The sequence below is a fragment of the Eurosta solidaginis genome, chromosome 5 (assembly GCF_040869045.1).
Source record: "Eurosta solidaginis isolate ZX-2024a chromosome 5, ASM4086904v1, whole genome shotgun sequence".
Classification (NCBI taxonomy): Eukaryota; Metazoa; Arthropoda; class Insecta; order Diptera; family Tephritidae; genus Eurosta; species Eurosta solidaginis.
In genome coordinates, this window is record NC_090323.1 from 260,677,218 (window position 1) to 260,799,113 (window position 121,896).

Consider the following 121,896-nt stretch of genomic DNA (forward strand, 5'->3'; position numbering starts at 1 on the left):
TTGAGATGGGCCGTTTTAATAGAGAAGCATACAAATACGCAAAATTGTGCTTCTAAGTAGGAAGCTCGTCGCAGGGGGGACGTCTTCGCCATAAATGGGCCAGCGAAGTCAACGCCGGTGACGTAAAAGGACACCGAGTAAGTGACACCTTCGAGGCATAGTGGTCATTATTTGCGAACGCGTTCGTTGCTTATATATCGTGCACGTCTTGGTGTTGAATATGCATTGTTTTACATTCTGCTTGAGTCTGGAGATACAGTATTCCTTCTGTATCATGTAGATCATTAGTTGCTTTCTAGAATCAGGGAGCAGAACTTCGGGTTGTCTGGGATAATATTTGTACAGCGTTGTTTATAGCTCATATCAGCATTAACTAAACGACCATCAATTCGGGGAATGCCATCATCTAGCATGGGATTTAGGGTCAGCAGGGAGCCTTTCTTGCTTATGGGTTTGATTCTTCTAATGATTTCTGCTGGGAAATGATGACGTTGCATTAACATTATGAGTTTCATTTTAGCGTCGTACTCGTTAGTGAGGGCTATCGAAATGGGAATCGGGAAGTTTTGAGTGTGATGAGTGAAAAGGCCTTAATGTGTTTTTTCTTCGGAGGGGATGGATTGGAAAGGGTGTATTTCAGAATGTGTTCGGCTTAGAGAGATATTGGAGTCTATTCCACCATAACGAGCAGTCAACTAAATCTTGTTGTTTACATTCTCGAGTTCCTAAATCGGCGAGTTGTCATCGCTAGGTACGTGGAGCCAAAGTGTGTTGCTGACGTTATGCAAAATTTGGGTAATCCTGTAGGCCACATAAGTTTTCAATATATGTCGGTATTTTTATAGCCAGGTTAACACAATGGAGGAGTCTGACCAGAGTTCTAGTCGTGCCAAGTTAACTATTTGCAGGGGTGCGACTTTGTTTTTTGCCATAAAAAGGTGGGTAGAGGCAGAGTTCTCATCGTGCTGCCCTCTTATATAAACAAATGCAGCAAATGCATGTCATGATGGATTTGGATGCATTTATTTGACGAAAATTGCACCCATCGAGGGATATTTACACTACTAATAGCTGGGAGACTTGCGCGGAAGGTGTTCCACTTGTGAAAGGTTTCCGGTTTGACTTCTTCATCCCAGTCGGTTCCTTCTTACCAGAGCTGTTGGAGAAAGATTTTTGCTAAGATCATTATTGGTGATAGCCATTCTGCCCGGTCAAAAAGTTTCGACGTTTTGTATTTAACTTAAAGTTGGGAATTGGGTCGTATGAGTACGAAAACGAGTCAGTTAATGCCTTCCTAAGGTTTTATTAGTGTCATGGATTTTGGGAAATTCTGTATCTAGGATATCAGAGTCTGGTATTTATTCCAGTCTTATAGTTTCATTTGCAGTTATTTTTCTTAGAGAAAGAATGGTAATTTTAGAGCTTCGATAGTTTCGATCATAGAATCGAGAGTAGACTGTATATCGTGCCCGCCAGAGAAGACATCATCTACATAAGTTTTTCTTAGTATGATGTTAGTGTCGAGTATTTTTTTTCATTTATAGGCCTCAGCGAGTCGGTGAAGTGTGCTGATTTCGAAGTATGGAGCGTATTTAACACCGAAAGTTATGGTTTTTATTTGAAATCTTCTATCGGATTTTGAGGGGCTTTCCTAAAGAGAGTTCTTTGAAAGTCTTGATCTTCTTCTTTGACTACGATTTTGCGATACATTTCGTCCAAGACGCCATCGAAAACGAACTTGTTGACGCACCAGTTGAGAATTATAGACGCCAAGTCGTTATGGAGAATCGGGCCTGTATATAATACGTCATTCAGAGAGTTTCCTGTAGCAGCGGTGTGGTTGTGGTGCTCTAGAGGGCCTCACAACATTGGAAGAAGTGCAACCTCGCAAGTTGTTGGATTGAGGACGCCGAAACGTTTTTGAGAGCCTAGGACAATGGGCGCACGAATTTTATGATATTGCCTCGCGTAATGCATAGAGACTATTGCCGTGGGGAATACGTTTGTTTCGCAGCTGCAAAGAAATGTGCTGACACTGTGTGGGGAGTGGGATCCTGAGATTTCTGCGTCGCTGTATGATTCGCTGCTTGCCTTGACGTAGATGGTTGTTCTTCATCTCTATCGTGCTGAGTTGAGGTTATCTGGGGTTTGGAGGCCGTCGCAGACAGTGTGTTTGATTGGGGTTGAAAATATAAGAGGGAGTGATGTCTTCTTTGGCAGTAAACGCATGAAAACTTGCGCTGACAATCACACGGGACATGGGGGTACGAAAAACAATTTTTTTATATATGTATATTTTTTTATTTTACGCAAAATTTCATTGCGTTATTCGAGTTACACAGCTTACATGAGAATTGATATGGTTCTACATGAAAGTTGTTCGTTTTGTTTCTGTTTAAAAGTGTATTCAATGTGCTTCGGATAGCACTCACCAAACAGTTCCATGGCGTCGATAATTTGCGACATGCAATTTTCAAAGCATTTTTGATATTTCTGCTCTATCGAAACTGTAGACACTTTGTGGAATGGGGAAAGGGATGCGTTTTATAAGAATCTACTAGAGCTGTTGGGTTTTTACCTTAAGGAGCAATTCTGTTTGGTCGCTTATCAAGTTTGCTTAACATTTAGAGTAAAAATCCTCCACTCTATTACTTTCGGAAATGAAAGTGTGAATACTTAAGTCGGGTCCACCAGCGGGGAGAGACTCATTTTTATTTTCCCATTTTTTGGTTTTAAGTAACAGGAAAAAAATTACGATTAGTATTTGTGAGGAAAATTAAACTTGCCCCTGCAGAAAATTATACTCACCTGACTCACTTAAAAAAGCTACTTCCATGGGATGAAAATTTCACAAACCTTAATTTATTAAAAAACAAAAACAAAAATTATGACCTTAAAAATCCCTGTGAAAAGAGTTGCAAAAGCAAATATATTGATGTATGTTTCATCACTTTAATAATCGGGTTCGTCGTCCCTGTGCGGTAAATCGCTGTCTTCATTTAGGAGAGCAGATAAGTGTTCCCTCCTTTGAACATCAGTTACAAAGAAATATGAAATATGAAATTTTCGGGCTTTATTCCTGGTGGCTAGCAGCTCAGGCTCCTCGTACTCACGCCTTTCTGCCCCTGATTTTTTCTTCCTGAAAAGGTGTCTCGCTTCCCTTTTTAACTCGCGATAGCGTTCACACACTCCTCTTGTTGCGCTCGCTTTTAACGTAGCCCTGTAGGCAGCGTCTTTTCATTCTTCATCGTACCAGCTGTTTTTCCGTGGCCACCGGTAACCAATTTTTTCCTCGGCGTCAGTACGAAGTGCTTTGGAGATATGCTCCCACTACTCCTACATTCCGTCAGGCTGAGTTGTGCTCTCGGAGAGCAAGTGTGAGAGTCGAGTTGCGAAATCATTGGCAGTGTGTTGCGATTGCAGCCTTTCGACGTCTAGCTTTCCTTGTGTTTTTTGCACCTTGGTTTTAGCCGCGGAGAGGCGGGTACGTATTTTTGCTGCGACGAGATAATGGTCCGAGTCGATGTTAGAATCGTGCGCGCATATAAAACACTGGAGGCATGCCGTTCGTTTATCATAACATGGTCGATCTAGCGAGTATGTCGATAGAGGGAAAGCCATGTAGCTTGATGTATCTTTTTATGCATGAATCTCATGCTAAATATGACCATGCTTCGAGCACCGGCAAAGTCAATCAGCCTCAGTCCATTAGGAGAAGTTTCATTGTGTGGGCCGAACTTTTCGACTATAGGGCCAAAAACGCCTTCTTTGCCTACTCTGGCGTTAAAGTCGCCAAGCATGACTTTTGTATCATGGCGGGGCAGCGCTCGTATATGCACTCTAATTGTTCATAAAAGGTGTCTTTCACCTAATCGTCTTTCTCCTCTGTCGGTGCATGGGCGCAGATGAATGATATATTAAAAAATGTTGATTTTATTCGGATAGCGGCGAGACGGTCGTCCATTGTCCTTCAAACGTTTGCCATTGTCGTCATCAATAAAGGGTTGTCTTTTTATCCAAGGCTTGTCGTTGCTTTTCATTGGAGTGTGGTTTGACGTGGCGGGTCCCAAGCCCAGCGCACAACCCGCTCAGCGGGGATGCAAATATTATTTGCACGTTTATATAGCAAGCCGCTTGATCCAAGAGAGACGCCCGCTTGCAGCCGCACCTGGTGGTGGACAGACGCTGCTGATGAAAGGTTAGCCCTTAAACCGATTATGTCAGAGCGGCCTAGCCAGGTTGTCGCCTTCTCACATTAGCTCACCACTAAATGAATATTTAGTGGCTACCCAGAGGATACTTGACCGCAAGCGGCCGGAAGTAGTGAGCTGCTTGAAGCGCATATAAAATAAGCGCTCTGGCCATTCCCAGGTGAATGGCGGTCAGAAGCTTTCCCCACGTTCGTGGGCTTCTACGCACGGCTCCACCCTCCAAAATCTTGTATTAAGTGTTGATGGGACGTTAATTTTATCCGATTTAAACGACTGTTCATCTTTATCATAATCGTTTAATTTAATGAGTTTAAGACAACATCTATCTTTATATATAAAAATTACATGTCACAATGTTTTTCAGCGATGAACTCCTAAGCTACTGAACCGATTTAGAATTTTTTTTACACCCCGTGTGTAGTTTGATATAACTTGAAATATAGGATAGGTTATATCTCAGTTTATAGTCGCAATATTATTTGATTGCATTTTTTTTTAAATGTTTATATGTATTAATAAAATGTTACTTATACGCACCGGCACTCATATTTTCAGGTGGTACTTCCGTGTAATGGGTTGGCGTTTAATTAAACAACGTGCTTATAAATAAAAAATATTATAGCGAATGATATTCTGAGGGCGCCCGCAGCTTAGAGGTACTAAGAAATTTTTTTTTAAATTCAGGAGAGTCTTTAGTTGTTCCATGTGCAATTTTTAAGCCGAATTTCAAAAGCAACGAATATCTGCATTTCGTTTTAATATTATAGTGAAGTGTGAAAAATAAAGATCTATATATATAAAAAGAAAAGCTAAAATGTGTGTTAGTTGGTCGCCGGTGTTTGAAGAGATGCGTCGGTCGATTTTGTTCAAGCTTTCACAAAAGTTGCGTATACCTCACGCGGTGGTTACTACATAGCTTTGATTGCGATCGACGTACAGGGTCTAGAGATATAGGCCGAAAAATGGACCCGGGTACCCCTAGAATGTGTGGGTATATGGATAGCAAATGAAAGCCGAAGAGAAAAGAGAGAAGGAGGAGACGGAGAAAGAGATAGAAAGAGACGAAGATGGAGATAGATGAAGCGAAAAAGACGGAGGGAGGAGTGAATAAAAGAATTAGGAAAAAGTGTAGAGGAGGGAGGGTAGAGTTAGACGGAAAAATGTTATTAAAATGTATGCATATAGGCCAAATTTAGGGCAGAACAACGTCTGCCGGGTCTGCTAGTAGGAATATAGAAATTAAGTTTACAGCGCTATAATAAATTAACTAAAAAGTTACGAAAAATATGGCACAAAGCGCCAAATAAGTGATTTTTTTTTTTATTTTATGACTCTCGGAGAAGGGTTCACTCAGTTTAATCACAGCTATATCCATTAACCTGGGTAGATTTGTATGAATGAAAGTTAACCTATATCGCGCCATCGATTTTTCGATAGGATTTGGGCTCAGGAAAAAAAGTTCCACTACGCATGCCCAAAAAATAATTTTGAGCCTGCAAAAAAAATCGATTTTTCGACCAAAATTCTTCTAAATCTCCATAAAAGAATTTTTTTTTTTTTTCAAAAAACTGCATTTACCAATTATGCATTTGCCAATTGACACGAAAAAAAATACATAAAAAACGATTTGGAGCCTTGAAAATGAAAAAATGCATGAAAAATCGAAAAAATCGTTGAAATTTTGCAGGCTCAAAAATTATTTTTTTGAGTATGCGTAGTGGAACTTTTTTTTTCCTGAGCCCAAATCCTATCGAAAAATCGATGACGCCATATCGGTTAATAAATCGACCCAGTCTAATATCATTATCTAGTGTTTCCAAGTTAAAACCACATGGATAAACTAAAAGCTGCGCATTGCGAATATGTTCTGTTTATGATTTTTTTTTGTGTGAATAAAAAACAAACAAAAGATTTTTCCTCTAGATCTCAGGAATAAGAATACTTTTTAATCAAGGTTAAATGAATTGAAGTAAATGCTAATTACTTTATTCACTCCCCCCAATATAGGTTGAAGAAGTTTTTGGGCAAATTACCTCATAAATTTTCAGGTATAATAAAATTGAACAAACAGCTGAGGAGGCCCGCGATTTAGAGGTACTATGACATTTTTTTTAATTCAGGAGAGTCTTTAGTTGTTCCATGTGCAATTCTTACGCCGAATTTCAAAAGAAACGAAAATCTGCATTTCGTTTTAATATTATAGTGAAGTGTGAAAAATAAAAATCTATATATATAAAAAGAAAGGCTAAAATGTGTGTTAGTTGGTCGCCAGTGTGTGAAGAGATGCGTCGGTCGATTTTCAAACTTTCACACAAGTTGCGTAAACCTCACGCGGTGGTTACTATATAGGTTTGGTTGCGATCGACGTACAGGGTCTCGAGATATAGATAAGCCGCTCAAAAACTAATTGCATCTATGGAAAAGCATCTTAAAGGTGTTATTTAAGAAAAAGGTGGTCATACCAGGTACTAAACTAAATAAAAAAGTAATTTTTTCCACGGCAGGGCGCAGTGCACGAAATAAGCTGTGACCTTAGTTTTTGAGATAATTTTAGTTTTTATTAAATAATTAGTACAAACGTGTAAATACATGAAAATTAAGTATTTATTCAAATAAAAGCATATTTTTATTAAAATTGTGCATTTGAATTTTTTTACACCGTCACTAGTTTACTTTCTATATAGCTCTACAGTTTTGTTCTGTAGCTGCACGAAATAAGCTGTGAGCTACATTATATATAAAATTGATTAAAGCGGGAGTCATTGGTGCCGTTTGTCGTATCGCTGTAGTCGTATCCCTAACGTAATCAGCTGTTTATCGTTACGAGGGTAAACCAAAACCCAATTGGTTGGCTACGATACGGTCGACCTTAGCGGCACCAATAATCGATTGCATTGATTCTCATAAGGTTGGTCGAATCAGCTGTTATAAGGTTACCGATACGGTTACCGATAAAGCACCAATGTCTTCAGCTTAAATCGGCTTAGTGCATAAACATTAGTATATACATACATATGTACATACAAACATACCAAAAATAGAGGCGCTATTTCTATTCTGTTAGTACATACATATGTTCATACACTCAAAGCAAGTTTGAGCGGTCAATTCACAGCGAACATACACACGAACGGCATTTTCAAACATGTGACTTTTGTGTCACATTTTTTTAAAATTTCACTCTCATAAATTTTTCATAACGCGCCTAAAGAAGTATAACTTCAAAACTGAGCAGCGCCGAAAAAATGCGGCCTTATCCAATAATTTGTGGGTTCTTGAAATAAAGCCTCTAAAAACGACTCTATTGTGTGAAAAAAACTTACTTCCTCTACAAATTTGTTTTAATATTTTTTTACATTGATGGTTACATGTATTAAATAAAATTTAAAAAAATAAATGTAAGGCGCGATAACCTCCGAAGAGATCTAAGACCGAGCTTCTCTTCCAATTTGTTCGTGCTCCTATTTTTTTCCTACAAATTGGCGGGATGGGACCTACTTGTTTAATGACGACTCCGAATGGCATCTGCAAGGCAGATGAGTATTCACCGAGAGCTTTTCATGGCAGAAATACACTCGGAGTGCTTGTCAACCACTGCCGAGAAGCAACCCGCTTAGAAAAATTTTCTTCTAATTGAAAAAACTTGTTTCTAAAGTTTTTGGTGTTGCTTTTTCCGGGCGTCGAATAACACCACAGAGAAATATAAAAAAAACGCCCAAGCCAATAACAAACTAAATAAACTTCAAAGAAATAAAAATCCCGCATTTTTCGTTAGAATGTCAAAGCCTAATCTGCCATATGAAAACTAAATCAAAACAACGCCATACATATATAAGTACTAATGTAATCCTGAGGTGCGCTACTTGGTGTAAAAGACTTATACAGAAACCTGGGCAACCCAACAGACATCTTATTGATGAGCCAACATCGCCCAGGGGCTTAAGGAGTCATCTCCGTAAGCATTATGAGGAAATACTGCACCTGAGAACACTGCCGTATAAAGCCAAAACACATAAGCAGATCCTCAGTGAACTCCACAAACAAGAACAATACTCAAAACTTGCAGAAGAGGAACGCACACTCCCTAGGGAAACGCGAGTCACTCTAGCTCAACTTCGATCTGGATACTGTAACAGGTTAAACTCTTACCTATCGAGAATCAACCCCGACATACAAAACATATGTCCTGCTTGTAACGTGTCCCCACATTACACCAACCATCTCTTCAACTGTATTGTGGAACCAACGCCTGTGCAAATTCACAAAAATTTAAACAAACCTTTTTCTAAATTTGGCTTTAATAAAAACCCATATTTAAGCAGGTATATTTTTTATCATGTACTACTAAATAATAAAACAAAGTCATATTTTTCAACACTTCGACAGTTTCAACATTTCTGTTAAGATGCGTCTAGTGTCTGCAGGTAATAGCTACGCTATCACGCGGAGACCAATAAAAATTTCTTAATCATTACCACCAGATTCAGCCTTATCACCAAAGAAATATATTTTTTAAATTTGTAATTTGCTTCAATGTAACGCAGAGCATATGTTTTATCCCAACATTGTGGAAAAACATCATAACAATTTGTCCACCGATACTATACTGTACATCTACATCCGCAAATTCTTTTTGAAGCACCTTGATCACTTCATCGCAAACTTTATTCTTTTTTCAATATTCTGCGAACATATTCCGCTCTGTGCGGGAACATTGCCTACCCATGAGGCAGACATTCATCGTACCATTACGGACCCTTCAGGCAAAGGAACTAGTACGTGATATATCACAATCCAGTCACAAATAAAAGGTACCTGTCACATTTCCTAGCCTTTACTATGGAAAATACTTGCAACTTTAACACTTGGTTGTCATTGGAGGTGACCAATTGCCACCGTATAGAGACTTTTGGGGCAAAACTGTGATGGGTTGAAAGAACAGGTTCTTCGGCAACACTATAGGGGTATACCGGTGATGGGATGAGAGAACTGCTTCTTTGACGACATTTAACTGGTAGACCGGTGATGGGTCCAAAGACCCAGTTCTTTGATGGGTTTGTGATGGCATTCATTTGACAAGACTGCGGTGGCAGATCTGTGATGGGTGGTCAGGAAGGCTCAAGAAAACGTTACCTACAAAACATAAATTCCCTTTTACAAATTCAAACATCTTAGCTTTGTTTTATTGCAATACTTTTATTGTATTTTACGTATATTTTCAAAAGAAAGGAAATTGCAATTTTTAATTCCAAAAATTAAAATACATATGTATGTAGATGAAAGCAGTTACATATGTAATTTCAGTTCAAACATAGAATTTTTTTTTTTTGTAATACTTAGGCTATACATATATATACACATATTTTTGTACATGGAGTCGCTCACAGCTTATTTCGTTCACTAACATTTTTATACTCAGTTGAGCAGAGCTCACAGAGTATATTAACTTTGATTGGATAACGGTTGGTTGTACAGGTATGTATAAAGGAATCGAGATAGATATAGACTTCCATATATCAAAATCATCAGGATCGAAAAACAATTTGATTGAGCCATGTCCGTCCGTCCGCCCGTCTGTCCGTTAACACGATAACTTGAGTAAATTTTTAGGTATCTTGATGAAATTTGGTATGTAGATTCCTGAGCACTCATCTCAGATCGCTATTTAAAATGAACAATATCGGACTATAACCACGCCCACTTTTTCGATATCGAAAATTTTTCGAAAAACCGAAAAAGTGCGATAATTCATTACCAAAGATGGATAAAGCGATGAAACTTGGTAGGTGAGTTGAACTGATGACGCAGAATAGAAAATTAGTAAAATTTTGGACAATGGGCGTGGCACCGCTCACTTTTAAAAGAAGGTAATTTAAAACTTTTGCAAGCTGTAATTTGGCAGTCGTTGAAGATATCATGATGAAATTTGGCAGGAACGTTACTCCTATTACTATATGTATACTTAATAAAAATTAGCAAAATCGGAGAACGACCACGCCCACTTTTAAAACAAAAATTTTTTTAAGTCAAATTTTAACAAAATTTAATATCTTTACAGTATATAAGTAAAATATGTCAACATTCAACTCCAGTAATGATATGGTGTAACAAAATGCAAAAATAAAAGAAAATTTCAAAATGAGCGTGGCTCCGCCCTTTTCAATTTAATTTGTCTAGGATACTTTAAATGCCATGAGTCGAACAAAAATTTACCAATCCTTGTGAAATTTGGTAGGGGCTTAGATTCTGTGACAGTTACTTACTTCTGTGAAAAAGGGCGAAATCGGTTGAAGCCACGCCCAGTTTTTATACACAGTCGACCGTCTGTCCTTCCGCTCGGCCGTTAACACGATAACTTGAACAAAAATCGATATATCTTTACTTAACTCAGTTCACGTACTTATCTGAACTCACTTTGTATTGGTATAAAAAATGGCCGAAATCCGACTATCACCACGCCCACTTTTTCGATATCGAAAATTACCAAAAATGAAAAAATTTCCATAATTCTATACCAAATACGAAAAAAGGGATGAAGCATGGTATTTGGATTGGTTTATTGATGCAAAATATAACTTTAGAAAAAAACTTTGTAAAATGGGTGTGACACCTACCATATTAAGTAGAATGAAATGAAAAAGTTCTGCAGGGCGAAATAAAAAAACCTTGAAATCTTGGCAGGAATACTGTTCATGGTATTATGTATACAAATAAATTAGCGGTATCCAACAGATGATGTTCTGGGTCACCCTGGTCCACATTTTGGCCGATATCTGGAAAACGCCTTCAAATATACAACTACCACCACTTCCATTTAAAACCCTCATTAATGCCTTTAATTTGATACCGATATCGTACAAACACATTCTAGAGTCACCTGTGGTCCACCTTTATGGCGATATCTCGAAAAGGCATCACAATATAGAACTAAGACCCACGCCCTTTTAAAATGTTCATTAACCCCTTTCATTTGATACCCATATCGTGCAAACAAATTCTAGGGTCACCCCTGGTCCACCTTTATAGCGATATCTCGAAACGGCGTCCACCTATGGAACTAAGGATCACTCCCTTTTAAAATACTCATTAACACCTTTCATTTGATACCCATATCGTACAAACAAATTCTAGGGTCACCCCTGGTCCACCTTTATGGCGATATCTCGAAACGGCGTCCACCTATGGAACTAAGGATCCCTCCCTTTTAAAATACTCATTAACACCTTTCATTTGATATCCATATCGTACAAACAAATTCTAGGGTCACCCCTGGTCCACCTTTATGGCGATATCTCGAAAAGGCGTCCACCTATAAAACTAAGGCCCGCTCCCTTTAAAATGTTCATTAACCCCTTTAATTTGATACCCATATCGTACAAACAAATTCTAGGGTCACCTGGTCCACCTTTATGGCGATATCTCGAAACGGCGTCCACCTATGGAACTAAGGATTACTCCCTTTTAAAATACTCATTAGCACCGTTTTTTTTGATACCCATATTGTACAAACAAATTCTAGGGTCATCCCTGGTCCACCTTTATGGCGATATCCCTAAATGGCGTCCACCTATAGAACTATGGCCCACTCCCTCATAAAATACTCTTTAATACTTTTCATTTGATACACATGTCATACAAACACATTCCAGGATTACCCTCGGTTCATTTTCCTACATGGTTATTTTCCCTTATGTTGTCACCATAGCTCTCAACTGAGTAAGTAATGTTCGGTTACACCCGAACTTAACCTTCCTTACTTGTTTTTAATTGCATTAGACGAAATACTAAGATAATATCTCTAATAATTCCCAATTAAAATAAAACGATTTCTAAAACATAAACCATAAAAAATGTCCTTAAAATTTGAACAAAGTTCAGGGAAATTTTTTAAAATATGCCAAAACGGCCATCAACATTTTCAACTTTTTGGCAATTCTAGTAAATTTCAACAACTCTAGCATATTTCTGAGTACACAGTTTTGTAGGGCAATCAATTTGAGTGTGCAAGTTAGAGCTGGTTCAACATTTTTTCTGAACGAAAAAAAAATCTTAAAATTCAGAGAAAATGTTTAACTAGCTCTAACTATGGCATTATCATACTGAAATTGACTCGCACACAAAACTGTCCTCAGAAATTTGATAGAAATTCTGCCAACAAGTTTAAAATTTTGGAAAATTCTCCAGAACTTTGTTCAAATTTTTAAGGACATTTTTATATAGTTTCTATTATGGAATTTGCTACATTTTAATTGACAATAATTAGAAATACAATCTTAGTATTTCGTCTAACGAAATTAAAAAAAAATAAAATGTTAGTGGTAACCTAAATGTGTACATATATCGTCGGCGTAGGTCGCAAAGGTGCCAAGTCCACTTTTTTAAATTTTACAGTAGAGACAGAAAACAATGGGTCATATTAATAAAAAAAGGATATTGCTTTTTTCTCAAATTTTCACAAATATGACATTACAATTTGAGAAAAGTGTTTAAAAAGCAATTACTTTTTTTTTATTAATATGACCCAATGTAAGAATACAAATTAAAATTAATAACTTTTGTTTTTTAAGCAATGTTACTCAATTTTGGGTTTTCGTATATGCATTTTTCAGTCATATATTTCAACTTGAAATTTTTATATTCGCATAAAGTTGCCACTTTTTCGTTTCAAAAGAGCAATTGGTGAACTTAGCACATTTTAAAAGAAAGACTAAAGTACATTAGCGTGATTAAAATAAAATATTATGTTTTTTTTCATTTAGCTTATTTGATAGAATTCTTTGTTGCTGAATAATACTTTTGGTCAAACTTAATAAAAATAATTTTATTTTTGCGTCAAAACCAAAAGAAATAATTTTATTTCTGACACAGGATTCAAAACACCTGATACAAATATTTTTTTCTTGATTATTTATCAGGCTTGATAATTTGTCAACGAACAAAGAATCGGAGGGGGGGGGGGGGGGGGGGAGGGGTTAAATAAACACTAAACTGCGAATATTGGGTGATTAAAAAAAATTTCGACTAGGTCTTAGCCCCTTAAAAGTTAGTATTTGATAAGAAAATAAGCCTTGGAAAAAATTAGCGCTGTAACTTAACCCTTAGAGATCGCTATTTTTTTTGCCTTTATCATACATTTTGTATGGGAAAAATTGAATTTTGTTTAAAAATGAATTTTCTAATAAAAAGTTTTGGAATCTTCAAAGCCTTCACTTTAGGAAAACATAAAGTTTCAAAAATTATAAGAAAATTCACTTAAAAAAAATCAAGGGGTAAGACCTAGACGACATTTTTTTAATCACCCTAATTTATAAGCTATGTATGTATAAGCAAAAATAATACATTATATTTTCTAGCACGCTTACATATGTTACACAACCTCTGTATTTGTTGGAATTACAATATTTACATTAGGGTGAATCAAAAAAAAAAATACTGTTTTCATTTAGCTTATTACCAAATTAAGATTTAGGCACATTAAGGTGATTTAATAATATATCTTTTTATAAGTACTAACTGTAACTTAACCCTTAGAGGTAGTTTTTGGTTTTTTAAAAATTTTCTTTTATCATAACAACTTAAAAATGTAACCATTTCAAAAGGCTTTAACTGCAAAAATTGATTTAATAATGCATATATCTTTTTATAAGTACTAACTTAACTTAACCCTAACGCCCCGATTCTAGTGTGGTAACAACATTCTTCACCACGGTAACGAAATCATGCAGTAAGTTTTACACCCTTTTGGTATTCTACCTGCGAAAAGAGTCGGATAATTTTTTACCCACAAAAGTAGGTGGTTACATCGAAATAACCACACAACAGCTGTTGTTTAGAAAAAGGCAAAACTGAAAAATAAAGAATTGTAAGCGCAAATAAGTAAAGATAATAGTAAAAAAATGTTGCCTCTTGCTATACATATTTGTTTACATTATATACTTTCACAGAATAAATTACAATATACCTATGTAGAAACTAATCATGCATAATATGCATATACATACACATCGTCCCATTTATTCGTTAACCTCATATCTACAAGTGAGACATTTTCGGTAAAGCGAACACGGTTGCCACACCATGTTTACATTTGGGACCAAAATTCATCGAAAAAAAACGACCACATTTTGTTTTATTTTATTAGTATAATATACAAAATTTTATGATGTTTCTATATAGAATTTTACTAAACATAGTGAAGACTTTCCTTTAATTCAAGCTGAGCAAACAAATATATGTACATGCAACCAAAAATGGTACTATATTTTGACATACGATAAGTCTATGTCTTTCACAAACCAAACGTTGTGAACCTAGTTTTGGTCACAAAGCTCTTGGTTCGAGAATTATGTTGTTGATAGCAATGAAATAAAATATATAGTGCAGTTTGGTTTCTTGGTAAGAAACGGTTCAAAATTTGCGTTCTGGTGTGGCCGAACTATGTATGTGGAAAACTCAGTAAATCATAAATGAAACTAGGCAATTTTGTTAGCGCTATGTTTATAGATGCTTACTTTTTCCCTTAACGTTTAAACTTCATATCAGAGCCTAGATTCAGTAAGTGTGAGTTTTGATCCCATGCCTCAGGGGTTCTGCTAGCACGTATAGGAATAATTTGTACAAAACTTTTGTTCCGAAATCAAATCTCTTTTGCATTTGCTTCTTTCTGTCTTCGAGTTAAAATATTTCTTGTGCCAAGATACTTAATTTTCAATTACTTTGCGTGGCTTAACACCACAATTGTCTTGGAATTCCTTGAACTAATTGAGCTGGGTGAGAAAGATTTAAATATCAACGTGCCAAACGAGAAGTAATGCATAGAATTTCCTTGTATAAGGTTTGAAAGTGTTAGGCTCACGGCAGAATGCTCGCTATAAGCTATGCTAGGCGAGAATCAATTTTTATTTTCATATATTTTACATAGTGTTGTATAAACGATCGAAATATCTAGCCGTTATTAATATTAAAAACCAGAGTTTTTTTTTGATTAGTCGGTTATTTCATCAACAATTAACGACAATGTGTTTGCCAACATTTTTCTTCTTATAGCCTGGCATAAATTATATCCTAGGTGAAATGTTATTTTTCTGGTACATTTTATTGACTGAGTAATTTTTTATATGGGAGCTAACGAAAGTGAGGCGAATTTTTGGGCAATATTGTGAATTTTTACCTGAGTGAAAAAGAAAGAAAAGTACCAATCGTGTATATTGTATAAAAAGGACAAAAATTGAAGAAAAGGGACCAGCGGACCAAATAGGGTTGGAAGGGACCATTTTTGGTCCAAATGGACCAAAGTGGCAACCGTGAAAGCGAAGAAAACTACCTTCCAATTTCTCCACAGACACTGGTGAGTTTTTCGGTGATGACAGCGTTACCACTTGGGCCATAATCGCGGATAAAAGAACTGGTAACGATATTCGGTTACATAATGTTCTGCGTACTATTTTACCGGTAACGCTCAGAATGGGCGCGCGTAAGCGTTAGTTTTTGGTTTTTTAATTTCGAATTCAGGTAGTGCTTTCGTTGAGCTTATTTCCTTTTATCTTTTTCAATTGGCGTTTTTTGGACAGCTGGATAGCCCTTCGAAGCTTGTCGTCTCCTTCCGCTACGCCATAAATCGAAGAAGCGGCATTTGAAAAGAGTTATTTAATATAGTCTTTACTATTTTTAAAAGATTTTTATCTTACAAACCTTTGACAACCTCATACACATTTTTAATGTCTTTTAGCCCTTTTTTGCCGTGACTGCCATCTAAATTGTATTCGTACACCAATTCCGGATCAAAAATGAGGTCAATGTTTTTGTAAATTTTTTTTTTACGATGTTTACCTATTAATTGCCCTCACTAGGGTAGGCACCTTGTCGTTGGTGTGAGGGCTTAGCCGAACTCCATAGCGCCCGACTATGAGGGGGAGCTGCTTAGGACTGACATCTACGCCGTTTCGCCTCATAGGAGGGCGGCGGGATGTCGGTGACCAAGAACTGCCAACCCCCTAATCCAGGGTGTTATGCGGACCGTGCCTATTGGACGATTTGCAGCCAGGGGATAAATTCGGCTGTATTCGAACCTCGGGAAGTATTAATGGCCTTACCACAGTAATGGGCGCTGCTTTGGCGAACGGTTCTTTCCCCGTATATATTACTGGATCGCTAAGCCCGCCTTGTCGGGCAGGTGGTCGTACGACCAAGATGAACGACTCATTACCTGATTGTAATAAGGACGATGTAAAGAGGAGAACTGAGTCGCAATCCAAGGACGACAAATACGAATTAAGCGATGCGTCGGACTCGGGGAGCGAGAGTAGTGCTAATTCAATGAACTCCGTGTTAGAGAAGCACACAAATGAAAACGGAGTAGAAGAGTGGAGAAGGGTACGGAGCAGAGGAAGTAAAAGAGCTCTCTCGCAGTACCGTGCAGCACTAAGAATTGTACAACGCTTGGGAGCAGTGGTAGACCCAACAGAAGTGGAGATCGAGCGCTTGGAATGGGCCCATGAAGCGGTAGAAGTAGGTCGAAGGCAGTTCAAAAGGTTTGCTGCGAGAAACCCTCGGTTCTGCAACCGGTACGAGGAGGAAGAAGCGTCGAATGGCAGAATGAAGAGGCAACGTTCGGCGGAAGGCGACAAGCCTGCTTTCAAGAGGCAGAAAGGACCCAGTCCTAGAGCCGCGAGGCAGGGCAGTCGCATAGACAAGACAAGTAGGCCCAAAGCTGTAAGACAGATGGGCTCCAATAGCGAGGTAGCAACTACCTCGAAAGCTGCGAGTCAGAGGGAAGTTCCAATTACGGAAGTAGGAGATAAGCTAAAGGGAGATAACGCTAAGACTCCGGCTTTTTCGGAGGCGCTAAAGGGAGTTAACGCTAAGACTCCTGCTTTCTCGGAGGTGCCAAAGGGAGATAACACTAAGACTCCTGCTTTTCCCGAGAAGATGAGTGATGTGGCAAAGCAGTCACTGACTGTGGCGCTGGTTGATCGTAGCAGTCCTTTTGGACAAATGACTACTGAAAGGCGGAGATCTGTGGAAAGGGATCTTATTAGCTTAATGCTTAAGATGATGCGGGAACAACCAAGTAAGCCCCTTCCAACCTTTGATTCGGGGGGATGGTATAATGGTGTGAAGAAGATAGCGTGCGACAACAGAGCGAGCTTGCGGTGGCTGGAGGAAGTGGTTTCAAACCTCCAAAGGCAAGGCAAGAACGCGCGGTTTGAGGTGGTGGATAAAGCGCAAATCTCCACGGTACCAAAAGTTAAGGTATGGATACCATGCGTAATGCAGTCGGAGGATACACTGCGACTTCTGCAGAATCCGAACATACCGGCACAGGATTGGAAGTTACTTACTGTATCTCGGCCTACCGAGGATGGTCAGTTCTACATCTTCAAAATAAACAAGCAGGCGGAGGATAGTTTGTACACGCAGCTTGGTCCTTTGTCTACATGCGTCTCAGGAAAAGAAGTCCCGAGGATAAAAACCCTAACACGCTAGAGGTGGGCGAAGTCGAAAAGGACCTCAAAAGCCTAAGGGAAAAAAGACAGGTGGAGGTCCCCGACGTCACCACGAACGTGCTAGAAGAGGACCAACCGCTAAATGGTGCTGTGACTCGCACAGAGGAACACCCGGCACAACAGTCACGAGAGGCTGAAGGGGGCTTCGAATACTCTAAACCAAAAGGGCAAGCGGAGGACGACGACATCAAGACGAAGGTGCTGGAGGAGGACAAACAGCCCAATGATGCTGCGAGTCCTACAGATAAACCTCCACCACAGTAAAGTGGCGTCGAGCGAACTCCTCCTAACCCTTGAGGGTTCGTTTGACGTGGCGTTGATCCAGGAGCCGTGGCTCTCATCGGGAGGAAAGGTTTCTGGACTTAGCGCCCGCGGGTTTGGCGTTTACTACGCGCAAACGGAAGGACGGGTGCGAGCTGTAGTAATGGTAAGGAAACAGCTGCATTCATATATGCTGCCTAATTACACCACTGAGGATCTCGTAGCGGTGACCGTTGAGCAAAAGAATAAGCAGGCATTTATCCTGGCGTCCTGCTACATGGCCCATGCTGCGGAAGTTCCACCAATGGAGTGCAAAAGGCTAGTACAGGAGGAAAGGCGCAAAGGGCGGTTGGTCATAGGCGCAGATGCAAATGCGCACCACAATGCGTGGGGAGGAGCAGATACGAACGAGAGAGGCGAATCTCTGTTTTGTTACATCCTGCAAACCAATTTGCAGGTAGCCAACAGGGGAAATGTCCCTATATACATTGGTCCAACATCCAGCAATGTTCTGGATATTAAATTAAGCTCCGAGCGTGATATATCAAGGTATGATTGGATGGTTCTTGATAGACCATCCTTCTCCGACCATGCGTATATCAGCTTCAGCAGCCCCCTAAAGAGGGTAGAGAAGGGAGGAACCTTTAGAAACCCTAGGTCAACGAACTGGACTAAATTCCAGAAACATATGGAAAAAAACTGGGACAACCTAAAGAGGTTGCTAATGTAGAGGAACTGGAGGAGACGAATGAATTCCTAACAAGGACGCTTATGACTGCGTGTAACAAAGCTCGCCCTCTAAAAAGATTTAGAGGAAAAGCAAAGCCGCCATGGCGGAGCAATGAGCTGAGTCTTCTAAGAATACAGGTAAAAGAAATGTTTAAGCTCGCAAAGACCGCGGAAAGCGAAGCGTGTCGGGACGAGTACAGGGATCTACTGAGGATCTACAAGCGTGAAATTACTAGGACGAAGAGAAACTCATGGAAAAGTTTCTGTACGGACATAGAGTGCTCCAGCGAAACAGCACGGTTGAAAAAAGTCCTAGCAAAGGGAAACATAGTCCAGGGACTAATAAAGAAAGAGAACGGGGACTGGTCACCTAATAGTGAGGAATCCCTTGAGGTGCTTCTCGATACACATTTCCCATCGGGAGACGGTTTAGAAGAGCCAGCAGATATCACTCACACTTCGATCACGGAGCTAGTAGTGCCGGGCTTAGTGACCGATACCAAGATCGAGAGGGCAGTGAAGACGTTTTCTAAGTTTAAATCGCCGGGCCCAGATGGTATATTCCCGGCCATGCTACAAGTCTCAAGTAGGGCGGTCGTGGAATGGCTTAAAATAATATTCGATGGGTGCATAAGACTGAATCATGTACCGCATTCTTGGAGAACTGCTCGTGTAGCTTTTCTACCAAAGGCGGGGAAGATCAGTCACGTGTATCCCAAAGACTATAGACCCATTAGCTTAACATCATTTCTGCTCAAAACCTTTGAGAGGCTGATAGATGTGTACATAAAGTCCAACGTGGATGAAAAGCTGCTCTCCACAACACAGCATGCGTACACCAAAGGCAAGTCGGTAGACACCGCATTGCATAGGGTGGTAATAAACATAGAGAAATCCCTGGAATATAAGGAGTATGCTCTAAGAGTCTTCTTGGACATTGCCGGGGCTTTCAATAATGTTGCAAAATGGGCGATTATGGATTAAAGAAAGATTACATCACAATGGGGATTGTACGAGGCCACGAAATCAGTGGACAGGGGCACGCCGCAGGGAGAGGTGCTATCACCTCTGCTGTGGACGCTGGCCATCAACCAACTGCTCAGGCAATTCGATGAGGGACCCGTAAAACTTACGGCAATTGTCATAAGTGGAAAGTGCCTTCCAACGATTAGTTCTTTGATGGATCGGGCACTTCGGGATATTCATACCTGGGCATCTAATGTCGGGTTGAAAGTCAATGCGGAGAAGACGGATATGGTCTTATTTACAAAGAGGTACAAGGTCCCAAATTGGACCAGGCCTAAGTTAGGAGGGGTGACCTTACAGGAGAAACCTTGCACAAAATATCTAGGAATCATCCTAGACAGTAAGCTGTCATGGAAGCTCAACATGGAGGAGAGGGTCAAGAAGGCCTCAACGGCACTCTATGCATGTAAAAGAATGCTGGGGTGTACTTGGGGCCTATCGCTCTCTCTTTCTCATTGGGTCTTTACAGCGATTGTAAGCCCTATTCTATACTATGGAGTTCTTGTTTGGTGGAAAGCCACACAAAAAACAACATACCTCAAAAAATTAGAGGGGGTATGCAGACTATCGATGCTTAGCATTACGGGAGCCCTGAAAACAACCCCGACGGCTGCACTGTATGCCATTCTGCACATCCCACCTGTAGACCTGGTAGCAAAGAACAAAGCGTTAACGACCGCAACCAGGCTTGGTGCTTCGGGGCAGCTTGAGCGCCGACCATATGGCCATAGTAGTATAGGGTCATCAATCACAAGACGAACAGACTACATGATTCCCTATCTGCGCTTCGAGGGAGATCTTAAGGCCACAATAGAGGTGGACAGTTCGCGCAAGGGTGTGCAAATGGCGGACGAGGCGATACATGTGTACACCGATGGTTCCAAATTAGTGGAAGGAGTAGGGTCTGCGGTATACTGCGCTGATCCGGAAATAAGCAGATCCTACAGGCTGCCGGATTACTGTAGCGTTTTCCAAGCGGAAATATTAGCCGTAACCAAAGCAGTAGAAACCCTGGAGGAGAATAGCTTAAGCTGCAACCGTGTTAACTTTTATATTGACAGTCAAGCAGCAATTAAGGCAATAATCTCGCATAGCACAGCATCTAAATGCGTGTTAGAGTGTAAGCAGTCTCTGGAGAGAATCGGGACAGGGAAAAGCATACATCTATATTGGGTCTCAGGGCATATGGGAATAGATGGGAATGAAAAAGCGGACGAACTAGCTAAAAAGGGCGCATCCCTTGAAGCTTGCTCCGTAGATATCCCAATTAGATTGGGCGAGATTAAGCGAAGGCGAGAGGTGCACATGATCGACCAAGCGGAAAAGGCGTGGGTTGAAGCGCGGGGCTGTAAAGTGTCGAAGATTATGTGTAGGTCTTACAACCTTAGACTAACACAGTTGCTTCTATCATTAAAAAGAGAGGACTGTAGACTCATGATGGGTATTCTGACTGGACACTGCTTCTGGCGTCACATGCCTTTAAATTAGGCTTGATCAGTGATAGCGGATGTAGGAAGTGCGGGTTGGAGGAGGAAACGATCGAGCACGTTCTGTGCTCGTGCCCTGCACTAGCCAGGCTAAGACTCCAGCTATTAGGAGTGATACAGCTGTCAGATCTAGAAGCAGCAAGTGGCTTAAGTCCTAGGAATCTTCTAGTATTTGCCAAGAGGACGGAGTTATTTTATAACATAGGCCCTGGTTTTTGATAGGGATTTTCAGTTTGGTCGTTAAAACAAACTTCTGGTAACACTACGGACTCAATCAGTCTATGTGAGGTCCTCATGGACCGGCCAGTTCAACCTACCTTCCTATTAATTGTAAAAAGATATTATAAATTAATTATTATAGAGAGACTTACACCCGATTCCGTATGATTGATAAATTATCAATTCTGATAAATTATCAAGAAATAATGGCCGTGTTTTTATTCACACGCAATACAAATATTTTTTTCTTGATTATTTATTAAGATTGATAATTTTACAAGGACACCGAATCGGCGGGTTAATATACAGTGGCGGACATACGTGTACATACAATGTTTTTTGCGACTTTCGCTTTAAATTTTGGTTCAAATAATATAATTTTTACAAAGCCTATATAAAAACTTGTTCAAGGTCTAATACAAGACTATATATTTTTGTGAGAATCGGAAAAACTACTGTATGCACACTTATGTCCGCCACTGTTTATGTATGTATGCACATGTGAATGTAAATGTTAAGAAATATTAAAGTAATCGTACATAAATGTGTTTATTTTCGCCGTTGATGTTTTCGTTAAGCTCATTTAGCTGGCAATCGTCCTTTATGGGAAATACTTCACCCAGTGCCGAAATTTCACGCTCTTGGAACAAAAGGTTTTTCTATTAACACAGTGTGCTCGGCTAATGTCCCCATTACCACGCTGCTTTGATGATCTATTGAATCTGAAAAAATGAGTGTAGGGGTTAACGTACGTAATGATTCTGTGTTCTTGATAAATAATAAAGCAAAAAATATTTGTATCAAGTGTTTCGATTTCTGAGTCAAAAATAAAATTATTCAAAATTTATTTTCATAAAAAAAACCATTTTTTACGCAAAATTCAAAAACACTCGGCACAAATATTTTTTTCTTCATTATTTATCAAGATTGATAATTTATCAAGAACACAGAATCGGGGTGTTAGTGTGAGTAATAGAAAAAAGGGAACTTTACTCTTAAGCTCTCCTTTTATGTAGGCCGTTAGATTGGAGACTGAATCTTTCAACTCCTGAATTTCTTTTCTTAAACTTTTTTCAATCTCCTTTCAACATGTGCAATTCGTTTCACCTACATATGTAAATAGTTAATAAAATTATTAGTATGTTTATGAAAGTATGTATCTATGTATAAGGGTGTTCGAATTATTCATATATACATACCTTGTTGAGAAAGGGAATCTTCCACACAGTTCACGTCCCTTGCATTTTCTTCGAGATGGTGCTCCTCCTGACGGTTGACTTGCACTATATTCTTCTTCATTGGGAACTTCCTATTAAAATAATAAAATTTGTATGTACTATATACATATATATGTTAGACTGATGTGTAAAGAGTGCTGCAATGCTTCGTTGTGGTCATTAGGATCTTAGGGTTAATTTCGAAAACATGTATTTATGGTGGATAACAAAAACCACATGATATCCAGGAATATTTTAGTGACTTTATTGAGGATTTTAATCGCATTTCACAAACGTGTGTTAGTGTAACTGATAGAAAATAGATATAGTTTTTGGGTATTTTTTTAAAAGCAGTCATGTAAAATTGGTACAAAAAGATTTTTATTTTGACTTGAAAAAGAGATACACTTACATTTTATTTCCGATGTGGGGAAACTTTCTTCAAGGTCACAGGGGTTTAAGTCGACTAGCCATATACCTAAATATTTTAGTGAATATATGGACTCTTATTTGAAAATCTATTTCCTGTCACTGTATTTGTCACTTTGCAATAACTTGTGGTTTTTAGTGGTACATCAGGTTTAATGAAGCAGTAGTTGTCAGGAAAATCGACACTAAAAGTATAATCTAAAGTGACAAAACTTTTTACTTGGTTCTTGTCTTGTAAAAATTCTTCTTTTTTTGTAGTTATAATGTGCTCTTCATGCTGAGCTCTGTTGAAAATTTGCTGTAGAATGTGAGTCGGCTTTTTAACGTTCGAACTCTATAAATGTTCCACGTTTAATTGGCAGATAGCGTAGTGCAAAACTAATAAATCGCTTCAATGTTGGTTCACCTAAATGCTGTACCATATTTTGTTTACCGGCTTCTTTACCGTGATCAATTTGTACTAAACCATTTTCTGCTTTGTATAAAAAAATTCTTCAAATTCCGACTGGACACACTGCTTCGCGCCAGCCAACAGGTGCGACCACTCACAAGTTGTCATCAATATCCTCTAACGGGAGTCTAAGCAAACCTGCAGTTTCAAAAGGTGTGGACCACAGAGAAAGGGGCATTAGAGGCGTTGGTTCCACATTGCAATTGAAAATATGGGTCGTGTCATGTGGTTGATCCTGGATAGGTAAAAGTTTAGTCTGTTACAGTATCGAGATCAAAGTTGAGCTAGAGTGACGCGCATCTCCCTAAGGAGATCGCTTTCCCCTTCTGCGAGCTAAGGGTATATAACTTTAAGAACGGGGTTCGCCGGTAGCGTAATGCCATCGAATTGGATCTGCAATATCTTCAACATTTGTTTCGTGTATATTGTAAATAAGGCCGCCTATGATTTGGTCGGTGACAATGTCAGTTTTCGCATGGGTAAAAAGCTGGAGAAATTAGGTATATAGTTCTTTATTTTATTACATAGCTCATCGATTGGTGGGCCGGGAGCTGTAGCCATTATCCTGCATTCCTCGGCGTAGGAAACAATTATAACTCTTTCCGGTGGTGAATGTGGTTTCGATATGTAGAAGTTAAACAAAATCGGGTATAGAACACCACCTTGTTTGATTCTTCTAGGCTTAGATGTTAGGTTCCTGAATTGAACCGATGTCTGCCGATCAGACAGATAATTTGCAGTCCACCCTTTGAGACTAGGAGGAAGAAGAAGGATTGCAGTAACGTGCCTGGTTGACTGTATCAAGTCTATCTCTACTGGTAGTATTGTTACGTACCATATACATATATGTATATTGAAAATTTTGTTAAGATTAAAACTGTAAGCCCAATTTTTTCAAAGTAGGGGTGGCTCTTATCTGCTTTTATTCGGATCTACATATATGCAGTACCAAGAACCATATTGCAAAGTGATATCAACGACTTTTGATTAGCGGTTTGCAAAACTTTTAAATTTTCTTCGGCTTAATGTAAAAAATGTATATTGGCGGCCGCCGTGGTGTGGTTATAGCGTGCTCCGCCTACCATTTGAAGATTCTGGGCTCAAGCTCCAGACAAAGCAACATCAAAACTTTAGAAACAACTTTTATCTATTTGAAACAAAAAAAAGTTTTCGCTCGGGGTCGCGCCTCGGAAGTGATTTGGCAAACACTCCGAGTGTATATCTGCCATGAAAAACTTCTCAATGAAAATTTATCTGCCTTGTAGATGACGTTCGGAGTCGGCGTAAAATATTGTGACGAATATTAGCAACACTAAGGCATACTATCATCTCTAACCCGATACTAAGCAGTCACTTGTATCTACATAAACAAATCAATCATTATGCCTACACATATGTACATACAAGAAGCGGAGAGATATGCACAAACACATGCGTATATCTGAGATAACTCACAAAAGTATGCAATCATTACTCACATAAACGCGCATATTGCTATGCGAGAAGCTATAAACGTGCAACTGTAGTTTATAGCTGGTAACTAAGTAGTAAATTCTAGAAGAAACGCCTAGAAGTATGCGAACGAGGAAAGCGAAGAGTATAAAAGAGCGCAAGCTGAGCAATCATGGATTCAGTTTGATTTAAGCAAGCTATTGGTTGTAAAGTATCAGTGTTATTGTGAAGTAATTTAATAAAGGCCATTTTGCATTATTGAATAGTAGAGTTTTTTATTCAACAGTTTAGCGATACGAACGTTAATAGAAGGTGTCCAATAAGCGGAGTTTCCCGAAATTCGTTACAATATGTAGATCCCGTCCCGCCAATTTGTAGAAGCACTTAAAAGGAGCCTGACGCCAATTGGAAGAGAAGCTCGGCATAAAATCTCTTCGGGGGTTATCGCGACTTGCATTTATTATTTTTTTAAATAAATCAGTATTTGTTAAAGCATTGTTCCTTTTTTCCCATTTTTGAAATTTGGCGTGGATATAGTCTGACTTCGACTACTTTCAATACCAATATATCGTCGACGATGCTGTCAAAGCTGCTAACTCCATCCACCAAAATTTCACATTAGAACGAAAAAGCTATATTGCATGACAAGTTGAAATGTATTGAATTTTTATGGAGTTAGCAACTTGTTATAATTTTATTGTAGTTAGTGATTCTGGACAATAAACACATACTTTTCTTATACCACCATATGCAGAAATCGTCTCCCATTCCATTGTCAGAAAGTCGGTGCAAATTAAATGCAGAGCTTTTACCTCATCGTCCACGATTTCAAATTATGCTCATCGAAGTAAGGTATCGATACTTTGCTCAGTACTTTGAAAAAAAAGCATCGAGTACGAAATACACTCGAGTATTTTTTGGTACATTTCAGGTACAGTGCATTTCAATTGTATTTCCTTTGATTGCATGGCATATAAATTCGTTTCCTCACATATTTTCAGCCACAGTTCATCCGTAAAGAAAGTACTAAAATATTCTATGGGTTTTTTCACCGCATTGCTGCATAATTTACATTTCCACGTGGTCTCACATTCCATAACCTCAGCACTACTCCACTTAAAACTATTGATATACATTTTTTCCATTACCTCCTGTGCAACGATTTCACTTTCATTCAAATCTTCAACATCTTCAACACCTTTGCTTCCAATAATTTGGTCAATCAAACCAACTTCCACATTTTCAGCTCTGTTATCTAAATTTTTCAATGTTTCCTCTATAATTTCCTCCATATTTTGATCTTCTTCTTCACTTTCATCGTCAGCCGAATTATCCCAATCAAAGTTGGCAATTCTTTCAATCTCAGCTTGACTCAGACCTTTTGGGCGCATCTTAGCAAGTGTATACTGAAATAAATTATATTTTTCGAAAATTACCACAATAGACCAATGTTGCATATACGCAACACGAAAATAAAAAAATTATTACAGACAAACTATATAATATTTTCATGTAGGGTTTTTTTCTAAATACTCTCTTACCTTTCTATATTTATGTAGTAATGTTGGTTTCAGGTTGAAATAATTATTTTTATAATTTTTTTCCACTTTTTTAGAACACCGTTTTTTCGCATAATCAATTTTTCAACTTCACTCCCACAAATACAGCTGCCGACTGAGAGCGTGTACAGCTGACTGCCAAACAACTTGCTGTTTGCTTTCTTAACACAGTAAGCTATAATTTAAAAGAACGGGAGTTAGAGGCTCGGAAACACAATGTTGCGTATATGCAACATTGAGCATGAGAGGGTTAAAACGACCACTGTGTACGTATATCTGCCTTAAGGGCCTTTTGAACTTGACGTATCCATATCCATATAAAACAGCTGATCCCACCAACCTTATGAAAATCAATGTAATTGGTCAATGGTGCCATACCACAACGTCCTAGCCATAATCCTACCATAGCCAACCAATTAGTTTTTGGTTTTTCGCCATATCCATAACCTAAAAATATTTCAGTTAGAGAATTTATTAACTTTTTGTAGGTTTTATTTATTGTTTTGGATACGTTTTGACCAACAGACTTATTTTTTGTGGTATGTGTTAGTAATGTGTTGCGTTTTCTTCATGTTTATGAAAATTTCACGATTTTTAGGTTAATTACAACAAAGATCGACTCCTATACGCATCGCTCAAATCTCAGTCAGTTTCTTTTGAAACCCTTCTATAATTACTGACTTGTATTGTAACAATTAAGGGATGCTGCCAACCTTTTAAACTGGGAGGTGTGAGGTATATATATTAAGCTGGGTCGATTTATTAACCTATATAGCGCCATCGATTTTTCGATAGGTTTTGGGCTCAGGAAAAAAAGCGCCACTAAGCATACCCAAAAAAATAATTTTCGAGCCTGCAAAATTTGAGTTTTTTGACTTTTTTTCTTTAATTTTTAAGGTTTTTTTCATGACCTACTTTAAAAATTTTCATTTGATTTTAAAAATTTCATGTATACCCTGTCCGACTCAAAATTGTCCTCTAAAAACTTTGGCGATAACAGTTTTTTGAAAAAAAAAAGAAAATATTTTTTGGGTTTTGAGGAGTGTTTTGGTGAAAAAAATTTTTTTTTTCACCATTTTTTAAGGGTTTCTTCAGAAACGTCCAAAAGTGTTGCGGTGAAAACGAATTTGTCTCATAGTTCCTATCCCAATTAAAATTATGCGGTTTTTTTGGTTTTTTGGACTTGTTTTGGTCGAAATCGATTTTTTTCATTTTCAAGGCTCCAACTCATTTTTTATGTATATGTTTCCGTTAGACCCACCAATAACTGTACCAAAATGATCAGGGGAGAGCTAAGTTGATTTAGCCATGTCCGTCTGTCCGTCCGTCCGTCTGTCCATCTGTCCGTTTGTTTGAACGCAAACTAGTCCCTCAATTTTCGAGATATCTTGATGAAATTTGGTAATCAGCCATATTTTGATGGGGGATTTGACATTTGTTAAAATCAAATCAAATTTTTTTAAGTAGGTCATGAAAAAAACATTAAAAATCAAAGAAATAAAAGTAAAAAAAAAATTTTCCAGTCTCGAAAATTATTTTTTTGGTTATGCTTAGTGGAACTTTTTTTCCTGAGCCCAAAACCTATCGAAAAATCGATGGCGCGATATGGGTTAACTTTCGTCCATGCAAATCAACCCAGCTTTATATATGTATATAGGTAGCGTTTTACAAGACTGTGCACCCTCTTATTTTTTTGTTTTTATCAAAAATAGTTAATGATGGTATCAATTGAGCTCCGTTTTTAGAATCCGAAAGCGGAAATAAAAAATATGTATTTCTGTCGAAAGTATTTACAAAAAACCATCAAATGATTCCGAGAGGTTTCAAAATGGGGCCCATCCATAGTATTTTTTTGCACAGAACACCTTTCTGCGCTGGCGGCCTTTGATCGCGATTTAAAAAAAAAAATAACGGGTGGTTCCAACACCGGTTTGGGGATAAAAATGAAATCCGCGCAGAATGCCTTTCTGCATTAGTGTGTGCGTGTGTACAACAAAACTGGCAAAATACAACAACCATATGAAAATTTGAACAATTGTTTACCACGATAATTTGAACCGACTTTTTGCTGGTATCTTTTGACAGAAATAAAAATTTGGATTCTCGCTTTCAGATCCTAAACACGGAGGGTTTGCAGGAAATTTTGTTTGAACAGATCATGCGGGGCGCTGCTTAGCATGCAACGGAACATGTTTTTGCGTGGTGTAAATCAATTTGTTTAAAATCCAGCTGCGCAGCAGTTCTGCACTTATGTTTCGAGCTAAATACCGGGAATATTTTAAATAAGGTGCCACGATTTTCCAATTTTTTTTTTTTTAGAGGAGTAGAGGTGGTCCCAAAAATGACAAAATAATCATTCGGAACTCTAGCAAACTCTTAGTTTATGAAAAATAAGCTTTTAAATTTCGAAATTTGGTAATATTACAATCTAAGTTTTGCACTTGAAATTTGCGTCGAACTTGTCGAAAGTGGCACCCAAGACGCGTATTTTCGTCAAGATTTCCGAAAGCAGAGATTATATTTTTTAACTCGTTTAAAAGTTATTCGCAAAAAACCGGTCGGTAATATAGTCGCTTTCTTCGTTGTTGCAATTAAATAAACGAAAACATATGAAGGTGGTGAATAGTGTTGCCAGCTCCGCAACAACATCTTTTTGTCTTGGTAGAACATATAGAAGTAAAAAAAAAACACAGCTAATGTATCTTGTTTTTGTAATTCTCTGAATAATATGTAATTTATGTATTTAATTTAACGAAACGCAAGATTTTTAAGTAAACATTTAAATATTTTATGATAAGAAATTAAAAAAATTAAAATTTTTTATGATAAGAACTTGCAAAAAGGGGTATTTTTATTTGTTGTACATTGGCGCCACATGCGAAAATTTTTAATAAAAAATTGCGCGTTTTTTTATTGAAAATTTGCTTGTTTTTGTTATCATACCAATTTAAAAATAAAATGTTTTTGTATTTGTTGAAGAAAAGCCCGCAGGCGAAAGTGAAGACAAGACCTTGAGTCAAGACAAGTCAAGACAAGACAAGACAAGTCAAGACAAGACAAGAAAAGTCAAGACAAGACAAGAGAAGAAAAGTTAATTTTTAGTGACATTTCATTCGTCCAAACAGTGAATGAATCAATTATTTGCAAGCAATTTTACTCTGGCGACCCGAAGCTCCTCACGGAACTTGGGGGCGGGAATGGCCTGAAAGCTTAATGTGGCCACATAAATCGTTCCCGAAATGGTTGGGCTAGCACCTTAATGGTGCTGTGGTACCAAAGCGTACCGGATCTGTATCCGGCAAAGGACCATCACATCGATAACACTCCCCAAAGCCTTCGGGGAGAATAGTACCGACGTGTTTTCTGCTTTCGGATTCTGAATCTTGACGAAAATACGCGTCTTTTGATACCGCTATCGACATGTGCGACCCGAATTTTAGACGCAGGACTTAAGTTGCAATGTTACTAAATTTGTAAAGTTCAACGCTAATATTTCATAAACTAAGAATTTCCTAGAGCTGCGGATTCCATTTTGGTGATTTTTAGGACCCCCTCTTTCCCTACAAATCAACAAAAGTTTGAAAATCGTGGCACCTTATATAAAATCCAACCTTTAAATACTGTTACGAATATTAGCAAAACTAAGGAGTGCTGCCATCTCCAGGCCGATGCTAAGCAGTGACGTGAATTCACATCAGCGAATAATTCAGGTCTTTAAGCTACAGTTGAAGAAGACCGCAGCAGTGAACCAATTGAATGCTGAAGATAAAGTTGCAGCTCTGTTCGTGGCACTGAAAGGGCCTGCCGCGGAAATCTTACAGACCATTCCAGAGTACGAACGGAACAGTTATGACGCATTGATGGCTGCTGTAGAACAGCGATACAGAAGCGAACACAGGAAACAGATATTTCAAATAGAATTGCAAAATCGCTACCAAAAAGCTAACGAGACTTTGCGGGAGTTTGCTTCGGACATTGAAAGATTGGCTCATCTTGCAAATGCGGATGCACCCGTGGAATACACGGAAAGAGTGAAGATTCAGAGCTTTATAAATGGCATAAGGGACGTCGAAACGAAGCGAGCCACATACGCGAACCCAAAACTAACGTTTGCTGAAACGGTATCGCATGCACTGACTCAGGAAACAGCCTCACTTTTGAGTAAGCCAGCGTACAAAGCTCATCGCGTGGAAGTGGAAAAGCCAGACTGGGTAGACGCAATTTTGGAAGCATTGAAAGGTACGCAGCAGAAGAATAATGATGCAGTCAAATGCTTTAAGTGTGGAAAGCCAGGGCATATTCCGCGTTATTGCAACACCAACCCTAACAGTTCCAAAAATGTGGGTGGGCGTAAACGCAAATCCGGAGGAGATGAGCAAGAGCGAGTAAGAGGTAGAGAGCTAGATCTAGCTATCGAATGCCCTGTGATATCTGTGTCGCAAATTGGTAGAAAATCGAGCAGTCTTACCGTCAGAGGGAATGTGGATGGCAACGAACGAATACTGACTGTAGATACGGGCGCATCTCATTCCTTGATCCAATCTGACTTGGTCAACAGGAGAGTAAAACCGTTACCTGGAGCAAAGTTGCGTACGGTCACTAGCGAGTATAACCAAGTTCAGGGAGAAGTGATATGTGAAGTATTGATTGGGAAGGTCATGGTTCTACACAAATTTGTTGTGGCGGAGATTGTTGATGAAGTTATATTGGGAGTGGATTTCTTGGTTGACCATGACATCAAGATCGATATGCAGAGAAGGGTGATGCGTTATGAGAACCAAGATGTGCCACTTAACTTTAGTTTGGAAAAAGGGTTCAGCAGTAATCGGGTACTGGTGGAGAAGACTCGACGAAGGCCACGAAATTCAAAGGTAAAAGTTGATGGAACAAATGGGCCAAACAAATCAAACCCGGAGGTACCTGTGAGAGAAACACTGGCATTGAAAAGCCCTAACGGACGTACTAAAACGAAGAAAGAATGCAAGGGTGGTTTCAAGCCAAGGCACACTACTGTTGTGAAGCGTCGGAACGATACTGATTATGCAAAGCAAATCCGTCCAGCGCAAGCTCTGCGAAGTAGTTCTTCATTGGCCGAGCAACAGAGTGCGAGGGAACGATCAAGGATAATGAGTAGTAAGACGAAACACAGGTACGACAAGGAAAATAATTCGGAAGGTTTCCGGGAGGGAAATTTGGTACTGTTATATAACCCTCACCGGCGGAAAGATGTTCCATCCAAATTTCGGTGCAGTTGGGAAGGCCCGTACAAGGTTGTGAAGAAGATCAGTGATATCATCTACCGCATACAAAGCATTGAGAAACCACGGAGTAGAAGAGTGGTACATATAGCGATGCTAGCGGCGTTTAGATTGGGAGATTTGTCTGATCGGGACGATCAGACTTAGGTGGAGGGCAGTGTTACGAATATTAGCAAAACTAAGGAGTGCTGCCATCTCCAGGCCGATGCTAAGCAGTGACGTGAATTCACATCAATAATTCAATCATTATGTATCTACATAAACGAATCAATAATTGCGTCTACACATATGTACACATTCCGACGAGCAACATTTACATACAAGGCAGTGAGAGATGAGATGTCACACACAGATGAATTTACTTATACGCTTATGTGTGTGCGGGAGACTGTAAACTACAAACTCACATATGTACATCTGAGAAGCGCTAAAAAGTAGACAATTGTAAACAAGTAGGAACTATATGAGAACTATACACACACGAATATAGTTGGTAAGTTCTGGAAATGGAAGAGCCTAGAAGTATGCAGCGTAAACTATAAAAGCGGGGCAGGCGAGTAAGAAGTAATTCAGTTTGATTTGGGATTTGGATTAAGCGCTATATAGCGAGCTATAGCAGTATTATTTTGAATAGTAGAGTTCCATTTGAGCTGTCAATCAGTTTGGTTATTAAGTAAGCTATTCGTTGCAAAGTACAAGTGTTATTGTGAAATACTTGAATAAAGGCCATTTTGCATTATTACATATTGGAGTTATTTATTCAACAGTTTAGCGATACGAACTTAGCAGAGGGTTGCAAATAAGAGGATTTGCAAGTAAATTCGTTACAATACATTAAAGCTAAGACCACATTGAGGCGCACTACACTGCGCTGCAAATATTATTTGCATATATTCTTATGGAGCAATTCACATCTAGCGGCAGCAGCACTGCGCAGCGCGGCCATGAGCGGCTATGTTGATCAAATAGGCAAAAAAGTGAAGCGTCGCTGTCGCTACATGTCGCACCGCTTAGTGTGCACGCACTTTAACACAAATTAATTCCATTAAAGAGTTACTTACCATGCCTCTTTCTTTGCTGTGAAGCTACCGCCACGGTGATGCACATTTTTTTTGTGGGTACAACGCAACAACAACCACATTAAAATCGCCAACTTCTCGAGATTAATACGCGTCTTTTGATACCTCACTCGAAAATCTTTACCCAACTTTAGGGTGGGTACGGTAAACTGCACTACTACCCTTTTTTTACCCGTTCAAAAGATATTAACGAAAAACCGAAAAAGACCCGCGGGTCCCTCCGAAACCGGTGGTGGGATCCATAGTATTTTTGCGCAAAACGGTGATGCATAATTTTTTTTGTGGGTACAACACAACAACAACCACATGAAAATCGCCAACTTCAACTGCAAATATCTGCGGACAGAGATACAATTTTTCTTTTCCGCCTTCGGATTATTGCTCTCGAGATTAATACGCGTCTTTTGACATCTCTCTCTCTCTCGATATTTTTGGTAGCGTATTAGCAGTCGACCCCTCAACTAGACTTTTACCGATATTTGCAAACAAAATTGAAAATTTTCATGTGCTTTTTGTTGTTTTGATGATTTTGTAGTACCCACAAGAAAAACTGTGGGTAAAAGTGTTTTGCGCGGATATAGTTTTGGTCTCCAAACCGGTGTTGGACCCACCTAGGGTAATTTTTTAGGTAATTCTATACGACAGCATGACACTGCTAATACGCGTCCAAAAATATCGAAAGAGGTGTCAAAAGACGCGTATTAATCTCGACAACAATAATCCGAAACCGGAAAATTAAAATTTTATCTCTGTCCGGAGATATTTGCAGTTGAAGTTGGCGATTTTCATGTGGTTGTTGTAATTTATACCCACAAAAAAAATTTCGAACGCAGAAGGACATCACCGTGGCGGTAGCCACGGTTATACCACACACCCCGACTTGGCATGGCGTAGCTCAGGGTTATTTTTTATAAGCGCGGCCGAAGGCCCCCAACGCAGAAAGGTGTTCTGCGCAAAAATACTATGGATTTCACCCCCGGTTTCGGAGGGACCCGCGGGTATTTTTTCGGTTTTTCGTTAATATCTTTTGAACGAGTTAAAATTTTTATTTTCCGGTTTGGACGCGTATTAGCAGTGTCATGCTGTCGTATAGAATTACCATTTTTTATAAGCGCGGCCGAAGGCCGCCAATGCAGAAAGGTGTTCTGCGCAAAAATACTATGGATCCCACCCCCGGTTTCGGAGCGCTCCGGGGCCACATTCGGAAATAACTTTTGACAGAAATAAAATCTTGAATTTCCGCTCTCGGATTCGTGGTCCTGGGATTAAAACGCGTCTTTTGATACCTCTCCCGATATTTTTGGTCGGGTTTTAGCAGTTGTGAGCTAAAGTAAACAATTACCCTCGTTCAAAAGATATTAACGAAAAACCGAAACGCAAAATAGTGCTACTAAGCTGAAAGGTTCTTTTATTGCCTGTAATGCTTGGTCTAACAGGTGTCTGGAGCCCCTTGCTGCCATGAATACTTTTGACGCTAATTTTAAAATAACCACACCACTTTTCACTCATTTTAACATATGCCCAACATTATTATAAAAAAGTAATTAAAAACATTTGGTGCACCAAAAGTAAGGAGGAACAATTTAAATGCCAAAATCTAACAGTCGCCTTTGAACGCTATCGTGCTTTATTTGACGATGCATTTCTTAATCCAACCTGCCATATGGCATGCAGCGTTGATGAATTTATTCATCATATTGATCGCGAGAAAGCGCATATAACAACGCTTGATGCTGGCGATGTCTTCACGGCGGGTCGTTACAACTCTTAGTTGTTAAGAAGGATTCTGTACAAGATGTATTGCGTAATAAGCGTGCCTGCTTCCCTTGGGTGGGGAGCGTGGCTGCATGGTATATTCCCATTTATACCGTAAGTATTATAGAGACTGAAATTTATAAAATAATATAAACTTGAAGGCGGTATGAAAGTTGTATACTGTAATAACCAAGTCAAATCCGCTGCTAATTATTTTAACAACCCCTGCGCTGTTTACTCATTGATTAATAAATACAATTCAATTGGCGATAATTCGGATAAGTAAGTTTATTACTCAATATGAAACGAGCTGTAATAACTTTATTTATTTTCTACTCTATGTACTCTTTGTACAGGAAAAATTCATGGTGGTAGATGTTCTACTAATGATCCGTACTGCAGCTACGATGGCGCTTTTCGTTGTCTTTTAGAAGCTGGTGAAGTGGCTTTCTTACGTGATACAACAGTTATGGAAATGTTACAGTTACAGTGAATTCAGTAAGATATTTGAAAGATTCCGCAGTAATGCACCGTTCCCTCACTAGGGTAGGTAACTTGTCGTTGCTTTGAGGGCTTAGCCGAACTCCTTAGCGCCCGAATATGAGGCGGAGCAGTTTAGGACTGGCATCCACGCCGTTTCGCCTCATAGGTGGGTGGCGGTATGTCGGTTACCAAGAACTGCCAACCCCATAATCCATAGTGTTATGCGGACCGTGCCTATTGGCCGAGTGGCAGCCAGGGGATAAATTCGGCTGTATTCGAACGGAGCCTTCTCGATACTGGGCCATCTCAGGAAGTATTGATGACCTTACCACAGTAAGGGACGTTGCTATGCCAGATGTTTCTTTCCCCGTATATAATACTTGAGCGCTGAGCCCGCCTTGTCTGGCAGGGGGTTTTACGAGCAAGATGAACGACTCATTACCTAATTGTAATAAAGACTATGATAAGAGGACTGAGTCGCAAGCCAAGGACGATAAATACGCATTAAGCGATGCGTCGGACTCGTGGAGTGAGAGCAGTGCTGATTCAATGAACTCCGTGTTGGAAAAGCATACAAATGAATACGGAGTAGTAGAGTGGAGAAGGGTACGGGGCAGAGGAAGTAAGGAAGCTCTCACGCTGTACCGTGCAACATTAAGAATAGTCCAACGCCTGGGAGCAGTGGTCGACCCAACAGAAGTGGATCTCGAGCGCTTGGAATGGGCTCATGAGGCGGTAAGAGTAGATTGAAGGCAGTTCAAAAGGTTTGCTGCGAGAAACCCTCGGTACTGCAACCGAAGGGCAACGTTCGGCGGAAGGCGAAAGGCCTGCTTTCCAGAGGCAGAAAGGACCCAGTCCAAGAGCCGCGAGGCAGGAAAATCGCATAGACAAGACAAATAGGCCTATAGCTGTAAGACAGATGGGCCCCAATAGCGAGGTAGCAACTACTTCGAAAGCTGCAATTCAGACGGAGAACATCAAAAATGCCGAAGTGCCAACTACGGAAGTTGGAGATAAGTCAAAGGGAGATAACGCTTAGACTCTGGCTTTCTCGGAGGTGCTAAAGTGAGGTAACGCTAAGACCCCGGCTTTCGCTTCCCAAGACAGCCGGTTTTATGGTCTGAAGATGATAGCGTGCGACAACATCCCGAGCTTGCAGTGGCTGGACGAAGTGGCTTCAAACCTCCAAAGGCGTGGCAAGAACGCGTGGTTTGAGGTGGTGTATAAAGCGAAAATCCCCACGGTACCAAAAGTTAAGGTATGGATGCCATGCGTGATGAAGTCGGAGGATACACTGCGACTTCTGCAGAATCAGAATCCGAACATACCGACACAGGATTGGAAGGTACTTACTGTATCTCGGCCTACCGAGGATGGTCAGTTCTACATCCTCCAAATAAACAAGCAGGCGGAGGATATTTTGTACACGCAGCTTGGAAAAATGTTCTTTGGCACTGGCAAAATCTACATGCGTCTCAGGAAAAGAAATCCCGAGGATAAAAACCCTAACACGATAGAAATGGCCGAAGTCGAAAAGGACCTCAAAAGCGTAAGAGAAAAAGGACATGTGGAGGTAGCCGACGTCACCACGAAGGTGTTAGAAGAGGACCAACAGCCAAATGTTGCTGCGAGTCGCACAGAGGAACCACCAGCACAGCACTTACGAGAGGTTGAAGGGGCCCCCAATACTCTAAACCAAAAGGGCTAGGCGAGGACGAACACGTCCCCACAAAGGTGCTGGAGGGGGACAAACAGCCCATGGTGCTGCGAGTCTTACAGACAAACCTCCAACACAGTAAAGTGGCGTCGACCAAACTTCTCCCAACCCTTGATGAGGGTTCGTTTGACGTGGCGCTGATCCAGGAGCCGTGGCTCTCATCGGGAGGAAAGTTGTCTGGACTCAACGCGCGGATTTGGCGTTTACTATGTGCAAACGGAATTACGGGTGCAAGCTGTAGTCATGGTATATGCTCCCTAATTGCACTACTGAGGAGTTCGTAGCGGTGGCCGTTGAGCAAAAGAATAATCAGGCATTTATCCTGGCATCCTGCTACATGGCCCATGCTGTGGAGGTTCCACCGATGGAGTGCAATGGGCTACTACATGACGAAGGGCGCTTGGTCATAGGCGCGGATGCAAATACGCACCACAATTAGTGGGGAGGGCATAGTATGACTATGTGTCACATCTGATCAGAAGCTGGAAAAATGCATTAAAATGAGGGTCCAGCAGCTGGCTGGACTTAACTAATGGCATTCCTTATATCGAACGGATGGATACGTCCGTACGGTTGTGATTCTGCTGCAGCCGAATACTTTGCAAAATCGTGTTTACCAGGCGCAATTAGTAATGAATATAACATGGGTGTACCCTATGATAGCACGTCAATGGCACTACGCTACCGAATGTCTTACACCCCAAAATCTTGGGTGTGACGTTTGACCAGGTTCTACATTTTGGTGAGCACGCAGTCGCAATTGTACCGAATATCCAGAGCCGCAATAAAATCAAATCTCTTGCTGGCAGTACTTGGGGTAAAGATAAAGAAACGCTCTTAATCACTTACAAAGCAATCGGCCAGCCAATTGCATGCAACGCGTCCTCGATATGGTCGCCAAGCCTAAAGACTACTCACTGGAAGAAGCTACAGGCCTGGCAAAATACTGCCCTCAGAATCGCCACGGGTAGTCTTATATCCCCAGAACAACATCTACATAATGAGGCGAGAATAATCCCCATTAGGGAGAGAAATGAAATGCTAACCAAACAGTTCCTGTTGAGTACCCAGAAACCTGGGCATCCCAACAGACATCTGATTGATGAGCCATCACCGCCCAGGCGCTTAAGGTGTCATCTCCGTAAGCATTATGACCAAATACGGCACCTGAGAACGCAGCCGTATGAAGCCAAAAAACACAAGCAGGTCCTCAGTGAACTCCACAGACTGGCGTTGAACCTCTATGCCAGAAATTGGTCGGTGAATCCTGTGCTTAAAGAACAATACCCAAAACTTGCAGGAGTGGAACGCATACTCCCTAGGAGTCACTCTAGCTCAACTTCGATCTGTACTGCAAGAGGTTAAACTCTTACCTATCCAGAATCAAACCCCGACATACACAACATATGTCCTGCTTGTAGCGTGTCCCCACATGACACCAACCATATCTTTAACTGTATTCTGCAACCAACGCCTCGAACACCCCTCTCATTATGGTCCACCCCTCTCATTATGGTCCACCCCTGTTGAAACAGCAAGTTTCCTTGGACTCCCGTTAGAGGATATTGATGACAATTTGTGATCGGTCGCACCTACTGGATGGGGCGAAACACTGCTACAACAACAACAACAACAACATGATAGCATGTGTGATCTTTGCCATGGGACTAGCTATCGTTATTGTCGGCGTGATGCTTCGGAAGACTATTATGGGCATACGGGAGCATTCCGTTGGCTTGTGGAAGTTGGCGGACATGTAGCATTTATGAAACACACTACTGTAATGGAAAGTACGGGTGGAAAAAGGAAAGAGTGGTGGGCTAGAAATACCTTGACTGATGATTTTGAATTACTCTGCACTGATGGTAAGTAATAGTTTCTATACTGTTTATAAAAAAACGTACAATGAATATTTTGTTTTTAGGCCGAGTTACACGATTACAAAAAATGTAATTTGGGCAAAGTAAAGGCGAGTGCAATTGTAACCCGTGGCGGCTAGAACTACAATGAAACTCAAGTGAACTCCTACATTACTCTGCTAACATATGCGCAACAATTGTATGGACGCAAAAATACGGATGATTTCAGTTTTAGTATGTTTTCATCACCAATGGGCCATTATGATTTGATCTTCCAAGATGCCACACATCAGCTTGGTGTCATACCACCAAATCAAAGACGTTATGATATACATATATTTGGGTAGCAATTTTATGCGTGCACGTCGTATTACCGATTGTTATGCAGGCGCAAGTCAGTTAGTTGTATCAGTACCACTAGTTATTTTGCTGGGTAAGGTATTGCTAAGACTATCGATTTGATTTTGATATATTCAAAGTGAGGTTTTAGGTTATAAAAATAAATAAATGTAAGGCGCGATAACCTCCGAAGAGATCTAAGGCCGAGCTTCTCTTTCAATTTGCGTCTTGCTGCCAGCTCAAACGTCCTATCTATGAATGAAACTATTTCTATAGTATAACACTCCTTCGAAAACGATCTGTATTAATGGGTACAATCCATAGATAGTTCAGAAATGACGTGGTTTTGTTATAAAACGTCGTATAGAAACCGGAAGACAAGTAATGTACCATAGGGCAATTCTTCACTCAGTCGTCTATATGTAGCCATATCATAAAAGCACATATTTTAAAAATTTTTATTATAAACCAATAGGTTTTAAGCGTATTATATGTACTTTGATATGTAAGTGCCTCACACATTGACATTCCGTCCAACTTTTTTGAATATGACAAGAATTTATGCAGAATCAGATATTTTTAGTCATTAGTTTATATTATCATACGATATATGACTAAAAATTTTGTGAAACAAGTTTACCGTCCACTTTTCTGAGAAAGCTATTATCTATATTTTTATAGCAAATAACATAGTTTGATTTTTTAAAATAAAGTCTTAACTATTAAATAAAACTGTTATTTCTTATTTACTATGGGTAACGCTACACTGATATATGCGACATTTAGGAAAGCTCACTAAAACTTGAATAGAAAATATTAAATATTGCTGATTTCGGTAAAAAAATTCAAGGCAAATGTGTATAAAAATAGGTATTTAGTTCAATATTTGACGAACTTGTGTTTTACATAGCAAGATATGTATATGTATATATAAATCTAAGTAGTACATAGTATATATAATTAGTTCCTATTACACACATATACACAGAACAGGAGTGAAATAGATACTAAAATCCTCCATCATTATAGTTAATTGAGCCACTTAGTGCATTATTTACATATCAAGATGTATGAACCTTTGCAATACTTCAACATTGCGATTGCGAAGATTGTAAATTACCACTGCTCATCGATGTACGACCACTCATAGACCAACTCGAATCGAAACCACATGCCGAATCTGAATCAGAGTCCATTACCATATCCGACTGGACACGCCCGCTAGGTGCACGTTGTTGATTTGGTGTTGTTGGCATACTACTATAGCCCGCAATAAAATTCGTACTAGAATTAGTTGAAGAAATAGAACCACGTGGTGAATCTGTGGCGATGGACGATGTTACTGAGGAACGTGTTGTTGTTGGTGTCGTTACAGATTTTTGTCGTCTCTTTATAAGCGTATCGATATTTTTTGGTGGTGGCATTATTGTTTTATCGTTCACATTGTTATCATCATCTTTTTTTTGTTTATGTATGTTATCCGCCGAGCCCCAGGATTTGTGTAATTTTTCAAATTGATGCGTTAAATTATTCATATTAAAAGGAACACTAGCACGCGACTCAATATTTTGCTTTTTACTATTACTACTGCTGCTACCTTTGTGATGGAGCGACGTTGCAAACCCTGATGGTTTCGTCTTCCCCATCATCGGATTCCGCATAGTCGTACCACTTTGTGGAAGATGACGATGACCTTGTAGATGGTGTCGGTGAGATCGCTGGTGAGGACGATTTGCTGTTGCCGCGTGAGAGAGTGTATGCCCATTGCCCACTCCCAAGAAGTTGCTGAACGCTTCGGTTGTCTTCTTCACTCGGACATTCAAAGAGCCAATCCGAAGGAATCCCGAATCTTTTTCGCCTTTATGAAAGAGGGGGAGAATGAATGAATAAACAAGAATTAACTTAACTAACTGCGTTCTTAGTCTACTAGAGGCTTGAAAACTGGAGTTAAGTCAGTATTATTGAAACACCCTGAAACACGAATAAGTCACACCGGTTATGCCCACTGCATAATTCAACATTTCAATTTCTTTAAACATCTGGAAAAAGTTTGTATAGCTTACTATATTTTTTCTCCTCTACTTTTCCATTTCTCCCACTCCGAATAATCCTTTTTATCAATCGCTCTATACTTATAACCAAGGCGAATTTAGTACAGGTGGAGTTATCCCATCAGCTGATTGCTTCTTCTTGATAATTTTCCATACAAAGCCTTGTACGACAAAATGTCAGTTAATCGAAAGCTATGAAAATATGAATTTTTTTTTTTTGACTTGACATTCATCTGCACGGCGATTTGATTGAATTCGCTTTGCCACCACATGGTATAGATTCGCCTTGCTTATAACCCTTCTTCTCGCTCCTCCGTTCCCTTATTATCTCGCTCTCCTTATCCAATTCTTTCTACTTCATATTCCCTCCTCTCTGTTCCTCGCGAGCCATAAATACGAGTTTTTTAATGTTGTAATGTACAAAGCTTATTTTCCGAAAAAGGGTTTAGATATCCACGCAGCACCCTATCGCAGAATTTTATTGAAGAACACCGCCTCTATCAGTTTTTCATTATGAACCCACTATCTCACCTGACAATTGATCACTGATATAGGGCGTTCTCGAAATGGCAGCTAAGAGACAAATATCAGTTCCTTAAATGGTTATGTGGGCGAAGGTCACACCACTATCCACTTAAATCCGAAATTCTTTAATAACTCATTCATCTACACCCAAGCATTTATGGAGAGAAAGAAGCATATACAAGAATCTGGAAGCCACATTAGAACGCGGCGTGATGGGACCTACTTGTTTTATGCCGACTCCGAACGGCATCTGCAAGGCAGATGAGTTTTCACTGAAAGCTTTTCATGGCAGAAGTACACTCGGAGTGCTTGCCAAACACTGCCGGGGAGTGACCCCTTAGAAAAATTTTCTTCTAATTGCAAAAACCTTTTTCTAAAATTTTGATGTTGCTTTTGCCCGGGTCGTGAACCCAGGATCTTCGATGTGGTAGGCGGAGCACGCTACCATCATACCACAGCGAAATGCAATCTACAAAAAAAGTGATCATGAAAACTACAGAGCTAGCCTCCGTATTGTTCGAAAGCCTCAAACCCACCGTTAATACGCAGATTGGACCTTCTGAACATGGCAAGGGCCAGTCAGAGCCGTTCGAAACTAAGGAGTCCGTTTTTCCGATTTTCTTAATATGATGCTAGAGAAAATTATACAAGAACTTAGCAATATGATGATGACATTAGCATAATCGGCCTAAAGTTTTACTTTGAACTGGAAAATATAGGTTTGATGGTGAACGAGGAGGAGGACAAAACGAAGTATCTGCTGTCGTCAAGCAAAGTCAGCGCATTTGCGTTTTGGCAGGCATGTCATTTATATAAAATCGAAAATGTGAATTATGGATGGTGGGAGTATACGAGGGAAAAAATGGAATGAAGCGACTGACGTGGTTTGTTCGTCGGCAAACCCATTTAGATGGTTAAGCAACAATTAAGTCGGTAAGTAAGTTTTTATTGCTTTAAGTGGCGGGCAACATGTCAATGATGTCGAACGATGCCCCAGGCTTTGGTAATGCATCCAATTTTTAATTGTCTTCTAGGCTTATCAAACAATAAACATAAAAATAAGTGGAAACGTGTTATTAAAGAGTTTACCAAGACATAATTACGTCTCTATTCCAATAATCGCATGTTAAATAACCAAAAAAAAAAACAAAATAAACACAAATTCGGCTCAATTTGCAAGAATAAAGTAGTTTCTTTAACCCTAGTGAGATAACGTACGTCGTTTTAATTTTGCTCTCAGTATCTCACAATCAAGAGAGAACATTCTCATTCTCAGTTTTCTCAGCTATCATTACCAGCTTGTCAGTGGGGGGTGTTTTTCAGTAGTAACTTTTTTGTTTGCTGAAATATATACGATTGTTTTTTAAAAATACGTCTAAGAGACGTAACGTTATCTTTTACGTGACTACAAATTTTATATGTAGTTTTTGCCTAAAATGGTAATTTTAGCTAATATTTTTTTAAGTATAGTTTAAAACAGTTAATTAATTCAATTGAAGTAGATAAAAATGTATTTTATTTAAATTTTTTTGCTATAAACTGAGGTCCTTCGAAAAATACTGATTTTTGTAAGGACAAGTCCAAGACAAGTCAAACTTAATTTTTAATATATTAAAAAAACAATATTTTGCTTTGAAAAACATTTGAAACAAGTGAATATATATCAAACTAGCAGACCTGGCAGACGTTGTTCTGCCCTAAATTTGGCCTATCTGCATTTTTTAATAAGCTTTTTCCGTCTAAATCTGCCTTCCCCCACCCCTCTTCACTTTTTCCTGATCCTTTTATTCACTCCTCCTTCCGTCTTTTTCGCTTCATCTATCTCCATATTCGTCTCATTCTATTTCTTTCTAAGTATACTTCTTCTTCTTCTCTTTTCTCTTCTCTCACCTTCTTCTCATTTTTCTTCATCCCTTATTGCCTGTCCCAGATGGTGGTATGTATTGTTCCAGTCCCAGTCCCAGTCCCACTCCGAGTCTTAGTCCCGGTCCTAGTTCTAATCCCAGTCCCAGCCCGTCTCTGGTTAACTTCCCGGAAAAAAGGATCGTAAATACTAATATAGGCAGATTTATATACCAAATTTTCAAATTTTGAATTTTTTCTAATAAAAAATCATAACTCAAGAATGGCTAAACCGATTTGGGATTTCAAATTCAACTAACCATCATCTCTCCTTCCTGTATCTTTCCTAAAAATTTCATGGCAATCTTTCTATCCGTTCTTGAGTTATGGAGTGACAATCAAAATGTACACTTCTTTTTATATATATAGATAAATTAAAAAAAAAAAACAAATGTAAGTTTTTTTTTATATCTTTAGGGTCCTTAAACTTGAACACGTCTCTCAGACGTACGTTATCTTTCTAGAGCTAAATTAAGGGGCGGTCTTTTGCAACTTTTTTAATTCGTATGGAGACACAGTCCAATGCCCAACCGTTTCATATACATCAATAAATAAAAACGTTTTTCGAAAGCATGTCCGAGCTTCACCGAAATCTTTGATGAAAAATCATCGCTAGAATGCCTTGGCATGCAAAGCCCCTCCTATAGGAAATTATGAAAGATAAGTTGAACGTATTATTTCTTACCTGCGGATTTTTTCTTTGCTTTGATTTCTGAAAGTATGAAAAAACAACAAAATATTAAAAATAAGTTAAAAAAATATTTTTTAAAGGCTAGGAAAATTAATTTATTAAAAGAAGATAAAAAAAAATGTGTACCTACATAAATAATACGCAGTGCTCCATAAGAGTTTTAAAAGTGCATCAAGGTAAAATCAATTAAAATTATAAAAAATCGTGCGAAAAATTTAAATAATTAAACCAAACAAGTACTTACCGTTAAAATAAAAAGTAAAAATTGATTAAAATTTTTCCAAAGGCACGAAGGAACCCAAATAACAGAAAGTTTACAACATCTACAGCTGAAAATTGAGTAATGCGCTACTAAAACTAAATAAAATTTTATAAAAATTTAGAAACAATAAAAAAAAAATTGTATACATAAATATTTGTTGTTAAAAAAGCAAAAGTTTGTATTAAATAAAATTTATTCGAATATTCGAAATGGCATAACTGTGCAAAACATAAAAAAATGTAATCAAAGGGTTTTGTAAGAAATAAATTAAGTAACATAGCATAACGAAACATAGTTAAGAACGCACGTTTAGTCGGTAAATGCTTCTAACGTTTGCTCAAATAAATCTTGAACTTTTTTACGTCGGCCATGCTTGGGTGCACTGCGTTCAACTTGCCTCCAGGAGCTTAAGGTGCCAACACCAGCAGTAGCAGCCAGTCCACCGCCATCGATCACTTGTTGACGCATCGCTTGAATTTCTATGTAAATTCGGGATTTTTTGTTTTTGTGGTGGACAGTTTGATAACAACAACAATGATACAAAAAACAAATATGGTGAAATTAGGAGGGAATTTTTTTTTTTACTTTCTTGCAATAGTAAAATTTGGTAGTTTTTGTTTTGTGGATGCGTGATTGAATGCTTTCTCAGGCTTTTGATGTGATGAAGAACGGATATTTTGAGCACAAATGAGTACGAAAATAAAGCGGGAGTCATTGGTGCCGTATGTCGCTGTAGTCGTATCCCTAACGTATCCCGACGGTAAACCAAAAACCAATTGGTTGGCTATGATACGGCTACGACCTTAGCGGCACCAATATTCGATTGCATTGATTCCCATAAGGTTGGTCGAATCAGCTGTTATAAGGTTACCGATAAAGCACCAATGTCTGCAGCTTAAGTTAGATGCAAATACTTAATTAGTGATATATAGAATAAAATGCCTCACATACAAGCAAAGCCGGTCCTTCTTCCATCGGAATTATAAAACTTTCATTTTCAAACTACGCCAAAATATTTCAGAGACTTTAGGTTGAGTCTGATTGTGTGGTAGCTACCTCAGCAGAGGAAGCTCAGTCGTATAGCATGAATTAAGGTCCGCTGTATTACCATATAAGATAAGGGTTACGGAAGCTATAGCTACTTGGATAATCTATATAGTTACGAATAAAACCTATCCCAAACCAGGATAAGTTCGGCGAAGATCCAAGTTAGCCGAGACAGAAATACTCTTGCTAAGGTTTGGCAAAAGCTGGGCCGTCAAGCATGATGTTTCCACCTCATTATCGGCTATGCATCTGTAGCAAGAAGCTTTCTCTAGCATATTAAGATGTACCGCACGATCTCACATTGGAAAGTTACCCATTCTATGACCAGAAGGATTTTGCTTCCCTGCAAGAGAGCACGTTTTTAAAGCTAACTCAAGGCCCATATATATAGTAGCAGAGCATAGGTGACCGGTGGTCCGGGGGTCAGGCTGCAGTTTTCTCAAGCGCGTGACAGTTTTAAAGGATAATGTAAATGGCACGGAACCCAGATGAGCTTAATCTTAAAATTTTTTGACGCACTAACATCGAAGTCAGGCATTCCCAGACTACGTTTAATCGCACCACATTTAAACTTCCCGTTTTAATAGCCGTAGTAGCATCTCACCTACTCCAACCTTTATAGCGACAACTTTCGCTTTGAAGACGTAATAAGGACTCTGACCATGCAGCTCCCCCTAAAGCGGGGTTCTGTTATCTCCTCGAAAAAAAAACAGTTCTATTTTGCCAGGCAGTCTACAATCCACCTAGTCAGCGTGTCTAGATAACCCTTTAAAAATTCGCGCAGAGCGTCCAGAAAATTTCCCCTGATCGTTATTACAAGGTTGTTCGAGAGCTACTGACTTCTACCTCCACCAGAAGGTTGATCAACCTCGGTTGATTTTGAAATATCCTTACCCAGCTATTACAGTTCTGTTGCATGAGTGTTTGGCAATGAACCAATATCCCCCTCTACTCATAAAAGTCAACCAGAGCTTATTCGTCGACGTCTAGAAAATAACACATAGTAAATGCCTTGTGATCTTTGGACCCCTTTTATTGCTTCAAAATCGAATGATAAAGACCTGTTGCCATTGACCTGCCCTTACAGTGGCATGCTGCGATGACGACAACGGGAAATCCTATCCCATATGTGTAGGTCAATCAGGCTCTACAAACCTGTTTCAGCAGTAACGACTAGTGACTAATTTGCCTGAAATCAGGTTGTACGTAAGTACTTCTACCGACTTTGGTAATGAATCTAAGATTACCGTCAGTGGGATCAATTTAAAAAGACTTTAATGATTTAACTTGTTTAGCTATTGAACAACATTACCATTCCACATTTATAGGCGGCCCTTCACGCCGTCCCTTTCTAGCGGTAACTGACACGAATAGGGAACACTTATTCAAGATCAAGTCTTCTTCCCAATGACATAAGCGAGAACTTTGCTCTTGAAAACTCGAAGGTTCATATTTTCCGCTTTTAACATCCTTAGCGACATTATTTTAGCTGCTACCGCTGGTTGTCAAATTACGGAAGTACTTCACAGTTCAGAATTTGTATCTGATGTAGCATTTTATTCAGTGCAGAGGAAACTGAAACAGGGCGAGTGATCTAGTATTAAAATATCACATGATCGGATGTCTTGTTTAAAATCACAGCTGGGGAATAATGATTAGTAATCCTAATGATTAGTAATCGGATTAGAAACTTTTATTTTGCAGAATAATTGATTAATTAGGATTAGTTGGCTATACTAATCGATTACTTATTGATTAGATTAGAACTAATCAAATTTCTAATCGCGATTAGTGACGATTAGCATATCTAATCAAAACTAATCAAAAAAAAAATTCTATTAGATTTCTCGATTAGTTTTAATTAGGTTTGATTAGATCAACTATTTTGAAATGTTAAAAAAAAAATTTATTTATTTTTGTATATACTCTCGTTTAGACTTTCTCCCAGGTGAAGCCAATGTGAAATATGGTTGTATTATTCCTGCGTTACTTTCTTTGAGTAGTAAACTGCCTCAGTTGGACTATGAAAGCTCTTTTTATGATTTCAATGATGAAGTTAGTTTCCAGAACATGATGAGGAGGCGCTAATTCCCAGAACACCAATTTCACCAAACGAGTCAAACGGTTTCAAAGAAGTGGTTAGCAATCAGCTATATGCGTATTTGAATGACCCGACACCAGGTCCTGAAATTTGGAATAAATATGGTGCACTGAAGGAAGCGTGTCTAGCGTTCAATACCCCGCTTACGTCATCAGCGCCCGTCGAAAGGCTGTTTGCATTTGCTGGAATAGTCGATACCCCAAGACGGAATTCATTGTCTGAATTTTCTTTTGAAAAGTTGGTAGTAATGAAGTCGAATATAAACTTCTTGTGATACATATGTAATATAAATCAGCATACATTTAAAGCGTCGAGAATCTCGTTTTTTTTTCAGAACATGCCTTTAATTTTTAGACTACAATTAGTATGAGAAAAAGTGCAGATAGAACCACCAACAAGTGTACCGAAATGACCAGGGCTATGAGCCGAAGACAATCCCGTCCTTACTTGTTTAATAAGGTTTATGTTTACAGTGAAATTTTGAATAAAAGTTCTTTTAAGTTTGTTACTTTATGAATTAAACGAAAAAAACAACAAAAATATTTCAAAATAGTTGATCTAATCAAAACTAATCGACAAATCTAATCGAAATTTTTTTTGATTAGTATTGATTAGATATGCTAATCGTCGCTAAACACCATTAGATTTTTGATTAGTTCTAATCTAATCAATTAGTAATCTAAAATATTAAAGAATCAAAAAAAACTAATGTTTAGATTATTTTATTTTTCTAATCGTAATGATTTCTAATTCTAATCGAAGTTCCCCAGCTCTGTTTAAAATATTGGCGATTTTGACATTAGTCCATCGATTTACAAAAACCAAGTACATAGAATTTGGTGTTTATATCATAATTGACTGTCGTTATCTCATTCTATATCTCTTTCTATCACTCGCTGGAGATAGCCGGCCCTATGCACCGCCATATTGAACAACATCCTGTTAAAACGCTGCCAAAACACTAAAAATGGCCATCTGGAACATCCTGTCAGACAGTTGACGCATAAGATATCACACTTCTTTTATACACAATGATTAAAAGTTTTGTGAATGAAACTACATAATATACATATCTGTTGGCCGTTTCTCGAAAAGTCTTAAAAAAATTGTAAAATAATTCCGTTGGAAAGAGCGCAATTTTTGAGTGAGGTAAGCACCCTAATGTTCAGTTTATACGGGGCATTTTATCAAAGTGTTGGGGGTTTCAAGCCTGCATATGATGATTTTTTTGGTTTTATGTTGTGAATGGGTACATAAACAAAAAAAATAGTTTATTACTTGCGGCATTATAGTACACGCATCATGCGATTACGATTTGTGCGTAAAGTTTGTAAATTTCGTAGATCACTATTTTTTCCAGAATTAAAAGTACGCATGAAGAATGGAAAATAAATATTAATGTACGTTTATTAGATTTTCAGTATATATATTTAATTATTTATTTGTTTTGGTTTTCAAAGCGAATGCATAAAGTTTGAGGTTGATTTGAAATATTACTAAAAAATAAAAGAACTTAAATAATTAAACAAAATAAAAAGAAAAGCAAGTTGAATTAATTTTTTTGAAATTTATTCACAACAGTGCAAGCAAATCATTGATATTGATTTTTTAAATAAAATTAAAATAAAATATTGAAAGTTTGTTACATAAAGTAGGTAGAAGGTTTTGTGTTTTATTTATTTTATTATTGTACAAATGCAATATTTAGTAACATTTTTAGTTAAGAGAGTTAAAAATGAAATTGATAACATGCTAAAAGCAAAAAAGGATATCCAGATTCGTATTTGTAAGTACAGGTGTATATTTATTAGAAATAGTATAGATTGTGTAAATATAATTTTCATACATGCTTCGTGACTATATCTAGTAAATACAGTGGTGGCAAAAATGATAAGAGCAAAAATCGAAGTGATAGGGATGATACCATAAGTTTAATTCAGAATTAAGTACATTCCCTTGGTGTTTCAGGGAGCAGCATAAGGTCAACGGCTATAACGTTAATTGGCCTCACAAACAACTTCAAATTACCACAAAATCAGTTAAAGTTTCAAATGGGTGCAATGCCAACAATATTGACGTTATGTCCACCCTGCTTCTCCGAAATGGGCATAAAGTCAACTCTTTCTTCTCAAATGGCTATAAGATCAATTATTTTGTTGAATTACAGTTACGTTTTATTGTTTTCGCTATATTTTTTTCAGTCGAATGCAAAGAGGAAGACAAGGCTTTGAAAATATTTACAAATTATAATCGCAACAGCTGTCGCCTTTCCGTCCTGATGTCGAGTTGTTTCAATTTTTTCCCAAAGATTTAAGTAGACACATTTTTTATTCTACTGAAAAATCAGATAAAAAAACTGGCCCAACCATGTCCTTTCCGGGGTTAGAAGAACTCTTTTTTTCTTACAGTGCAAAATCGGATTAAAAGCTGGACCGTTCAAGATTCCTTTGAAATAAGAAGAGCATACACAACTAAGCGTCTAACCAATTCATCGGAATGGTAACATACGATCACGGATCGAAAACTATTTTCACTCAAGCGATAAAACTTCGACAATCCAGCTATTTAAAAAAATAAAAAAAAAATATATTGTGGATCTAGTGAGTATGCGTTGTCCCTAGTTCACATACATATTTCATTAATCCGATATACCATTTCGGAGCTATTGTGATTTAAAAAATGGCATTCGATCACGGATCGTATGTTACAATTCGGCCCTGCTCTTAAATTACTGTGTATGGTTATGGTATTTTTCCCGAAAGGTCAAACGAAAATTTCTTAAATAGCTATAAAGTAAAGTTAACAAAGACCACTAAGTCAACTGAACTTATATCCATTTGAAGTGGTCATAACATCAATTGTCTTTTTGACCGTTGACCATCTGTCGCCCCACCGCATTTAAGATTAACCCCACAGTTTGCTGATTATATTATCATAATTTTTAAGATATTTTAGAAGTATAGACCAGGTATAGAGGAGTTATCGATTTATTATCGAAATGTTATAAAGTTTACATTGATAACAAAGGCTGTAGATTTTTAATCAACGAAATATTGGTACTTCATGGAAAAAATATGGATTATTCTTTGAAAAGTTATTTAATATTATATCAAAAAATTTTATATTGGTTATCGAAGTGTTACGAATTTTTTATCGGAGGCGTAGACAAGTTATCGATGAGTTATGAATGTGCCGTCGATTTATTTTTTATCAGAGGACTACCAATTTGTTATCGGCGCTTTATTGATTTGTTTACCACGCCTCAGCGTTTTTTATGAAACAAAAACCCATACAACTTCAATAAAAACTGACAACGTTGATAACAAGCCGATATTCCATAAACCAAGAAGAAGTCGACGACTCAGTGATAACAAGCCGATAACAAACTGAAAACACGACGATACTTTGCGTCGAATGCAATATTTACGAACTAATTCAGAACTATCTTATTGAGAACCGCACTAGTTCTAATTCTTTCCCCTCGCAGTACATTCGCCAGGCACTTGTTCATTGCTATGTTTATATAAATACTTATAGCTCAGTGTGGCTAATAACTGTCCCGATCTGCATGCGATTGGCACCATTTCATTAAACATGTATTGCGAAACTGTCCTTTTCGGTTCGTAAAGGGCCGTTTCCCCAATCTCTGACAAAGTTAGAGTTTAACTGGAGGAAAAAAATACCTCATAAGATAGGTTCATGTGACATTTTCGTTTTTCCCAACATGGGTCAGTTAAATCGACAATTGTGAATATTTTGAGATCACAAAACGTGCTAGATCGTTTCCTCCTCCAACCCATACCTCTTACATCTGCTATCACTGACCAAGCATAATTTAAAGGCATGTGATGCCAGAAGGCAGTGTTCAGTCAGAATACCTGTCATGACTATACAAATCTTTTTAGTCTAAGGTTATAAGACCTACTCATAATCTTCGATATTGATTACAACATTGATACTTTAATCGCAAGAACAATTAATTAGCCATAGGTGTTGATATACACATAACACAGGGAAATTTCCTGCTGTTTTGTTTGCCACCACTGTACATTTGCATAGGCGTGTATTAAAATATATGTATATTTGTTGTTTTTAGCCTAACTACGTATATATGTATATTATTAACAGTTGAGTGTATTTAAATACGATATGTATACAATCAAAGTGAGTAAAATCAAAATAATCAAAGTTAACGACGGAAAATCGTCTGCTGACTGGAATATAACCATATATTGACAGCAATTTTGAAAATGTCTTATCTAAGAAAACGTTTGAATAGTGCTTTATTCAGAATTTGTTTCAAAAACGCTCTATCTTTGAATTCGGTTGAAGAACGCCATATTTTGGTTTTTTCTCAAAAACGCGCGACCTGAGCTTCCGAGAATTCAATACATTTTGACATTAGCTTTTTCAACCGAATTCTGAAATAGGACGTTATTAAAACGTTTTCTGACATCATAGGGCGTTTTAGAAACGACAGATGAGATAGGGTGATATTCCACTCAGCAGGCGAAATATAAAAATCAAATAAAAATTTACATTATAAAAGTTATTGAAAAAACTTAAATAATACATTCATGACACTTCTTTATTTCGTCTTGGATTCCAAGCTTAAAAAACAAACTGGCGAAAGAGAGAAAGCGAGACCAATATTCTCCCAAAAAAAATGATTTTGACACGTAACAGCCGCGGCACAATGAAATATTTCATATTGATACATTTAACATAAGCTTATGTATTAAAGTAACATCGCCACAATCAACCAAGATGTTGTGTTTAAAAATATGAAGGAACTTCAGACTTGGCAATTGAAGTTTTTTTCGCCTTGACCATTCACATACACAATTTCGCGAAGCACTGTTATAAACATTATCCCTATACAACAAGAATACTTGCTAACATATGTGACCCGGCCTACGAAAAGGTGTCTTATGACTCAAAAAAGAAATTGTGAGAAACAGCTGTTGAAGATAAACTATGCATTTTTTCAGTTTCTTAGTAGTTTTTCTTTTGCATTATGAACAGTCATGCCCAAAAGGCAACGAAAAACGGCAAAAGAGCATAAATGAGTTAAGTTCGTGTGTGTATATAAATAGAGATGTTTTTTTCAATGCAAAGCACAAACAAGATTCTGACCGAAAAAAAATCGTGTGAGTACTCAGATTTTAAAGCAATGCTGAACGAGTAGGACGTGTGTTGCTTGTGAATAATTTCTGTCGAAGAAGAATTTAGTGAGGTTTTTCAAATATATATCTGTGAAACCGAAGAGAATGATGATGATTCTTTCGATGATGTTGGTATCAATTACGAGGACGAACTACAAGCATTGTTTCAAGCTGAATGTCAAATGGAAGTGGGTGAAAATATCATCTCCAGAACACTTCTAAGCAAGTTAGGACTTTCCTGTTTTCACCACGTGAAAGAGCGTCTCAAAAACTATCGAAACCAGAAAAAAATTGGAAAATTTTTTTTTGAGTCATAAGCCACCTTTTCATAGGCCGGCTCAAATATATTGTGTCGTATTTTTTATATTGCAGTTTTAAATGCGAAAAATGTTGGAAAAGTTACCGAGTGCCAGCACCCTTAGCCAAAGCATATGTCAAATTCTTCTTATGCTTTGCTTGCAACAAAATTTGCGAATTGACTACTTTTCCATGTCAAATGGCGCCAGTGTCGCTGAAACTACCGTTCCCCATAAAAATACGTGTGATCTAATTATAATGCATAAGACTGAGTAAATGAAAAACTGCTTATGTGTCGGGGATTTTATTATTTACTTTAAAAATTATATTTTTCACAAATTCTTTTTCACAATAGAAACAATGCGCTCCCTTAGCTCACTTATTTCCCAAAAATGTGGATTTTAGTTGTGTATGTGTGCACAAAATTCTTATACTAAAAACAAAATGTTCACTTGCCAGAAAAAATTAAGAATAAAAAGTCGAATATCAAACAAACCTAACGAAATACAAATGGTTAATTTGATTAAATGATATCTTGTATTTCGTTAGTTTTTTGCAATATAGTTTACACACTTACGCCAATACTGAAGCCGCATTAGGAGGGAGGGTGACAAAAAATTGAAGAGAAAATACAGGAACAATACAACAAAATAAAGTAGTGTCATTTAGGTATAGGCAAATAAAGGGTCTAAAAAATTTGTTTCTTTTTTACAAAAATTTGCATCGTGTAAGCAAATATGAGTTTACTCCATAAGTGGTTGATTAGTCACAGGCTCACCATTTGAACGACTGCCAGCGACGGCGGCACGCAGCGTTTTACGCAGAAAGCTTTCTTTACGACGTGGCTTACTATTTTCGGCCTTGGTGGCTTCCTCTGTTAGCTTCGGTTTTGTAACGCCACTGTCCAAATCGCCATTGCCATCTCCACTTACGCTTCTAATACTTCCGATACTATCATAACTCTTTGCACTCCCACCACTAATTACGGAATCACCATCATCACTTTTGCGATTTAATTGTAAGAATGATGGCGTTTGTGGTAGTGCTGGCGATAGAGTATCATCAAATTCTAACGATTTTGGTTCGGGTGAAAACATTGATGAAACATTTGTTTTCTTGGGACGACGTCGCGAACTTGGCGCAGTTGATGACCGTACAGTTTCTGCCCGTGATACCGTAGCCTTGCCACTACCTGAAATTGTCGCATAAGCTTTTGATGCATACTTTTTTCTGCGTACAGTACCACCGCTGGCACCCATCAATAACGAGAGCGCCCAATTATTATTGTTAGGCTCATTGTCATGTGTATAATATGAGTTATCACGATAATTGTACTCACTGCTGAAGGTTGCCGCTGATACGCTCGTACTTTGTTTGCTATAATCCAATGGTTTGAAGCCACTCCAGTCTACCAAATCACGATTGGCTTCTGTGGGGGTGAAAAAAAAAAGATTTGATAAAAATAATTGAAATCAATGCCTTTCCGACAAAAATGTTTATTGATTTTAATCACACTTATTAAACTACCGCAGCACGGGTTTATGCTTTTGAAAATTACGAACACAAAAATAAAACAAAGCGCAATAAATTTGTGAAACAAACAACCACTGAAAATGAGATACTAACGTATATAATAATAATAAATGTAAGGCGCGATAACCTCCGCAGATATTTTAGGCCGAGCTTATCTTACAATTTGCGCCGTACTCCTTTTAATTTTCCTATAAATTGGCGGGACGTGAGCTACAGGTTTTATGCCGACTCCGTACGGCATCTGCAAGGCTTTTCACTGAGAAGCTTTTCATGGCAGAAATACACTCAGAGTGTTTGCCAAATCACTGCCAAGAGGCGACCCCGCTTAGAAAAACTCTTTTCTAACTGAAAAAAACTTTTTCCAAAATTTTCGATATTACTTTGCCTTGGGCTTGAACCCAATATCTTCGGAGTAGTAGGCTGAGTACGCCACCTCCATACCACGGCGACCGCACTTACGTAAATGATTAGGAGTTATCTACAAAAACTGTTGCCCATCTAAAACGCAGCACAAAACTTACGAACTCAGGTTGTGCTCATCACCTTATGCAATTTCTTATCTTATCCAAATATCTTTGAAGAATCGTCGAAAATCACTGTCAATTACGTAATAAATATTTAAACCATAATTGGGTAAATACAATGATTATCATTACCTCAACAACAACAATATAATTATAGGTGGACGGACGAGGGACACTTTCACCCCTTTTTATTTATACATACATGGATCCGCTGATTTTTCCAAACAAAATTGGGAATTTTCGCAATACCATTTTAAGTAACTTCCGACCAAGCTAGAAACTTGAACCTTTGCACGAAGTCCAAAATTCGGTAATTGTGCAATGTAAGAGAAAAAATTCCGAAACCTGGCACACTGATCAAGGTATTTGAGCCAACAAAAATAAATTTGAATCGTTTTTCTTGCAAATAACTTGCGGGTGAGCTAGACACCTTAAACTTGGAGCGTAGTTCAAAGATCGGTGACAGCGCAATATGGTGTGAAACAATGCAGCTAGGTGAAAAATTCTATCTAAACCGATGGAATATTGCGATCAAGTTTTAAATAACTGTCTTATAAGCTAACTCATGGCGCTTAACTCCCCCATAACTTTGTATAAGGCCGTCAGCACCTGCAAAAATTCCCTTCAAGGCGCAGCTAACTTCGCAAAGATAACTCTCATATGTGTACTTAGTCACAGGAACATCGAGGGCAATGAGAAGGCAAACGAATTTGCAAGAGCAGGGGGACTGCTGGAGGCTACGGAGGCAGTCGGGATGCATTGCCCACTTACATCAATTAAAAGAACCATACATAGCAGGTTAAAGGAGTTAGCTGACTCCAGCTGGTACTCCTCGGATAGGATAGCCAAGCAAATCTGACCTAGTGAGAGATGACAGGACGTACTAAATAGGTCAAGGAAAGAAAGCTTAATGATTACTGGGACACTGGACGCATGGCCTGCATGCTGAAATAATGGGGATCTCTTTTAACAGCATTTGCAGAAGCTGCGGCGAGGAAGGCAGCAAAGAAATAGTCGCGCACTACTTGTGTGAATACCAGCTCTAGCACACACTAGGTTTTTAGCTATGAGCAGTTATGTATATACTGCCTTAACTTAAGAAAGTAGCTAAATGCTCTGTAAAAGATATCAGCAGGTTCATCGTCTGCGCCAAATTGTTCGAACAGGGTACCGACTAGCTATCAGCAGCAATTGGTTCCAGGAGAAATGTGCATCAAAATAAGGCCCCCGCGCGATTTGGGCTCGTCTCTTTGGTATCTGTGCGGCACCGTAACCAACCAACAAATACTCACAATTCGGTGGCAATACAGTTGACCTTAGATATTGAGATATTGAGAATAAAGTGGTTGTGTAGCACAACCCTTTCAAGGGGTTGCCAGCGCGATTTATAGCTTCTCTAACCCATTTGCCAACCTCACCTACCCGGGCGAAAATGCTGTTTATCTAGCAGGCGATGCTCTGGCGCGTCCAAGTTCTAAGGGAGGAAGTGGTTTGATGATTTAGAAGGCTCGACGAGGTCACACTAAGTCCCTCCTCAGATGATCGGCTTTGTATCTAAATGGTGGTATATTCCGGAAGGTAGCGGATCAATATCCGGCAAAGGACCATCAACAGTGATGCAACTCCCCAAAAACTTTCGGCGAGTAACCTTTTCGCTACAAAACGAAGAAAAGCTAAAGACTAAAAAAAACAAATTTCTTTGATAATTTGGGATAATTTAAACAACGGGACATAAGGACGGACAAAGCGACAGCTGTTTCGATTATACCTTGTAAGTCTCTTCAAAGCCTTTTCTACCGGGAATGGGATTTGAACCCGCACTCCTTTGATGGTTGGACTGCATCCATATGCGTCGCCTAGCGGAGTTTTTCTGTTTTTATTGCATTATCAGGGTTCTGAACTTTATTCCAAGTTTTAAGCTGCTTATTTAAACCGTTTAAAAATAAAACAAAAATCTGGTCATTTATTTTAGATTCGGTCCCTCTTGGCGGTTTCAAAGAAACAGGTATTTGCTTTGTTCTTATTATAAAAATACAAAGAATTAAACCTGCCTCAAATAAATGGTTTCATAGATTCACAACCAATGAGGGCAATCCCAGCTTAATTCATACAAAAACAAATTTCGTTAGATGTACAACGGATCGAGGGATTTGTGAAATTCGAGCAGAGCGAATGAAATTTTGTGATCAAATTTTAAATACCTTTCTGTGCAGCTAAAGACATGATGCTCGTAGCATGTATCAGATTCCGTTGACAACCTAACATGGCGCAAGGACCAATATCTGTGGAAAATTCGTTTAAAGTTGTTGGAACTACCCGATGAACATAGCAACACACAAGAAAACTGGGGGCGAATCGTTACATACGATCCGTGTTCGAATGCCGTTTTTTAAATAACTTTAGCTCCGAAATGGTGCATTGGTATAAGGAAACATGTGAACTAGGGACAATGCGTACTCACGAAATCCATAATATGTTATTATTTTTTTTTAAATAGTTGGATAGCTTTATTTTTGTCGCTTGTGTGAAAACCGTCTTCGATCCGTGATCGTATGTTACGATTCCATAGCTGAATCTTATAGCGTTTTCTTTTCTGAAATAAATTGTTGCCTAAGTAAATGGTAAAGCCTTAATAGAGTTACTCCTACCGCAGAAAATTTTCAACATTTATAGTGCATACAAAGAACATTTCAACTCACCATATTCACTCATATTAACAGAGTATATGTGGAACTTAAGAGCGAATTAAGAGTTTCACAGAGTTGCACAGCCACACCGCCATTTTATACAGGGTAAAAGTGTAACGCTTTGGCGTTTCGAGCAGGCAACAATTTTCACAAAAGAACGAAATACCCCGTAAATGCGTTGCCTGTTTTTTTAGAATAGAAGAATAACACTTGCGCGGCGTACAAAAAGCGTAACACTTTAGCCAGAAAAGAAAACGCTATTAGAACATAGTTCAGCACTCAGTAACATGACGTGAATAAAATCGTGGAGTTTGGAAATTTTTATCGGTTTTCAAGTAGCTACCTGATTATCCAGATACTAGAACTTTGATCCTCGTTTGATCCTACAGAATCATATGCCAGTAACAGAGTTCAGAAAAGTATAATATCAGAATAAACGATTACCTGAGCCTTTCAGGACATTTACAAAGTCTATTGTACAAATTTAAAAATCAAAATAGATGGAGGCTCTCTTTGTTTAAGGAAAAGTTTTGTCGGCTTTGGTCCATTTAATGAATTCACTATAGTAAAGTAAGACTATTCTAAGCGTGGCCAGCCTGAAAAGAACTACTCAGTGCCACATAGTTGGAACCACACCTAGAATACACTAACAAACTGTGAAGTGTACAACTGGACATTTTTGGTGGAAGCCAACCTACCAAGAACTAGACAGTATGTAGATAGAAAATACTACCCGGGGCCACAAACAACTCTAATAAACTGTCAATGGTCAATTGTTTGGGAATTGTGCTGGATTTTTTGGACAGTAAAGGTCAATTGGAAAAAGGTCAAGGTCAATCGTGCCAAAAAATCAACTGCACGTCATTTACCCATATACTTCTTCATTCAAATAAATATTTATGATAATAATAAAGCGGTGAACTGTACGCCGAAAAAATAATAACGATGAGTTAATACTAGTTGGAAAACGGATCTGGAAACTTAATGTAGAGGCCAGAAAGTGTTGGTAATTTCTTCCCATGCCGGAAGCATTGGCCTGGTATCACCCGTATTTGGTATACTACAAAACATATTCATATTAAACCCTAAAATGACTTGGTATGTTGAAAACTCGGTTGATATTATTTCCCCCTAGGTTTATTATACTAGGGGCGAAAAGTAGTTAGATAAAAGAAGACAAATAGGAAAACTAATCAAAATCGTTAAAGAGAAATGCCGCCGCAAGGTAATCGATTTGTTTGTCTATATGCCATTGATATCAGTTCAATTATTTATGTAAGTGATTGCAGTCATTGGACAACGACAAATAAAATTGATAACTAAGTTTTTTTATGGTCAATAAAGAGATAATATTGATTGGCGACTGATAAAATTGAGTATTGGATTGTTCGATTTTAAAGACTAAAGAAAATGTTGTGAATCAAACCGACAACCAATCGCCGTACTACAGATAACTCGCTAAGGGCCTCGTAGTGCCACCGGGTTATGTACTTCGAAATAGAGATTCTATCTCGGCAAAGCTTAAGAATGATTCATAAAAACAATGAATAAATAAGCATACATACACACAATTAAAACAAAATAAAACTTACTGTAAACGTTACAAAGCAGCTCAAAAACATCAGCTCGTCCAAATTGCATTGAAATGTGTAAAGGACTGTAACCCTGAAAAGCAGAAAGAAAATGTACATAATTAAAAAATCACAAGTACAAATAGTGTTTTCAAAGTAATCCACATAAAGGGTGGCTCTTTCGGTGGTTTTGTTTTAAGTTCTCAACATTTGGTTGAAAAGCGCCCTATATGTACTTATACGCAAAGTAATGGAGAGCGCCATGTTTCAAAATTTAGTTAAAATGCGCTGTCTTCATATAGTTTTAATATTTAAGTACGGACATTTTATATAAGTAATCATCATCATTATCTTAAATAGGAGCTTAACGTCTAAGCGATTTTGGTAGTTTAGTAACAAGTCAGGGCAGCTATCGCTGTTTCGAGATGTCTGACGCTCATGGAGATCAAGTCTTTCTCCACCTGAGTCTCACACCTCAGTGAAAGTCTCTCCCTGCTTCTGCTTCCAAATACGAGTGTCGATTGAAATAATTTCTTAGCAAGATCGTTTTTGTCCATTCGCATAACATGACCAAGATAGCGAAGCCTTGGGATTTTTTTTCTCATACAGCTCATCATTATATCTCCTTCGAAACTCACCATCGAATCACGGATAGATCTTCCGCAGAACTTTTCTCTGGAACACTGCAAGGACCATCTAATCATCCCCTGTTACCGTCCATGATTTCGAGCCATACATCAGCACAGGAATGATGAGTGGCTTGTAGACTTAACTTTTCAATCGCCAACTAAGTCCAAAGTAGCATTAGTTGGCAAAAGCTGTTCTTCGTACCCTCATCGCCTTAGGAGGCAGGTATGGCTATCGTAAGAGGCCACTAAAGTACCCAAGCGATTCAAGGCGTTGTGTAGCGCACCCTTTCAAGAGTTTTTCAGCGCAATTTATAGCTTCTCCAACCCAATTGTCAACCTCACCTACCAGTGGAGCATTTTGCTTTTTTAATAGGCGACGCTCTTGCTACACAAGTTTCTCATGGACAATGTGATGGGGGACGGGATGGCCTATAAGGTTTAATATTAAATCGTTGCCAAGATGGTCGGGATTATATCTAATGGTGCTTGTTACCGGAACATACCGCGTCTCTGTCTTGCTAAGGACCATCCACACCGATAACACTTCCGAAAACCTTCGGAGGATTTCTTTATTGCTACAACAACAACAAAAAGTTGTTTTCCATTTGATTTCTTAGCTGACATACTAAGTTATGGTCATCCGCTTAAATTAAGGTCGACCATTAGAGTTTGCATCACAGCGTTTGTTCTCCTTATTCTTCTTTATTTCTTTCCCTTCTCCTATCTCTCTATTTTCTCCTACTTTATCTTCTATTCGCTCTCCTCACTTTATACTTGTACCTTTTTATACCTTACTCGGTCTGTAGCTTTTTGTTGCCATATATTTTCACCCTCTTCCCATACGTCCCTGTCGCTTTCCTTTTCTTGTTCTCTCTGTCTTCTAATCTCCTTTTCCTCCTCTCAAAATCTCTTCTATATCGTCTGTATCTTCCTATCCTACGGATATCGCCGTATCAGCCGGCTTTAAAAAGAGGCCTTACCGACCACGCCAGCTACATTCACACCGAATCCTAGCTTCACTACATTTACACCTGCTCTGACTCCACCCAATCTGTTTTTGCATTGGATGTTGGCAGACATGTTTCTCAGCACAGTTACAGCCACCCTAGGTTACCCATTTTCATTCGCTGGGCTGAAACTAAAAGTATTGCCATAGATATCTGGACTTTATAAAGACTATTTTAGACAGGGTTGCTTAAAATAATTGGCTAACAGGTCATAGGACAAATATGTCAATAGGTTAGGTTGAACTGGCCGGTCCATGAGGACCTCACATAGACTGAAAGAGTCCGTAGTGTTACCAAAAGTTTCTTTTAACGACCAAACTGAAAAACCCTATCAAAAACCAGGACCTATGTTATAGAATAACTCCGTACTCTTGGCAAATACTAGGAGCTTCCTAGGATGTAAGCCACTTGCTGCTTCTAGATCTGACAGCTGTATCACTCCTAATAGCTGGAGTCTTAACCTGGCAAGCGCAAAGCACGAGCACAGAACGTGCTCGATCGTCTCCTCCTCCAACCCGCACTTCCTACATCTGCTATCATTGACCAAGCCTAATTTAAAGGCACGTGACGCCAGAAGGCAGTGTCCAATCAGAATACCCGTCATGAGTATACAGTCCTCTCTTTTTAATGATAGAAGCAACTCTGTTAGTCTAAGGTTGTAAGACCTACACACAATCTTCGACCTCTCGCCTTCGAATCTCGCCCAGCCTAATTGTGACGTCTACGGAACAAGCTTTAAGGGATGCGTCCTTTTTAGTTAGTTCATCCGCTTTTTCATACCCATCTATTCCCACATGCCCTGGGACCCACTATATAGATGTATGCTTCTCCCTGTCCCGATTCTCTCCAGAGACTGCTTACACTCTAGCACGCATTTAGATGCTGTGCTATGCGAGATTATTGCCTTAATTGTTATTGCCTAAATATGTCAATAAAAACAAAAATAAAATAATAACAATATACATATGTTTTCTTCACCCAAGAGCCTTCTGTTTCAGAAGAACAAACAATTGGCACATCTTCTGCATAAGAAATCCGCCTCTTTAAAACCTTTAGCTAATGGAGCGAAGCAGTGAACGAATGTCGAACGATTCTTCTACCATTTACTTTGTGCGTGCGTTATAACGAAACAGACTTAATATAAAGCAAATTTAGTTAATTTCTCGTGTTAATCTACCAAATTCGATACGAGAGCCATTAGGTGGGCACAATTGATTTAAGGCCTTTGCGCGACATATCGGCTGTTTATCCGTATACAATTTTCTGAAAATCAATTTCCCTTTCAATCTTCGATAAGTCTGTGGCTGCGGGAAGAGCTCTTATTTTAATATTTTTATAATACAAAGCTTGTAATTTAAAAAAAAAGTCAATGGCAAATTTAGAAATTACAAATACATACATATTACATAGAAGATGAAATTAGAATTTTGACAATTTTGAAGTGTTGTGACAAAACCGTAAGTCAACCGAACTAAATTTATGAAAACCGTTACAAATTTACATTGATATGTGATACATTCATTCTATTTGCTGTTTAAATGAGTTCTATGCCTACGAAGAGCCTAACGTCAATCAAGTTTGGTGTTTTTTTAAACTTTCACGAAGTTGACAATATTGTCTCAATGGGGGCTGCTGTGAACATTTCATTTATTGTGTCTGTTTAAAATCTGTTACACAAGTTTCAATTGAAAGCCAAATCCTGTAGCTACTCACACACACAGTTACATGATGACAGTACTGGGATAGCGAAAGTGGGATGATTTCATTTTAAACATTTTTTTTGTTGATATATCATGGAAGGTGTGGTGTGAAAAAGGGTTGTGCGATTACATTCTATCATTTTGGTTTGGACAAAATTGAACAGCATGCGCCACACATTTGATGAAGCAATACAGTGGAAAAGTGACTGACAAGCGAAACATGTTCAATTGAAAATAATACTTTTTTTGCATATTTTAAAATTTGATAAAAATGTAGCATTGATGTATGTCGAAGTAGCTGAGTACAAGTAAAATAATAAAATTCAACTTTATTTTGCATGAATTAATCTGTCAGTAGGAGAAACGTCAGTTGAACGCTGACACTTACATACACTTGCACCACAAGTATCTACACACACACATGTGAAATATAGTAATAGTTGAAGCAAATTTTCGAATGAAACAAATCTTTGAAATTATTTCCAGAACAAGTTACAATATTATTAAAAATATCTCTTACGGAGATAGATTTACTTACCCATAATGCGATAATAAAGGTGATGTCAACAACATAACCTCATTTCTTCGGCAGCTCTATTTGTCAGTGTTTACTTTTATTACAAGATTGATACTCTTTTTGATTGCTTTATTTTTCGAACAAATCTCAAAAAAAAAAATAGTTTTCTTCAAAATTGTTTCTATATTCTTTTGGTGAATACAAAGTTACATTAATCTTTTTGTCTAAAAAAATCTGGTAGCGGCTTATATAGTTAATATATTACTAAACGCGTAGTAAAATCTACTCCGATCGTAGCAAATTTCAAAGGCAGTTATGTATGATAGATATAAAATATGTAAGTTGAACTTTTCAGAATAAAGGAAAACGTCAACGAGGTGATAACACCTGAATATTCATGCTTACCCCATTCTTTTTGTATGGAACCAGAAGAATGCAGCATATTTGAATTGACAGCCCAATCGAAAAAAAAAAAAAATATATAAAATGTTTGATGAAAATATCTGTAGAAACTTTTTAGCGTTTATTTAATACAAACCGATCTTGCATTAACATCCGCTTTGTATTTTCCGGCTATGAGTTTGACAACATCCTGATTACCATGCTTGGCCGCCCAATGTAGCGCAGTCTGAAAGTGTAAACAAAAATTTGACGCTTTTAAAATATAATCAGTAAATATAAACAATATTAATAAATTTTAAAACAAAAAATGAAATACAAGTCAAACGTCTCCCCTTCTCCACCCTCTACCTTTACCTCACTCTCCATCTCCGGCCCCCTATTCCTTGACCACATCTTTATCATTATCATTACCATTATTTTTTAAAATTTCATTATCATTATCATTATCACTATTATTATCATTGTTACTGTCATCCTAATTATCATTTTCGTAATGATTATCATTATCATTATCAAACTGGAAAAAGAAGCGGTAAAGATGGGTTTGATGGTGAATGAGGACAAAACGAAGTAGATACCTGCTGTCATCGAGCAAAGAGACAGCGCATACGCGCCTTGGCAACCACGCTACTGTTGGCAGCCATGATTTCGAAATAGTACAGGACTTCGTTTATTTGGGAACCAGCATCAACACTAGCAACAACATCAGCACTGAAATCCAGCGAAGAATCAATCTTGCCAATAAATGCTACTTTGGACTAGGTAGGCAATTGAAAAGTAAAGTCCTCTCTCGGCGAACGAAAATCATACTCTATAAGTCACTTATCGTACCCGTCCTGCTATATGGGGCAGAAGCATGGAACATGACAACAGCAGATGAAGCGACTTTGGGAGTGTTCGAGAGAAAAGTTCTTCGAAAGATTTATGGACCTCTACGCGTTGGCGATGGCGAGTACCGAAGAAGATTTAATGATGAGCTGTACGAGCTATACGCAGTCATCAACATAGTCCAGCGAATTAAAACGCAGCGGCTGCGCTGGCTAGGCCATGTTATGCGAATGAAAGATGATGATCCGGCCAAGAAAGTGTTTCTATCGGATCCCGCCTATGGAAGCAGAGGTAGAGGGCGGCCCCCACTCCGTTGGAAGGACCAGGTGGAAAACGATTTAAACTCCCTTGGTGTGACCAATTGGCGCCGGTTGGCGGAGCGAAGGAGCGACTGGCGCGCCGTGTTGGACGGCCATAACCGTTTAGACGGTTAAGGACCAATTAAGTAAGTAAGTAAGTATCATTATCTTTATTGTCGCCTTTATCTTTATCTTGACTTTTATTTTTATCTTTATATTTATATCTATATTTTTTTTTATCCCTATCACTCTTTTTCTATGTTATTTTTTCGTGATCGTTGGGGCAGCGTACCGTCCTAAGGTGGCCCAATGAAACCAGGCCTATCCCGTTCATTTGTCCACACCCCGTGGGACCGCCGTTAAGCATAACGTCATGGGAGAATAGGCGATTCAATCTCAACTACTTCGCATGCGTATTTCCCTGCGCTCCCTTTCAGCATGCTTCAATAGCGTTACAACTAGGGTGACCAGATCGTTCGGACACCAATCCGAGACGCCTTGTTCAAATCTCTCCCCAAGGAGGGAAGGAGAAATATCGAATATGTGGGAGAGAGGGAAGGGGGGGGGGGGGATAAAAAGGGCAATTGGCTTGTTTTTAACACATTTATGTTACTATCCGCATTTAATGTAGCATGAGGAACATACTACATTTGATACATAGCTTCAGTGAAATCTTCAGAGTACAAATCAAATTTAAATTTCAGTTGAATCTTTGCCCACTTTTTTCTGACTCAGTCAATACTCCTGTGAACTACCAATCTGCTTTAGAAGTTTAACATTAATAAGGTCTGATAAATGTCGAAAAAAATCATGGCATGTCAAGTTTGCAAAATTAAATTGCACAATCATAATGTGCGTCATGTTTTCCACATCGCAATGATCCCTTTCGTCTGTCCATTGCGACTTTAGGAATGAAAACACTCGCTCACAGTTAGCGTTATGGGCTGGAATGAAAAAAAAACTAAACGATTTTCAAAATCACAGAAAAATAAGCCACTTTCCGATTCTCAGGTTTTTTTCTCGTCTTACTTCGAATTAAGTAAAATTCGGGACATTTCGGAAATATTCGGGACGGCCAGACGTTTCATCAAAATCCGGGCATGGTCACCATTGTTATAACTAGAAGGCCATTTTGCTCACAGCAGTCCAACAAACTATGGGTCTGCACATTAGAGGAACTAAATTTCCTTATGGAAAGTCCCTATTCAAAAGCTCTATGTACAGAGATTCTTTCGCTGAAAAATCGAGGAAAATGAAACATTACATGTTCTGCGTTTTTCAAGTCCGTGGAACAGCTTATGAAAATACTCCTTGAAACCGCCCACTCAATATATGCGTAAGGCGGTAGTTTAGTTCATCGTGATCATACCATTCCTCCATATTCCAAACTAACTTGAAGGTCCAGCGCCTTTCCTCGATTCTTCCCACCGTTCGTCTTACCTAACTTTTGTTAGTAACCTTACGTTTGTCTTGGCGTCTTCAGATGTCGTCCTATTCCAATGTCATAGAGATCGGCCATTTCACTTAATAGTAGATCAACGCGGATTTTCCGAGATAAAAATAATAATACTATCGAGCTGGTTACGTTGGACAATAGCTCGGGGTGGCTTCGCCTGGGCCGCATGGGCATTATTTGCACAAGGGCTCCACTAACTTTTTTAACACTTTCTCTTCCACAGGCAGGAAGACCTCCTTAAAATATATGTTGAGTCCATGTTTACTGGTAAACATTTTCCTATCGCTATAACTATCCTTAATTTCCATCCCTATCGCCATTCTAACTCTCATCCCTATCACAGTCCCTATCGCTTTCTCAACTCCGTTCTAGATGTCCGCTAACTCAGGTGTTCGCTACACAAAATATTTATCCTCCAAAGCGCCATACATAATCGCAGCTCATCTTCTTTATGGTAAGAAAGGTAGACTGGGCTGCCATGTATCCTGACTACAATGATTTGTGACCAGTCAGTAACTCCACAAAATGTTCCTAAGTTGAGTTTAGCCATTTAACATCCCCTCAATGTTTCGCAATCTCGACTATGCGAAATATTCCAAAAGTTTTTGAGCGTGAAATCGATAGCTCAGGAAGGAAATGCTACAAATAGTTGCAAGGAACATGCTAATCCATATCATCCCCTTCAAACCAGAGATTGATATCGTAAGCTTAGCCCAACTGCAACTCTCTTTCCATCTCAATCTTAACTGTTCGAAATACACGAAGCTTGTGACTTTAATGGCCGGAGGAGGGACAACTGCAAACCTTGAGTGCCCAGGAATTTCTATGTCGAGACTAAATGGGTTAAGTGGTGAGCCATTTAATTCCCGAAAATCCCGTTTGACTCAACACGCCGTAGAGTATTACGGGGAACATTATTTTGTCGCTACCTAAATAGACCAGCCAGTGTTGAAAAACTAAGAGAATTATGGAATGCCTTAAGCGAAGCATGTCTGTAACTCCGTCTGTAATCTTTAAGCTTCTACAGATGGTCTATGATCTTGAAAATTGCGAATATCTTCTAAGCCTCACCATACGACAAAGGGAAAGGGTGATTACGTCTCAACTCTCTTCACCAAACACTACAGATCCTGTCCAAGAGAAATACGATCGAATGATCTTAGGTCTCCACTGTTCTTTAGTTCTGAAGGCTCAAATTATTCAAGTCAAGGCCTCAGTACCCAACATAATCCACATTGGAATGCATAACATTCCCAACTCAACACATTTTTAAAATATTGAAATTATTAAAAAAAAAAAAACATTTGTCTTCATCACAACGCAACATCAGCAGAGATCAAAGACCGCAACAGAAAATTTGAATCCACCGATAACCAAAGCAGTTACCAGGCGATTGTTCTACACAATAAGCGTTGAAAGATGTGAAGGACAATGGGCTTGCGATTAAATACCGATGACAAGCAGATGAAGCGATAGTCAGAGACTGGAAGCGAAGTCAACCACCACAGGTGCTGCAACCAAAGTTGATCTAGATGCTGCCATATACAACGGACGCCGTGACGATGAGATCAAAACAATGCAACCATCGATCGGCTGCCGTAGCACAACCGAAATTGTCAAGAATTCAACAACGTGATGTCCCGTAATTCTCCGCCTCAGCTGGACGTAGCATGTGTGTAGGGAGTTGCAGCAACAATATGCTAAAGTGGTAAAGTGGTGGCATGCCATGTTGCTTTAGTTTGAGTATGTGCCTTCGATGGTGTAAGTGTATGTATGTAGCTGCAACTTGTGACGCAGACAATTCTTTAGAAAGTTTACCATTAGCTTAAGAGTTAAAGCTTTTTTCACACTGTCCATTAGTGATGCACAGAAATGGTGAACCGGACCCAGTCACTGCGGATCGCCAAACCTTCAACAAAGCAGATTACTCTTTTGGGAACATCTCCTAAAGATTAATGTACTTTTTACGACTCGATTTGTTATTTATTTTATTTCCGAGGCGGCAACCCTAACGTGAGAAAGTAATCCAGTACCCTAGGGACGTGCAAATTCCCTGCTGGAGAATTCAAGTTATTACCAAACCCCAAAATCTCACCGAAACATGTCGGAATTATTTCCACATACTTTAGCGGTCGAGCTATTACGCCACAGCACTTCCGTCAAAGTCCATATGTATACCGCTCCAGAGCTCAGGAGACGTGTAAGGAATTACTAGGTAGAGGTAGTACCCTTAAAATGAAGCCATATTCACTGATTTCCATACGGCTCTTTGGGCTCGCAGTTTGGTTAGTGATGACTTCCATAGAGTGGATCATGAGCCTGGTGAATGAACATAGTAGCAGACAACCAAACGAGATGGCTGATGACCTAGCTAAGGCCTTGGTATGCTCCGATGAGCCGGGGGCGAAAGATATCCATGTACCCTTGAGGGCTTCCACTGTGGCTTTTAAACATAAGTCATTCTTCCTACTACATTTTTAATTAGTTCACGAGCGGTGGTACCAAACTAGCGTTCAAGAGCTAATTGTAGTCAGATGGAACTCCGCACATATACCGACTGCCAGAAGATGTCTACTAACGATGTCAGCGTAGTTAAAACTGGTCGGCCAATAAAGACCTCATTCGTGCTGAATATATCCCGATAGTACTTAGCTTATGGAGGGAACACTTCTCTGCTCTCCTAAATGGAGAAAGCGATTTCCCGCACAGGGATGACGAACCCGATCACGCAATCGATGATGATGGAACAAAATCAAAATTCGAACTTTTCGGTGGCAATAGGCGTCAGTATGTTCGCAGAAACGTCAATAAAAGATTCAAAGCAGATTGCATTGTGCCAACTGTGAAACATGGCGGTGGCTCAGTGATAGTTTGGGGCTGTTTCAGCTATGCTGGCGTTGGTCAACTTAAAAAAATTCAAGGAATTATGAAAAAAGAGTAGTACCACCAAAATCCCCCGATTTAAAGCCCGAGCTATTCTGGGAAGAATTGGATCGATGTGTGAGAGATCTAAAGATAACAAGCCTTCCTGACCTCTGGGATTGTTTGAACGAAGCGTGGAATAATATTCCACATCAAACACTTCAAAAACTCATCGAAAGAATGCCGAAATTGTGCATTGCAATCATCAAAGCAAAAGGTGGACATTTTCAAGAAAATCGCTTAAGGTAACATACTCACTGTTTTCTTATAAATGTTGATGGAACTTTCAGTAAAATTCATTAAAAATGTCTTCGGATCGTAGAACTACGTTGAATGTACAAAACTACTACTAATATGTGAATAATATTTTGATAAATGATACGATACACTGACAAAAACAACTTGTTCTAATACTTTCCGATTGTACTGTAAGTGTTCTTTGCCCAGTCCCCAAGAAAGGGGATACTGCAAACGGAGCCAACTATCGCGGAATACGCCCTCTTAGTATCGCATATAGGGTCCTGTCAAGTGTATTGTGCGAAAGATTGAAGCCCAGCAGGAATCGGCCGATTGGATCTTATCAGTGCGGCTTCAGACCTGGTAAATCTACCATCGACCAGATTTTCACAATGCGCCAAATCTGGTTTCCCAGCAAAACTTATACCTTTGTGCAAAATGACGTTGAGCAACACCATCAGCTCAGTCAGAATTGGGAAAGGCCTCTCCGAGCCGTTCGAAACTGGACGATTTCGTCGTGCTATTTCTTTAATTTGATGCTGGAATCACTCTTGCAAATAAATGCTGCTTTGGACTAGGAAGGTAATTGAAAAGTAAAGTCCTCTCTCGGCAAACGAAAATCATGGTCTACAAGTCACTTATCGTACCAGTCCTGTTATATGATCAGATGAAGCGGCTCTGGGAGTTTTCGAGAGAAAAGTTCTTCGAAAGATTTATAGATCTCCAGCTTTACGCAGACATCAACTTAGTCCAACGAATTAAAATGCAGTGGGTTCGCTGGCTAGCCCATGATATGCGAATGAAAGATAACGCTCCTAAGGTTTAGAAAGTATTTTTATGGGAAACGATTTAAACTCCCTTGGTGTGACCAACTGCCGCCAGTTGGCAGAGCGAAGAAGCGACTGGCGCGCCTTGTTGGGCAGCCATAACCGTTTAAAGTAAGTAAGTAGGTCAAGTTGATACTCCTCTTGTGGTGCTGTGCTGGTGGAACGCACTGGGCCTGACCAACATTACCAATATGTTGGTGCCCGTACCACGAACAACACAGGTTGGCATCAGCGGCGATCTATGTCGGGGATAGAGTCTCTCGTCGGCCACTCCAGGATTCTCACTAACTGCGATTTTATTTCAGCCCAGAAAAATTGTGTGCCAATTCGTAAGGCCTCAACACCTGTATTTTCTCGAGAGAGGAATGGAGCGAGGAACAAAAATCAGGCAGAGGGCCAACTAATTGTTTCACGGGATGAATATTCAATGGGAGGACACGCGGAACGTCCCAACAAAGTAGAAGGCCCCTGCTTCTGCAGTTAAATGGAGGATAATGAGGTGGAGCTATCGAGTCATTTCTTGCTTACCATTAATGTAGTCTAAGTGAGCGTCCACCTATCGGGGTAGCCCCCACCTGACCTAAACCTGTCTACCTACACCAAAACTGTTTTAAATAGTTGGGTCCCCTTTGAATGGACTCCACACAACCAGAGTCTGAAATACTCTGAATCACACGTCACTACCGCCCACAGCCGACTGACTATAAGCGTTAGCAACTGCCAGCCGAGAAATAAACCCGCACTTGAGCCATTTTATTTTTGCTAAATTATTATGTTAACATGAAAATAATTGAAACAAGAATTCACTTATGCAAGACAATTTATTTATTTCGTTGTCCTCTGCTGCTTGAGTTGTTGCTATTCGCCGCTTTGTTAAGCTGCCAATGCTCAAGAGAACTCAATAGCTTTAATGGCTGTGGTATTCAATGCCGCCACCTCAACCTTAGAGCTCATCTGTTGCAGTTCAATTGATGGCCGAACAAATGTGTTCTGAAGTGGAGCAGATTGGCCATTTAGGGTGAAAAAGCATATAACAGATGCGTCGGGGATTGCGATATCATCTTCGTTGTCGTCGTCGTCGCAGTTAGCTATTGTTGTCGGACGAAGCCATATCGTACGTATGCCTGACGTTGAAAGACCTTCAAAGTCGGCAAACAAATAAGCCATGGGCTATGGTTGACTTAGATGCTTTGCGCCTTTGGTCAGCTCGTCGCACTTGCTTGTATGTGTTGTAGTTGTTTGTGTGTACTAAATTTCCTTGGGTTTTTGAGACATATTCGCATAATAATGGCTTAACTTGCACTGGCTTTACTATTTCAGTGCAATTTATTTTTCGTTGCTGTTAATGACACGTCGTATTATTTTGCTCGACGATTTGTTTTGCTGCTTGTAAATTTTGTTGCTAACACGCATTTGAGACACTTGGTATTACTTCGATTTTTATGGTATGCGTTGTGAATATATGGAACAGAGGCGCTTTGTCCTTGACGCCAACAAGGATGTCAGCGCAGGGTAAAGTAGCCCACCAAAGAAAAAAATTGTTTAACTTAAAACAATTAATACACGGTCGAAAGTTTGAACAATTAAGGATATCTGTAAGATATTTATCTTTTCTGAGAACTTCGGTATTTAGATCATCGGTAAGGCAGTAAAATGGCTGCAATCAAAGTAGCCCTAAATAGTGACTATTGGCCTTAATGTCATAAAACAAAAATAAAACAAGTAAGGAAGTCTAAGTTCGGGTGAAACCGAACACTACATACCCAGAAGATTATGTGTAGGTCTTACAACCTTAGACTAACACAGTTGCTTCTATCATTAAAAAGAGAGGACTGTAGACTCATGACGGGTATTCTGACTGGACACTGCCTTCTGGTGTCACATGCCTTTAAATTAGGCTTGACCAGTGATAGCAGATGTAGGAAGTGCGGTTTGCAGGAGGAAACGATCGAGCACGTTCTGTGCTCGTGCCCTGCACGGAGTTATTTTATAACATAGGTCCTGGTTTTTGATAGGGTTTTTCAGTTTGGTCGTTAAAACAAACTTCTGGTAACACTACGGGCTCAATCAGTCTATGTGAGGTCCTCATGGACCGGCCAGTTCAACATACCTACCCTTTTAAAAATCTTTTATATAAAAGTGGGCATGGTCCTTAACCGATTTCGTTATTTTCTTCAAAGCATTCCTTTTAGTAAAGGCAACCTCTCTGCCGAATTTTGTTAATAATATTTGTAAAATTCATTTTATCACAAGTGGGCGGTGCCACGCCCCTTTTTTAAATTTTCATTCCGATTTTTATCACGAGGCTCAATATCACTCCACACGTCAAATTTCAATATTCCAGGTGTATTATTTACTAAATAATCAGGTTTTTTGTGTTTTCAAAAATGTTATGTATGTATATAAAAAGTGGGCGTGGTTATCATCCGATTTCGCTCATTTTCAATACCAATTTTTCTGGGTCCACATAAGCTCGTGTACCAAATTTGCTGAAGATATCTCAATAGTTACTCAAGTTATCATGTTAACGGACAGACGGACGGACGGACATGGCTCAATCAAATTTTTTTTCGATACTGATCATTTTGATATATGGAAGTCTGTATCTATCTCTATTCCCTTATACCTGTACAACCAACCGTTATCCAATCAAAGTTATATTACACTGTGTACAAGTACAGCTGGGTATAATAAATAAATGCAAGGCGCGATTTGCGTCGTGCTCCTTTGAATTTTTGCTACAAATTGCCGGGACAGGTCCTTCATGTTTTACGCCGACTCCGAACGGCAAGCAGATGAATTTTCACTGAGAAGCTCTTCAAGGCAGAAATACATACACTCGGAGTTCTTGCCAAGCCACTGCCATAAAACAAGTCTGACAAATTTGAGTTTACCAAACACAAGCGAGAGTTTCGAGAACTTGGATCTTGGTGTTCACAGTATTAGAGCTTACGAATTCTTCAAAAACACAAGCAAGAATGTCGAGATTCGAAAAATAGGCTTCTCGCGAGATTATCGAATCTTGAAATACCCTTAAATGTCGCCAGTTTCTTGACAATCAAATTAGTCGCTGCGGTAATGTATGAAGAGCTTACGATTTCTTCTCGTTTGTGTTGGAGAATAAAATGGAATTAATGCAGAGATTTATTGTTCGCGAGCCATCAGAGTATTTCGAGACTTGAAAATCACGCGAGAAACCGATACTATCGAGCAATTTCTGCTTCAACAAATTCGAAAAATAGTACGTTTACGCCGTCTGATCACCAGAATGATCATACGTATGAAGTCTGAGAGGTCCTCGAAAAATCGCTAAGAAAAGAACTGCCGGGCCATTGAATTAGGCTATCATCCCGCAGCCCGGTAGCTCAAGATTCAGTAGTCAAAAGGTCAATGGCCTTACTTATGTCAACTATATTATGTTATACTGACCCTCTCTTTAGGTCACAAGTTTCCCATTAGATTCCCAAAAAGGCATAAAAATAAAGATATTTGTACTTTAGACTCCCAGTCGACGGTCGTCTTCCCGGATGGCTTTAGACTTAATACCAATTTGGGTAATGATGTTTACTCAGATGATCTTTCACTCTCCTTCAGTATAGCGTGAATGGTAGCACGGTCGCTAAACGAACGGTTCTTTCGGTGCGATGATATCGAACCCAGTTCACAGTGGGAGCTTTGTTACAGAAGAAAAATAAATTACTCGACAGTCCGAGTTAAACCACCTCCTACTCCACTAGCTGCGTGAAAATACTGACTTGTATAGATACAGATCGGTTTTCGGCAAAAAAGCTTATGACAGATGGACAATGGAACCCACAAGTGCACTGTCGATGCAAAATAGGACCCTTATAAATTAATGAGATTACACAGCCAACGTACACACAACCAACGCATGAGTGACACGAAGAAAAGATAAATAGTGTTGAGCACTTTCTTTGCAGATACCCTGTTCTGGCCAAACACTTATGGAATGCTTGAAAAGTTACTTCATTGACTGGTAAGCTGAGCTTGGCACTGCTAAAATAAAAAAAATTCTACTTGGTTTAATTTCCTACATATTTGAGGGAAGAAGGGCTCTAGCTCATCCCTGCTTTGCTGTGGGGACAGCCATCATGGGGCGCTTTATAAATATTTCCTACAAATTGGCGGGACGGAACCTTCATGTTTTATGCCGAATTCCCGCGGAAAGCAGATCAATTTTCGCTGAAGGGCTTTTCATGGCTGAAATGAACTTGGAGAGTTTGAAAATCCATTGCCGAGATGCGATCCCGCTCAGAAAACTTTTTTCTTAGGTATTTTGATATTGCTTCCCCCGTGACTAGAACCTAGGACCTTCGCTCTTACGACGGCGGCCATTCCAAAATAGCAACGAAAATTAGCTTAAAACGGCTTGGGGCAATACTTGCTTGCCTTCACTGCCTACGCCCATGTCATAACTTATATATAGGTCTACAGGAATAACCGTTGTATTGCAGTTTGATATGTTCGTCCTTCAAGTGAGACGTTGTGTGAAATGTTTTTACAAATTCTGTGGTAACACTTCTTGTTTTCAGCTTAAAATTACAAATTAGTGCCAAATAAGTTTGAGTAATAAATTTAAAAAACTTTGGGAAAATATTAAAAAAAAAGAAACTGCGTTCATCGTTGTTGTGGTTTTTGGCTTGCCTCATAAGTCCTTCTCCATTTCAATTTGTGCTAGGCAGGAGGAGCAGTAAGACCAGAAAATATTATTCTGAACCCAAGGTCTTAAAGCGGTTAGCAGCAATGTTGGGACAGACGTACCGAAAGTTCTACGCTGCCTTATTCTCTTTAAGGCTGGACGGGTAATAAATCTTAGCAGTGATTTTAGCGAAAGCGAGGCAGACGTATAGAGCATTTTCAGCCGTTTTATTCTTTTCAGATTAGGAAGGGATGTAGAGGCCGAGCCTGCTGTTAATAGAATATTCAAGCGGATGCTCCGGATTGGGTAACGTTGCTCAAGCAACGTTTTATGACAGTCACATCTTCCGATGGGTATATTCCAACCTCCAAGTCATGCGGCAACAACAGCGGCAATAGAGCCCATATTCGAGCTAATGCCGCTCACCATGGTAATTGAGCAGGTAGCTAGTAGCACGATAAATATAGAAGGATTAGGATAATAGATCCCATTTATCCAGCATCGCGGTAAAGACATAAAACAGATAAGTATGTTAGGACAGCGGGTTAATAGACAGAGGTACTTGGCACACTTCCAAAATCAAGCATTTTATTTAAAACTTTCTCTATCGTTTAAAAGTTTTATACTTTACTAGGTATAAAATTAAAGACCCTATATTGCTTAGATCAAAACAGCTTATCTACTGGGCCGATTTTCCCAAATCAAGTCTTGACACGATATATGTGTTCTTACATTTACATAGGGGTTTTTTATAATTGCAATTTTTTATAAAAACACGTTTAATTAAGTTTTTCGGCAGGGAATTGCTACCGTTTATGCTTGGAGAAAAGAATAAAAAAGCGTCAAAGTGCAAAAACACGGCAAAGGTGTTTATGTATTTCAAGCCGTAGGGCGGATTTACATGGCACGAAGACACCGGAGAGCATTGGGCGGAGATCTTCGGTCCCAGAATAAACATGTCCACAACATTGGGACAAGCAAATCGATAACTTTCCGACAGCTATTTGGTAGCACATAGATAACATTTTGATGTACAGTGTAAAGTGTTCTGATAACAAATCGATAACTTTTTTTTATATATCGATAGCTTTTCGAAATATAATTGATAACTCTTCCATAATAAATCGAAAACAAACCGATATCTCGTCGATAAATAAAATAATTTAAAAAAATTTTAGTTAAACGGTTTTATTGAAAACAATACTTACATGAAGTAATAATAATACTCAAAGCTAAAAAATAATTGTATGTATGTATGTATGTATGTATTGTATATTCTTTATCTTCTTATAAATACGTACAAAATAAAAAATAACAAATTCAAATAAGAAAATAGTTAATGACATTAATTATAAAAGCAGTGGAAATGTCATTTCCTTTAAATATAATTATAAATGCTTGTGGGGCGCATAATAATCACAAGATATAATTGCTACAATCTCTAGTTAAAGTAACGACCAGAGAATAACTATTTTAAATAAAAAAAAAAAATACTATATTAGATAAAAAGAAATACTATAAATAACAAAGTACTTACATATAAAGCTAAAAACTTCATAAATATTACATAGCGGAATTTATACGATGGGTCGCAACAGAATTTCTACACCATCATGATTGAAACCAAGTAGCCACCGTTTCACTTCCCTCATAAACTTAGAAAGTTTTCTAATGAGTTGTATTACAGCAGGTAATTTATTATAAAGTTTACATGACACGATTGTGTAAAAACGGAAAAGTGTGGTCCGAAAACGAGGAATTTTTACACTTGATAACGGTCTACTTCTTAGGCTGTAAGGGTTATATATCGGGCTTTGTGAATACCCACTCCTTATAAAAAAAATTTTCAAAACTTTGTAATAGTACAAGTGTCGAATGGGAAGTATGTTTAATTTTTTGAAAAGGTCCATAGAGTGGGATAAACGGTCTGCGTTACACATTTTTCGGATAAAGCACTTCTGTAGGATTAAAAGCGCATTTAGCTTACTAGCATACGCTCCACCCCAGCAACTGATTCCATATTGTAATTTTGAGTGGACTAGCCCATGATATATTAATGCTAACATTCGATTTGAACACAGCCTTTTTAGGTAAAAGAATGAACGAACCGCTGACAACATGTACGATTTCAAAGTAAAAATATGTGATGACCAACTTAGGCTTTAGTCGAATATAACTCCTAAATATTTAAAATTAGGGACCACATCAATTTTAAAGCAATTACTGTCACAACTTATTGTCTCGTCAAAGGTGTTGACAGAGTTTTGATGATTACAGTTACTTGAACACATACGAAACCGCATACAGTTCGAGCCGTGAAAGAAAATATTGTTTCTAGGTAACTCCTTTCCGCATTGATTAAAATACATCAACTTTGTCTTGTTGCTTACCACGAGTTTGTGGCTAGCAAACCAAGACCTCAGCATCAAAACATCGTGATTGATATCAGCAAAAAGATTAAATTCATTTGTAGATCCATATGCAATGGCAAGGTCATCTGCAAATGCCGTTACTTTACCAACAAATGGCAATGAGAATAGTGAGTTAATGTATATTAGAAACAAGATAGGTCCAAGAACCAAGCCTTGTGGCACCCCTAAGGTAATATGTCTGGGTTCACTTTGAATATTTACAACTTTAACTTTTTGAATTCTATTCGTTAAGTATGACTTAAACCAACTAAAAACATTGCCACGAAAACCAGCGGAGCTAAGCTTACTCACTAGAATATTATGGTCCACCATATCAAATGCTTTAGTAATATCCACAAACAGACTAGCGCAACACATTTTTTCGTCAATCGCCTTATGTATAAAGGAAGAAAAGTCTAAAAGAGCATCTTCAGTTGAGAGATCTGACATAAAACCAAATTGCTTGGGACTAAAAAATTTAATTTTGTTGAGATAAGTTAACACCCTAGCCTTAACTGCCTTTTCAAAGATTTTGCAGATTGAGGATAGCAAGGATATAGGCCTGTAATTATTCTTGTCTTTTTATCTCCCTTTTTTAACAGCGGTATCACGGTAGCACATTTTAAATCTTCTGGAAAAACTCCGGAGGTTATACTCAAATTAAATATATGCTTTAAAATATCAACGATATTAAAAGCTATGCTTTTTAAGGTCCTATTTAAAATGTCACTGCCACTTGAATCAGACTTGCTCAAAGTTTGAATTATTTTAAGAATTTCTGAACCTGTAATTGGATCAAAGAAAAAACTATTACTGGGAGTTCTGAATTCTGTGATGTTTCGATTTTTACGGCACATGCAGATATTAGGATTAGGTAGGTCCTAGGTACTAGTCATCACACTCCTCATCAACCTAGGTGTTTTTATATTATTATTACATTGTCATCGGGTTCTGAATTATATTGCAAGTTTCAAGCTTGTAGCTTATCGGGAAGTAACCTAAATTTCAATTACAAAATTACCATCGCCCGGCCGTTCAAGTCAAGCTAAATAAAACCGTTTAAAAATCAGTGATTAGTTGATAATGATTCCAAAGACTACGCTTACGCTCACGCTACGCTTTCGTGAGCAACGATATTTATACACCAAACAAAAGACCCCTCGACATAAGCTACAAATGAATGCGAGGTTTTTTGTAATTTGGATTCACGGGGTTGTGTAGCGTAATACATAGCTTCTCCAACCCAATTGTCAACCTCACCTTCGAGCGTTCGTTTCACTAACAGACGAGGCTCTGGCGACCCCAATCTCCTCACGGAACTTGGGGGTGGGGAGGGAGGGATGGCCTGAAGGTTAGTGTGGCCATATAAATCGTTCCCGATATGGTCGGGCTAGCACCTTAATAGTGCAAAGGACCATCACATCGGTATCATTCCCGAAAGCCTTCGGGGAGTAACCTCATCGCTACAACAACAACAGGTTTTTTACAGCTTTTTGTTTGACTCACTCTAGTCTACGCATACCTTCAGAGAAAGCTTAAATTTCAGTGCTTTACTCAGGAAATGCCAAAATGATGTAAACTCTATGATTGAGATTAGTCTTCGGTGACTGATTTTTCACCTACAAAATTTTAAATTGTGATTATTTAAGCACTCTGACAAATGATTATATTTTCTTAAGAGATTTTTCAACTTAAATTTTTTTACACTGCCTAAAGATCGTGAATACTGGCATAATAAAAGCCCAAAGGCGTACAAAAGGGTTTCCCATTGAAAAAGCTATGCAAATTTTTTTTGGCGTATTTTCTTTTCTTTTTTTAAACATATTTTGATTGTGCATTTTTGTTGCAATAGCCGCCTTCTTCGATGCTTATCAGCAAGTCGCAATCTTTGCCATCTTTTAGCCCAGCCAAACAAAGGAACTCTGAGTTAAAGCAGCAGCAGCCAAACCATAGCAAAGGAATTCTTTTCATAAGATTTATAATGATTTTCTTTTGAGCCAAATATGCTAACAATTTTATATCAGCATAAACCGGCTGAGTATTGCAGGCAAAGACGGATAAAAAATCAAAATAAATACTTGGTGCAATTTACCTCCGAGAAGATTAAGGCCGTAATTCTATTCCAATTCGAGGCGTTCTCTTTTTATTTTTCCTAACAAATTGGCGAGACGGAACGTAAATGTTTTATGCGGACGCCAAAAACGACATCTGCAAAGCAGATGTATTTTCTGTGAGAAGCTTTTCATGGCAGAAATATGTACACTTCGAGTGTTTGCCAAATCTCTTCCGAGCAGCGACCACGATTAGAAAAACTTTCTTTTAATTTAAAAAACTTGTTTCTAAATTTTTGATATCACTTTGCTCGGGAGTTAAACCCAGGAACTTTGGTGTGATAGGCGGAGCACGCTCCCACCACGGCCAAGGCGGGTAAGCGTCGAAAATGTATGTGATAAAATATACATTAAAAAATTCGACAAAAAACAAAATCTTTAAATTCACAGCTTTTAATTTGGAAAGCCAACGAAATTCAGCAAACGAATTCAGTTTTATTTCGAGTGTCACTTATCGCTTTGCAATGCAAGTGCGAAATATTCCGATTATTTGCAGCTGATCACGATTGAATTGGAATTGACCAAATCGAAAATGGAAGATAAGATTAGTGAGACCATGACAGCATTCGCGGCATTTATGTATAGGCTTTTTATTTTTTTATTTGTGCAATGATTTGCGGTATACTAGAGATGAGCGAGCGATACCGGTATTTTCGGGACTCCTAGTATTTATTTTAAAATTAAAAATTTGTGATGGGTAGGGATACGACTTCAGATGAGAAGTGCCGATTTTGAACTCATTGCAATATTTGACATTATAATAGAGTTTTTCACACCGAAGTAGCGTCATAAATGTCATAATATGAAAACTTTTTAGATAGCGAGAGAAAACCCTGACGCCATGCTAAATAGGGTGTTATATGATAACATGCTATGGTCCAAAGCATTATGATGGGCTCAACAAAGCACTCACAAAGAAAACCTTGGGTAACTGGGAAACAAAACGGTTCAGACAACATTGTATCAACTGCCTAGGAAGAAGAAGCCAAATTGTTTATACTCCCACCAACAGGAGTAACGCAAACTCATCAATTGTAGCTGAGAGGACCTACGAACTCTCACAGAATACTTTACTGCACACTATAGCCTACAAAAACCCCTGAGCAAGTTGAATTAATTCGGTAGCCATTGTCGATATTTTTTATACTCAGTTGAGCACAGCTCACAGAGTATATTAACTTTGATTGGATAACGGTTGGTTGTACAGGTATAAAGGAATCGAGATAGATATAGACTTCTATATAGCAAAATGATCTGGGCGAAAAAAGAAATTCATTTAGCCATGTTCGCCCGTCCGTACGTCTGTCTGTAAACACGATAACTTGAGTAAATTTTGAGGTATCTTAATGAAATTTGGTATGTAAGTTCCTGGGCACTCATCTCAGATCGCTATTTAAAATGAACGAATCGGACTATAACCACGCCCACTTTTTCGATATCGAAAATTTCGAAAAACCGAAAAAGTGCGAAAATTCATTTTCAAAGACGGATAAAGCGATGAAACTTGGTAGGTGACGCAGAATAGAAAATTAGTAAAATTTTGTACAATGGGCGTGGCACCGGCCACTTTTAAAAGAAGGTAATTTAAAAGTTTTGCAAGCTTTAATTTGGCAGTCGTTATAGATATATAGATAGAATTTGGCAGGAACGTTACTCCTATTACTATATGTGTTCTAAATAAAAATTTGCAAAATCGGATGAAGAACACGCCCACTTAAAAAAAATTTGTTAAAATCAAATTTTAGCAAAAAAACTGAATATCTTTACAGTATATAAGTAAATTATGTCAACATTCAACTCCAGTAATGATATGGTGCAACAAAATACAAAAATAAAAGAAAATTTCAAAATGGGCGTGGCTCCACCATTTTTCATTTAATTTGTATAGAATACTTTTAATGCCATAAGTCGAACAAAAATTTACCAATCCTTGTGAAATTTAGTAAGGGCGTAGTTTCTATGACGGTAACTGTTTTCTGTGAAAATGGGCGAACTCGGTTGAAGCCACGCTCAATTTTTATACACAGTCGACCTTCCGCTCGGCCGTTAACACGATAACTTGCGCAAAAATCAATATATCTTTACTAAACTTAGTTCACGTACTTATCTGAACTCACTTTGTATTGGTGTAAAAAATGGCCGAAATCCGACTATGACCACGCCCACTTTTTCTATATCGAAAATTACGAAAAATGAAAAAAATGCCATAGTTCTATACCAAATACGAAAAAAGGGATGAAGCATGGTAATTGGATTGGTTTATTGGCGCAAAATATAGCTTTAGAAAAAACTTTGTAAAATGGGTGTGACACCTACCCTACCATATTAAGTAGAAGAAAATGAAAAAGTTCTGCAGGGCGAAATAAAAAACCCTTGAAATCTTGGCAGGAATACTGTTCGTGGTATTACATACATACATAAATTAGCGGTACCCGACAGATGATGTTCTGGGTCACCCTGGTTCACATTTTGGTCGATATTTCAAAAACGCCTTCACATATACAACTAAAGACCACCCCCTTTTAAAACCCTCTTTAGTACCTTTAATTTGATACGCATATCGCACGCACACATTATAGAGTCACCCCTGGTCCACATTTATGGCGATATCTCGAAAAGGTGTCCACCTATAGAACTAAGGCCCACTCCCTTTTAAAATACTCTTTAATACCTTCCATTTGATACCCATATCATACAAAACATTCCAGGGTTACCCTAGCTTCATTTTCCTACATGGTGATTTTCTCTTATTTTGTCTCCAAAGCTCTCAGCTGAGTATGCAATGTTCGTTTACACCCGAACTTAGCTTCCTTACTTGTTATAACTAGTTTTTTCTCTATTTCGAATTAATCGAAATGCAAGTGTCATATTCGGCTGAATGTCGAGATGGGTGTGACCGGGATGGCTGTGATCAGTATCGGGATTAAGTAAGTAATCTTACGCCAACCTCAACTGCAAAGTTATACATACTATATAAGTGCATATGTGTGAGTAAGTAATGCCACAAACCGAAACGTTTCGGTAGCCGTAACAGCATTATCCAGAAAGCGAAGCTGAATTGTTGAGTATTGAATAAATGGCTGTGTGCATTGCTGGTATTTGTGGTATTCCGGTGTGACCATAGCACGAAGTCAGAACTAAAACAATAATGCATGATACTTGAAATGTGGCGATAAAAATAAAAAATAAATATCTATTGCTTTCCGTGCGATGATAGTATAGATGAAGTGTAAGATCGTAAAAAAACTGAGTAAACCCTCCTCCAGTGAGATGGCTATCATATTCGGTGATTATGTCTCACCTAGCACCTTACTAAAAATTGCAACAGCAAAGATCTATCAGTGAACTTCTTCCGTTTGGCGATTGGAGTCATCATTAGGATCGCTAAAAGCTCCAAAGTTTTACGCCCGTTGGAATATCTTGAACTTTAATTTCTTGATAAAACTGCCGGCTGTGGAATTTACACATGTGTACACACTTCGATTCGAAGACATTTTTGTTCTCTGAGTTTTCCTGCCTGCAGTTCCGGACATCGGTAGAGAAAATAAAGAATCAACAACTTTTCCTGCTCATTCTGATAGCTTCTGCTGGGGTAGGTTGATAATTTACGCCATTGTCGAAGCATATATGCAATAGCACATTGATATATGATGACACCCATATAAACTCTAACCAAATATTTGTTTCGTTTGAAAAGGAAGTTCGTTGCTTTGCTATCGAAACATGGATATAAAGACCTTGAGACCTCATATTAGTTCCAAAAGTTCGTTTCACAGCGACTTATTTGCACTAATAGTGTATTCCTCGATTTTGTTCAGGCGTGAACCTTTCTTGGCTAATTCATCAGCAAATTAATAAACATCATCGAGGTTGGACACATCCTTCCAATATCCAATTTTATCAAGTTGAATTCTAATGACTTTAGCACAGCTTCGCTATAAACAAGGATCGTCCCATAGGCCTCTGAGACAGTACCGTCCTGAATCAGCTGGTAAAAAAGCTAGGTCTCTGAAGGCACACGATTGAGGTCCTGGGTTCAAGTACTGGCCAAAGCAACATTGAAAATTAAAAAAAAAACTTATTTCTTTAATTAGATAAAAGTTTTTCTAAGAGCGCTGTGGTTTGGAATACACCCCGCCAATTTGTACCAAAACTGGAAAAGGAGCACGACGCAAATTGAAAGAGAAGTTCGGATTTAATCTCCTCGGAGGTAAACTGCGACAAGTATACATTTTTTTTTTTGAAGCATATCGCGATTTGTACCCGCGCTCGTCGGGCTAATACCAGAAGGTGCGAAAATATACCAAATTGTTATCCAGCAAAGTTTGCAAGACTTAATCCAGAGGACTGCTCACATACACAACTCTCATATAAACCTTAGGAGTTTGTTGCTGATGCTTCGAAGGGCGCCCAGCGCCAGTTTCGTTTTCCTTTTTTGAGCCGAATGTAATATCCATAAGCCCTTCTCCGATTTCTTCTTTCGAAAGATACCTTAAGCTTAAGCTTTTCTAGATCACTAGGTCAATGGCAATCTTTATATCTCCATCTGCAGAGGAACGCCTTCATTCAGGACTATTGGTTACAAAACAGTAAAATCAACAAGTAAGGAAGGCAAAGTTCCGGTGTAACCGAACACTACATACTCAGCTGAGAACTTTGGAGACAAATGTTCGAGTTGAATGTTGACATAATTTACTTATATACTGTAAATATATTCATTTTTTTTTGTTAAAATTTTACTTTAAAATTTTTTGTACCCAGCTGTACTTGTACACAGGGTATTATAACTTTGATTGGATAACGGTTGGTTGTACAGGTATAAAGGAATCGAGATAAGACTTTCATATATCAAAATCATTAGTATCGAAAAAAAATTTGGTTGAGCCATGTCCGTCCGTCTGTCCGTCCGTCCGTCTGCCCGTTAACACGATAACTTGATTAAATATTGAGATATCTTCACCAAATTTGGTGCACGAGCTTATCTGGACCCAGAATAGATTGGTATTGAAAATGAGCGAAATCGGATGATAACCACGCCCACTTTTTATATATATAACATTTTGGAAAACACAAAAAACCTGATTATTTAGTAAATAAAACACCGAGAATGTTGAAATTTGACTTGTGGACTGATATTGAGACTCTTGACAAAGATTTGAAAAAAATGTTTAAAATGGGCGTGCCACTGCCCACTTGTGATAAAATTAATTTTACAAATATTACTAATCATAAATCAAAATCGTTAAACCTATAGTAACAAAATTCGGCAGAGAGGTCGCCTTTACTATAAAGAATGCTTTGAAGAACATAACGAAATCGGTTAAGGACCACGCCCACTTTCACTGGTATTTCATCTCCCAAGCGGATTTATAACAATAAATAGGAAAACATCAAACTTAAAAAAATGGGTGTGGCAACACCCATTTTATGACTAAGCAATTTTCTATGTTTCGGGAGCCATAACTCGAAGAAAAATTAGTTCAGAATAGAACCATATGTATATGTATTATTGCGCAGCCTTGTAACACTATTAAGCACACAAAACAAACAACAACAGCATTTCAAGTGTTGAGCGGGGTATGTAATGTTCAGTTTCACCCGAACTTAGACTTCCTTACTTGTTTTTTTTTTTTAAGGGGGCGTGTTCGTCATACGATTTTGCAAATTTTTATTTAGAAGACATATAGTAATAGGAGTAACGTTCCTGCCAAATTTCATCATGATATCTTCAACGACTGCCAAATTACAGCTTGCAAAACTTTTAAATTACCTTCTTTTAAAAGTGGGCAGTTTTACTAATTTTCTATTCTGCGTCATATAGTCAACCCACCTACCAAGTTTCATCTCTTTATCCGTCTTTGGTAATGAATTATCGCACTTTTTCGGTTTATCGAAAATTTCGATATCGAAAAAGTGGGCGTGGTTATAGTCCGATTTCATTCATTTTAAATAACAATCTGAGATGAGTGCTCAGGAACTTACATACCAAATTTCACTAAAATACCTCAACATTTACTCAAGTTATCGTGTTTACGGACAGACGGACGGACATGGCTAAATGAATTTCTGTTTTCGCCCAGATAATTTTGATATATAGAAGCCTATATCTATCTCGATTAGTTTATTTCCGTTACGGGGTACCGCTATGCGAACAAAATTAATATACTCTGTGAGCTCTGCTCAGCTGCGTATAAAAAGCTATCAATTAGATCCCCCGCAAGACCCAAAAAGCTAGTAAGTTTTTCTCAAATTAAAAACAAATTCTCAATTCCATCAATTCATCGGACATTTTATCATTTCGTTTGCATTAAACTGTGTGATGTGAGTAAGTATAGGGTACCCAAATTGCAATGCATAAAACATTATCACCGAATTATTGAAGGGCCATTTTATATAAAAATAAAATAAATTACTTATCGACCAACCCATGGCTTGTGGCTATGAAGTGACAACGACATTTTTGCATTTTGTCAACGAGTCATTATTTTGTTGTTGGAAATTCTGCAACAAAATTTGTATTTGTTCTTTACTATTTGGTGAGACTGCCGTGCGACATGTTCACCGCTTATTGTCAGATTAATGGTTGCTGATAAGGAAATGTGTAAATTTCCACCAACTTGTCTCGTAATGAAATTTTTAAGTTGATGACGATGGATGTTAAATACATAAAGTTTATATATATTTTATTATAGAATTTGTTGCATGCAACAAACCTGTTAGGCAACGCAGTTGCGTTATTTTTTATCCGTAGCGCTCTCTGCAACGTCTGCGTCGTCACTCAACTTAAGCAGTAGAAACAAGGTGCCAATTAGCGAATTGTTGGTGTATTATTAAAATAATAATAAGCTGCGCCGACGACTTGAACTTAAAAGCTGTAACAGTGACAGCAGCGAGCTTAGTTTGTAACGCACTTTAAGATAGCTAAAATCAGTGATGCACAAGGGAGCCTGAGAGAGCTACGCCACTTTTTTTACTACATACCGTTAACTGGCCGCTATTTTGATCTTGTTATGCATATTCCATATAAAAATATATTACTACAGTGTTCTGAACTCATACATATTTCAAGACAGAATCTTTAAGACAACTCTGTGCACCACTGACTGTAAAATAATTGATGTTATATGCGAGTTACAAATGTTCATTGAATGGGACGTAATTGCTTTTTAACACGCGGCAAATTTATGCGTAAGTATTCATCAAAATGTACTAGGCGGATCAATTGTGATTAGTTTTTTATAATTGGTACTTCATACTGCGTAGTTTGTACTCATTACTTAAACAATTTTTAAGGTTGCGAAAAGTCATCTACATTATATGCGCCACGGAGGGTCTACGACAAGCGTATAATCCAACCTGCCACTTGCATGAACTAGAGATGCCCGGGTACATGCGACGAATATACAATAATTATCAGCAGGTTAAGTTGAACTGGCCAGTACGTAAGGACCTAAACTCTATTTAATGTGTCCAAAGTTTTATGAAACCTTTGTTCGCTGACCAAATTGAACAGCCCTATCAAGAACCCGGATTTATGTTGTAAAATAACCCGGTTCTCTTTGCAAATGGAGCTGCAGTATTAATCTATTATGTAAGCTGGCCACGTCAGAAGGCAGTGCCCACTAATAATGCCCATTATGAGCCTATAGCCGAATAGTAACTTTGTTAGACGAAAGTTGTAAGACCTGCCCATGATCGTAGAAACTTTGCAGCGACGCGCTGTGTTCAACGCCTCTTCTGCTTTACTAATCCTATCTCCCTTATATATCGCCTAGTATGGACTAGAAAGCTCTAACTTAAATACCTTTTCAATACCATGTACTCCTGTTCGAGCGGAGACTCAGGGGCTGATAAGCGCAATACGAAGCTTTATAGCTTCACAGCTTCCGCAGCCCAATTGTCAACCTCACCTACGCGAGGGGAAATCCGGGATCATTCCGGGGATGGTTGGGCTAGTACCTTAGTGGTGCTTGTTAACGGACCGTACCGAATCTATATACAGCAAAGGACCATCAATATCGACAACACTCGTCTAAACATTGTGTCTTTACGTTAATACAACAAAAACTTCTCAGATGTAGGTTCTTTGCCATCCCAACTATTTCCAGTGATTGTTTTCACTTTAGCACACTTCTGTGCTAAGCAAGACTATCTTCGCCATAATGGCCATTTGGCAGTTGGCTCCTTACTCTACCATGGTGGCTTTGCTTTCCCCTTGAGGCTTCTCAGAAGACAAGCTCTGTTGTACGCAGTTGTCAGCGCCTTTGATAAAAATTTGTTGCACTCCTCCAACTCCTCTACCTTGGCAACCTGTTTAGGCTGCCTCAGTCTTCCTGATACACATTTCTTGTCCAACAGTTTCTAAAGGTCTTCCCCTTCTCTACCCTCTTTAGGGGGATTCTGAAGCTGATATATGCATGGTCTGAGAATGATGGCCTATCAAGGACTCTCCATTCATACCCTGATATATCCTGCTCAGAGCTCAATATGATATCAAGCACTTTGCTTGACGTAGGACCAGCTTGGAGGTTCGTTTGTTTCTCCCTCCCCAGTTCGAATCGTCTTTGTTAGACTTTATCTTATTAACACTTGTGTCTTTGCTTCTCAAGCCATTATTGCCTTCCTCTTCCTGTATTATAGTATTACGAATATTAGCAAAACTAAGGAGTGCTGCCGTCTCTAAGCCGATGCTAAGCAGTGACGTGAATGCATATCAATAATTCAATCATTATGTATCTACATAAACGAAACAATAACTGCGTCTACATATATGTACCATGTACGTATACGAGCAGCGGAGAGTCAATGCACTAACACATGCATATATCTGAGATACTCCTATAGGTATGCAATGAGAAAAACTATAAAATTGTGCAATTGTAGTTACAGCTGAGAAGTTTGAGAGCTACTGGACTAGTAGATTCTGGAAGCGCCTAGAAGATGTATAAAATTGTGCAATTGTAGTTACAGCTGAGAAGTTTGAGAGCTGCTGGACTAGTAGATTCTAGAAGATGCGAAGGTTGAAATCAAAGAGTATAAAAGGCGACAATTGTAGAGGCGCTGGAATTCAGTTTGATTTGAGTTGTCAAGCAGTTTCGATTAAGACGATATCTAGCGAGCAATAGTAGTATTATTTTGAAAGTCAGTTTCATTTAATCTATCATTTTGGTTATTAAGCCAGCTTGTTGCAAAGTATAAGTGTTATTGTGAAGTAATTTAATAACGGCCATTTTTCCATTATTCAATATTGGAGTTATTTATTCAACAGTTTAGCGATACGAACTTAGCAAAAAGGCAAATAAGAGGATTTGCAAGTAAAGTCGTTACAATAGCTTTTGAGGTACATGGCTTTCCAGCACTCTTATTTCCCTCTTCGGTCCGCTTTGCAGATTTTGACGTTTAGTTCCTGTCATTTCGGCTAGTTCGTCTCCTGGTTCTTGGACTGGGGCGTTTACCCTCCCCATTCTGCCTCTTAAAAGCAGGCTTGTCAGGTTCAGCCGATCACTGCCTCTTGCTTCTAGGGGCTTCTTCCCCTTCGATGTGGTTGCAAAATTAAGGGTTGCTTGCAGCAAAGTTTTCGTCAGTGAAATGTCTTCGAAATTCTTCCACTGTCTCACGGGCCCATGACAAGCGATCGCTCTCATCGTAGGTTGGGTGAGCCAATGGGCCCAAGCGCGGAATAATTCTTAATGCTGCCCGACATTTTGAGAGGGTTCTCTTAAGCTCCATATCTCGTTGTTCCCGTTCTAACAGTAGTTCTTTGTTCGGGCTAGTATGCCGCTCCTTTACCGTGCGCACTGACTGCACACTATCATCGCTATCCGCGTCCTAACCAACGCTCGCCCTCAACAGATCTCTATGCTCCTCCCGGAATGCTGCCCTTTCCGCGACCTTTGCTAGCTTTAACATTTCTTTTACATGTCTTCTAAGAAGACTCAGCTCCTTGACCCGCTATGGTAGCATTTCTTTTACTCTTAGTCTTCTTGAAGGACAAACTCTGTTGTACGCAGTCAGAAGCGTCTTTGATAGGACGTTATTGGATTCCTCCTGTCCTTTTATAGTGCAAACCTCTTTGCGTTGTCCCAGTTTTGTTTCTAAATGTTCCTAAAATTTGGTCCAATCTGTTCTAAAGGTCCCTCCGTTCTCTGAAGGTGATATACGCATGGTCTGAAAGGAATGACCTATCAACGACTTTTTAAATCACAGTTTGATATATCATGGCCATGAGCTCAATTTGAAGTCAAGAACATTTATGGATGCTGGAACAACATATGATGATAGTTTGTCTGAAAAAGTTATAGTTTTTCTATAGTTAAGGTTGAAAATTGAAAAACCTTGTACGATTTGTATCATATCAACCCTCAAATGCTTGTCTAACACCTATACACCTATGGTTCAATCCCAACGAAGCTGCATGTTGTCTGGGACAGCAATACTACAATAAACGATATCAACGATTTCTCACTACCTTTAGAAGATAGTACCCACCACCTAAGAAATTTAACAAAAACAAAGAACCAAACATTAAATGACATGAAAACAAAAACAGCAACAATGAAAACAAAAGAAGCTCAAACTCAGTGACATTTGTCCGTTACGAACTCTGGCGTATTCGTCGACATTTGTAAAACAACGAAACAAGTTTGTTCAACATAAATGCGACAAAATTCGCGCGCCATTTGTCATTTTTCTGCGATGGCTTATACATTGAAAGGTGAGGAGGATGCGGAGGATCACGGCGGACAAGGTCTGCGACTTGGCAAATGCAAAGTGGTGCGACAGCCAAACTGATTGCTGACTGAATGAGGGAATGTGTGAGGGTGCGGCGAATAAATGCGGGCGGAGCCGGGTCAAAATGAGTGCAGCTGTCCGTTTTGTTGTTCTTGGATTGTTGTAAGTGGTGGCACGCAAATGCAATTGAGAACACAAAAACAAAAATATGTTGGCACAAACACAAGAAAGAAGTGCTAGAATAGAGATGTACGAAAGACCAAAAAATCCACGAAATGTCACTTATTTTTGTTTTGCCTCAATTGCCCTTGTTTTTCACAATAAATCAGTGTGGCATCTTATAAATACATCAACACTGCCCACCGCCGCTGCAGCAGCCCATTTATTCGCACATGATTACTACGTCTCATCTGATATGATGTGCCACTAACTTACAGTTAATAACAATTGAATTTATGGATCGCGGATCGCTTGCCTTGGATCATAATCAGCAGCACCCTACCATTCCACCCGCCAATTTGGTCAGTCGACGGAGTGAAGCAAAGAAAGAGCGATTGTCAGTGGCAACGAAGCATGCAACGTGGTGGCGCCATGACGACCCCTTCTATGCAACATAGACGGCTGCATCTCAGCGATGCGTTATTTAGTGAAGCATATTGATGTGTGCGGAGCTCATGCTGGCGTGAATTCATAAAACTCACACTTGCTGCAAACGCACACACTTACAGTGTACAGTGTTGTGTAATGCAGTACAATTGAGGATATCACTCACCTCCTCTTCCCTTTTCCCTCCACCTGCCTCTTCCGTGTATTTTCGTTCACTTCGTTTCCTTTTGCTTCTTCGTCTTCCTTCTAATTTCTCCCCTCTTTTTTCTTTCTTCTTGTCCTTTTTTTATATCCCTTCCCTGTGACCCTATCCTTCCACTCATCAGTGTTGCTAGAACTTTTTCAGAAAAAAGGCTAGATGGACAAAAATTAAAAGCTAAATAAACATGTTTAAGGCTACGAAAAAAAGCTAAAAGTTTAAGGCAACTTTGAGGTAAATGGTTTTTAATTTACACAATAAGAACTCCGATTAAACTATTTTCAAAAAGGACATCTACTTTTTGTCGTTATTAAAGAACCCATGAAAGATGTAAACTCTACATTCCACACTTTCCGAGAACCTTTTTCAAGCTTTTGGTATGTGTTTTACACCGACTAAAAACGATATCCGGCAAAAGAATTTTTGGAGGGAATATTTTCATGACACTTTCTGGGTTGGCCGAACCACTGCTGATGAGTGACCCCCAGCCCCCATCGGGTTAGGGGATCAGAATATACCCGCGGTAGGTATGCCTGTCGTAAGAGGCGACTAAAATACCAGATTCAAGGGGCTGTGTAGCGCAACCCTTCAGGTTGCCAGCGCAATATATATCTCCTCCAAACCCAATTGTCAACCTCACCTATCCGCGGCGAATCCTGTTTCACAACAACAGACGAGGCTCTGGCGACCCCAAGATCCTCATGGAACTTGGGGGTGGGGAGGGAGGGAATGGCCTGAAGGTTTAATGTGGCCACATCAATCGTTCCCGAAATGGTCGGGCTAGCACCTTAATGGTGCTGTGGTACCGGAGCGTACCGGATCTGTATCCGACAAAGGACCATCACATCGATAACACTCCCCAAAGCCTTCGGGGAGCAACCTTATTGCTACAACAGTGACCCCCGGTTAAACAAAGTTTTGAAACAGGTTATTATGAATATGAATTAAGGAATTTGAAGACAGATGGTGTCTTATTATAAGTCCAAGCAATTTTATATATGCAATAAAACGTATAATAAGGTTATAATATATATAACTAATCCTTATTCAACCTCGTTATTATAACAGCTTATGTAAGGCTGATTTTGGGTGGGATATATACATATAAGCCTTATATAAAAGGTCCTAATACAGGAAATATTTACTTTTAATATGGCCTTATGTAAGTGCGCCTTATTTTTATTATAATAAAGTTGTTATATTCTACCTTATGGCTTATATTAATTCCTTAATTCCAATCGAATCGAGTGGGAACCACATAAAGTTACTAAGCCCTCAAATTTGCAAAATCTTGCCCGAATTCATTCAATGTTCTTTAAATTGAATTTACACCAAACTGCATATCTTGATTTTCTAAAATTTGAAAAAAAAAAACTAAAAAGGGCTAACAAATTTATGAAAAAAGCTTAAAGAACTAAAACACAATTTTTCAAGCAAAACGAAGAAAAAAATCTAAATCTAGCTTGAAAAAAGCTAAAATGGCAACTCTGTCTATCATTGCCCCATCGTCGTCCTTCCTTCATCCTCTTTCTACCTTCACCCTTTTCCTTCCACCACCCACTTTTTATGTAGAACGATGCCAGGAGGCCCATAAATTCAGAAAACAAAAATTCAGAAACTCATTTTTTTTAGAAAACATTAGTCAGAACTCTTTTTTCAGAAAGCCAAAACTCAGAAGTCATAACTCAGAAACAAAAATTCTGAAATTAAAATCCAGAAGTAAAATTTCAGAAGTCAAAATTCAGAAAGTAATCAGAGAGCAAAAAAACATTAAAACATTAAATTTTGATGGTCGTTTGCCGGATATAGATAGGTACGTTCCGGTAACAAATCACCATTAAGGTACTAGCACAACCATATCGGGAACGATTAATATGACCACATTAAACCTTCTAGGCCATACCGCCCTCCCACTCCCTAGTTCCATGAGGAACTTGGGGTCGCCAGAGCCTCGCCTGCAAAATATGTGTATGATACATTCATATTTGTAACATTCCCCTCGCGGTTGCCAATTGGGTTGCGAAAGCTTTGAAGCTATAAAGCTGTGTATTGCTCTTATCAACCTCTTGATTCTAAGTAAATTCATTTGAAAAAGATAAACGCGAAAATGATTTAATTAGTTTCATGCTTGCCATTGCACTCAATTTAAAATTTTAGATTGTGCTACTTTTTCTTTATATGTAAAATATACCTTCCAAATAAATAAATAAGAGAAATTCAAAGTTTTTTCTGTCGTCTGATTTCTTTCTGAATTTTGACTTCTGAATTTAGCCTTCTGAAATTTGACTTCTGGAATTTGACTTCTGAATTTTGTCTTTATGAAAAAAGGGTTCTGGCTAATGTTTTCTGAAAAAATGTGTTTCTTAATTTTTATACTCAGTTGAGCAGTGCTCACAGAGTATATTAAGTTTGATTGGATAACGGTTGGTTGTACATATATAAAGGAATCGAGATAGATATAGACTTCCATATATCAAAATAATCAGGATCGAAAAAAAATTTGATTGAGCCATGTCCGTCCGTCCGTCCGTTAACACGATAACTTGAGTAAATTTTGAGGTATCTTGATGAAATTTGGTATGCAGATTCCTGAGCACTCATCTCAGATCGCTATTTAAAATGAACGATATCGGACTATAACCACGCCCACTTTTTCGATATCGAAAATTTCGAAAAACCAAAAAAGTGCGATAATTCATTACAAAAGACAGATAAAGCGACGAAACTCGGTAGATGAGTTGAACTTATGACGCAGAATACAAAATTAGTAAAATTTTGGACAATGGGCGTGGCACCGCCCACTTTTAAAAGAAGGTAATTTAGAAGTTTTGCAAGCTGTAATTTGGCAGTCGTTGAAGATATCATGATCAACTTTGGCAGGAACGTTACTTCTATTAGTATGTGTACGCTTAATAAAAATTAGCAAAATCGGAGAAGGACCACGCCTACTTTTAAAAAAAAATTTTTTTTAAAGTAAAATTTTAACAAAAAATTTAATATCTTTACAGTATATAAGTAAATTATGTCAACATTCAACTCCAGTAATGATATGGTGCAACAAAATACAAAAATAAAAGAAAATTTCAAAATGGGCGTGGCTCCGCCCTTTTTCATTTAATTTGTCTAGGATACTTTTAACGCCATAATTCGAACAAAAATTAACCAATCCTTTTGAAATTTGGTAGGGGCATAGATTTTATGACGTTAACTGTTTTCTGTGAAAATGGGCGAAATCCGTTGATGCCACGCCCAGTTTTTATACAGAGTCGTCCGTCTGTCCTTCCGCATGGCCGTTAACACGATAACTTGAGCAAAAATCGGCATATCTTTAATGAAGTTAGTTCACGTGCTTACTTGAACTCACTTTATCTTGGTATGAAAAATGAACGAAATCCGACTATGACCACGCCCACTTTTTCGATATCGAAAATTACGAAAAATGAAAAAAATGCCATAATTCTATACCAAATACGAAAAAAGGGATGAAATATGGTAAGGTAATTGGATTGTTTTATTGACGCGAAATATAACTTTAGAAAAAACTTTATAAAATGGTTGTGACACCTACCATATTAAGTAGAAGAAAATGAAAAAAGTTCTGCAGGGCGAAATAAAAAACCCTTAAAATCTTGGCAGGTACTACATATATAAATAAATTAGCGGTATCCAACAGATGATGTTCTGGGTCACCCTGGTCCACATTTTGGTCGATATCTGGAAAATGCCTTCACATATACAACTACCACCACTCCCTTTTAAAACTCTCATTAATACCTTTAATTTGATACCCATATCGTACAAACTTATTCTAGAGTCACCCCTGGTCCACCTTTATGGCGATATCTCGAAAAGCGTCCACCTATAGAACTAAGTCCCACGCCCTTTTAAAATACTCATTAACACCTTTCATTTGATACCCATATCGTACAAACATATTCTAAAGTCACCCCTGGTCCACCTTTATGGCGATATCTCGAAAAGGCGAGCACCTATAGAAAATACTCATTAACACCTTTAATTTGATACCCATATCGTACAAACAAAGTCTAGAGTCACCCCTGGTCCACCTTTATTGCGATACCTCGAAAAGGCGTACACCTATAGGACTAAGGCCCACTCCCTGTTAAAATACTCATTAACACCTTTCTTTTGATACCCATATTGTACAAACAAATTCTAGGGTCACCCCTGGTCCACCTTTATGGCGATATCTCGAAACGGCGTCCACCTATGGAACTAAGGATTACTCCCTTTTAAAATACTCATTAACACCTTTCTTTTGATACCCATATTGTACAAACAAATTCTCGGGCACCCCTGGTCCACCTTTATGGCGATATCTCGAAACGGCGTCCACCTATGGAACTAAGGATTACTCCCTTTTAAAATACTCATTAACACCTTTCATTTGATACCCATATCGTACAAACGCATTCTAGAGTCACCCCTGGTCCACCTTTATGGCGATATCTCGAAAAGGCGACCACCTATACAACAACCATCACTCCCTTTTAAAACCGTCATTAATACCTTTAATTTGATACCCATATCGTACAAACACATTCTAGAGTCACCCCTGGTCCACCTTTATGGCGATATTTCGAAACGGCATCCACCTATAGAACTAAGGCCCACTCCCTTTTAAAATACTCATTAACACCATTCGTTTGATGCCCATATTGAACAAACAAATTCTAGGGTCACCCCTGGTCCACCTTTATGGCGATATCTCGAAACGGCGTCCACCTATGGAACTAAGGATTACTCCCTTTTAAAATACTCATTAACACCTTTCATTTGACACCCATATCGTACAAACGCATTCTAGAGTCACCCCTGGTCCACCTTTATGGCGATATCTCGAAAAGGCGACCACCTATACAACAACCACCACTCCCTTTTAAAACCCTCATTAATACCTATAATTTGATACCCATATCGTACAAACACATTCTAGAGTCACCCCTGGTCCACCTTTGTGGCGATATCTCGAAACGGCGTCCACCTATGGAACTAAGGATTACTCTCTTTTAAAATACGCATTAACACCTTTCATTTGATACCCATATCGTACAAACGCATTCTAGAGTCAACCCTGATCCACCTTTATGGCTATATCCCTAAATGGCGTCCACCTATAGAACTATGGACCACTCCCTCATAAAATACTCTTTAATGCCTTTCATTTGATACACATGTCATACAAACATATTCCAGGGTTTGCCTCGGTTTATTTTCCTACATGGTTATTTTCCCTTATGTTGTCACCATAGCTCTCAACTGAGTATGTAATGTTCGGTTACACCCGAACTTAACCTTCCTTACTTGTTGTTTTCTGAATTTATGGGGGCACCATGTCAGAAGAAGGGTGAGTTCTTCCTTTCATCCTACGATGACTGCAGCTTTTACCCATTCATATTTGGCTTAGTAAACACTGAAATCGCGCTCATTAAGCCCAGAAACTTTTCTTACCTTTGGAAGCGCTCCTGGATCAATTACACGTCAAACGCACATTCAACAAGAGTTAGAGGAGTTCGCTCACCGTAGCTTTATTACTATGAAGATTAACGTATTTGTAGAACCTGCAGTATATTGTTGTTGTAGCGATAAAGATATTTTCCGAAGGTTTTGGGTAGTATTATCGACGTTCATGGCCCTTTGCCGGATATATATGCAACACGTTCTGATAAGAAGCACTATTAAGGAGCTAGCCCGACCGTCTTGGAAATATCACTACCTTCAACTTTCTAGGCCATACCGCCCCGCCCTCTAGTACCCTAAGGAGCTTGGGGTCACCAAAGCCTCACCTGCTAAATATATGCTATATACATTTATATTAATAGCAGCATTTCTCTCCTTTAGGTGAGTTGACAATTGAGTTGGAGAAGCACTAAAGCTATAAAACTTTCTATTGTACTTATGAACCCCTTGAATCCCGACCTGCAGCATCAGCTGTTTGTTATTCTCGAACAACTTCGGCGTTACCTCTACGTCCTCTTATCGTCTGGAGTTAAGTCTAACGCGGTGTATCAGTATATTCAGGTTCTGATGCTGCAGAAGGAGCCGCTTATCGCCCGATTTCCTTAGGTATGACTTTTGGAGAGATACGATCAGTCAGTGCAAAAGGCAGGGACTGCTACGTCACATAACTCAGCCTCTCGGAAACAACCAGAGTACCAGCATTATTTTGACCTCCCGAGAAAGCCGGAGACTTAATTTTACCTCCATTTTAATTTGTTGTTTAGTTCATGCTGCAATTGTGTTTCACAGTACTGTACATGCTACACATCTACAATGAAAAAAAAAAACAGTCCCTATTATGAAAATAAAATCTGTTTTACTTTGCGCTGATTGGAGCTCATCACTCAACAGATGTTGTCGTTACTTGCGCGTGCTTTATTGTTGTTTTGCCATTTGTGTTGCCTACAACTCATAATCAGCGTTGCCACTTGCTGAATTTTTTGGATCCAAAGTACCTATATAATTCCTGAAAATATGTATCCATTTTTGTTTTTGAATCATTTCTTATGAATTTTAAATATGGTATTAAAAATCAATCTTGAGATTAGTTATATTTGGAACAAAACATCTCCGTACTAATTTGGCCAAACGGAAAACACAACTGAATTTCATAAAATTTTACTAAAGCTCAGTTTTAAATAAATCTTGTTGTCATAAAGGGGTTTATTTTAGCATATCGACGAGATTTATTGGCATGCCTCCACGCAAAACGCAGGAAACTGTCACAGCCCGCCAGACATTTCCATCATCAGCGCAGGACTCATAAATGGCGTCGAATTGCAGCCGATGCTTACTGTAGCATCTGACCACCTGCCCCTACTCATTTCATCACAGATATCATCTCATCACCTCTGAAAGGTGGACTTTTATTAATTCAACAAGTAAGGAAGGCTAAGTTAGGGTGTAACCGAACATTACATACTCAGTTGAGAGCTATGAAGACAAAATAAGGGAAAATCACCATGTAGGAAAATGAACCTAGGGTAACCCTGGAATGTGTTTGTATGACATGTGTATCAAATGGAAGGTATTAAAGAGTATTTTAAGAGGGAGTGGGCCATAGTTCTATAGGTGGACGCCATTTAGGGAAATCGCCATAAAGGTGGATCAGGGCTGACTCTAGAATTTGTTTGTACGATATGGGTATCAAATGAAAGGTGTTAATGAGTATTTTAAAAGGGAGTGGGCCTTAGTTCTATAGGTGGACGCCTTTTCGAGATACCGCCATAAAGGTGGACCAGGGGTGACTCTATAATGTGTTTGTACGATATGGGTATCAAATTAAGGGTATTAATGAGGGTTTTAAAAGGAAGTGGTGGTAGTTGTATATGTGAAGGCGTTTTCGAGATATCGACCAAAATGTGGACCAGGGTGACCCAGACCATCATCTGTCGGGTACCGCTAATTAATTTATATATACCATATATGTAATACCACGAACAGTATTCCTGCCAAGATTCCAAGGGCTTTTGATTTCGCCCTGCAGAACTTTTTCATTTTCTTCTACTTAACCATTTTACAAAGTTTTTTTCTAAAGTTATATTTTGCATCAATAAACCAATCCAATTACCATGTTTCATCCCTTTTTCGTATTTGGTATAGAATTATGGCATTTTTTCATTTTTCGTAATTTTCGATATGGAAAAGTGGGCGTGGTCATAGTCGGATTTCGGCCATTTTTTATACCAATACAAAGTGAGTTCAGATAATTACGTGAACTGAGTTTAGTAAAGATATATCGATTTTTGCTCAAGTTATCGTGTTAACGGCCGAGCGGAAGGACAGACGGTCGACTGTGTATAAAAACTGGGCGTGGCTTCAACCGATTACGCCATTTTTTACAGAAAACAGTTATCGTCCTAGAATCTACGCCCCTACCAAATTTCACAAGGATTGGTAAATTTTTGTTCGACTTATGGCATTAAAAGTATCCTAGACAAATTAAATGAAAACAAGTAAGGAAGGTTAAGTTCGGGTGTAACCGAACATTACATACTCAGTTGAGAGCTATGGTGACAATATAAGGAAAATAACCATGTAGGAAAATGAACCGAGGGAAACCCTGGAATGTGTTTGTATGACATGTGTATCAAATGAAAGGTATTAAAGAGTATTTTATGAGGCAGTGGGCCATAGTTCTATAGGTGGACGCCATTTAGGGATATAGCCATAAAGGTGGATCAGGGTTGACTCTAGAATGCGTTTGTACGATATGGGTATCAAATGAAAGGTATTAATGAGTATTTTAAAAGGGCGTGGACCTAAGTTCTATAGATGGACGCCTTTTCGAGATATCGCCGTAAAGATGGACCAGGGGTGACTCTAGAATGCGTTTGTACGATATGGGTATCAAATTAAAGGTATTAATGAGAGTTTTAAAAGGGAGTGGGCCTTCGTTTTATAGGTGTTCGCCTTTTCGAGATATCGCCATAAAGGTGGACCAGGGGTGACTTTAGAATTTGTTTGTATGATATGGGTATCAAATGAAAGGTGTTAATGATTATTTTAAAAGGGCGTGGGGCTTAGTTCTATAGGTGGACCCCTTTTCGAGATATCGCAATAAAGGTGGACCAGGGGTGACTCTAGAATTCGTTTGTGCAATATGGGTATCAAACGAAAGGGGTTAATGAGTATTTTAAGAGGGAGTGTGCCTTAGTTCTATAGGTGGACGCCTTTTCGAGATATCGCCATAAAGATGGACCAGGTGTGACTCTAGAATGCGTTTGTACGATATGGGTATCAAATGAAAGGTGTTAATGAGTATTTTAAAAGGGAGAAATCCTTAGTTCCATAGGTGGACGCCGTTTTGAGATATCGCCATAAAGGTGGGCCAGGGGTGACTCTAGAATTCGTTTGTGCAATATGGGTATCAAACGAAATGAGTTAATGAGTATTTTAAGAGGGAGTGGGCCTTTCTGGACCAGGGGTGACTCTATACTTTGTTTGTACGATATGGGTATCAAATGAAAGATGTTAATGAGTATTTTTAAAATGGAGTGGACCTTCGTTCTATAGGTGTTCGCCTTTTCGAAATATCGCCATAAAGGTGGACCAGGGGTGACTCTAGAATGAGTTTGTACGATATGGGTATCAAATTAAAGGTATTAATGAGAGTTTTAAAAGGGAGTGGTGGTAGTTGTATATGTGAAGCCGTTTTCCAGATATCGACCAAAATGTGGACCAGGGTGACCCAGAACATCATCTGTTGTATACCGCTAATTTATTTATATATAATACCTGCCAAGATTTTAAGGGTTTTTTATTTCGCCCTGCAGAACTTTTTCATTTTCTTCTACTTAATATGGTAGGTGTCACAACCATTTTATAAAGTTTTTTCTAAAGTTATATTTCGCGTCAATAAAGCAATCCAATTACCTTACCATTTCGTTCATTTTTCATGCCAAGATAAAGTGAGTTCAGATAAGTACGTGAACTGAGTTTAGTAAAGATATATCGATTTTTGCTCAAGTTATCGTGTTAACGGCCATGCGGAAGGACAGACGGACGACTGTGTATAAAAACTGGGCGTGACATCAACCGATTTCGCCCATTTTCACAGAAAACAGTTAACGCCATAAAATCTATGCCTCTACTAAATTTCAAAAGGATTGGTTAATTTTTGTTCGACTTATGGCGTTAAAAGTATCCTAGACAAATTAAATGAAAAAGGGCGGAGCCACGCCCATTTTTAAATTTTCTTTTATTTTTGTATTTTATTGCACCATATCATTACTGGAGTTGAATCTTGACTTAATTTACTTATATATTGTAAAGATATTAAATTTTTTGTTAAAATTTTACTTTAAAAAAATTTTTTTTTAAAAGTGGGCGTGGTCCTTCTCCGATTTTGCTAATTTTTATTAAGCGTACATATAGTAATAAGAGTAACGCTCCTGACAAATTTCATCGTGATATCTTCAACGACTGCCAAATTACAGCTTGCAAAAGTTTTAAATTACCTTCTTTTAAAAGTGGGCGGTGCCACGCCCATTGTCCAAGATTTTACTAATTTTCTATTTTGCGTCATAAGTTCAACTCATCTACCAAGTTTCGTCGCTTTATCGGTCTTTTGTAATGAATTATCGCACTTTCTCGGTTTTTCGAAATTTTCGATATCGAAAAAGTGGGCGTGGTTATAGTCCGATATCGTTCATTTTAAATAGCGATCTGAGATGAGTGCTCAGGAACCTACATACCAAATTTCATCAAGATACCTCAAAATTTACTCAAGTTATCGTGTTAACGGACGGACGGACGGACGGACGGACATGGCTCAATCAAATTTTTTTTCGATCCTGATTATTTTGATATATGGAAGTCTATATCTATCTCGATACCTTTATATATGTACAACCAACCGTTATCCAATCAAACTTAATATACTCTGTGAGCTCTGCTCAACTGAGTATAAAGAGCGGAGCCACGCCCATTTTGAAATTTTCTTTGATTTTTGTATTTTGTTGCACCATATCATTACTGGAGTTGAATATTGACATAATTTACTTAGATACTGCAAAGATATTAAATGTTTTGTTAAAATTTGACTTAAAAATTTTTTTTTTAAGGTGGGCGTGGTCGTTCTTCGATTTTGCTAATTTTTATTAAGCATACATATAGTAATAGGAGTAACGTTCCTGCCAAATTTCATCATGTAATCTTCAACGACTGTCAAATTACAGCTTGCAAAACTTTTAAATTACCTTCTTTTAAAAGTGGGCGGTGCCACGCCCATTGTCCAAAATTTTACTAATTTTCTATTCTGAGTCATAAGTTCAACTCATAAGCTCAATCAAATTTTTTTTCGGAAATAAATAGTAAAAAAGGAAATTAGATATTTTTATCTGAAAGACCTTCAAGTTTGGATTACAAGGAGAAAAGAAAAAAATTTCTTGAGCAATTTCATATAATCTGGATACCGCGTTGAACGCTGAAAATACACTGCCGATCAATTACCTGAAGATATTCAAAATTCAAAATGAAATTGTAGAAACCACATATATTTTAATTTTCAAACTGACACATAATTTGAAATTTTTTGGCCAGAATATCCAAAATCGTATGCAGCTTGTAGCCAATGCAAAATCCAATATCTGTTTTCTGGAAAGGCTTTTAACCATTTTGTTCTGAATACTTTTTAAAAAAATTGCAATTGAAAAAATAAAACTACTCAATACCCTCCACAAAAAAATCTGAAAATTTCGAGAAATTTATTTTGCATAGATAATATCTATTAGATATGTACCATTAAAAATTGAATTGGTCATAAAACTGCATATTCATATATTTTTAGAATCTTACCAAAAATTTATAGTTTTTATGACAGTTTTTAAACTTTGATTGAATCCTCCAGCCTAAAAATGTATCCATTCGAGTTTTTTGTATCTTTGTATCCACTCATTAAAAACGTATCCAAATGGATACAATTGTATCAAAACGGCAGCCCTGCTTATAATTTTTGCAACGCCAAATGCAACAAAAAGCAAATAAAAAGGCATTTGAAAAGTATTCATAGCACATATTTTGTCTGCAGCTAATTAAGCCATCCAATCGTTGAATATTTTATTATTATTGCACATGTTATTGTTGTTGTGTTTATGAGCAACAATTGTAGTATGAAATAACTGTTGTGCGCAAGACTTAATTTAATTAACGCTTGCAACAAGTTAACAATTCTCAAACGCTTTGTATACAGTTAATAAATAAGTTGTTGCACTTTATGATTAATAAATGAACAAACAAACAAAAACAAACAAAAACAAGTAAGAACGGGACTGTCTTCGGCTGTGCCGAAGACTTCATACCTTTCATGAATGGGGCTGAACAATAATCTTATCCCGTTCGTAATCTCCGAATAATCGGATGTATAAGATAAGAAATATATAGTGAACAGATCTACATACCTTAACGATTTTTAAGATAAATATAAAATAAAAAACGGGTAGGTACTTTGTGTGAGGATGCAAAGTTTCAGGTTTTTTGTGGTCTGCGTGTAAAAACTATGACTACGAATCACGTATTTCAAAAATATATGACGAAAACGTAACTATTTGATGAAATTTGATGAATTTTGAAGATTCTAGCCGTAAAAAAGGGGTGAAAATGACAGTTTATATGAAGTATATAATATATATACGACCGATCTCTATGATTTTTTCAGACAACAATATATGCTATATACGTAAGCATTTTGTGAAATTTGAAGCTTCTAGCTGTTAAAATGGGGCCGAAATCGTAAAAAAAATATATATACACTATATATATATACTATATATACCATCATATATATATTATACATATCACCGATCTCTATGATTTTTTGACACAACTTACTTACTTACTTACTTAATTGGCGCTTAACCGTCTAAACGGTTATGGCCGTCCAACAAGGCGCGCCAGTCGCTCCTTCGCTCCGCCAACCGGCGCCAATTGGTCACACCAAGGGAGTTTAAATCGTTTTCCACCTGGTCCTTCCAACGGAGTGGGGGCCGCCCTCTACCTCTGCTTCCATAGGCGGGTTCCGATAGAAACACTTTCTTGGCCGGAGCATCATCTTTCATTCGCATAACATGGCCTAGCCAGCGCAGCCGCTGCGTTTTAATTCGCTGGACTATGTTGATGTCTGCGTATAGCTCGTACAGCTCATCATTAAATCTTCTTCGGTACTCGCCATCGCCAACGCGTAGAGGTCCATAAATCTTTCGAAGAACTTTTCTCTCGAACACAACAATACATACTATATACGTAAGCAATCGGTGAAATTTGAAGCTTATAACTGTTAAAATGGGGAAGAAATTGCGCAAAGTTTCTTATCTGAACAATCGGTTGTATGGGATATATACTATATATACCACCGGTATCTATGATTTTCTCAGACAACAATATATGCTATACACGTAAGCATTTGGTGAAATTTGAACATATCTAAACGATTTTTAAGATAAATATAAAATAAAAAATAGGTAGGTAATCTGTGTGAGGATGCAAAGCTTCACGTTTTTTGTGGTCTGCATGTAAAAACTATGGCTACGAATCACGTATTTCAAAAATATATGACGTAAACGTAATTATTTGATGAAATTTGATGAATCTTGAAGCTTCTAGCCGTAAAAAAGGGGTCAATATGAGAGTTTATATGAAGTATATAATATATATACCACCGATCTCTATGATTTTTTCAGACAACAATATATGCTATATACGAAAGCATTTTGTGAAATTTGAAGCTTCTAACTGTTAAAACGGGGCAGAAATTGCGCAAAGTTTCTTATCTGAACAATCGGTTGTATGAGATATATACTATGTATATCACCGATCTCAATGATTTTTTCAGACATCAATATATGCTATACACGTAAGCAGTTGGTGAAATTTGAAGCTTCTAGCTGTTAAAATGGGGTAGAAATTGCGAAAAGTTTCTTATCTGAACAATCGGTTGTATGAGATATATACTATATATAGAACCGATCTCTATGATTTTTTCAGACAACAATATATGCTATATACGTAAGCAATCAGTGAAATTTGAAGCTTATAGCTGTTAAAATGGGGTAGAAATTGTGAAAAGTTTTTTTTTTTTTTTTTTTTTAATTGCGAAAAGTGTCTTATCTGAAAAATCGGTTGTATGAGATATATACTATATATACAACCGATCTCTATGATTTTTTCAGACAACAATATATGCTATATAAGTAAATATTCGGTGAAATTTGAAGCTTCTAGCTGTTAAAATGGGGCTAAAATTTGCGAAAATATATATATATATACTATATATATATACTATATATACCACCATATATATACTATATATACCACCGATCTTTATGATTTTTTCAGACAACAATATATGCTATATAAGTAAGCATTCGCTGAAATTTGAAGCCTCTAGCTCTTAAAATAGGGCAGTAATTACGAAAAGTTCCTTATCTGAACAATCGGTTGTGGGGGATATATACTATATATACGACCGATCTCATAAATTTTTTCAGGCAACAATATGTTCAATATACGAAAATATATGGTGAAGTTTGAAGCTTCAATCTGTTAAATTGGGTAAGATATTACAAAAATCCTCTTTTTCTGAAAAATCGGTTGTATGGAGGATATATGCTATAGTGGTCCGATCCGGTCGGTTCCGACAAATGTCTAATCGGACACCCAAATACACCTGCTCACCAAATTTTATCAAGATATCTCAAAAATTGAGGGACTAGTTTGCATACAAACAGACAGACGGACAGACGGACAGACGGACATGGCTAAAACAACTCAGCTCTTCAACCTGATTATTTCGGTATACTTAATGGTGCGTCTATCTATTTTCCTTTAAGGACTTACAATTTTCGGTTTCGTGACGAAATTAATATACCATTTCATTTTCATGAAAGGTATAAAAATAGGTAGGTAATCTGTGTGAGGATGCAAAGCTTCACGTTTTTTGTGGTCTGCATGTCAAAACTATGGCTACGAATCACGTATTTCAAAAATATATGACGTAAACGTAACTATTTGATGAAATTTGTTGAATCTTGAATCTTCTAGCCGTAAAAAAGGGGTCAATATGACAAGTTTATATGAAGTATATAATATATATACCACCGATCTCTATGATTTTTTCAGACAACAATATATGCTATATACGAAAGCATTTTGTGAAATTTGAAGCTTCTAACTGTTAAAACGGGGCAGAAATTGCGCAAAGTTTCTTATCTGAACAATCGGTTGTATGAGATATATACTATATATACCACCGATCTCAATGATTTTTTCAGACATCAATATATGCTATACACGTAAGCAATCAGTGAAATTTGAAGCTTATAGCTGTTAAAATGGGGTAGAAATTGCGAAAAGTTTCTTATCTGAACAATCGGTTGTATGAGATATATACTATATATAAAACCGATCTCTATGATTTTTTCAGACAACAATATATGCTATATACGTAAGCAATCGGTGAAATTTGAAGCTTATAGCTGTTAAAATGGGGTAGAAATTGCGAAAAGTTTCTTATCTGAACAATCGGTTGTATGAGATATATACTATATATACAACCGATCTCTATGATTTTTTCAGACAACAATATATGCTATATAAGTAAATATTTGGTGAAATTTGAAGCTTCTAGCCGTTAAAATGGGGCTAAAATTTCCGAATATATATATATATATATATATACTATATATATATACTATATATACCACCATATATATACTATATATACCACCGATCTTTATGATTTTTTCAGACAACAATATATGCTATATACGTAAGCATTCGCTGAAATTTGAAGCCTCTAGCTCTTAAAATAGGGCAGTAATTACGAAAAGTTCCTTATCTGAACAATCGGTTGTGGGGGATATATACTATATATACGACCGATCTCATAAATTTTTTCAGGCAACAATATGTGCAATATACGAAAGTATATGGTGAAGTTTGAAGCTTCAATCTGTTAAATTGGGTAAGATATTACAAAAATCCTCTTTTTCTGAAAAATCGGTTGTATGGAGGATATATGCTATAGTGGTCCGATCCGGTCGGTTCCGACAAATGTCTAATCGGACACCCAAATACACCTGCTCACCAAATTTTATCAAGATATCTCAAAAATTGAGGGACTAGTTTGCATACAAACAGACAGACGGACAGACGGACAGACGGACAGACGGACATGGCTAAATCAACTCAGCTCTTCAACCTGATTATTTCGGTATACTTAATGGTGGGTCTATCTATTTTCCTTTAAGGACTTACAATTTTCGGTTTCGTGACGAAATTAATATACCATTTCATTTTCATGAAAGGTATAAAAATAGGTAGGTAATCTGTGTGAGGATGCAAAGCTTCACGTTTTTTGTGGTCTGCATGTAAAAACTATGGCTACGAATCACGTATTTCAAAAATATATGACGTAAACGTAACTATTTGATGAAATTTGATGAATCTTGAAGCTTCTAGCCGTAAAAAAGGGGTCAATATGACAGTTTATATGAAGTATATAATATATATACCACCGATCTCTATGATTTTTTCAGACAACAATATATGCTATATACGAAAGCATTTTGTGAAATTTGAAGCTTCTAACTGTTAAAACGGGGCAGAAATTGCGCAAAGTTTCTTATCTGAACAATCGGTTGTATGAGATATATACTATGTATATCACCGATCTCAATGATTTTTTCAGACATCAATATATGCTATACACGTAAGCAGTTGGTGAAATTTGAAGCTTCTAGCTGTTAAAATGGGGTAGAAATTGCGAAAAGTTTCTTATCTGAACAATCGGTTGTATGAGATATATACTATATATAGAACCGATCTCTATGATTTTTTGAGACAACAATATATGCTATATACGTAAGCAATCAGTGAAATTTGAAGCTTATAGCTGTTAAAATGGGGTAGAAATTGCGAAAAGTTTCTTATCTGAACAATCGGTTGTATGAGATATATACTATATATACAACCGATCTCTATGATTTTTTCAGACAACAATATATGCTATATACGTAAGCAATCGGTGAAATTTGAAGCTTATAGCTGTTAAAATGGGGTAGAAATTGCGAAAAGTTTCTTATCTGAACAATCGGTTGTATGAGATATATACTATATATACAACCGATCTCTATGATTTTTTCAGACAACAATATATGCTATATAAGAAAATATTCGGTGAAATTTGAAGCTTCTAGTTATTAAAATGGGGCTAAAATTTGCGAAAATATATATATATATACTATATATATATGCTATATATACCACCATATATATACTATATATACCACCGATCTTTATGATTTTTTCAGACAACAATATATGCTATATACGTAAGCATTCGCTGAAATTTGAAGCCTCTAGCTCTTAAAATAGGGCAGTAATTACGAAAAGTTCCTTATCTGAACAATCGGTTGTGGGGGATATATACTATATATACGACCGATCTCATAAATTTTTTCAGGCAACAATATGTTCAATATACGAAAGTATATGGTGAAGTTTGAAGCTTCAATCTGTTAAATTGGGTAAGATATTACAAAAATCCTCTTTTTCTGAAAAATCGGTCGTATGGAGGATATATGCTATAGTGGTCCGATCCGGTCGGTTCCGACAAATGTCTAATCGGACACCCAAATACACCTGCTCACCAAATTTTATCAAGATATCTCAAAAATTGAGGGACTAGTTTGCATACAAACAGACAGACGGACAGACGGACAGACGGACAGACGGACATGGCTAAAACAACTCAGCTCTTCAACCTGATTATTTCGGTATACTTAATGGTGGGTCTATCTATTTTCCTTTAAGGACTTACAATTTTCGGTTTCGTGACGAACTTAATATACCATTTCATTTTCATGAAAGGTATAAAAATAGGTAGGTAATCTGTGTGAGGATGCAAAGCTTCACGTTTTTTGTGGTCTGCATGTAAAAACTATGGCTACGAATCACGTATTTCAAAAATATATGACGTAAACGTAACTATTTGATGAAATTTGATGAATCTTGAAGCTTCTAGCCGTAAAAAAGGGGTCAATATGACAGTTTATATGAAGTATATAATATATATACCACCGATCTCTATGATTTTTTCAGACAACAATATATGCTATATACGAAAGCATTTTGTGAAATTTGAAGCTTCTAACTGTTAAAACGGGGCAGAAATTGCGCAAAGTTTCTTATCTGAACAATCGGTTGTATGAGATATATACTATATATATCACCGATCTCAATGATTTTTTCAGACATCAATATATGCTATACACGTAAGCAGTTGGTGAAATTTGAAGCTTCTAGCTGTTAAAATGGGGTAGAAATTGCGAAAAGTTTCTTATCTGAACAATCGGTTGTATGAGATATATACTATATATACAACCGATCTCTATGATTTTTTCGGACAACAATATATGCTATATACGTAAGCAATCGGTGAAATTTGAAGCTTATAGCTGTTAAAATGGGGTAGAAATTGCGAAAAGTTTCTTATCTGAACAATCGGTTGTATGAGATATATACTATATATACAGCCGATCTCTATGATTTTTTCAGACAACAATATATGCTATATAAGTAAATATTCGGTGAAATTTGAAGCTTCTATCTGTTAAAATGGGGCTAAAATTTGCGAAAATATATATACTATATATATATATACTATATATATATACTATATATACCACCATATATATACTATATATACCACCGATCTTTATGATTTTTTCAGACAACAATATATGCTATATACGTAAGCATTCGCTGAAATTTGAAGCCTCTAGCTCTTAAAATAGGGCAGTAATTACGAAAAGTTCCTTATCTGAACAATCGGTTGTGGGGGATATATACTATATATACGACCGATCTCATACATTTTTTCAGGCAACAATATGTTCAATATACGAAAGTATATGGTGAAGTTTGAAGCTTCAATCTGTTAAATTGGGTAAGATATTACAAAAATCCTCTTTTTCTGAAAAATCGGTTGTATGGAGGATATATGCTATAGTGGTCCGATCCGGTCGGTTCCGACAAATGTCTAATCGGACACCCAAATACACCTGCTCACCAACTTTTATCAAGATATCTCAAAAATTGAGGGACTAGTTTGCATACAAACAGACAGACGGACAGACGGACAGACGGACAGACGGACATGGCTAAAACAACTCAGCTCTTCAACCTGATTATTTCGGTATACTTAATGGTGGGTCTATCTATTTTCCTTTAAGGACTTACAATTTTCGGTTTCGTGACGAAATTAATATACCATTTCATTTTCATGAAAGGTATAAAAAACGGGTAGGTACTTTGTGTGAGGATGCAAAGTTTCAGGTTTTTTGTGGTCTGCGTGTAAAAACTATGACTACGAATCACGTATTTCAAAAATATATGACGAAAACGTAACTATTTGATGAAATTTGATGAATTTTGAAGATTCTAGCCGTAAAAAAGGGGTCAAAATGACAGTTTATATGAAGTATATAATATATATACGACCGATCTCTATGATTTTTTCAGACAACAATATATGCTATATACGTAAGCATTTTGTGAAATTTGAAGCTTCTAACTGTTAAAACGGGGCAGAAATTGCGCAAAGTTTCTTATCTGAACAATCGGTTGTATGAGATATATACTATGTGTACCACCGATCTCAATGATTTTTTCAGACATCAATATATGCTATACACGTAAACAGTTGGTGAAATTTGAAGCTTCTAGCTGTTAAAATGGGGCCGAAATCGTAAAAAAAATATATATATACTATATATATATACTATATATACCATCATATATATATTATATATATCACCGATCTCTATGATTTTTTGACACAACAATACATACTATATACGTAAGCAATCGGTGAAATTTGAAGCTTATAACTGTTAAAATGGGGAAGAAATTGCGCAAAGTTTCTTATCTGAACAATCGGTTGTATGGGATATATACTATATATACCACCGGTATCTATGATTTTCTCAGACAACAATATATGCTATACACGTAAGCATTTGGTGAAATTTGAACATATCTAAACGATTTTTAAGATAAATATAAAATAAAAAATAGGTAGGTAATCTGTGTGAGGATGCAAAGCTTCACGTTTTTTGTGGTCTGCATGTAAAAACTATGGCTACGAATCACGTATTTCAAAAATATATGACGTAAACGTAACTATTTGATGAAATTTGATGAATCTTGAAGCTTCTAGCCGTAAAAAAGGGGTCAATATGACAGTTTATATGAAGTATATAATATATATACCACCGACCTCTATGATTTTTTCAGACAACAATATATGCTATATACGAAAGCATTTTGTGAAATTTGAAGCTTCTAACTGTTAAAACGGGGCAGAAATTGCGCAAAGTTTCTTATCTGAACAATCGGTTGTATGAGATATATACTATATATATCACCGATCTCAATGATTTTTTCAGACATCAATACATGCTATACACGTAAGCAGTTGGTGAAATTTGAAGCTTCTAGCTGTTAAAATGGGGTAGAAATTGCGAAAAGTTTCTTATCTGAACAATCGGTTGTATGAGATATATACTATATATACAACCGATCTCTATGATTTTTTCGGACAACAATATATGCTATATACGTAAGCAATCGGTGAAATTTGAAGCTTATAGCTGTTAAAATGGGGTAGAAATTGCGAAAAGTTTCTTATCTGAACAATCGGTTGTATGAGATATATACTATATATACAACCGATCTCTATGATTTTTTCAGACAACAATATATGCTATATAAGTAAATATTCGGTGAAATTTGAAGCTTCTATCTGTTAAAATGGGGCTAAAATTTGCGAAAATATATATACTATATATATATATACTATATATATATACTATATATACCACCATATATATACTATATATACCACCGATCTTTATGATTTTTTCAGACAACAATATATGCTATATACGTAAGCATTCGCTGAAATTTGAAGCCTCTAGCTCTTAAAATAGGGCAGTAATTACGAAAAGTTCCTTATCTGAACAATCGGTTGTGGGGGATATATACTATATATACGACCGATCTCATACATTTTTTCAGGCAACAATATGTTCAATATACGAAAGTATATGGTGAAGTTTGAAGCTTCAATCTGTTAAATTGGGTAAGATATTACAAAAATCCTCTTTTTCTGAAAAATCGGTTGTATGGAGGATATATGCTATAGTGGTCCGATCCGGTCGGTTCCGACAAATGTCTAATCGGACACCCAAATACACCTGCTCACCAACTTTTATCAAGATATCTCAAAAATTGAGGGACTAGTTTGCATACAAACAGACAGACGGACAGACGGACAGACGGACAGACGGACATGGCTAAAACAACTCAGCTCTTCAACCTGATTATTTCGGTATACTTAATGGTGGGTCTATCTATTTTCCTTTAAGGACTTACAATTTTCGGTTTCGTGACGAAATTAATATACCATTTCATTTTCATGAAAGGTATAAAAATAGGTAGGTAATCTGTGTGAGGATGCAAAGCTTCACGTTTTTTGTGGTCTGCATGTCAAAACTATGGCTACGAATCACGTATTTCAAAAATATATGACGTAAACGTAACTATTTGATGAAATTTGTTGAATCTTGAATCTTCTAGCCGTAAAAAAGGGGTCAATATGACAGTTTATATGAAGTATATAATATATATACCACCGATCTCTATGATTTTTTCAGACAACAATATATGCTATATACGAAAGCATTTTGTGAAATTTGAAGCTTCTAACTGTTAAAACGGGGCAGAAATTGCGCAAAGTTTCTTATCTGAACAATCGGTTGTATGAGATATATACTATATATACCACCGATCTCAATGATTTTTTCAGACATCAATATATGCTATACACGTAAGCAATCAGTGAAATTTGAAGCTTATAGCTGTTAAAATGGGGTAGAAATTGCGAAAAGTTTCTTATCTGAACAATCGGTTGTATGAGATATATACTATATATAAAACCGATCTCTATGATTTTTTCAGACAACAATATATGCTATATACGTAAGCAATCGGTGAAATTTGAAGCTTATAGCTGTTAAAATGGGGTAGAAATTGCGAAAAGTTTCTTATCTGAACAATCGGTTGTATGAGATATATACTATATATACAACCGATCTCTATGATTTTTTCAGACAACAATATATGCTATATAAGTAAATATTTGGTGAAATTTGAAGCTTCTAGCTGTTAAAATGGGGCTAAAATTTCCGAATATATATATATATATATATACTATATATATATACTATATATACCACCATATATATACTATATATACCACCGATCTTTATGATTTTTTCAGACAACAATATATGCTATATACGTAAGCATTCGCTGAAATTTGAAGCCTCTAGCTCTTAAAATAGGGCAGTAATTACGAAAAGTTCCTTATCTGAACAATCGGTTGTGGGGGATATATACTATATATACGACCGATCTCATAAATTTTTTCAGGCAACAATATGTGCAATATACGAAAGTATATGGTGAAGTTTGAAGCTTCAATCTGTTAAATTTTGGTAAGATATTACAAAAATCCTCTTTTTCTGAAAAATCGGTTGTATGGAGGATATATGCTATAGTGGTCCGATCCGGTCGGTTCCGACAAATGTCTAATCGGACACCCAAATACACCTGCTCACCAAATTTTATCAAGATATCTCAAAAATTGAGGGACTAGTTTGCATACAAACAGACAGACGGACAGACGGACAGACGGACATGGCTAAATCAACTCAGCTCTTCAACCTGATTATTTCGGTATACTTAATGGTGGGTCTATCTATTTTCCTTTAAGGACTTACAATTTTCGGTTTCGTGACGAAATTAATATACCATTTCATTTTCATGAAAGGTATAAATAGGTAGGTAATCTGTGTGAGGATGCAAAGCTTCACGTTTTTTGTGGTCTGCATGTCAAAACTATGGCTACGAATCACGTATTTCAAAAATATATGACGTAAACGTAACTATTTGATGAAATTTGTTGAATCTTGAATCTTCTAGCCGTAAAAAAGGGGTCAATATGACAGTTTATATGAAGTATATAATATATATACCACCGATCTCTATGATTTTTTCAGACAACAATATATGCTATATACGAAAGCATTTTGTGAAATTTGAAGCTTCTAACTGTTAAAACGGGGCAGAAATTGCGCAAAGTTTCTTATCTGAACAATCGGTTGTATGAGATATATACTATATATACCACCGATCTCAATGATTTTTTCAGACATCAATATATGCTATACACGTAAGCAATCAGTGAAATTTGAAGCTTATAGCTGTTAAAATGGGGTAGAAATTGCGAAAAGTTTCTTATCTGAACAATCGGTTGTATGAGATATATACTATATATAAAACCGATCTCTATGATTTTTTCAGACAACAATATATGCTATATACGTAAGCAATCGGTGAAATTTGAAGCTTATAGCTGTTAAAATGGGGTAGAAATTGCGAAAAGTTTCTTATCTGAACAATCGGTTGTATGAGATATATACTATATATACAACCGATCTCTATGATTTTTTCAGACAACAATATATGCTATATAAGTAAATATTTGGTGAAATTTGAAGCTTCTAGCCGTTAAAATGGGGCAAAAATTTCCGAATATATATATATATATATATACTATATATATATACTATATATACCACCATATATATACTATATATACCACCGATCTTTATGATTTTTTCAGACAACAATATATGCTATATACGTAAGCATTCGCTGAAATTTGAAGCCTCTAGCTCTTAAAATAGGGCAGTAATTACGAAAAGTTCCTTATCTGAACAATCGGTTGTGGGGGATATATACTATATATACGACCGATCTCATAAATTTTTTCAGGCAACAATATGTGCAATATACGAAAGTATATGGTGAAGTTTGAAGCTTCAATCTGTTAAATTGGGTAAGATATTACAAAAATCCTCTTTTTCTGAAAAATCGGTTGTATGGAGGATATATGCTATAGTGGTCCGATCCGGTCGGTTCCGACAAATGTCTAATCGGACACCCAAATACACCTGCTCACCAAATTTTATCAAGATATCTCAAAAATTGAGGGACTAGTTTGCATACAAACAGACAGACGGACAGACGGACAGACGGACAGACGGACAGACGGACATGGCTAAATCAACTCAGCTCTTCAACCTGATTATTTCGGTATACTTAATGGTGGGTCTATCTATTTTCCTTTAAGGACTTACAATTTTCGGTTTCGTGACGAAATTAATATACCATTTCATTTTCATGAAAGGTATAAAAATAGGTAGGTAATCTGTGTGAGGATGCAAAGCTTCACGTTTTTTGTGGTCTGCATGTAAAAACTATGGCTACGAATCACGTATTTCAAAAATATATGACGTAAACGTAACTATTTGATGAAATTTGATGAATCTTGAAGCTTCTAGCCGTAAAAAAGGGGTCAATATGACAGTTTATATGAAGTATATAATATATATACCACCGATCTCTATGATTTTTTCAGACAACAATATATGCTATATACGAAAGCATTTTGTGAAATTTGAAGCTTCTAACTGTTAAAACGGGGCAGAAATTGCGCAAAGTTTCTGATCTGAACAATCGGTTGTATGAGATATATACTATGTATATCACCGATCTCAATGATTTTTTCAGACATCAATATATGCTATACACGTAAGCAGTTGGTGAAATTTGAAGCTTCTAGCTGTTAAAATGGGGTAGAAATTGCGAAAAGTTTCTTATCTGAACAATCGGTTGTATGAGATATATACTATATATAGAACCGATCTCTATGATTTTTTGAGACAACAATATATGCTATATACGTAAGCAATCAGTGAAATTTGAAGCTTATAGCTGTTAAAATGGGGTAGAAATTGCGAAAAGTTTCTTATCTGAACAATCGGTTGTATGAGATATATACTATATATACAACCGATCTCTATGATTTTTTCAGACAACAATATATGCTATATACGTAAGCAATCGGTGAAATTTGAAGCTTATAGTTGTTAAAATGGGGTAGAAATTGCGAAAAGTTTCTTATCTGAACAATCGGTTGTATGAGATATATACTATATATACAACCGATCTCTATGATTTTTTCAGACAACAATATATGCTATATAAGTAAATATTCGGTGAAATTTGAAGCTTCTAGTTATTAAAATGGGGCTAAAATTTGCGAAAATATATATATATATACTATATATATATGCTATATATACCACCATATATATACTATATATACCACCGATCTTTATGATTTTTTCAGACAACAATATATGCTATATACGTAAGCATTCGCTGAAATTTGAAGCCTCTAGCTCTTAAAATAGGGCAGTAATTACGAAAAGTTCCTTATCTGAACAATCGGTTGTGGGGGATATATACTATATATACGACCGATCTCATAAATTTTTTCAGGCAACAATATGTTCAATATACGAAAGTATATGGTGAAGTTTGAAGCTTCAATCTATTAAATTGGGTAAGATATTACAAAAATCCTCTTTTTCTGAAAAATCGGTCGTATGGAGGATATATGCTATAGTGGTCCGATCCGGTCGGTTCCGACAAATGTCTAATCGGACACCCAAATACACCTGCTCACCAAATTTTATCAAGATATCTCAAAAATTGAGGGACTAGTTTGCATACAAACAGACAGACGGACAGACGGACAGACGGACAGACGGACATGGCTAAAACAACTCAGCTCTTCAACCTGATTATTTCGGTATACTTAATGGTGGGTCTATCTATTTTCCTTTAAGGACTTACAATTTTCGGTTTCGTGACGAACTTAATATACCATTTCATTTTCATGAAAGGTATAAAAATAGGTAGGTAATCTGTGTGAGGATGCAAAGCTTCACGTTTTTTGTGGTCTGCATGTCAAAACTATGGCTACGAATCACGTATTTCAAAAATATATGACGTAAACGTAACTATTTGATGAAATTTGTTGAATCTTGAATCTTCTAGCCGTAAAAAAGGGGTCAATATGACAGTTTATATGAAGTATATAATATATATACCACCGATCTCTATGATTTTTTCAGACAACAATATATGCTATATACGAAAGCATTTTGTGAAATTTGAAGCTTCTAACTGTTAAAACGGGGCAGAAATTGCGCAAAGTTTCTTATCTGAACAATCGGTTGTATGAGATATATACTATATATACCACCGATCTCAATGATTTTTTCAGACATCAATATATGCTATACACGTAAGCAATCAGTGAAATTTGAAGCTTATAGCTGTTAAAATGGGGTAGAAATTGCGAAAAGTTTCTTATCTGAACAATCGGTTGTATGAGATATATACTATATATAAAACCGATCTCTATGATTTTTTCAGACAACAATATATGCTATATACGTAAGCAATCGGTGAAATTTGAAGCTTATAGCTGTTAAAATGGGGTAGAAATTGCGAAAAGTTTCTTATCTGAACAATCGGTTGTATGAGATATATACTATATATACAACCGATCTCTATGATTTTTTCAGACAACAATATATGCTATATAAGTAAATATTTGGTGAAATTTGAAGCTTCTAGCCGTTAAAATGGGGCTAAAATTTCCGAATATATATATATATATATATATACTATATATATACTATATATACCACCATATATATACTATATATACCACCGATCTTTATGATTTTTTCAGACAACAATATATGCTATATACGTAAGCATTCGCTGAAATTTGAAGCCTCTAGCTCTTAAAATAGGGCAGTAATTACGAAAAGTTCCTTATCTGAACAATCGGTTGTGGGGGATATATACTATATATACGACCGATCTCATAAATTTTTTCAGGCAACAATATGTGCAATATACGAAAGTATATGGTGAAGTTTGAAGCTTCAATCTGTTAAATTGGGTAAGATATTACAAAAATCCTCTTTTTCTGAAAAATCGGTTGTATGGAGGATATATGCTATAGTGGTCCGATCCGGTCGGTTCCGACAAATGTCTATACTGCCTCATACCAACCAAATCTTATGGTTTTTTTTTTTCTGAATATAATGTCACCCTGTTGGTACTTCAAAGCTCAATCGTCAGTTTGTGTTCTTCTTTCATTAAAAATTTCCCAGTGAATAAGAAAGGGGATTCAATTACCTACAAATGCAGTATTTGCGAAGCATCAAGTGACCAAGTTGGAACCTAATACTTTTTTCTTTTCTGAAACAAATTGTTGCCTAAATAAATGGCGAAACCTTAATAGAGTTACTCCTACCCTAGAAAATTGTCAACTTTAATAGTGCATGAAAAAAACATAAATGGCTACCCCGTGTATCAGCTGATTTTCACAAACGCGCGGTCAATAATAGTAAAATTTCATTAGCAATTATTGCCTCTATTTCAATTTTCTTCGCAAAAAATGTGTGAAGTTACGAAAATACTTTGTCCTGTTCAGCTGGTTTAGCATGGTTACACTGCCACACTGTGTTTTTATGCAGGGTAGAAGCGTAACGCTTCAGTAGGCAACAATTTTCACAAAAGAACGAAATTCCCCGTAAAGGCGTAAAACAAAATATATTTACAACCCTTGCGCAGTGTATTAAAAGCGTAAATTTTTTCCATAAAAGAAAATGCCATTTCAGCACATTGAAAGCTTTATCGTAGAAATTTATAAATATTTTGAAAGTTGGAGGCATTTTCACTATTTTTATCGACTCTGATCGAAATTGTTGCAGGGAATTTTGTTGCTATCTTACTCAGTCAAAAAATCAACAACAAATAAGTATGTATGTGTGAAGCCGCTATCCATCCATACTCCCTAAAGCAATATCGAAATGATATCGAAATAGTCCCGCAAATAATCTAGAAATATTCCCAAACTAGTTCCGACAACAAACTCCAGAACAGGTCTGAAAACATCTCGAAATGCTAAGAATAGTCGCGAAACTATTCCCAACATAGTGCCGAAATGATTCCAAAAATAATCCCGAGAACGGGTCTGAGTGATCTCAAAATATTCCGGAAACAATTACTGTTTGAACACAAAAATCTAACATGGAAGAGATAATGATTGTTTTACTTATCCTAGGCCTACTGGGGAAACCACGTCAAAAAACGCGCTAAGTACAGCACCTCATAGGTGGCGTGGAAACGTGATCATATTATGCTGATAAAAAGTTTTATATTTTTTGGATCGTAATATGTCAGAAATGGTTGCTCACAGGAAAAAATCATTCAGATGTTTTTTGTAGATAAATTTATGATCTACAATTGTTGTATACATATATATTTTTATGATAACACATACTGTTTTGCTGAAAATCGCCAAAAACATTTTCAATTTTCGTAGATAAAACCTTCGTATCAAATTATATAGAAAATAATGAAATAAAATCAATCTATGATATGAAATCATTTATGCAGAAAAATTGAATTATCCTAAATAAATTATATAAATATCCAACAAATATATTCGATACCATAATAATACATATGACGATAATTTTATCGCTCGGTACCAATATTTTCTATTCGATGTTTTTATAACGATATTTTTACATATCGAATATAGAAACCTTGGTATCGCATCGACATGGAGGATGTTATCTGTAGTATTTTTAAGATCGAATCAACTTCGAATTTAAATACATTAGTTTTCTTGGCGGTCGCCGTGGTATGGTGATAGCGTGCTCCGCCTACCACACGAAGATCCTGGCTATTGAACTCGGACAAAGAAACATCAAAAATTTAGAAACAAGTAGGGGTCGTCCCTCGGCAGTAGTTTGTAAAAAACTCCAAGTGTATTTCTGCCATGAAAAGCTTTGCGACGTAAAACATGGGTCCCGTCAATAAAAAATAATCAAAAATTAAAAAAGGAACATGACGCAAATTGGAAGAGAAGCTCGGCCTTTGAAATTAAAAAAATAATAGTAAGAGAAACATCGATACAACAATGTATACATAACTTGATCTATCCTTGCCTACTTTCTGCATCTGAAATTATAGATTTTCGGGATTTTTGTCAGTCGTTCACCAAATTATTTTATTTGCTTACTAATGTGCTTTCATTTTAATTTAAGGTTGTATAGAAGATAAAGCAAAACTCTTGATGTTTAAACTATCGACCAAATTGACATCGATTGACGTTTTTCGATTTTCAGTTTTTTCCGAATATCAATGTTAAACATCGGATTTTCATATTATAATATTCATGTTATAAAACCATTGATGCATCGTCCATTAAAAATTTGGGTATTTTCATTTTATGATAGTTCAAAGAACGCTACGAAGAGGTTTGGTCATACCAAATTGTTCCCGAGATGGTCGGGCTAACCGAAACTTCGGGGAGTGTACCTATCGCTACAACAACTACAACAACAGGGAGGTTTGGTAACATGAAAATATGTAGACCTGATTAGGTTTATGGAATCCCTAGTAGGCTGAGCGTATCAACAGCTTCCAATAAGGATTTTGTAACGCAACTTTAAGTAGAAAAATGTTATTTTATGATATCGTTATTTTGTGTATCGGATCTTTTTGTTTTTATACTTTCGGGTACCTGCTATTTGTAAAAGCACACTTTTCAGTTGATAGAAAGCCTTTGTAATAAATCAAATTAAATGATTTCAGTGAGAGGGGGAACAAAATTTCGCCATGAAAATAAATCACCATTGAATATCAAACAATTTCGGCCTCTTTGAGATATGCTTCATCGGCGTCTTATCGGCAACAGCCGATTTCGAAAAGTAATTATTTTATTGTCGGCCTATTATAGATAGCGAATTCTTATCGTCGCGTTATGCGATTGCTATAACCCTGCTATCAACGAGTCAGCGGATTCTTTTTGGTTTCTTACCGGCTTTTTAACGACGCGTCGGTTTACATAAGTGTCATCGATTTTATCGGTATGTGTTTCATAACAAATCGAAAAATCGCCGACAACTTCTGGTTGGCAAATCAAGAACTCGTTGATAAAAAATCGATAGCACATCGATAACTTTTGTTATGGATAACAAATATATAACATCTGGATAGTTTGTCTATACCTTGGCGATAACACACCTATTAAAAACATTTCCTTTCCTTGGCTTGCCTCTCCCTGCCTTACATTGCTCTCTCATTATGCTACAGTATATTGACAGCACTTACGCTAACATTTGGTATCACCATATACATCATACCAATAGCACTTACTACGCCTACACTTACTTACTTACTTAATTGGCGCTTAACTATCTAAACGGTTATGGCCGTCCAACAAGGCGCGTCAGTCGCTCCTTCGCTCCGCCAACTGGCGCCAATTGGTCATACCAAGGGAGTTTAAATCCTTTTCCACCTGGTCCTTCCAACGGAGTGGGGGCCGCCCTCTACCTCTGCTTCCATAGGCGGGTTCCGATAGAAACACTTTCTTGGCCGGAGCATCATCTTTCATTTGCATAACATGGCCTAGCCAGCGCAGCCGCTGCGTTTTAATTCGCTGGACTATGTTGATGTCTGCGTATAGCTCATAAAGCTCATCATTAAATCTTCTTCGGTACTCGCCATCGCCAACGCGTAGAGTTCCATAAATCTGTCGAAGAACTTTTCTCTCGAACACTCCCAAAGCCGCTTCATCTGCTGTTGTCATGGTCCATGCTTCTGCCCCATATAGCAGGACGGGTACGATAAGTGACTTGTAGAGTATGATTTTCGTTCGCCGAGAGAGAACTTTACTTTTCAATTGCCTACCTAGTCCAAAGTAGCATTTATTGGCAATATTGATTCTTCGCTGGATTTCAGTGCTGATGTTGTTGCTAGTGTTGATGCTGGTTCCCAAATAAACGAGGTCTTTTACTATTTCGAAATTATGGCTGCCAACAGTAGCGTGGTTGCCAAAGCTACTACGCCTACACTAACATTCGATATTCTCCCATATGGCATACCACTTACAAAGATTACGCTTAAGCTTACATTCTGGATTCCCCCTTAACACGAGCAAAAATGTTTACTCATAAAAAATTCCCTTGAAATCCGTGAGAACGCGAATTGTTTTTTGTGGTTAACCTTTAAATGAAATCTCTAGTGAATATCCCTAATACAAATTAATATTTACTTACATACTTTGCAGCAAAATTTTTATTCCGTTATTTTGAATCCAAAATGTTCCAAGATCCAGTCAGCATATGAAAATTAAAAAAAATGTAATTAAATTAATCATCAAGTAAAATTCCATACAAATGTAATACAAAGATAATAAAGGGTTAAATTTGAAATCAATAAATTAAGTATTAAGAAAAGACAGCTCGTGGAGAGAAATAATTGATGAGGGAGGAAAAGGCCAGAAAAATGAGAACGATCAAACGCAGGTGATATTTACGTAACCGTTTTTTGTAGTGTAATTGTTGTTATTGCTTTTCTGGTATTATACA

General features: G+C 37.6%; 2 protein-coding genes, 1 long non-coding RNA gene and 1 pseudogene across 4 annotated transcripts; 1 reads left to right on the top strand and 3 right to left on the bottom strand.

Moving 5' to 3' along the window:
• Positions 1 to 21,823: 21,823 nt before the first annotated feature.
• On the bottom strand, positions 21,824 to 22,840 carry LOC137251733 (uncharacterized). Its single transcript, XR_010953327.1, has 3 exons — positions 22,638 to 22,840; positions 22,432 to 22,545; positions 21,824 to 22,160 (listed from the first exon to the last, which is right to left on the bottom strand). It is a non-coding gene; the product is annotated as an uncharacterized lncRNA (long non-coding RNA).
• Positions 22,841 to 34,399: 11,559 nt separating this feature from the next.
• On the top strand, positions 34,400 to 35,131 carry LOC137254411 (transferrin 2-like; annotated as a pseudogene).
• Positions 35,132 to 39,893: 4,762 nt separating this feature from the next.
• Positions 39,894 to 121,522, bottom strand: LOC137253357 (uncharacterized). 2 transcript variants are annotated; one of them, XM_067790115.1, is made up of 6 exons: positions 121,439 to 121,522; positions 63,784 to 63,873; positions 59,414 to 59,486; positions 54,417 to 54,506; positions 44,200 to 44,226; positions 39,894 to 40,894 (listed from the first exon to the last, which is right to left on the bottom strand). In XM_067790115.1, the coding sequence occupies exons 3-6, from the start codon at positions 59,460 to 59,462 to the stop codon at positions 40,125 to 40,127; spliced, it is 936 nt and encodes a 311-aa protein (XP_067646216.1). In that variant the 5' UTR covers positions 59,463 to 59,486; positions 63,784 to 63,873; positions 121,439 to 121,522; the 3' UTR covers positions 39,894 to 40,124. The 2 variants fall into 2 exon arrangements, with proteins under 2 accessions (XP_067646216.1, XP_067646218.1); XM_067790117.1 differs by lacking the exons at positions 63,784 to 63,873; positions 121,439 to 121,522 and adding an exon at positions 63,651 to 63,670.
• On the bottom strand, positions 44,573 to 54,410 carry LOC137253358 (uncharacterized). Its single transcript, XM_067790118.1, has 2 exons — positions 53,856 to 54,410; positions 44,573 to 44,946 (listed from the first exon to the last, which is right to left on the bottom strand). Exons 1-2 carry the CDS (start codon positions 54,334 to 54,336, stop codon positions 44,777 to 44,779), a joined length of 651 nt encoding a protein of 216 aa, XP_067646219.1. The 5' UTR covers positions 54,337 to 54,410; the 3' UTR covers positions 44,573 to 44,776.
• Positions 121,523 to 121,896: the final 374 nt, after the last annotated feature.

Bases quoted from the DNA above. Each gene is read 5' to 3' on its own strand.
- LOC137253357 (XM_067790115.1), bottom strand. From the start codon at position 59,462: ATGCAATTTGGACGAGCTGATGTTTTTGAGCTGCTTTGTAACGTTTAC. The intron at 54,507-59,413 runs GTAAGTTTTATT...TCACCCCCACAG, and splicing joins GCTGCTTTGTAACGTTTACA to AAGCCAATCGTGATTTGGTA. The intron at 44,227-54,416 runs GTGAGTACAATT...TCATACTTTCAG, and splicing joins ATCAGCGGCAACCTTCAGCA to AAATCAAAGCAAAGAAAAAA.
- LOC137253358 (XM_067790118.1), bottom strand. From the start codon at position 54,336: ATGGGTGCCAGCGGTGGTACTGTACGCAGAAAAAAGTATGCATCAAAA. The intron at 44,947-53,855 runs GTGAGCCTGTGA...GAATTTACATAG, and splicing joins CGCTGGCAGTCGTTCAAATG to AAATTCAAGCGATGCGTCAA.